Consider the following 121,896-nt stretch of genomic DNA (forward strand, 5'->3'; position numbering starts at 1 on the left):
GGCAGGAAGTAACTGCAACAGGTGGTTCTGAAAACAAGTGACTTCCGCATGACATCAGAAGAACCGTTGTGGATAGCTAACCTAGCCTTAAGGCCCGTTAATGTACTCCCCAATTGGACGAGACGTTTATACTTGACGCGTTCACCGTCACAAAATCAATAATTTTCAAATGAATTAAAAGAATTTGAATAATTAATCATTTGTTTTGATCATAAGAGATCTGAACTGACATTCATACCAAAAACTGAGCCTGTCATTCACCCAAACCAAAGAAAGCAGCTGTGCTGCTCTTGTCAGTCATAGTATAAAATTCCTGAAGATATGCTATATTCTTAAGCATTCCTATTACTCTCAAAGACGATGACCTGATGTATGCAGCACTAAAAGTATCCAACCTTACTTTTTCCAGTTACTCTGGACCCAAATGATAAGTCCTTAAGTCCATTTCAAGCTATTAAAAGTAATGATAACTAAAACAGGCAAATGGTACAACATCTACTAAAAAAAATGCTTGCCATGTATATGTTGCTTGCAAGCAAATGCATTTCATCCAAACGCAGAGCTATTTTTGAATGCTCATCAATGGAGAAACAGGCTTTTTGCCAGCATAACGCTGGAGTTACAGCATCTACCAAGAGGGATTAATCGCTGATGCAACACAGCCAAACACCGACCCCTGGCTCTGGACTTTCCATTTTTAAATAAACCATTTTAAAAATGGATCTTCGGCCCACACTACCATCTGGTATTTTACAGTTACGATCAAAGTAGGGCTCGATAAATCTATTCAGTCCTCTTTTCTTGGTAAAATCAATTAAAAATGTCATATTGAATTTAGACAGAGATACCATATACAACATATACTGTATCTGACAAAGGACTAAAACACACTAAATTAGTCATTTATGGTCAAAATTATTTTTCGGTCTGAACGGAAAGCGAGTCAGGGAAACGTGTGAAATCACAGCCTACGGTGACAATGGATTTTCCCTGATGGAATCCTGCTTGGTATTGACGGCAAGTCAAAACTTCTGTCCTCGGGTGGTTACAGTTAGTGCTCCATATTGATCTCAGTTCATCTTTAAGATTCAGAGGAGCAGCTGGGCCAACAACAGTGTGGTGACAGGTGTCTATTGAAAGGTCAGTAAGGAGTTTCCTACCTGAGGGAAAGCAGGAAAGGTTGCGCTGCCACGCTCCATCAAAAATTAATCTCAGCACTTCGTTCCCACTGGACTGAAGACCAGCAAACAAATAGAGAGGCTTGCGGGTTTGATCGCACATCCAGTCACGGCGCTAAAATAAAGAGGACTTGAGGCTCAAAGGCTTTCGTGGGGGATTTTATTTGATGGTCAGCTGGGGGCTCGAAAAGCCACGTGCGACGTGTTTTAAAGGTTCAAAGTTATAATCGCAACAAATCCTGAAAGTCAGTTTCAGTTGAAACGTTCGTCTGTTTGTTGCCAGTTGGGTCAGCTACATTTGTTTGATACGGAACTCATCTCGTATTCCGAGCCACTGAACTCTTCAAGCCCCCCAAAGAAAGAATCCGAGCCATTCACAGAATGATTTTTCATTTTGCCGGGGCAGCACACGTGCTGCTCATTTCACTGGTGCAGTTTCATCTTTGTAGCTGTCTGTTAAAGGTCAGAGTCATAAAGGCCTGGGCTCGGTGCCCTTACTGTTCTGCAAGAGCAGAGGCACCTATCGTCTCAATGACTCACGCTGGACTCTTGGAAAGGTTACAGCCAAATGCTAAGGAAGAAGAAGGAGGCAGAATCTGGGCTCTCGCTGAGAGAATCACAGAATTGCTTGTCGTAATGTCAGGTGCTGTAATGAAATTCCTCTGCTCCATTGGCTACATATTTCACTGCAATATTGAACAAAGCATATTTGTTTGTTTACATGATAGCGAATAAGGAGAAAAATCCCAAAATGTTTCGTCACAAGCCATGCAAGAACCAATGAGATTCCACATTATCAATCTTCTGCCATATTTATCTGTGCTGATGTGCGTACAAGTAAGCCTTGCATGGAATTCGCAATGTTGTTTCTACAGTAGCCCTAAATGGACAAACTGCTCTACAGAGCACGTATCAAAAATATGTTATCTCCCTTGGCAAAGAAGTGAAAATATGATGACATCTTAATACTGTGTCAGCCACCGTCGTGCATCTGAAGGGAGGGGTGGTGCCATTCCTTGCAACCTCACCACTAGATGCCGCAAAATGTCATACACTAGACATTTCATTTTATTTCCCTCATAAAGAACTAGTAGAAGTAAAGGCTAAAGGCTGGGCTTTTTGGGACGCTTCATGTTATGCAAATGCCACAGTGTTAACTATTTTTAGCTAAATCAACCAAGGGAAAACAAAATGCACATTTCACCTTTAAACTGCAATGTCTGGCAATGTGACAACTTTGCATGTGCAAAATACCACATAATATATGCCAATATTGTCAATGTAATCGGTCAATTAACAAGTTCTGTACAAAAACTACATGCATAATAAATATACAAAGATTAGAAAAGTCTTGTTTAAAGCTGTTTTAGATGAAGTGTAGCATGTCACACTGTTGTCACAGCTTGAAATGTCACGCCAGACTTCCATATATTTGACAACATTTATATAGACAAACCCTTCGGAGTGGCACATATGAATGCAGAGAGCAACATCCGTTCACGGTTAAATAACATTTCGCTTCTATAAGACGCCTCAACTACAGCTGTCACACTTGAGCATGAAGCTGACAGTGAACTTTTCAAAACCTTTAATCATTTACTGTATTTTTTGGAATCATAACTAGTGAGGAGGAAACGTGCCACATGGGCTGGAATATTGCGTACTGACGTACCGCTGTGAAGATGTTGCTCAATCAGTCATTAAAGAGTCCCTGCCATACCACTTTCAAAATAGAAAATGGAATAAATAAAAAACTTGTTGTTGCCCGCTGAAGTTTAATATGGCAATTTCGCAAAACTCTCTCAGCCAAAGTAAGCCACAGGGAACCCAAGTGTGTGTGTTTTTAAAGTATCGTTTTACAATATGGTGCTCTGAACTGCACATGATACAGACTTATTTTCATTTTCACATCAATTTTTCTCCTCTCACGGTGTGTGGAAAGAGCCAAGTGCAACATGCATAACAAATGTTGTTATAAAATATCTTTTTCATCTTGAATAAACAAATGTGAGGATTAGCAGAACTTGAAGAGCTGTGTCAGAGAAAGATTTAACACTTAAAGCCTTCTTAGCACCACGATGGCCGTCTGCCTGCGTTTCGCACGCTGAAAACAACTGAATGATGCATAAGATCCAGTCAAATATAACCTCAGAACGAACGCAATCGCAATTCAGAGCTCTCGTATAAAAACTGCAGTCGAACAGAGGGAACAGTAACCTCGATTCCGCCCTCAGCCTTTATCCAGCACCAAATAATGGATTGTGGGTAGGTAAACGTTGGCAAATCCCACAGTCTTCCTGGAGGCAGACTGTGAGGTCACCCAGGGTTTAAATTGGAGAAAGAAATTCAAGTTGCTCTCTGCCCTTTTCCCTCCGCCATGGATGCGCAATCCAGAGCAAGAGCAGCAAGACGTCAATATCATGGATTTACAAATCATACGCTACTAATAAAAATCCTTTTTTGGTTGTAAACTCTCCATTTAGTTCTGTAGGAAACATTTAATTGATGTTACAAATCTAAATAATGATCACAAAGCCCATTTTGAGGTTCGAAGGTTAAGGAAACATCTCAGGCACCATGTAGTTTCCAGACATCAATGGATCGGCTAGAGATATTCACAGGCCACATAATGCATATAGCAGAAAAAAGTTCATGGCTCAGAAGGCACCGATTTTTATCAATCTGCCAAGCTTACATTGACATTAACAATTAGTCATTTAGCAGACACTTTCATCCAAAGCGAGGTAAACAATAGAAGCAATTGGAAAAACGTAAGGACAACAACTAGCATAAGTGCACTAAAACTGGTCTCATGTAGCCTACCACAGTATACAGTTTTTTGCAAACTGTAACGCAGTTTGCATTGCAACAGTCCAATCTGGACAGGACAATAGCCCGGACTTGCGTAGCATGCTCAGACTGGAAAGGTCTAATTTTGTAGAGGATGAATCTACAGGACCGGTTGGTGCTGGAAACATGATCCATGAAGTTTAGCTGATCATAGCTGCACACATAAATATATAAACACATAATACCGAACAATGGCAGTATCCATAGACTTGCATTGGCTTTGCATCCATAATGGAAGTGCAGGGTACGGCCATTCTTCGGTTGCCAACATTTTTCAAAATACCTTCTTTTATATTCTGCCAAAACAAAGTCATTTGAATTTATGAGATGGTGAGTAAATTATGACAGAATTTCATTTTTGGAGAAACTATCCTTTTAATATGTCTTCATCAGCTCATACACAGCTGACTGGTTTAATTTAAAAGTATTCAATAGTGATGTGTGGTGGAAATTAAACAAGGGAGATAACGGCTCAAGGACGGTCACAAAGCTTCAAAAGAAGGCCCTGTCACAAAAACACATATATGCTCAGCCATCGGCAGTCTCACAGAATAAAGCCGCTCTCAAAGAAGGCGGCTTTGTGGGAGCAAAGGGAAGGATTCTAAGACGGACTGCTGAGATAATAAGTGGGATGCAGCCGGTCATTTGGAGCATGTTGGAGCTCAGTTGGCAGAGCGTCTGCGAGCTCCCTTAGGAGACACCCGCGGTATATTAATGTACCATTTAAGCTGGGAAAAGAGCTTGCTCTGTTTACTACAGAATCAATGCCCTTACAGTTTAACCTGGTGAAAGATGTGGGGTCATACAGAGAGGAGGAAATCCAGGGCTAGTTATACCACATTTTTGTCTTTAAATGCCAAGGTGAGCACAAATTACATGAATTGCTTCCTAAAGAGACACATACAGTACATAGATTCTGAGAAAGCATTTATTTCATGATACACTGCTATGACTTGATTTTACCATGCATTTACACAAAATGTATGTTCACAGTTTAAAGGGGATGCAAAAAGAGCATTAAAGGGATAGATCAGCCAAAAATGACCAAACCTGTATACATTTCTTTGTTTGCTTGAACACAGAAGGGCTTTTCACACTGCGCTTAACCCCAGGTTATCTTCATTCTTAACCCCGCTTTTGACCCCAGGTAAACAAACTTTCCACTTTTAGTTTTGATGCGGTGTTATCCCCGGATTTTACCCGGGGTTATGAAACCTTGCTATTAACTCTGCATCGTGGTGCCAAACGGTGCAGTTTTTTATTTATGTGAGTAAGTAATGTCTTGACTGTTGACACCACAAATATGCAAATAAGAATGTTAACCCAGGGTTTAGGGATGTACAGTATGAAACACCAGATGGTGAATACCCAGGGTTATCTGTAACCCCAGAATAACCCGGGGTTCACGATTTCTGATGTGAAAGGTTGCCCTAGAGAATTTTTTTGGTTGTAACCAAACAGTTTCTTGGACCCATTGACTACCATAGTATCAAAAAAATGACAATGGTAGTCAAAAGCGCCCCAGAACTGTAGCTGTCCTACATTCTTTATATTTTTTTCTTTTGTGTTCAACGGAAGAAAAAATATAAATTCATTTTTCCTACCATGGTTGTCAATGGTGTCAAAGAACTGTTTGGTTATACACAACCTTCCAAATATATTTCTCCATGTTCATCAGAACAAAGAAATGTATACAGATTTGGAACCACTCGAAGATGAGTAAATGATGACAGAATTTTTAGTTTGGATGAACTATCCTTTTAAAGACGTTTGTTAATTTTGAAGATTTAAAGTGTCATTCACTATGGAGACAAATGTCATGGAAAAGAGCAGAGTCGGATCAATGTGAGGGTGTGTAAATAATGGCAGAACGTTCATCGAGATACTTTAATATCTTTCACTGTCTGAAATGAAACTGATCCGTCGGTTTGTAAAAATATTAGATATTTTATAGCTACTGGTTAAGAATGAGGTTTGCCATAAGCGTTTTTCTGCATTATTCAGTGGCTTGGAAATTGGATTTGAGTGGCAGAGATAAACATTTATTTCTCCTTCATATTGTTTAAATCCTATTTGTGTCAAAAGGTTTTGTACATAAGCAACATTCTCTCTGATTAAACTGCCATCAAGGGAACTGTTTTTATGTGTATGTGTGAGAATGTTTTAGTCTTTATGCCGGGTCGGCCCCAAAGCATTAAATAATGTCAAAACAGTCTTGTGTAATGAGCACCGTATCTGTGGATGAAATATTTAATACGTTTCCCCCTTGGGCAGCTCATCTTTAATAAAAGAAAGCCGTTTCTGTGTCTGTATTTACATAAAGACAAAGAGAGAATATCTAATCTGTATCAAAATTACAATAAAGCAGAACTTAATTATTCCTCTCACATGTATAAGATTGCTTTTCGAACACTTGCTGGCTATGATTACAATTCAATTGGAACTTATTACTGGCGAGCAATAATCCTGAAATCTTGAGCAAAAACTTGATCGAGGAAAACGAGAAAAATATATTAAGCATATAATTATGCATGACATTTGCAATTCGTATATCTGGAATGGTATAGGAATTACGATAATTCGGACTGACTCGTTTTATGATTCAGAAATGTCTCATTCATTTAGTGGTGAAAGTGATGAACAGTAATATTTATTAACAGCCATAATAACAATCATAAAACATGGTATATAGCCTTAAAAAATTAAGAGACATTAAAAATGTTTTATGCATTCAGCGTTTCTAAATATGCGGTGTCCATTCCAGTGCAGTGTCTGTAGAATTTTATCAAAATCTAACTTCATAAAAATAACTTTTTAACTTTCCTAAATACATGTACAAATGTATGGAAGCAAACCCAGGCAAATTTAAATAAATAAATTAAATGATGAAGATGAAAACCATATGAACAACTAAAACGTCATATCCGTTTACACAGTGGGGAAAAACAAACCATTCGTATTACGTTGACTGATGGTTAGTTGCTGTGTGAAGTTCTGCATGTCTGGTAAGAATACAGACGTACTAAAGCAATAGAGTGCCCTGCACCTTAACAAGGTCTACGTTCATTCAAATGATTTGTTTTCCTCCACAGCATAAAATTATATGACGTTTTTATGGGCATTCCCAGTAATGCAGACGCTCATCCACACCTACTGATTAACATGTAATTTGCATGACTTTGAAAATGAAAATCGGACTTTACATTTTAATTTTGTCAGTATCGCGTGAGCATTAACAAAAACCTTTTTGCAATTTCTTTTTCACATTTGCTTTTTCAATTTCATATTGGCAGTCCCTTTACATTTTAGTGAAAATGAAATGTCAAATCACCAACTGCATTTTCTTTTTCAATTTGACAGGGACAACTCATTGTCAGTGTAAAAATTTAATAATAAAATTAATAATTTAATTTTTCATTTTGCCACATAATGAAATTGTTAATCTGGTTTTCATTTTCATTTTTTTAAATAAATTTGTCAGGATTTACCTTCCATACAAATATATCTGTTGTATTGTACTTAAAAGTGAATATGTACTTGTGTTCTGTGCAGTATTTAGTTCTGAAAAATACAGAGCATCTTTTCTGTTATTTTTATCCATTTCTACAGTTTTCATTTTCTGCAAATAAATGCAAATAGAAACAATATTTTTATTTGAAATTTGGGGGAAATTGTGAATGTAGTTCACAGAATCAAGTAAAATGTTTACCTAAACACAAAGCAAATTCAGAAAAACTCAAAAGAATTGTAAAATGCTCTTTTAATTTTTATCGTTGGCTGTATATACACAAGTACACACACACTTAAATAAAAACTCTGACAATACAGTATATACTATACAGTATTTTGGCACCTATCCCTTTTTACATGCACTTAAATGGAAATGAATTGAGGCCGAGTCTAGTGTAAGCACACCTTAGGGCAACATGTCCATGATAAATGTAATGAAAAAGCCAGTAGTGCCTGTACTCGAACACCTGTGTACTTCAGACGTTTTTGGATACGCCAACGGTCCAAATGCCGTTTCAGGCCACCGTACGACGTAAACTCCAAAGTGCATGCTCCATCACAGACATGCTGATTATTCTGAAAAGGTATAAATCTCCCTTATAAACGTCCGCTTTGCTACACAGCCCAGCAGTGTCATAAACTGATTGGTTTCCCTGCATATCCAGCTGAAGAGAATTAGATTTGATCCCTTTTTCCCACTCTGAATGACTGAGTGTGTCTGGCCCACAAAAACGTGCCACAAAAAAGCCCAGCAGCAACGTAGAAAACGCTTTCCTCTCCTTTCTAAACCTCGCAAGCGTTAAACACCTTGACGGCGTCCTACAGTGAAAAGAAATGGGCTGGAAAACGCGAGTGTGACATCTAGACAGATGGTGTCAGCATCCGGGCCCGAGCCGGGGGAGAGGGCATATGGCCACATTGGGCTGGCACAACTACATCGACTGGCAGAAGCAGAGCGGTTTAACACGCAGCAGTCAGAGAGGGTTTATCAAACCGCCCAGAGTTTAAGAAGAGAAAGATTCCCAAAAAAACGACATCTATGTGTGTGTGTCCTGTTTCTCTATCAAGGGAGATTTAGAGCTAGTCTCGATCCAAGTGTGACAGAATCATAAGGATTTGTGAGGCAGTAACAAAGCGAGAAGGATCTTCACAAAGTAAATGAGTGTCACTCTTGTCTTTGAAACGTCTGAGAAACGGCTCCGCTGACTGATCACCGCAAACACACTTAGCAGCGACAGGAACTCTCTGATCACACTGCACTGGAGGCTACAGTCCCGAGAGGGCCATTACAAGGATACTTTCGGCTTTATGGAGTGAGGAGTACGAGCGCTTTTTTAATGAAACGCTATTGTCGGGGAAAGTTGTCGTTTTAAGAGAGATTGTATAGAAGAGGGCTAATATGTATTCACAGTGTGTATTCACAGAAAATGAAAATTTGGTCATCATTTATTTACTCTCATGTCATTCAAAATCTGTATAAACAGTTTCATTGGACGTAGGCGCTGGCCCGGAGTTAACTTACGGTCTTTGTTTGGTTATTATTAATATTTATAATTTATCTAAAAATGTCTTGTTCATGAATTGTATTCAATTGACACTATTCAACAGTTATTGATTCTTTGCGGAGGTCTACCGGAATTAAGGGGACGCATAACGTTTGTTTATGTTGTTGCTGCTGAAACTGTCTATATGACTTTTCTCTTCTGTGGAACACAAAGAAGATATTTTAAGAAATGTCTCAGTGACAGTGTCCACACAAGGGAAGTCAATGTGGGCGCAATGTTCTTCCAAAATAAACCACCATCGTTTGTAGAAAAATATTTTCTTGCTTCAATTGTTATTGTAATGTTCTCACATAGCTTATCAGGTTTTGTACATATCAAACGCTATGAAATACTAAAATTATACTGACTTTATTTTCTATGCACCTCTTCAGTCAAATTGCTTTGCTGATGATGTTATTTCAAATCAATTAAAAAAAGGTACGAAACCATGCAAATGCAAAATATAAACATTTTCGTTACTGGCCTCCGGTTATTGCACACACAAACACATTTATTCAAAGACCAAAAAAAGTTCCCAAGCTCATTTACCTAGTGTTTCAATCTGCTTCCGAGTTTAGTTTCTGAAAACTCAATATCCGCGAGTACATCGGATAGCTTTCACACATGGCTGCTTCTAGGAACAGATTGATTCGGGACAAAACACTTACATAGTATGTCAAATCTTTCCTTAAATCATAAATGACACACATAATTCCGGATTTAAATATTAAACAGCCTACAAGACGTTTACCATGTTGAAACTCCTTTAAAATGTTGAAATGAAGGTACTTTTTCTATTGAAGTCAATTTTCAACGTCTATTCATCCACAGTCACTATTCTGTGATGTGTAGTTGACACCTGCACAAAAGCAATCAGGTGTGTATTGTAATAATTTAGCAGCTGAATTCTGCCAGACAAAGGGCAGTGTGTAGGCCTGCTGCAAGACAGTGAAATAAAAGTCTCTACATCCCATTAATGCTCCACGCCAGGAAGAGAGATCGGCGATCCTCAATGGGTGAGCGGGGTCCAGATTCCTTCAGGACCGTGATAATGTGTTCCTGAATCCAGATTAGATGGATCATTGACTCAGCGAGCTTGGCTGAAGACCAGAGCATTTACCACGCAAACAAAATGCCCTCATGAAGAAAGATCTGGCTTTGATCACTCTCTCCACATTTCCCATCTATCTAAAGTAGCTTTATTCTCTTTCTGTTGCACACTTTGACCCTTAATCTTTACTTTCTTTATTTCGCTCTGCATCTTTCAACCTCATTATGTTTTCCTCCCTCTCTCTCTCACCCTCTTTGAGCAGGGGAATGAAAGGCAGGAGATCTAACGGGTGCCAGATTCACAGAAGGAGTGGAGGCAAATGGATGTAGAGAGAGAAAGACAGAGAGACAATGCTGCGGGAGAAACACAAGCACATTAGTTCACAGCAGACAGCGTTTCACAGGCCCTCTTCCTCTGCACTACATCACACAGGCCTGCGGGGAAAGGAATGGTAGGAACCCAAAGCACAGATGTGAGGTGCAGAAGAGATCATCAGTCTGTCTCTGGTTCCTACCTCCCCGGAGCACCGCTGCCTTCTGGGAAAAAAGAACTCCTGTCCAAACATTGGTGATTTTGATTGGTGGGTGGAGTAACAAAGATCATAACTTATTGTTAGGTGAGTTTTTATTGCTGAGCAAAGTGAGGAAAAATCCAGTGGGACAAAAATGTGGCACTGTGATTGGTACAAATTATGTCTATCAAACGATTAATCGCGATTAATCACAGAGACTAAAAGTTTGTGTTTACATAATATATGTCTGTGTACTGTGCATATTAGTTTGGAATTTGTAAACATAGACACAAACATGTATATTTATTCAGGAAATATTTACATGTAATTTATTAGTGCTGTCAATTGATTGATGGGATTAATCACACATAACATTAATGTTTTTTAATGTTCTGATAATTTTACATTTAATCTCCAAATCAATGTAGAAACAATGTTCTTTCACAACATCATTTTATAAATTTAAGCATACTTTTATTTTATACTTTTAAGCATTACGGGAATCTCTGTAAACTTTTGTATTTTAATCCATAGGAACCAGTGGGATAGTCCTATCCCAGTGGGATAGCCCAGCAATGGCATTCCAAGCCCATTGCTCCCAACGCCTCTTTGGATTAGTTTTGTTATGTTATGTTATGCTTGGATTTCGATAATACTTTTGTAGCAGCAGGTAGCGTATTTTATTTTTAGTTCACATTTGTTATTTAGTAAGAGCTGAAGCGAAGGAAGCAGTTGCCCGGAAGACTCACCTGTTTTATATTATTTTGTCGGAAGCCAGGTAAGAACTTTACTCCGAGGCAGATGTAGTCAGGGTTTCTGTTTTCTTAGTGTCCTATCCGTTGCCTACTATTTTCTTTTCTTGTTAATGATTTATTGGATTTTGTTATACAATTATTTGTGGAATTATATTATTATTATGTTACCTGTGGTATTGAATTTTGTCATTTAATTAAATGGAGGCATTTTTGAAAGCATTTTGTGATTTTTTAATATGATCGGGCCGATTTCCTTTTGTTTGACTTAGTTTAACGAGCCTTAAACTGGTTATGGGCCGTAACAATACATTCTGATATTAGTGCTTTAACTGATGTCTCCATTAAATTTATAATTTTTTCTTTATTTTAAAATGAATTACAGCCATTCAACACTGAAGTACAGTATAATTGAAAGCTATCATGTCTAACAGGTAGAAAATATACAGAAATTGAATTAAGTAACACTTTTCAGTCTTTATTGCCAAATTCTAAATTAATAACAGAATTAAAGCTACAAAACACATTGATTTTCTCTTTTCTTTTGTTCTTTGATTAACATTAATGACATGAGTCACAGCAGCAGGTTTAAGAATGCGGCTCCTCCATAGTTAATTGTGTTAAATATTTTAACACGTTAATTAGAAAAAGATAATAGCCCTAGTATTTATTTATATTTACCAATAATTTAAATGTGTATAAATTAGGGCTGTCAGATGATTAATCGCATCCCGAATAAAAGTTTGTGTTTATTAACACATAAACATACACGTATACATATTTAGAAAATATTAACATGTATTTATTTATCCATCCATCCATTTTCTACCGCTTTATCCGAACTACCTCGGGTCACGGGGAGCCAGCGCCTATCTCAGGAGTCATCGGGCATCAAGGCAGGATACACCCTGGATGGAGTGTATTTATTTATATTTACGAATAATTTATATTATATATAAATATTTATTAAAAAAAATATATTCTTTTTTACAAACTTTTATTCTGGATGCAATTAATCGTGATTAATCTTTTGACAGCCCTTAATATAAATGTTTATTCATTTGTATATTTTGCATGTATATTTTAAATATATGCATGTATTTAGGTTTTATAAATACTAAATAAATATGCACACTAGATATTATGTAAACACAAACTTTTATTCTGGATGCGATTAATCGCAATTAATCGTTTGACAGCCTTTTGCAAATAGGCTTTAATATTACAAAGATTCGGGAAAACATCCAGAGCGACCAAAAAATAAATTTTTATGTGCTAAACCCCTGCAAAACTATAGTGCTTTTAATTGACAATTTCACTGATGGCCATCCTGCCGTTCAAAGCAAACTTCAATATGGAAAAATAAAGCAGTCTGAAAAAGTATAGCAGAGAGTTTTTGATGTGCACTTTAAAAGTACTGAAACTGAAATTCTCTCCCTCTTTCTCTCAGTTTCAGTTTACATTTGTATTGCAGAAGCAGTTGAAGCTTAGCAGGGGACAATTCTCCTCTCTCTCTCTCTCTTGCTCGCGTTCTCTCTCTGTCTGCGCCTGAGGGGGAAAAGATGACAGCGCAGCCCATTTTCAGTTATAGTATAAAAGTCTACCTAAGCAAACACTCTTGGGAGCCCTTCATTTTCCAAGTAAGCAATCTTACACTCTTGAACACCGACACACACTTACACACAGACACAAGTAAGCCCTTCATCTCAGTAGTTCTATGTCAAACTTAGCTGTGTACTGCATAGCTAAATTTATAAAGAGGGTGCTCTATCCAATAGGGATTTACAGGGAGTAAACAGATGAATGACACGTTCACGGTTTCATTTCATTTGACGAAGTGGCTAACACGTTAAATGCTCACAACATGTATGATAGGCTAATTAATTGAGAAACTATCCACTAGTGGGAACGATCGTCCCGTAACAAGGAATAAATGTAATGTATGTAAATATGTGTATATTTGTTTTTTATACGTTATTAAATGTTAGCGCTTGTCAAAAACAATTTTGTATTAGGCTCTTGTTTTTATGCTCTTTCCCCACATTTATACACACAGGCATTATGCACCTGCTTTTTGAATCTCAGTAACCTCCTGTGTTGTGGCAAGATCTCTATGTGACAGTATGCGTCGTTGAGATGAATTATGACAAACCAATCGCCTGCTCGAATTTGAGATACGATCGTCCTTATTGTCAACATTTTGAACTTGTATGTTCTTAGATAGTGGTTCAATCTGCGAAGATCTTGGTCATTGAGCAGGTCAGCTTTATACGCCCGCACGAGCGCCATGGTGTGCAGAGCGGCACCAGCCTGACCAGAAAACCTTTACCACCAATAAAGATGTCACTCTACAATGTTTGGTACGGGCTTTCTCAGGGATGATGATGCCCCAAGGAAGAGATAGCCCCAGGGTAGAGATAGCGTCTCCTCCATGCTGGGCATCTTCATATAGCCCCTCGTCTTTGAGTCCACGGTAATCGAATAAATTGACGTTGAAGGCACAAAGACACGGGACAAGAAGGGCTTATTCCATGAACGAGTTAACTCCGTTAAAAAACGCGAAACTGAGAACGAAGGACTTCTCTAATATCCCAAGCCTCACAAGCATTGCACTCTCCCTTGAGTCAGAGGACGGCGTGCTCCGTCCCCAAACACTCACAGCAAAACTCATGCTTGTCCAGATCGGAAAGGAGCCTTTCACACAGAGGCACGCATCACCCCTCTTTGAATTAGACATGATTATAAGATATACTCTTTATATCTTATAGCTTTATACTTTTTCTTCTTTTTATATATATATATATAGGGCCAAGTAACAATAGTGCTTAGTCACTTATATAAATCTATATCGACTTTCTTCTAGATCTGCTAGAGACTTTCTCTATTTTCATTCTCACAACACAAGACACGCATGCACCCACAAAGCGGTCCTTGAAGACAAAGAAACCTGAAGAAGCCTCCGTGTCATGTGTATTTATAATCTGCAGGTGCGGGGGTAATTAGCCACGTCACCGGCTGAGGTAATTTAAAGCCAAATCTTTGTGTGTTTGACACTTGTGCATCACAACCGGTCGAACAAAATGTTCTCCCGTAGTGTTTGAAACGCAGCATCGAGAGTAGCTTTTGATAGGGAACATCGAAATTTAACTGAAATCTACATATTATGTTAAAGGTCCAGTGTTTGAAACTGAGCGGCATCTAGGGGTGAGGTTGCAAATTGCAACCAGCCGCTCCCTCCACCCCTTCCTTCGAAGCACTACAGTGGCTGACACAGGAGAAAGATGTCATCATGTTTCGTATCCTTGCAGAAGGAGATAATGTATTTAGGAAACGCACTCTGTAGAAAATTTTGTCCATTTAGGGCTACTGTATAAACAACATGACAAATTATATGTTAGGTGACCAGGGCTGTATGTAGATAGAAATAGCACATTCTAAGGTAATAAAATCGCAACGCTTCATTGTGTAAGGCAGTGGTTCTCAAACTTTTTTGGCTTAAGTACGCATTTTTTGTGATTTTTTCAAGCCAAGTACCCCTTGTCAAGACAACAACATTTTACTTTTTAAATAGAGTGAAATGAGAGTCAAACAGTTATTATATCTAAATTTATGCATAACCCCATTTTATAGGTACCCCCAATTGAGAACCACTGGTGTAAGGTATTCATACACCTCTGAAGGCATAGTTAGTTATGTATATTATATTGCATTTCGGTAAATAGATCTTCCTTTATATCATTGCATCTTTAAAAAAAAAAAAAAATGGCAACATCCCAGCCATCTTTACCATCGAATCCTCAATTATTCTACCTATTTAAAGGAAAACACCCAAACATAGACCCACAAATAAGTGGCACTGCTGCTATGATTTGAATCTACAGGGTGGCCTTTGCTTTAGCTGGTAATTTGCATGTGTGGATAATCTAATATCCCCCCGCGTTCACACTCCCTGGTGTACCTCTGCAAGGACTGGATGACCTTCCTCCACCCACCATTACTCAGCACTTACGCACACATTCACTACACACGGACACACTAACTGTTGTTGTTGACAGGAACCTGAATAAAAGGTACAAAATGATTGCCCCTCAGAGCGATAGATTTAAAGAGGTGTCTTAAAGGAAATACAGAGCCCTCCCATTCCTCCATTTTCCATCCCTGGTCAAGGGCATTACAGATACATGTTATATTTTATGTTACTGCATTAGAGAGCAAATAATCTATATTCAACAGCTATACGCAGGCAACAAAGAGCTGCAGAGAAACAGGACTATACTGCTTTGTCTGATTGAAAAACAGGCTCTTATGATTGATTAAACCCTGCGCCAGCTCTGCCACAGGTGATTATGGGCAATTGTGTTTTCACATGGCTGTTTGTTTTAGATTTAATGCCACTAAAAATGCCATTAAAATTTTGTGTGATTGTGTGTTGGGGAGTTGAGCAGGTCAGAAAGTGGGTTAGGTTTTGTCTGCAATACATTGTTCGCAAGAATAGCAAGCCTGAAATGACCAATATTGTGCGGACCATGGGCAAAATGCTTGATAAACTTAACTATAAATTGTTTTGAAAATTGTAAAGACACACTGATTTTTTTTTACTAGAATTTACTAAATAAAATCCTAGAAAAAATTTGAATGAATTTTGCTGTAATTCAAGTACAATTTACTAACCAGCATAAAGTAATGTCTTCTTACTAAATACATTTAGTTTTGTTAAAATATCAAGTAAATGTTACTTTAAGTAAACAAAAAATATAATGAACACTTGTGTTAATCAAACTTCACAGATCACTTACTTTCATGTGGAATTATACTTGTTATTTACAACATAGATGGTAAATTAAGAAGAGATTTGATGTCTCTGCACTGCCAAAAGCACAGATACTGCTCAATAAGTGAAATATCACACTTCATGACAAAATTTGTGTTTGCCTTACCCTAGGCACAAGCACCGCTCTTCTGAACAATGGTAACAACTTAAAAAAAAAACCTGTAAAATAATACCCAATTTCTCCTGAATCTCACAGATAAATCAACAAAAACACAAACAAGTCTGTCTTTTCACTGAAAGACACTTAAAATGACAGAAAATGTATCTCTTAATGCAGTCAGATACAAAGCATGCTGGGAACTACAGATCAACTGTCAAGGTAGTTATATCTACAAAAATGATTTATGTAGTCTCAATTTGACCAATTTAAATGGGTTTAACATAATAAAATGGAGTTGGATTAATTAATTAATTTACAAAAACAAAATAATTAAAATCTTAACAACCAAATTTGTAGATTTTATTCCCAATCATTTTTGTGTTAAAAGCAGGAACATAATTATATTAAATATATCTTAATAACTTCTTTTCATAAAATCTACTTAGGCACATAATGATTTTGTTTAGTGTATAAATAAAGATGCAAGAATCTTTTACTAATATAATAATAATATTAACATTTATACCAAGCTGTTGTGTGTGGAATTGTTTTTTCATGCAAAAAGGTCACCAGAATAGGGCCATCATGGGATATTTCGGGTTTTGCATTTTTTCACCGCAAGGTGCCTAAGCCTAGAGAGGACAACCAAAGCGGATACAAATGTATAATCAGGCCTAATGTTTAATACAGAATGTCTACAAAAAAAATGAAAATTTGGTTTTATGCCCCAAGAGCATTAAACAAAAAACGAGGAAAAAATCTTACTGAGGTTGTCATAATTATAACAAAATGTCATTACAAAAGTGTAGCGTAAAGTCACAGCATGAAAACCATTGGATATACAGGTAGCACACATACCAGAGGTCTACGTCCAAATTGTATCACCGTTAAACTCTACCATCCTGAAGCCTTTTTGATCTGTAGCAGCTTCCCAAGCCTCAAGACTTGAGACTGGCTTTATTTATTCTGTCTGAAATATATAAAATAACTATATCACGTAGCCAACGCCGCACAAACAGATTATGCTGAGGAAGCCATCTTTGCGCAATTATGTTTTTGGCAGATGTTAGTCCTGCCAGGCAAATCTTCCTTTGTTTTTCCGTTTTCAATCCTATATCCGAATCACAATTAAGAAGTAAAACAGCTAGCTGCGCTGGTATTTCTTTTTCCATCATATCAGATTTTGCAAATGAGATGGTTTCCAAAACTCATAAACCTTCTCACATTCCGTATGCGTAAAATCATATAAAGTTTCTGATGCCATTGCCATTGTAGAAATGGCCCGTTTTGAATGATGCAAAATGTATTCACAACTATTCAACACTAACAATATAAAGACAAAAAGGGTCATGTGATCTTACCGTTGCTTGAAGCGACCCGTTCCACTGACTGGAGTGATGGTAAACACTTTCAAAATGACTATGCTTTCCTATACACATTTAACTTTTTAAATGAGAGAAAAATGACAGGGTGCGCCTTAATAACCCACCCTGCCCATCCAGTTCTCAAACAGCTGTGGCCAAAATGAACCCCACTAATGCAATTACTGAGCAGCTGTTGTGCATATCACAAAGGTGCATAAGTGAGTGCGAGTGTGTGTGAGTTCTGGAGGAAGAATCTGTATACATAACCATGCAAGCCGTGGCCCCAGCAGGGCTGAAATTGGATTAGTGTCAGCCTTGATAAGACAGAGGACAGTAAAGGGATGAGTGAGGAATTGAAGAAAAGTGATTCGGCTGTAGTAATTTTATTTCCAGATCAGGTGGCTGAAGGTATAAAAGGGTGCTATAGTGCTCAGCACAGTAAATGGAATATTCATCCTCTGATTGCCTCTCTCTCTTTCTTTTCTCTCTCTCTCGCTCTGTCTGTATTTCCTTACACTCTTTATCCTTCTACATTGTATTTTCTGTCATTCAGATAATCTTGTGTCCCTGCCTTTGACTCAGAGCTGTGAGATCTAAAGGGAGTCTAAAGGGAGTTGTTTTAGACAGCATTGTAGTAATGGCTTTCTCATAGGTGGTAAAAAGGCCTAATTTAGTAAGCATCACATGTGTTCTCAAGTGAAATATGCCGGGTAGCGTGTTGTGCAAACTTGGTTAAGACAGGTCTTTAGATGGCTTATGGAGCAAGGAAGAGCTGTGGTGGTTACACTTCGGTCATACTATCCTCTCTCGGCACTTTCCGTTTACAGAGGTAAGTGACTTTGGTATCAGGTATTTGATAAAAGCATAACTGTAATGTGAAGTGTAGCCAAGGACACAATGAATCTCTACACACCTACCCACACTTATCCTCTATTAGCTCTAGAGTGTAAATTGTTGTGGCTGAATCTGTGTTCTGAGCTCTATTTAATCAGAATCAAAAGCGTTACTGCCAAGTGTACTTGGACACATAAGGAATTTGTCTTAGTGACAGAAGTTTCAAGTTCACATACAGGTTAAAAAAGTGACCAGGCACAGATAACAAAGGTACTATTAAAGGTATTATTGAGGGTGTGAGATGGTGGTGCCCAATAAACCTGAATGACTCTATACAGCGGCCACATGTGGTGTGTTTCTTCTAAAGTCCACTATCATCTCCACTGTTTTTGAGGTTCTTAGCTCCAGGTTGTTATGACTGCATCAGACAGCTAGCTGCTCAACCTCACTTCTGAAAAGACTCATCACCGTCCTGGATGAGGCCAATAACTGTACATTCATCTGCGACATTCAGCAGCTTGACAGAGGGGTCAGTAGAGGTTTAAATGTACGGATTTATATTTTAGGGCATTATGATGGTTAGGAATCTTAAAATTGGTTAACATTGATGGTTACAGCAGAAGAGCCACAGCCATTCTGTGAGAAAAACTCAGATATCCAAATTCACATTTTTCAGGAAATGGAAAAACACTGTTCTTTTTGAATGATTAAATACTTTGTCAACATTGACAAGCACTTTTTAATACGTTTTGTTGGTTAAACATTTGCAAGACCTCGTGACAAATATAAAGGGTGACGCTAATTATATGGCAAAAAATAAAAATCACAAAATTTTGAGATATAAGGTTTCAGAAAGCCAGCAGCGAAATGTTCTTAAACTCTACAAATTGCTGACGAATAGAACTTTTATTAGATTTGGTTTACCAAGAGCTATGACTCCTTAACTACATGAAAGAGTTTTCTTAAAGTCTGGAATGCTTCATTTGAGAAACACCATAATTCATAAAAAAACACTAAATAATTCATTGCATGCTTGATGTAAGGATATCTGTAGACTGGTTACGTTTTTTAACAGCATGAATGCATTTTATAGTTTTAAAACTGTAAAAAATTATTTTAGTTTTAGTATAACTGTGAAAGGCTTCCACCAAATTTTCTAGCAAAATTGTCTTTATAATCCAACCACTGAACTCCTAAATATCAACCAAAATGCTTAAACAAGTTTATGTACATAGGTGTAAAAACACTATTATTTCGTTATAACAGGCAGTTATTCTTACCTTACTTCTTGACTGACTCTCAAATGATTTGTTCCGTGATTCATCTGTCTAATCTCCTTCTTTCACCCAAGTCTGATGTGATTGGTCAGATGGTCTAGTCTATTGTGATTGGTCTGTGAATGAGGCTCACGAGCTACAGTGTTTGGGGGAGAAGAGTGATGTTTTCCTGGGGAATCCTAGCAAAAAATAGACGGGGACTATATGTAGTGACTTATATCCCCGCCAGTTTGCGAATCGGACTAGGGACGACTCGTTTGCTTGATTCAATGTCGACTCCCTTTTTTCCAAGCCAACAACTTTGTTATTCATTCACATTCGGATTTACAACTTGGCAGACTGCTTATTTTCAAACACGGTGACATAACAAACAGCATGAAATGTAATTTTCATGATCTCATGTTATGTACTCTTTAAGTTAAGTTAAATGTATACAAATTAACTAAACCGGAATAGCTAGTTATAAGCACTTCACACTTTTCAATTTGAAAAGTACAAATGTCATCTTAAAATTGTAAGTGTTCCACTAATGTGCAGGTTCTCCCTTTTCTCTTCAGCTGTCAGCAAAATATGATATCATAAAAACAATAAAAGAACTTTAAATAAAGGACTAAAATCAATATTTATGCCTCACATAGTATGCATTGTGCATACAAATAAAGCTTTTTATGGTACATTAATTAAAATAATGCTTAATTCAGTCACGCTTTGATAAAGAATTTGATTTGGCCTAAAATTAAATTCTTTATCAAAGCATGACTGAATTCAACACTTCGTTATTAATCACTTCTTTAAAAACCCAGAATGAAGCCTATGAGGTTCAAAGATGGCTTTACAGTTATTTTCTTAAAATGAAGATAGGTAAAAACATGGTTTTGAACTCCTATAAGTCAACATTACCTGGGTCAAAGCCGTCGTAAGAGCTGCGCCAGGTATGCCACAGGACAGGGCCTCGCGCCTGACCTGAAAAAAATAGTTTATTTCTCACCCAGCAAAATACATTTTCATAACACATGAACAAATGTAAAACACATGGTTTTATTCATTTCGATATGGCCTTATGTATGTGCTGTGTGCTTGCTCCATGGAGTGCTCGTGAGAAAAAATAAAAAATAGGTCGGCTGCAGCACGAGAGGGTGATCGATTACGTCGACACGAGTCAGAGGGCCAAAAAAGGAAAAGAAAGAAGAGTTGACGGCCATGACTGGGGTAGTATCAAACAAGCATCAGATCAAGAAGAGATATCAAGATGCCCTTAGAACTATAACTGGTCATAGATACAGTAACAGTTTGTGTGGTTAAACCTAATTAAACAATCCTATTGATAAACTAAAACATTAAAGGCACTGTGTGAATTGTGGAGTGAGAGAAAAAGAGAGGACAAATGGGAAACAGACGCAGACTGTTATTCAGGATTCAACTACGGGGCATAATAGCTTCTGGCTTGTCTGCCAAGAGATTTCCATTTCCAAAACGTGTGAATTATCCCCGTTGCCTTTGTATGGTCACGTTCCTATTAAACAAGCTGCAGACTCATTCCTTATCTTCTCCAACAGGGACCACACAAATGATTTGCCAAATAATGACAGAGTTCATATTTGAAAATGGGGCGATATTTCCACGAACTCATTCCGGTGGTAAATATGCACACTCATTGAATTACCATTTATGAAACATATTAGATATTATGGAGATATTTGTATTCTTTCCTTCTACTGCTGGTGCTCGATGAGTCTGGACTTATTATGCATGAAATCCATCAGGGCCAAAACACAGGACGTGTTGCCATGTAATATTAATATTTTTGTAATATTCTTACTGTAATGGCAACACGAGTCATCCATCATTCAGTTTTGGATTAGACACAGGCAAAACATTAACTACACAAGCTCTATGCAAGTATACACAGCACCAGCTGGAGGTCATGAAGCCATATTTTATATATACTTGAAGATCCACGCACTTAAAATACGCCTCGATTCATGAGCTTCAATTTTATTACCTGAAACAACAAATCAATAAAACGTCTCACGTAATTATTTTTACCGTCACAAACATTCTGGAGAGGTTTTCAGAGCATTGACTTTTGGAACCGTAAGCACATTGTCTTCCCACACATGCATGCACACGCGTTCACATATGCTGTATTGAAATACCACACACGCACACACATCAGTCTCCACTGAGAGGTCCTGATTTGCCTCACAGATAGACTGACGAATCATTTTAGAGAGACGAATCACAAAGCTAAAATGCTAATGCAAACAAATGATGGCTGCATTTGTTATTCAGATCGTACCTCACTCGATAGAAATGAGATAAATGTTCAGGAGCATCTGTACAGTACATAATATCACTAAAACATTTCAATATAATCCAGTACATATGTTTAAAAACATGTTTACTGCTGTTTGTTTTGAGGCCCACTAATTTATAGGGTAATAAATTATAAAGGATTAAAATTCAATCTGTTTTAATGTCACAAAATCTGTCAATGTTTAATTTAACGTCATGTCAAGTATGCTGCTGTGAGCACAATATGAGATATTTTAATACATTTCTGCAAATGTCTTCCATGCCAGGACAGTTCAATTCACAGCAAACATATCTGTTGTTTTAAAAAATAGCAAAGTGCATGTGCCTTGTGAGTGAACTAAATGTGTCTTCTAAAGGATGGAATAGACTGAAATTAAAGTCATTATTCATTGATAATCTTTGCCTCCAGAAAGCTTCAAACTCAATAACTGCGAGGACTGCATCATTGAGTCAGTGAGTTGAACTTTCAGCCTGCTTCATGAAAGAATTCTTCTTTAGTTCGATTAATGAACCGGTTCAGCTAGTAAGATGGTTTCAAAGATCTGGCCCTCGAGTTCAACTCACTGAATAAATGATTCACAGCAATGAATGAAACACAATCTCCAAATATATAGACACGCTGATGTAAAAGTTATTTAAAAATGTGTTCAAAATAAACAAATAAATGAAAGGACAGCAAAAAAAAAAAAAAATAGAGAATACAGGCACACCTGTTATTTTGGGGATCAACTGCTGCTCTAACTAATGGAGACCAGATATGAAATTGTTCCTATCTTTAAACTGAAAATGGAGAGAGGTAGTGAGTGTAAGAGTGAGAGGATGATGTGCTGACAGAGTTGTATTGGTTGACTTTAGAAACATAGAAATGTCCATTTGTGGTATGATTTTTTGAGAGTTTGTCTCACACACATCCCTATTACGCTGTCGTGTCATGTTTCCTGACAGGATGCTCATGTGTCAACATGCGCGCCCACTTGTGCACATATACACACATTATGGGCAGGAGAAATATGATGTAAGAAGGCTAACTGTGTTCCAATATAACAACATTAATGAGTTATTTTTTAAACAAAAGTACAAAACTAGAGTCGTTTTGTAGTTTTCAGCGTTGACTCTAGTGTTAGCGACGATGTGTCAACAGTGGCCCCTAGCGTGTTCTTACGGTACTGCACAGACGCACAATAAGGCTTCAAATATTAGGGAGAACATATTTTGTTTGGAATCTTTTAGCAAAACCTTTTCTTTACCTCAAAATATTATCATAAAAATTTAAATAAAATTAAAAACAACTTTATTGGTACAATAAACACATATTTACCAAAAATTGGACAAATATTTTTATATTTTATTTATAGGGACAAGTCGTTTTTAAAAGACACTAGTTGGATTGTGTAAGTTTAAACAACAGAAGCTATGTCCATCTGCTTGTCCACATATCCTGCTATTTAAAGAGGCAATATGTTGCCAAGTATTCAGGGACTTAAGTTAACACATATTGAGTACCCCATGTTAATGAAAGGTATATATAGAGTACAGTATTTGTGAATTTTTTGCCTTCTTTAATTATCGTGCATTTCATGAGAGTATGAATTTACTTCTAGAAATATCTCCATAGGAGGTCTTTGAAAATGTGTGTATGCTTAAGATTCAGGTGGCAGAGACTGTTGTGTTAAGCCCCTGCCACAAGCACACCTCTGCTCTCTTGTATTAGCCCATGTGGTCCTAGCCCTGACACAAAAGAGCATGAATTGCTTCAGGTGCCAAAAACAGGTGGTCAGGAGGCCAACGAGAAAGAGTGAAAGGGAGTGAGAGAGAGAGAGAGAGAGTCCTGCTTTAGCCAAACTGCTCTACAGACTTCTACACATCATCTACACATTTCACAGCATTGTGGATCTGCAGGTAAGCCACATACGATTTCTTCTTTCGTTTTTTTCATTTATCTTTTTGATTAATAATTATAATTGGTAGAATAGTTATCAATAGTGATTGATACATCATGCATATTTAAAACTGTAAATTACACGGCATGTGATGTGATGAACGTAATGTGAACATGGTTATTGTAAGCACAGCCAGGCACAACAATGAACTAATTCCATCCATAGCATTTTATGTAAACAGAATTGAAGTGTTGTACATGTAACACATTTTGGGTTTGTTGTCTCAGATTGTTGTACATTACTCATTAGTGTAAGCGAAAAAAATTGCATAATTTAATCTAAATACATTTAATTTGTAATTATAAAATTTTGTCATAATACTGATTAAACTTAGTCTTATTGCATAATGAAGTTGTCTGATAATTTGGGTTTGCTTCTTCATCTCTTGCCAATTACATTGTTTTTGTTACCAACCAACATAACTGATCCAGCTACCCACTCTATGCTGACCTCTGCTGTCTGAACAGTTTTTCGGGGCAGTGTCCTGAAGGTTCCAAATCCTCTGAAGATGTATGGCCTGTATTTGGAAGCAGTGAATGACTAAATAAATGAATCATACGGAGAGGACGTATGAAGACTTACTGAGGCCAGAGCAGAGATCCCTCACCTCACTTCGACACCAGATGTACAAGTAAGTTCATACTGCACCTAAATCAGAGTCAGATATCTAATAAATGATGTGTCATATTGCATTTGGCTGTACAAACACTCGAGTTGCGGTTTTACTATATTGTTGTTTGTTATTTTTGTGATAATCTTATCCTATGATTGGCAAAGGCAGCTGGGGAAGTTTTGGGAAAAACTCACAATGAGCTCTAGAGGTCTAGATGGTTAAGGAAACTATGGCTATGAGAGGTGATTTACAATTTTGTAGACAAGGCTGGATATGGTAAAACATGCAGGTTTTAAGTCTAATTTACAGTATATGTCTTAGGTAATGGGGCACAATGTGCACGACTTCATCAATGAGCTGGCACAAGTATTTCCATTTGTCATTCCAAAAAGTCCAGCCACCCAGTTTCTGTGTAGAGGAGGAATGTGAAACCGGCCTCATCCTGCACTATCGCTCAACCAGAAAAGGCTTCACAAGGTTTTGTCAAAGGTACCACTAAAAATAAAAACTATATTATTATTACTCACCCTCAAGTTAGTCGATACCTTTGACTTTCTTCTGTAAAAACACATTTTTTCTGACTTGTACATGACAGAATTTATCATTTATGAACAATGGTCTGCACTGAGTGTTGCAATATCAGATTTTTTCAACACAATTTTTGTGTAAAGAAAATTTACAATGTTTGCAACAAAGATAATCCACTCTAAAAAAAAATAAATGGCCATAGTTTGTTCCCCCCATGATGTTTAAAGCCTGAGCAGTATATGAGTTCTCAAAAAGATATTTTGAGAAACATCACTGGTTTTGTGTCTATAAATTGGAAGTCAATAGGTAACAATGTTGTTTGGTTACCATCGGTGTTAAAAATATCTTCTTTTTTTGTTGTTCAGAAGAAAGAAAGTCATATAGGTGTGAAATGAAATGACGGGGAATAAATGTTAAATGTTTATACTTGAAGTGATAGTTCACCCTTACAGGAAGATTCTGTCATCATTTACTCACCCTCTTGTCCTTTCAAACCTTTATGACTTTCTTTATTCCGCAGAACACAAAAGAAGATATTTTAAAGAAAGTTGGTAACCAATCAGGACTGGCCCCAATTCGCTTCTATTTTATGGACGCAAAACCAATCCAAGTGAGTGGGGGCCAGTTAGAAGCATTCTTCAAAATATCTTCTTTTGTGTTCTGATGAAGAAAGATAGTCATACAGGTTTTAAATTACAATTCTAGGGTGAGTAAATGATGACAGATTTATAGATTTGGGTGAACTATTACTTCAAGAACCAACCATGTTATTGACAGGACAAAATGTGCATCCTAATCATTGTTTAGATATTAAATCCATCCTCCAGCATCAGAAGACAGAGATGTTTGATCATACCTCAGAATAATAAAGCTGGTCAGTCCAGAGCGTTCCCAGGCTGTTTAAAATTCAAACAGCGCCTCTTGTCACTACTCTGCGGGGCAGCTCTCTCAGGTGGGCCGACAGTTTTACAACACAGACATCGAGGTGGAAATTCTGTCCAAAGAGGAAAGAGAAAAAATGACATATGTGGTAGGAGTCCAAACAGATAAGACATTCACCTTCCTCTGTATACACAAACTCTGCTAAATTGTTCTTTATTCTCACTGTTGTACCTTCTCACCTCCTCCGAAGGTGTACAAGATGAATTTTGACAATGCTGCGTTTAAGCACCGTATGCTTCAACAGAAAACAGCTCCAGGCTATGAGAAACTGCCCATGAAGAGAGGAATCTTTTTCGACATGTTCCCCTTCAGCGTGATTTTCCGCAGGGACATGACCATGTATCGGATCGGAGACGGTTTGAAGCAGGCGTTTTCTGATCTGCAGGGTAAAAAAGTCGATGAAGAATTTAAACTGGTGCGACCCATGCTGGAATTCAGCTGGGACAATGTGAGTGAATGGGGAGAAATGGGACGGTAGTAGATTAGAGGTCTGCAGAAGTGACCAACATATGTTGTGTTTTGTGTTTACTTGCTCATATGTTGTGTTCTTTTAGATCTACACCCACCTCAACAATGTGATCGAGTTGCTGTCTAAAGCTGTGGTCGAGAGCAAACAGAAAGTCAACGTTCCTAAACTCGACAGAGGAGAAAGAGGAAAGCGAAAAACCCCAAAAAGGAAGAAAGAGGTATGTTTCTTACATCAGTGATCGCCAACAACACCTTTTCTAATAATAGCTGAGATATAATAGACATGTAGGCTCCTTTGTTTAGAGTAACGCAATGACTTTAAAACATCTCATCTTGATTCCTGTGCTGTTTTCTGAGACATTAAGGTGATGGAGGACATACAAGGCACGGACCAGGAATACAGCAGCTCTTTGACTCGATACAACAGCTCGGCAAACTCGGGAGGAGAGGACATCGAGCTGCTGGCTTTTCAGACAGTCAACGGTTAGGGATCTTCTTAAGTGCAGCCCTTAATGGCCTCCATCAGCATCTCTGAAGTCACAGTTGTTTGCTTGTGTGATATAAAACGCTTTTAGAAAACACTTCTCTGGCATAGGGAATGATGTAAAACAAAAGCTTGGAGTTCTATCATGTAAATGAGATTACATTCATTATTTAAAGTGTTTTGGGACCGGTGCCAGATAAATTGGAAGTTAACGTGGCTCTCCGACGGCCTCCACATCACTCATATCAATACGCTAATTTAGATCCTCTGTAAAAGCAGTTAAAAATTACATTTGCTCTCTCTTGATCAGGTAAGTGCAACGAAACCATATTTGAAGATATGCGAGAGCCCCCTAAAAAGCCTCTCCATCTGAAGGGTCAGATGAAGTACGTCCCGCAGTGGGACTCCCTCATCTTCCTTGGAACCCCAATGTAAGCTTTTGCAATCTCACCCGTCTTTAAAACACAGCAGTCTGAGCTAGCGGAAGACTGCGGTTCAGTTTCTATAAAAACAGATTTTTTTTAGGAACAATATCATACTCACTTATATTTTGTTTTATCTAAAGTCCACTTATTTAAGGACAGTCCTTGGGTCAAAAACTATTCCTGCTGAAAAAGACAATAGAAACCATAGCAAAAAATCTAATGGTTTCCATTAAAATACTATTTTGAAATCATCCCTGGTGAAAAGAACATGGAGAGCCCTGCCCAAAACACAATAGAAAATCTAATAGATGTATTGGTTATACTTCGAATTGTATTCGTTTTACTGGAAACTATAGTGGTGTCTACTAGTATCTGATGGATTATTTTGGCGGCATGTTATCTGGCAGAAGGGAACCCATAGAACACCAGGAAATTGTATTGGAATATTGTCCAAATGGGCGTCTATGTCAACGATTTAAACCTGTATGACCCGAGCAGAGAGCTCATTCTGGCTCAAACACACCAGTCGGCCGAGCTGCAGCTTGCACTTGACCAGGTATGAGTCCAGTTCATCAAACATAACCTAAAAACTTTCAATGCATTTGAATGCAAAGCACAGCTACTGTGAAGTTGTTGCATCCAAATTTTTCCTCTAAATTCACAAGTCTACTTGTGAAGAATTGACAAGCGAGTGACGGCCTTATCTCCCACTGTGCCACCCACAGGAGCAGCAGAAGTATGCGCAGCTGCAGGAGATCATTAAAAAGCTGGATGAGGAAAAGAAGAGAGGGGACTCCCTACTGTACGCCATGACACCCGGAGCCGTGGCAGACAGACGGCGCAAGGGAATAACAGCCCTGGAGACATGTCAGGTACGGATACATGCCAAAACGTGTGGCGAATACACTTTACTACACAAAAACCTACAGCACTCGTTAATACACACATACACAACACATTTCCAACCATGCATTTACAAAACAGACATGTTTGAGGCTTATTCACACTATGAACACTGACAGTCTAATGTTGGAAAACACAACAGTCGTTTTCACTTAAGAGTTTGTTGGCGTTTGTCAGATCAGTGTGAATAAACCTTAACATCATGTTTAGCTGACAAAAAACATAAGCTTGTTTGTGTAAATCATTTAAAAGACTGGTGAAACAAGTGTCCGACATCAATAAATGTAATAAGAGTTGGGTGCCCCTGGCATTGACTGGCACTTTGACTCTATGAATATTCAAATATCCTTTGTCAAAAAATCTAAAAAGGGAAACTTAAATATGAGAAAATCACTCAGACTTTGTTCTTGATTTTCACTTTGCGGTTACGTTTCTGCAGGTGTTTCCAGACTTAACCATTCTGTTCAGCAACGTAGTGACTTTTAAAAAGATCTGTATCCACATCACCCTCATGCAGGTGGTGGACATATATATACAAATATAATTAAGTTATTCCATTACATTGATTTATTCTTATTATTTACCACACAAACGTTAAAACAAAGTGGTTCTAGACCAGTTGTTTAGGTCTTGCAAAATAGTCTATAAAGTTTATAATATTTTACTTTATTACACATGCAGAAGAGAGTTCCGAAGAAAAGGTGCTCATTTGATCTCACGTGAGCATCATAAGGTTATAGTAGGTCTACAGCATGAAAAATTAAACATCTTTTCAGGCAGATACAGAAAAAATATTGAAAGCTCCTTAATCTTACTTATTATAAAAGCAAAGGTGTGAAAAAGATCTCTAATTTTTCCCGATAAAGGTTTTAAGAAGACATACTGACTCAAGGGAACTCCTTTAAGACACCAGCAGAGCTCAGATACAGCAATGAGCAGAAGGACTCCGAAGATAGAAGCTCAAACAGGTACGTGAGGACTAAATTCACTTAAAGGAAAAGTTCAACCAAAAATTAAAATTCTGTCTTCATTTATTCACTCTCACGTTGTTGCAAATGTGTAATATTTTCGTTCGGATGAACACAGAAAGATATTTGGAAGAATGCCTGTAACCAAACCGTTCTTGGCCCCATTGCCTGATAGTAGCTTTATAAATGTCTTTGTTCTGCTGAACACAAAAGAAGATATTTTGAAGAATGTTAAAAAGTAGACAGTTCTGGGGCACTTTTGACTAGCGTTTTAATTTTGTTGGCCTGTTTGCATTCATCCAAATATATTTCTCTGTGTCCTCAGAACAAAGAAATGTATACAGATTTGGTACAACTCAGGCCGAGTAAATGATAACAGAACTTTTATTTTTAGGTGAACTCTACAACATCATACAAATTTACAGCATTTTTTACCATTTAGCATATTGAAAATTTGGAAGGGCTTCAATGCACAGTGTTTTTCTTTTGTTCAAAAAACGACTACTTTCTTTAAATTTTAATTTCCCCCCATGGTTCCACTTGTACCAACAGCAAAATTCCCCATGTGACATGAATACCCCCAATGAGCAACAGGCTGAGGGAAAGCGCACTCCTTCTGACCTTCCCCAGGACACCCTACAACCACTAGAGGGCGCCTCAGACCCAACCACATTCATCCCAGGAAAAAGAAAAGGTGAAAAAGACAAAGAATGACAAAGGAGGAAAAGCAGACAATTCATCGGGCAATGCACAGGAGAGCACTTCCCCTGCTGGGGGTCCAGAGAACACAGCACCAGAGCTAAACAAATAAAAGTACAGTTTCAGAAGCCAATACGCACGATTGCCAGCCAATGTCCCCATGATAAACACAGCCTGCAATCTGCTGTGACAATCCTGGAGAGATTTGTATGATAATTTGAGGCAAAACGATTGGCCCGGCAGACTTCTTTTCAATTTATGAGTCCCCACTGGAAAATCCATCTTGAGATTGAAGCTGTGCATGATGGCTGGTTTCTAGCTGGTGTGAGTTGGTTGACCAGCTGGTACCTGGACTGTTGGTGGTCCAAGATGGTCTACAGACTGGCTAAAACACAGCTGGCATGTTCCAAAAAAATGACTTGCAGCTAAGATCAGACAGATCCATGTTTGATTATCAGATCAGATAGAGAATGATCAGACAACTGAATTCATGTCAGCAAATTCTACAATTTTAGTTAAAGACCGTGGCACACAAACAAAAAGTTTCAATGCAGATTTCTCTCATATCTGCCAAAAATAATTGGCTTTGTGGCTAAATTGGGAAGTTACACGAGTCTGGAACACGATGTGATATTTCGGTATGAAAGTAAATAAATCTGAAAAATATTTTTGGTTGCTGGAAAACAAGGAAATGATTTCATCTGGATCAAAAATAGACAGATTGAAAAAAAATCCATGGAAAAATCTGTATCTGTATTGACCTGTAAAGAAATCTTAACACTCTCTTTAAGGCTTAGTATTAGTTTGCCAGCAGAGCAAGTACAGACTGTTTGCCACTTCCCCTTTCAATAGTTTGAATAACTGTCTAAAATTAACTAATATTTTAATAATAAATATGTGATATGTTAAAATCTGTATTGAGTATATTAACATATTTGTATATGTTTAAGATTTGAAATGTTCAGTATTACGCATGTCATGATGTGTTGAATCATCGTTTTAACTGACTTACCTCATATTTATTAAAGGTGTTTGTTCGCATTACACTTTTTGAATTCACTGTTTGATGAGCACTGTAACATTGCTGTAAAACAGTTACATTGCTTGCGAAAGATAAAACACATCAGATAAACGCAAGTGACCTAAATGAAACGTGAACACGTGCACATCTAAATGACATGCAAAACATTTAGAAAGGTCTGCACACATACAGTACGCACAGATGTACAAACACACGCCCACAAATACAACACTTGCACATGTAAACACACAGAGATACAAGATAAACCAGGAAGCACACACCAGTATGACGACTTGAGCTACTTCTGTGCAGTCCCATCCCGTCGACTGTAAATGGTTTCATTAATATTACTTAACTTTACGTAGATGCACAAATCATAAACAGTTAAAAAATGTTACATGGTAACAACAACATGCTTTTGATGATATAATATGAAAACGTTATCTTGAAATGTGTATTTTATGCTAATTAAGCCAGTTATGTACATATTCACAATTTCCTGGCTGGCCAAGCGTAGATTGAATTCATTGAACAAAGCTTTCTAAACTTGCTATGTCTCTGAAAAGCATAACACACTTGTACACACACAACATGACAGATATCATTCAGTGATAAAGAGGAAGCCATCAGGAAACCACTTAAACTACACTTCCTGTCTGTTGCCGTGGAGACAAGCTTAATTTTTACTTCGCCTAAACGCTTTTTTCAGAAAAACGTAAAATTGCTGCCATAGATGAGGATCTAACCAATATTACACCATGTAAACTTTGTTTATTTTTAGGGCCAAGCCGGAGGCATAGATTTCTTTTGAAGTCCATATGCATGAGTACTACACCCAGATGGTTTCCATTCAGATAACAGACAGATAAGTGATTGGCTCTCATTACTAATGCACAGACATTAACCCAAATGGCGAGTTTCTATCACAAAGCACCTTTTCATTGCACAGCGATTTCTTATTTTAGCCACTAAACCATAACATACTGTATGTTTGCAATAGAAAATACAATTGTACCTATTGTACAATCCATCTTTTCATATGTGACAGCACGTTAAACAAACAAACAAACCTTTTAACTATACACGGCAGTAGTATATTGTGTTTTATATCATAGTTTTTACGTCAATGAAGTCAAAGGCATTTAAATAAGAAAAAACGTTTAAACTATTTTATTATGTAGTATATCTAAAAAGTATGATTATATAAAGCTAATCAGTGATTTTGAGTTTGTGTGCCTCTGCATTGCCCGATACCTAAAATAGGTTTTTTTTGTGAGCATGTTGTGGTTTCACAAGTTAAATCTATAATTACTCAATACAGTCCTTTGGGATACTTCATTGTGATTGGTCAGTCTAATCATTCTGGGGCCACAGGTCAGATATTTTTGTACAACAACCTCTTATTGCTCACTGTACCTAACAACCAGCACGGCGCTGTGCTAGGTTTATGTCTCTCTTATCATTCTCACATCTCGCTGTAAATCAATTTCAACTCAAATCAGCATTATATGTCAACTTATATATTCATCAGCTATGCAGTAAGGGGTATAATATAAAGTCAAGCAGTGTAAATCCCTAGTGATACATAACCCTAGTTTCACATTCGGAATCGGACCCCGTCAGGGAATAATTTGCAAGAATAATCAACTAAGTACTGTAAATCACCAAAATATCATATATGTGTCCATTTGCATTGTTTGGCCATAACTGGTCTGTGTCATGCAAATCAGTAGTAGTAACAGTAAAATGCGGTGGTTTTGTGGATATGGAAGATGGAGACACCGACGACAGAGGAAACAGAATAACAAACACAACACAGCCATGTAATGATGCATCATATACGTCTGCAAGTGTGTACAGTGGCAATGGGCCTCTTCATTTTTTCCTAATACAATTATGATGGGGTGGGGGGGTTGGTTAGGCAAAAAAGAGAGCAGTGCAGTGTTGACACAAGTTTAGTGGCTGAATACCCGATTTACTGATCACAAAGAAGCTAAAACCTCTTCTTTCACTGGGCTGCATCCAGGATTACTGCTAAATTCTTTACAAGGGCTGCACTTGTTAGGGCAAGCAAAGATACCATGTCAGCAGCTAACATACTGACAGGGCGGAGAGACAGAGACCGAGAGAGAGAGAGAGAGCGAGAGAGAGACGGAGAGAGACTCAGGGGTGTGTCTTATAAATTTAGTTCCTCGAGGAAGTACAAGTCAAATGATCTTGTTCTTGGTACCGTTGTGTTAACACGAGATTTTTGTGTGAAGGATTTGAGTTGATTTAACCTGTCTGAAGAGATTTCATCACAGAGCACTAGATTTTAACCACCTGATCTGTGCGCAGACGGAGGACAGAGTTTGAGGAAGGAGGGTGAAAAAGAGAAAAGTCAGGTGAGTACTCAATGGTCCTGATCTCGGCACTCTCCTCCATCATCACATATGGAGCTGTCATCGCTTACACAGGCAGAGAAAGAACTGATGTTACAACTTGTGATAAAATGTTACTAGAGGATGTTAAAAAGATTTTTTACCTTAACAACAAATAGTTAGCACTTATGCTTAAGTCTACTTAAAATACATGGATGTTGATTACAGCAATTTCAAGTCTAAACCTGTTTTGCTGTTCAACCACTCCCCATAAAAACATGTGCAAGTCACAGGGATGTTCATCGGGCGGATGGTTCATATAGTCCATTAAGTACTGTCTAGTTAAAGTCAAGATGATTTTACTGATATAAAGAGTGTGATGTCATCATAACTCCATTAAATTTCTCAGCATAGCTGTCTCTGATGCCATCAACAAACTCACAGCAACAGTTTATGAGTCTTGTTATAGCAGCGAGTGTCAGGAGAGGTTAGCTGTTATGTTCTTCGCTGAAAAGATTTGATCTGAATGCTGTGCCACAGTTTCACTTCCTATACGATCAGTTGTGCACATGGTTTGGTAATCTCACAAAAACAACTGATGAGTTTCATAGACTCTCCCGCTTAAAGTGTTAGTAAAGTAAACAATGAAAAGAACATGATGGGTTACGTAATAAAGGAAGTTTTCGCAATGACAGTATGTGACATCATCACATGTCATCACAGTCAATTCTTGAAGTTCAGGTGCTGTGGCAGAGGTGTAGTAATAAGAAGAGGGAGAGGGGATAGTTCCCCCAAAATTAAAATATTACGCATGACTTTCTTTCTTTTGCAGAACACTGAAGATATTTAGAAGAATGTTGGTAACCGAACAACAACGTTACCTATTCACTTCTTTTTTATGGACACAAAACCAAAGCAAGTCAATTGGTACTGCCGTTGTTCGGTTACCAGCGTTCTTGAAACATCTTCTATTGTGTTTAACAGAAGAAAGAAAGTCATACGGTGTGTTATTGTCGCACCTCGCCGCATCCAGTTCGGAAGACATGTTAAAATTATAATGGGTTCGAATGCATCTTTAATGCCGTTTGTCGAGTCGCATCACATCGGTGTAGACACGGTGTAAGATAACCGAAGTCTTGAAGAATTAAAGTAGAAGGTTAGAAGAAGATTAAACAAATAGAAAAATTAAAGTAGAAGATTAAACAAGTTTCATTTGATCAATATCTAATCTCAGTGGTTAACATCTCATTTGTAATCTTTCATATAGGCAGGTTGCTTCTCTTCTTTTAATCTACATATGCATGACAAGCCTAGAGTCGAACAATGACAATCTTCTCCCCCACAGACATTTAAACAGGACTTTCCACACTCTCCTATTGTTACGAAACTTGTTGTAAAAGTCAGGTTTGTCCCCTCTGAATAAAAAACCCCACAGAGTGTGCTGCCAGTTACAAACTTAAGTCCAATGTTGCTCACAGCAGGTTTTGACCCGTCCTTATATGCTGCCACTGGGGTTTTGTGCTGTGACATGCTGCTTTATAATGACAGAGTGACAACTGTGGTACAACAGAGTGATTCCTAACTTCCTACAAATCCCCTGGGCTTTATCCACACAAACACAGGTACACACATGTATTCACACACAACCCTAGGCTATGGGGCCGGGCTGAAGTCATCTGTGGAATGCTAAATATTTACCTTGTCTGTGAAAACCTTTCAATCAGTGCAGTGGATACAGGCAGCAGTTACATCTCAATGTAAATGCAAAATGCACAGGATGAAGATTTACTTAAATTGACTTAGATTCAAGGCTTAAAGTCAGTCTTAATCTTGTCAGGTATGACTGTACCTGATATGTAGGCCTAACAAATCCATGAACATTTTTTAAGGAAAGAGAGTGTTTAAAAAGAGTTAAAGCAGGTCAAGAGTTGATTTATGAATCTAAAATGGACTGAATGGTGAAAAGTGGGCATTACATACTAGAATGCAACCAAAACCAAACTACAGTTCTTTTTAAGACAACACCTAATGTCTATGTGGTCTTTTAGTTAACATTATCCTATAACCCGTGGGACCTTAATGATGTCAGCGGAATGATGTCATTTCATAAAACACCATCACAGCACAAGCTCAAATATCAGATATCCATCCGTTGCACTATAATCAGATCTAAAATAACCACTTAAAAGGAAGTAGTGGCTGTTAAACTGCACGATATAGTTGTTTTTCAGTTTAGCAGTTTAGTGTACAAAATGCTGATTGCTCAAATCAGCATTGACGCTGCTGTTTTTTAGTGTTCCACATAACTTACAGTAATGCACAATCTAATGTACTCAAACATCCTAATTGAATGGAGTTCATTAGAAAATGAAACTCTAAGTGAATTAAAATTCAATCAGCTTGGTTCTCCATGAAACAGAATTGGATATAAAAACATCACACAGCTGATGGTGGCGGCGAGATTTGACATTATTTTTGGCGTGTCTCGGTTCACTTAAAAGAACAGTGTTGATCAGTTTCGCATTAATATACTTTGCGTTTGTTACAGAACTGCGGAGCAAACAAGGACTAGTGCAGTACTGAGAACATCTCATAGTTTTTAATTTTGCAACACAGAAAGTTAATTAACAATGACAAGAACATCTATGATTTTTTGCCCTACGCAAAAACTGAAGCAAAGCATGCATCTATAGGCCAAAAAAAGCATACTAAGCATTAAAAAAAAATGGAAGACTTTCTCAAAATATATAAATGCCTGGATCATGATACAATCTTACGGTTTCAAGTAGGAACTTGTGAAACCATGATCTTCTCACCTATGCTTGTCTTTACATGTTTCTTCGATTATACAAACTTTGAAGCACTCTTAAACTATGTTGAGTCTAGTATAAAAGTTAAGCTACATTCTTAAAATCTAAGATTATATTATTGCATTGCATTTCATCTACATTATAAACATGAAATTGTTCTACGTGAAAACATTAACCTCATAATGGAAATCTATTGGATGTCATTGTGTCGGCATTAATGAGTGTTTAATTCTGGAGATAATGACACTTCAAAGGAGTCTAGAGAACAATTAGTGTTGTTTATGTGATGTATGACCACTATAATGACATGGCAGGACCTTCCCCTGGTGGGCAAGGTGTTGAACAATCTAGACAAAAGTCTGTGGGGACTTCCCGTGCTGGGACTCTAAAGGGGACTTCTCCGGGGGCAGTCGCTGCTGCAATACTGGCTTAGTGACTTTCTGGCTTAGATACTTTCTCTTAGTGACAAGAAAAAAAGGTTTGTGTCCCATTAAGTCTGGCATAAAAATAACACTGCATTTCAGAAAAAGAACATCAAGCCAACAGTAAAATATGGTGGTGGTAGTGTGATGGTCTGGGGCTGTTAACAGGACCTGGAAGAATTGCTCCGATCAATGGAACCATGAATTCTGCTACCAAAAATCCTGCAGGAGAATGTCCGGCCATCTGTTCTTGAAGCAACTTGGGTTTGCAGAAGGACAATGATCCAAAACACACCAGCAAATCCAACTCCGAATTTCTGAAGAAAAACAAACTGAAGACTTTGGAGTGGCCTAGTCAAGGACCTGTCCTGAATCCTATTGACATGCTGTGGCATGACCTTAAAAAGGCGGTTCATGCTTGAAAACCCTGGCTGATTTACAACAAATCTGCAAAGATGAGTGGACCAAAAATCCTCCGCAGCTCTGTAACCGACTCATTGAAAGTTATCGCAAATGCTTCATTGCAGTTGTTGCTACTAAGAGGGGCCCAACCAGATATTTGGTTTAGGTGGCAAACACTTTTTCACACAGGTCCATGTAGTTTGATGATCTGAAACATTGAAGTGTGACAAACGTACGAAACAAATACGAAATCAGGAAGGGGCCAACACTTTCACACCACTGTATATGTTAGTCCCACCCTAATCAGGTTTTCATGCACTCATATATATAATATAATATAAAGTGACCAGTTTTGCAGCATTCAAGGTTTCTGCATGTATCGTGGCATGTTCAGTGAGTGATGTTGAATTTCAACAGAAACAAACCACAGGAATGACAAAGTCACCCAAAAGCAATGTGAAAGACTTGCTCCATTATATACACTAATCATAAAAGTTATGTCAAAACATTAGTATTTTATATAATTTATTTCTTTGAATCCTGTTTAAAGTTATTTCAATAAAATTCTTAGTTAAGGCTATACAATAGAAACCAACACTGCAATTCTAATGGCTTTCAATGGAGTTGTACTGGTTTCAGTATAAACCATAATGGTCTCTGCTGGTGATGGGATGTGTTGGGTTGGGTTCTATTGGTGGGGTGTTATCTGCTGAATGGGAACCAATAGAATATCCATTAAATCAAACTAGAAAAAAATACTACATTCAAGAATTTTGTAATACTTTTTATTATAAACCAGTGATGCTTCATAATGGTATTTATATAGAATTTATGTTTTTAGCAAGAAGAGGCAAAATGTTGATCAAGTATCAACTAAAGAGAAATATAAGCGACTTGACTTACTCGATTTCCCTTCTTTCCTCTTTTCCTTCTTTAGATATGGAGACGTTCAGCTCCAAGGACATGGCTCTCAAGGCCCAGAAAAAGATTCTGAGCCAAATGGCGACCAAGTCCGTAGCGCAGATGTTTATCGACGAAACCAGCAGCGAGATTCTCGACGAGCTTTACCGCGTGTCGAAGGAATACACTCGAAACCGCACCGAGGCCCAGAAAATTGTGAAAGACCTTATCAAAGTAGTGGTGAAGATCGCTGTGCTGTTCAGACACAATCGATTCAATGACGATGAGCTACAACTGGCACAGACTTTCAAAAAGAAGCTGCACCAGGGAGCCATGACAGCAATCAGCTTCCACGAGGTAAACAACACCTGCACCCGCAACACCTGTTAGCGTTTCTTGCATTTTATGTAGGCTATCCTACGAGAATTGTCCGTGTGGGTGTGCATTTAAACGTTAAATTTTCTCTTGCATTTAATTTATTTTGAACCCTTATTGATTATTTATGGCTCATTAAAGCAGTGGAGGCTACATTAAGGTCCAGTGAATGAAATGTAGTGGCATCTAGTGGTCGGTTTGGGATTGCAACGGCTCACTCCCCCCTGCACTTCTAGAACCCTATTTTTTGAGGACCGGAAAATGTGCACAAGACCGTATTTTCAACCAATTCTACGTTACTACTTAGAGTTTTTGAAAGGTTTATTACACACAAATACTACTTTATTTCTTACAATTAAACCTTATAGTTAATTGCTTAATGTTGAGTAATTATTGTGACTTACTAGCATAATATAATAACACATCAAGTAAAATAAACAATAAATTATGGTACAGCTTTTTAAGTCACTAGATTAACCACATTTCAAGTACAGAGGCACTGATGACTCGGGGAAGATTTAGATGTAAATTTTATAAAATAAGAAAATAACAGTCAAACACACACAAAATTTTAACATGAACCAAATTCATTCACCACTTCATTAATGACCAACTTCATTGATGGCGTTTCCATTGACTCCTAAGAGAAACATAAGCGTGGAGAGAGAGAAAGAGAAGTGAATGAAATAATGAACATTCAGTTGAACATGTTCAACTCTCTAATTGTACATTTCATATTTAAAAGATCTTAGTGACCACTATAAGGCCGAAGCCTAGACCAATTTATTTAGTAATCTTTTGTCATACTATTGCCTGCACTTAACCCTGTCCCTGAACACTACACAGTACATAAAAAATCTAGCAAGTGGTATTTTAACAGTCAATTATTGTGATGTCAAAGTAACAATCAACATTATAAAAATAATGTCAAAATGAAAAGATGTGCTCATAACATGCATAGTGGGGTAACCAGATTGACTGTGAGCATGTGAGAATTTAAACATTAAGATTCATTTAAATTACTTAAAATGGAAAAACGAAGTGCTATGTATTGTGCCGGCTAGGCCTAGTATTAAAAATCATCCCATAGTCACTTAATCAACATAAGTTTACCAGTCTTACTACGGTTTCGTCTAACGAATATAGAGCTTGTCAATCGACGTCACGCCGTGTTGAATGTTGCGCCATCTTGGGAGGATGGCTGCTAGTGCGTTCAATACAGTGTTGTCGATTTCTCAATATCAAACAAAACAAGTAATGATACATATCAAAACAATAATGTAAGTCACTTTGGATAAAAGCGTCTGCAAAATGCCTAAAAATATAAATAATAGCAGCGTAGTATTATCCTCCCAAGATGGCGGTGCCACTGCAACATGCAACTTAAGGTGTGACGTCAGTTTCACATTCTCTATACTTACAACCTGTTTACAGCATAAGAAGCATATTGTGGCTATATAGTGCATCCAAGACTATTTAGCGACTTACGACCAACTAATGTCGACTACATTAACTTTCCAATAAAACTTTTTGATACTCACACTTAATTATTGTCGTCCCTACTTCTGAAAAACATGCAGATGCACTCTTGGCTTCCGTTGTCGCTAAAAACCTAGGGTCCTAGAAATATGTCGCCAAAAATGCGGTCCTGAAAGTGCGGCCTCCGGGTTCCCTTTCGAGAGCGGTCACTTCGACATTGCGGAGACCGCATATGAAACTCCTCCTCTTTTTCACTTTTCCTGAAATCTTATAGGATAACGCCAGTAAAAAAACTGGCCAATTGTCGCAAGAATGCAACCGTATGCAAATACTGACGAATCCAGACAGTATAAATACAGTGCATGTGACGACAATCCTCAGAATCTTCTTTTTCACGCTGCCATCGTTGAAGACGCAACTGGATATTTTTCACCGCATCCGATGGCTTCATACTGTCGTCTTTGCGCGGGTCCCATTGACCCGCAGGATACGCACGAGCACTGCATTGCCTGCCTGGGCCTGGCTCATGCGGAGGCTGCATTCTGCGAGTCCGATTGCGCGCACTGTGCGGACCTGCCGGCGCGTGTCTTGAGAACTCGCAGGAACATCGCTCGTGGAAATATAGGGTCAAGGCTCACTGCCACCAACGAGTCGCTGGTGAGTCTACCCGCTCCAAGGGGGAGCGGCGACGACACGGCTCCGGGCCGCTGTCCTCTGCCGTCACCCCATTCCCCAGTCCTCTACGCCGACGAGAGTCTTCGTCCCCCGCCTTCCGTCTTGGGCGCCGTTTCCTTCGGCGCTGAGGAGGACGACGACTCCATGTCCATCTCGGCTTCAGACAAGGACTGGGCAGGGTCGGAGCGGGATCGCCCCGACCTAGAGAGCACCCCGGACCTCCACGAGGAGTTCATGAGGGTCCTCGAGAAGGCCGTCAGCGAGCTCGACATCACCTGGAGTTCACCTGAGGAGCCGGCAAAAAGTAAGCTCGACTCGTGGTACCTTCAGGCGGGCCGCCGTCAGGCCACATCAAAGAGGAGTGCGCCATTCTTTCCAGATGTCCACGAGCACGTGGTGAAATCGTGGTCTGCTCCTCAGTCGGCGCGCGTTCACGCCGCTACGCAATCCATGTTCGCCCACGTGGTCGGAGCGGAGGCCCACGGTTACGTGCGCATGCCACCCGTCGAGGAGACCCTCGCCGCTCATTTGTGCCCTTCTACCACCTCGCTGGGCTCGGACCCAGGCCTGCCGTCGAAGCCGTGCAGGTTTACCGCTCATCTCGCCGGTAAGGCTTACGCATCCGCCGGAGAAGCCGCTTCCGCCTTGCACGCAATGGCGGTGCTGCAGGTGTTCCAGGCTAAGATCCTTCAGTCGCTGGGTAGCGGCAGCCTGGAGGCGGACGCCACGAGGGATCTGAGGGCAGCGACCGACTTCGCTCTGATGGCAACGAAGCGGACCGCACAAGCTATCGGCCGATCCATGGGGTTCATGGTCGTCCTACACCGTCATCTCTGGCTTACGTTGGCGGACCTGAAAGACGCTGACCGTAAGTCTCTCCTCAACGCCCCGATCACTCCCTCCGGCCTCTTTGGTGACGTCGTGGAGTCGGTGGTGGAGCGCTTCGGGGAGACGCAAAAGCGCGCCAAGGCCATGAGTCACGTGCTCCCGCGACGCTCTTATCAACCGTCTCCTAGAGCCCGTTCTTCATCCGCGTCGCACTCCGCGCAGAGGCCGACCAAACAGCACGCTGCTTCCGCCCAGGCTTCTCGAGGTCGTGAGCCGGATGCACGGCCTAAACAATGGTCGGGCCCGCCTAAGAAGAGGTACGGGCCGAAGGGAGGACCGCAGAGAGGACCGCCGCGCCACGACGGCGGAGCGTCATCGTCTGCCAAGCCGTCATCCTGACGGACCTATAAAGAGGAGGAGAGAGTTTGTGAGCGTTCCGGTGGCCCCCAAACGCCGCTGTTTGCATCAGTTTTCCCCCGCGGTTGCGGGCGAACATTGCAATGTTGTAAATGTCTGTGTAAATGCAATAAAAACACATACCTGTTCACAAAAAGAGCTCTTTCCCCCTCACACGACCAATGCTGCGTTCCTTGCCCTGCCACGGTGCAGCGCGAAGCCGCAGTTAATCCCGACTATAACCAGCCTTCCCTCGTCCACGGTCTTTCCCGTGGGCGAGAGACGGCTGGAGTCTCACGCACGGGCTATTTCCCCGCCAGTGCAATTAGCCTCGCTGCACCAGCGTGCTTCCCTAAACGGTCCGCTGACGGTAACGCCCGAAGAGATTCGGCCATTATGTCTGTTTCTGGACGCGTGGAAGGCCATTCCGGACATTTCTCATTGGCTACTAAATGTGATAGAACACGGGTACACCCTGCAGTTCAGACGAAGACCTCCCCGCTTCAGCGGTGTGGTTCCGTCGCTTACGTCAGCGCAAAATGCGCCTGTGTTGAGGCAGGAAATCGGCAGCCTGCTCGCGAAAGGAGCGATCGAGCGTGTCCCTCCGAACGAGCGAGAAAGCGGGTTTTACAGCCGGTACTTTGTAGTGCCCAAGAGAGATGGTGGTCTGCGTCCGATTCTGGACTTGAGACCCGTCAACCGAGCCCTTCACAAGCGAGCGTTCAGAATGACAACTCTAAAACAGATCCTGGCACAAGTGCGTCCCGGGGACTGGTTTGCATCCGTGGATCTGAAGGATGCGTACTTTCATGTTCAGATAGCCAAGCGCCACCGAAAGTTTCTGCGATTCGCTTTCGCGGGTTCAGCGTACCAATTTGCCGTACTCCCGTTCGGACTGGCATTAGCACCGCGCACATTCTCGAAGTGCGTGGACGCGGCGCTTTCCCCTCTCAGAGCGAGCGGTATGCGCATTCTGAATTATCTGGACGACTGGTTAATTTTAGCCCACTCACGGGAGGCGCTATCCGGTCATACGCAAATGCTGCTTCGTCACTTGACATCCCTGGGGCTACGCGTGAACATGCAGAAAAGCAAGCTCACTCCGAGTCAGTCAATAACGTATCTGGGGGTATGTTTCGACTCAGTGGAGATGCGCGCTCGCCTCTCTCAAGAGCGGACGGAGTCCATCTCTTCAGCTCTACATCTGCTCAGGCCGGGTCGGTCTGTTCCACTGAGGGAGTTTCAGAGGCTTTTGGGTCTCATGGCGTCAGCCTCGGCGGTCTGCCACCTGGGTCTTCTGCACATGCGACCGCTACAGTTTTGGCTGAAGGCTCGTGTTCCATGGAAAGCATGGTCCTCGGGTCGAGTGCGAGTCCCGGTTACACTCAGTTGCCTCAGTGCCCTGAGCCCATGGCGCGACCCAAGCATGTTCAGTCGGGGAGTTCCCCTGGGGCTGGTTACGAGACGCATAGTCGTTACGACGGATGCGTCGTCCTCGGGATGGGGTGCAGTGTGCGAGGGCATGCCGGCATCCGGCCTTTGGACACAGTCACAGAGAAAATGGCATATAAATTGCTTGGAGCTGATGGCGGTGTCTCTAGCTCTCCATACTTTCCAGTCGAGACTGGAGAAGAAACATGTCCTGATTCGCACCGACAACATGTCCGTGGTTTCGTACATAAATCGCCAGGGAGGAGTCCGCTCAGGAACTCTTTTCAAACAGGCTGCGAGTCTCCTACTGTGGGCAGATCGGCATCTACTCTCTGTCAGGGCAGCGCATATCCCCGGTCGTCTGAACTGCGGAGCGGACATGCTTTCGAGGGAGGGTCTTCCGCACGGAGAATGGAGGCTTCATCCAGACTCAGTGCGGTCAATTTGGGAGCGCTTTGGGACGGCGGAAGTGGATTTATTCGCGACGAGCGAGAACGCGCACTGCCCGCTGTATTTCTCGCTGACCCATTCCCCCATGGGGAGCGACGCTCTGACGGTGCGATGGCCGAACGTTCGGCTTTACGCGTTTCCTCCGGTGAAGATTTTGCCCCTGGTGCTGTGCAAAATCAGAGAGGAGACGGCGACGGTGATCCTCGTCGCTCCGTTTTGGCCGAATCAACCGTGGTTTCCGGACCTAAGCGAATTGTTAACGGCACCGCCGTGGCGGATTCCCCTCAGGAGAGACCTGTTGTCCCAAGCGAACGGCACGATATTTCACCCCAGCCCGCAGCTGTGGAGTCTTCATGCCTGGCCTCTTCGGGGGTTTTAAATGCACTTCCTCAGCGTGTACTTGACACTATTTCGGAGTGTCGAGCGCCTTCCACCAGGCGTTTATACGCTCTCAAATGGGGGGTGTTTGTTAAATGGTGCAGTAGTAACAATATCGACCCGATGTCCTGCCCCGTGTCTGATATTTTATGCTTCCTGCAGCACAGGCTGGACAGCGGCGGACTCCCGTCAACACTGAAGGTTTATGTGGCGGCTATCGCCTCGTTTCGTTCCCCGGTTGATGGGCAATCCATTGGAAGGCACATGCTGGTAGTCAGATTCCTCAGAGGAGCGAGGAGACTTTTTCCACCGCGATCCCCTTCGGTGCCGCCTTGGGACTTAGCGCTGGTGTTGAAGGCTCTCTCCTTTCCCCCATTCGAGCCTCTGGACGCGGCTTCCCTAAGAGAGCTCACTCTAAAAACCGTTCTCCTTCTTGCCCTTGCTTCGGCTAAGCGCATAGGGGATTTACAAGCGCTCTCAGTCGGCGCTGATTTCATTCGTTTTGGAACCGGCGACTGCAATGTCACTCTCCGGCCGAAATCGGGTTATGTGCCAAAGTCTATGTCTACCCCATTTAGAGCACAGGTCATTTCTTTGCCCGCTTTGTTTTCCGAGTCGTCAGACTCGCAGAATGCAAACGCTCCGAGAGCGGTCTGCCCGGTAAGGGTTTTGCGGGCTTACATTGATCGCACGGCCGGTTTTCGGCAGTCTGAACAGCTCTTCGTCTGCTATGGTGGGGGAACTAAAGGTCGGGCTGTTTCAAAGCAGAGGCTCTCTCACTGGGTGGTGGACGCTATTACCTTAGCGTATGAGAGTCAGGGACAGAACTGCCCATTCGGTATCAGAGCTCATTCGACTAGGGCTATCGCCTCTTCGTGGGCTTGGTCTAGGGGCACATCTATTCAGGACATATGCTGTGCGGCTGGCTGGTCTTCGCAGAACACTTTCGCCAGGTTCTACAGATTGGACGTGTCCTCTTTGTCGTCTCAAGTCCTCTCGGTGAGTGCTGATGACTCTTTATCTTCTACTTTATAATCCTTATGCTACACAGTGGTTGCCGCGTTGCTGTTTATGCTGTGCTTGGTGTACTTTTATATCTCTGTTATATCCGCCCGGGATACCGTGCTGGCTCTTACTGTTGTGGTGTCTGCCCTGTTTCAGCGCAGCCCGCTGCATTCGTTGGGTTTGGATATGCAAATTTGGCAGGAGCCCGATATAGCAGTTCATTGGCCGGTTCAGTGATTTAGCAGTTTATTGGCCGATTTAAGCCAATCAGCTGTTGACGCTTAGCGACCTCGTGAATGGTTAAAATAGTATGCTTCCCATGCTTGTGTGTTTTAACCCAGTTTTTCTGGCTGATTTTGCAAGCTCTCACGGCGGGATTGTACTACCGTTCCATATGCGGTCTCCGCAATGTCGAAGTGACCGCTCTCGAAAGGGAACGTCTCCGGTTACTTTCGTAACCTCGGTTCCCTGAGAAGCGGGAACGAGACATTGCGGAGAACGCCGTGTTCGCCGCTTATCACCGTGCAGGCGTTCTCTCGTAGATTCTGAGGATTGTCGTCACATGCACTGTATTTATACTGTCTGGATTCGTCAGTATTTGCATACGGTTGCATTCTTGCGACAATTGGCCAGTTTTTTTACTGGCGTTATCCTATAAGATTTCAGGAAAAGTGAAAAAGAGGAGGAGTTTCATATGCGGTCTCCGCAATGTCTCGTTCCCGCTTCTCAGGGAACCGAGGTTACGAAAGTAACCGGAGACGTTTTGCAGGCAGATGCTACTCTCACCCTTTCTAGTACGGGTCTCTGTAGGTCGGAAAAATGGACATGTTGCAAGGTGTTGGCATGCAGAAAGGTTTCTTATCAGTCAAAGATGCTCTTCCTTGGCAACTGAGTTGACCAATCAGCATTAACCACACACATACGTCATTTCTTTTAAATAGGAAGAAGGTGTGTGTAATCTAAAGTTAGCAAACTTGTGAATTTGTAAACATAAGCACTGAAAAACCAAGCATTTTATCAGATAAGTCTGTGTTTTTGCTAAATTGCTTAATAATACATTTCAGAAGGTAACTAAACATCTTTTACTCTTTTAGAAGCAGCTGCCATTATGAGTATTTCAGTCTTTCTGCATGTTTTTGTTTACATGTAGGCTACTAAATCATAGTTGTACTAAAACTGTAGAAATGCCTTTTATTGTATGACAGCTATGTTATTGCTATTCTATCATGACACAAAGGAAAGCCAATTATTTTGAACTTTAAGAAGCTTGTAAGTGTTTTTTAAGAGACATTTGTACCACCTTTTAAATAATAATTGTAATTTGCTTTTGATTGTGACACTTATCAATTGTACCTTAAATATCAGTTATTTGCAGACAGCCCGGTGATCACATGGAACTCGCACCTCAGAACACGTTGTGGCCAATTTTAAGAGACCCTTTGCAGTATCTTTGTAAAACAAATGCAGTTTCTTCGATTCATATTTAAAATCTTCGTCACAAAAACTCCACAATGAAAAGGTACCTTTGGACGAGGGCCGATAGCATTTAAGCTGATATGAAACAGACAGCATTCGCAACCAACTGAAAAGACCTTTTGGCATGCCCAATTTTTCGACCTGAACATAACCCTGTCTCCACCCTTTCGAGCACTATGGTGCCTAACACAGAACTATGATGTCTATCTATATGATCTATTTTTGCAACTTTACCAAAGTAGATATGAAGCACGGTCTGTAGAGTAGTTTGTTCATTTGGGCTACTGACACAACATGGCGAATTCCATGCAAGGGGACCCACGCTGTATGTAGATAGAATATGCTAATTCTAAGGTAATAAAAAGCTTCATTAGGTAAGGTAATCACCTCTGAAGACATAGTTTTGTATATTCTTTTCCATTTCTGTCAATAGATCCTCCAAAAACTACACATTGGACCTTTAAACAAAGGCAGTCTGAACAAACATACATTTTATGATAACTAAACTTCCTTCTTTCTCCCCCAACAGGTGGACTTCACATTTGACAAGACAATTATATCAGATATACTGAAGGAAAGTAGAGACATACTTCTCAAGCTTGTAAACACTCACCTCACTCCTAAATCTCATGGACGAATCCACCACGTCTTTGACCATTACTCTGACGAAGAGCTCCTCACCCAGCTTTACAATCCATCTGGTTCCCTCAAGCCCCACCTCACCAAAATATGCAATGGACTTAATAAACTACTGGAGGATGGGACGTTATGAGAACAGTGGTGTATTGACAGTCTTTTTTTTAAAAGGATTGGCATGCTGGAACACCTTGACTGATACTATGTACTCAAAGCAAAGAGGCAAAATGAGAACACTGTGGAGTGGATGAGGGCAAGGGACTTCACTTAATAACTTAATAAATATTTAAGTGTTCTGTGAGCCTGATGCTGTTAACACAAGTTAATGTCAAACAGCCACGGAATGGAGTGAGCTCAGATCAAATGTCTAAATATTTTATATGAACATTTTTGTATCGCTGTGTTTCCAGCTGTGCGGACTACTTATTTTGAATAACTGTGTTTAAACCGCTGGGGTTCTGTTGTAAAATATACCAAATTGTATTCAAATATGTTCAAAAGACCACACAAATATTTTAGTAGGACACTGTTCACACTGCCATCTAGAGGTCCAAGTTTGTCACTACAAATAAGTCGCATCAATTTTGATATTGATTTTACACAAGCGATTGAACATTTCTAAGGGTGATACACTGTTCTATAATAAATAATATCTCTAGAGGTCTCTTCCATTAATGATTAAATAATTTAAATACAATATAGTATTGTTTATTTTTGCATCTCGCGTTTTATAATACCTTTGTATGTTTAGCAGCAAACAATACCAACTAAAGCAACATCCAATTCATGTTTTCAAGTGCTCCAAAACTACATCTGACGGTGGAATACCGGTCAAATGCAATTATTCAAGCTAACAATAATGCTTAAGCTACATAATTTAACTTTGATCATCTGTTTTTACAATGCCATTTAAAAACCTCTGAATATATTCCATTTAAAGAATGTGTTTATGTATTGGATATAGGAGTAAGGCATGTTATATTCATTTACAATGGTGGTATGCGTTTAAAGGTTACATATTACTCATGCAACACAAAAGAAACCAAATCAAGTCTTTATTGTGTTTTGTTAATTACTTGCGGCATTGAAAGCTTTAGCACATTGTAAACGGAACAGAACAAAATGTAACAGCACAGAATCTGCTCGATTGAAAGTTTACAGATCGATCTGAAAGATGTCTCATGGCACATGAAAAATCTACTTTTTTATTTAAACCTTAAATGATCCTACATAGGGTACTTGTGAGGTAGAAGTATTAAATATCTAAACTCTTGGCAGTAATGCAGTTATACACTATACTCATAACTCTGGTATTGGTTTGGTTAATGTTTAAGAGATACAGCAACATTGCCTTGAATTACAATTCACTTATGGGCATTACATTGCTAATACCTAATACCTAAAACTCTGGCTGCATTTATGATAAAGCACTTAATGTCTCACACAACCACTGGTATACAGCACACCCCATCAATCCCTTTGCCAAATACAATGTTGCTGTTTAAAGTATAGGAAGCCCTAAAAAATATTTCACAGTTCAAAAAACGTAGAAATTGTTTCCTTATATGCAGCCCCGATCACAGCTGAAAGATCTCATCTTCCCTGTCTCTCAAATTCCGTGTGCGTTTGGTGATTGTAACAGGAACAGCTCCCAGTACCGGCTGCTGGGACGCCAGGTTGTCATAATGGAGTTGTTCTATAAAGGAAAACCTTTAAAAAAGTAAAAGTTTAGTAAGATTAATCATTAATCAGATGTTATTCTAGAAATGCACCTACGCATACACACATCAATGGTTTCTAAGTCTAATAGCCCAGCTTCTCATTGTTTAACAGACATATGACTCATCCTGCTTACATTGTATTGTTGTTGAATTGACAGCACGTTACACAACAAATCTAGCAATGGCAATAATTATATTCTGTAATACCATAACAAAAGAGTAATTTCATTCAGACTGACGGACAGACTTACTGTTTCTCTCCCTCCTGGCAGGTCCTCACAGCAGCTTGTTTAGACTGACTGATCAGACTGTCGATCTTTTTCAGGTATTCCACTGGTGAGAGATCAGCATTCCCGTCAGAACTACTACAGTCTGTTTGGCTCTCTTGAGGAACCTCGGAGTGTGTTTGTGCTTGACTTGTTTCCTCCTCCCTTACATTCACTCCATTTGTAAAAGATAAAGTCCCGGTCAGTACTGGGATAAAAAGTGATTCCTTGAGGAATATTGAATCGTTTGTGTACAGTCTGTTTGTCCTTTTGATTTGCTCCATCTATAACGAAAAAACAAACGTGCACAGTTTGTTCGTCTTAAACGGTCAGGTGCAACAAACAACTCGACGCGATAAAGTCATATACACACATACTCACCGACACGCCATACTTAAGTGACAGTCCTTGTAAAGTGTCACCGGGCTTAACTTTGTGCTCAATACGTCTTTGTCTAATGGCGGGTGATAACGAAGAAGACACAAGACTGCCGTATGACCGGCTCCGGTGACCGCGGAGGAGGCCGTCAGTCCCGGAAAGGGACGATGCGTGATCCGCGGACATGGCCCGAGCTCCAGCGGAATCAAACTTTTAACTTCAGCGGACTGTGTGCGACAGCTGGACCATTCATCATGGCGAGACGTCAAAACAATGACAAATCTCGTGAACAGAAAACTAAAAAAAGACACTGGTGCAGGAAACACTGGTCAACCGCACAAACTACATTGAATCCGGAGATAGCGGATATATAAAAATAATAACAGACTTCCGTACGCGCGGAGTTTTAACTTTAACGATAGTTACGTTACGCAGTTCATTCCAAGGAACGTTAAGCTAAACAAGAGAAGCGCCTTAAAATGAACAATGACAGCCATTAAACTGCACGCAGACCATCAAGAAAAACTTACAAATGTTATCCACCCGTTAGCATGCTAAGTTTAGACAGTCTTTAAAACTTATTTGTCGCAAGAGCTTAGCTGATTAGCTTAGCTTAAGTTGCCATGGTGTAGTAACTACCCCGCCCACAACAATCCCACAATTCCTCGGTTGAAAACAGGAAGGATGCTTGATATAATAATAGCATATGTTTAGTTAGCATTAGCATTATAAAGGCGTAACTGGAGGAAAATAGGTCCCTGTGAGGTTAGCCAGAAATGTCGTTTAAAAGAGAGGGTGACGATCAAAGTCAATTGAATTTACTAAAGGTACGTGTAAGCACATCTTCCAACATATAACGTTGCTAAAAAAGACATCAGTGAGACTGTTGCCTTTTCTTCTTCTCACGGTTGTATCTTTCTGTTATAAGAAACGACGTGTTGCAGATCTTTTGTCTAATTTCATCCCGGATGACGAAGCTGCTCTTCTTAAAAATGGAAGGTGATCGAAGCTTTTATCTAATCGTCAATGCATTTTCGACCGCATTCAGTGACTTATGGTACAGGTGTGCGTTTGATCCTTCACTGTAGATACACGTGCCTTGTGTGTTCCCATCGTCCTGTGTTTGACACTGTTGGTGTGCTCATGGTACACAGGAAAGGAAAGCGGCATCTTGAAGGTGTATTTAAGTTGCTCATTTAGTCGCTGTACTGTATCTTGACAATTGGGCTTAAACGGTAACGTTAGTTTGTCCTGTTTTGACTGTAGGTATGAAATGGTATTACGGCAAGAAGAATGAAATTCAACGAGAAGTAGATAAAAGAAGGCATCAAGAATATGTCAACGTAGAAAGTGAACGGCAGGTGAATTGCATGTCTAATGAGAGTACATACACATACATTGTTTTCCAACGCAAGACCACATAGTCATTTTGTTATTACCTGTTTTCAGGAACCCTCCAGCTCAGCTCCTCTACTGACCCAAACGCGACAAATTACCCATCATGCTTTACTCAGAACTACTCCATACAGTAGTTGTCACAGGAAGGCCAGGTAATAGTTTGAAATCAACATTTCGGCTCGGAAAGTACAGTCTAGCGTGTTTTTGTCTTCATTTAAATCAAAGTTTTTTTATTAAGTGAGCGATCTGAATCCCCAAAACGTGGCCAAGAGTATAGAAATGATCAAGGCAGCAACATCACCTTACCAAGTAATCAGGAACCTACTGCTGTGAGGAAAGCACAAGCTGGAGGCATCTCAGCCACCATCACAACAGGTACAGCAGAAAAGTAAAACTAATATTTACTTTCTGTAGTATAGGTCTTGTTGTCTTTTAATTGATTATATGCATTGTGTCGTTAACTGTCGTCTGTAGTGCATCAAGACCTGATTGAAGAATGCGGAAAGGAAGAGAGAGGAAAGGTAAAGAGAAAGAAAGGATCCAGCACTGTTGAGTGTGAGCCTCTATCAGAGCAGAGACGCAGAGAACTAGAACACTACCTCAAGTTAAAGAGGTATGATTTATTATGACTTGCATTATCTGATACTAGATTCTTAAAACAAAAAGTATTTAATATATTGGCAAAGTTTTAGAAATCTCTTCTGTGTTCTTTCTATTTATGCCATTTCTGTGTGTCTCCACTATTTCAGTTCCGGGTGGCTGAAGGACAAAAGTGGTAAATGGGTAAAAGACGGAAACGTTGAGTTTGACTCGGATGAAGATGAACCAGGTGCATTTCCTTGCAATGACTCTTCTGCTCAAACAGCCGAATGTCAGGATTGAAGATACCATTCAACAACTTCCAAATAAGCTTCAAGCTACATTTATTGTCTTGATGGTCTCATATTATATCTTTTACGTTTAGGCCTCGGTTACCTTTTTTACATACAATGTTCTGCATTTTGCAGTATTTATTAGTACTGTGTACTTGCTATGTCCTTTAAATATTTTCATCAAATATTTGATGCAACTAGAATTGACATTTACATGTAAATAAAACTATGACCTTTCCGAAGGTCAGATGTGGTTTGTTGAATCTCACATGGTGTATTTTTTTTACATATATACTTGTAATTTGGGTCACTTGAATGGCTCCATTCTGTGCTTCCTCTGTCAAATGCTGTCAGCACAAGCTTTGCATAGTGTGACTCTATGCTCTATCACTACCTTAGAAGTGTGAGGTTTTGTCCGCCACAGAAATGACAGGATCCCACACCCAAAACTCAAAGAAGCTTCTACTGGCCTTTTTAGAAAAAATTGAGGTTAATTAGTGACTCTTGAAAATGTTGATGGGTGTGCAGCTATTCCAAAGAGTAGCATAAATCTCAAGCCCTCCCCCCCTTCCAGTAAGTGGGTATATTTGGAGCTTCGTAACTTAAACCCATGAGACTGTATTTCATGACTGAGCGACATGTGTGTATAAATAGGTCAGGGTGCACGACCGTGGGGTTTCAAATCGTTCCACTTGTGTTTTGCATAAAGGTTTGGTCATAACAGGATAAAATCTAATCAAATAATAAAAGTTGTGACATTTAGTGCTGTAATTTTATATCAATCTTTCAATAAAATACATACCGTTACTTCGCATAAATTTAGAGTTGATACAGATATATATGATATATACTGTAACTATAGATTTCTGGGCCACATTAGTGCATTCTCTGTTAATATCAGTGCTTTGTACAATACCAGTTTAAACATTGTTTAATTTAATAAAACTTTAAAGTCTGAATGTACAATATAGAATGTAACATTTTATTCAAAATATTTACAAAAATGTAGTTGGAAGCACCATATAAGAATGCATGAATGAAGGACTGGGTGATTAGTGTCTTTTTTACAAGTTTGCTTGTAAATTCATGAGCAGGTAAATTTTATTAGACCACAGCATTTGTTTTCATGAAATCCACAAAAACCAATGTTTATCAAGCTGACTATAATGATATCCACAATGGGTGATGGTGAATTGTAACAACATATCAGGTTTATCTGTCCTGGGGGCGTCCTCGGGACTCGAGGGGGACACATGGAGAGCTGTGATACCTCTGAGAATTTCTTCTTTCATCCCACTCTCTGCTGACGAACTGAGCATAGCATAAATGCAAAACTTGCTTAATGTGACTATATTTAACATAAAACAAGTGCATAAAATAATGATCATGTTTGGTACAAGCTGCAATGTTTAAAATAATGTTCAACATGTACTTACGAAGGTCATTGTTTCTTGTGATGGCTATGGCAGCTCTTGCACGCGGGCCCTGCTGAGTAAAGTGATAGCCAATCTTTATAATGCTGGGGTTGTTTTCCAACATGGACGCAATTTCCATCTCAACGGAGTCTCCCAGTTTCTGTCTCTGCGAGAATAAAAATGAACAGACATCAGTTGAAGTTATTTTTAGAGTTGAACGTGCACAATACATTTAGCATTATGATCTGTAACACCAATATAGTGTCTTACTTGGTTGTCGATCTTAATCTCAGTTAGGGTGGAGTTTTCACCCAGAGCCTTGATAATGGCCATCATGCCTTGTGCTGTGATAAAGTTGGATTCAATGTTCAGGCTCTGCAGAGTGGTGTTCGACTGTAGCATCTCAGCAATACCCTAATCCAAAAGATAAGAACGTACATCAGATCTACAGTTTTCCACAATTTTTGTTTGAATAATCCAAAGACTGCATGCTGCAAGAATTTTAGGGTTAGAAATATACAACATGACAGGTGGAATTGTTACAACATAACTGGCAACAACTTAACTACATAACTGAGTCATGTGTGGAACAGTAACACGAAATGGAAGCACATAAAAAAACGCAGTAAAGACGACACACAGCAGTACTTACATATGCCACAGGATCATTACTGCGTGTTCCAGCAATGCTGAGACTTAACACGTGTGTGTTGCGCTGCATGCCTTCAAATAACTCTTTCAGGGTTGGGATGGGAATGTCCTACAGAAAAGCAAAACAGTCATTATAAGGTAACATTACATCGGTTACTCTTTTTTTAACTGTTTCATAATTCAGACATTTGCAAGATAATCAATTTTGAAACTATAATTAAATGTCAGACAGTCAGTTTATATCGTAGCATCATATGAATTCAATTTCCCATGATGCATTGCTCTTTAAGTTCATGCTTAACTCTTTATCTTTTTTGTTGTTGTTGATTTATATTATTGTTGTTTTAAATTGAGGCATCGACACAGAATTTTTACCGGGATGTTGTTGAGGTTAACCTCCGTCAGCCCGCTGTCGTTTTTCTGGATGCAGCTAAGGGTTCCCTCCACATCCGTGTCATTAGGAGGTTCTTCGGGATATACCTTATACACATCTGGTTTCACCACACCTAAATGAGAGCAGACAATTATTTTGTTTGTGCAGACCATCCTTTTGTCTGTCAGGAAGCGAATTATATTGACGCATACGTACTGTTGATGCCTTCTGTGTTGGCAATCTTGCCCGTGGTGTTCAGAGCATCATAATATTGCTTGTTGCTCATGAGTGTGTACATCCCCAGAATGGCTGTGAAGATATAAAAGTCTTAGTAGTCAACCATGCTAACATCTAGTTTCGAGTGTAATTGAATATTTAGTGTTTTTTCAAAGTAAACAGGTTATTAATTATGGAAAAATATTGCTTGTGGTGCAAGAATTTAATAAAACTGTGACAAAGTTGCAGAATGGATTGGTTAAAGCCGCACACCAGGTGGCGCCAACTCACATATAACTTAATTTGCAGATTCTAATTATCAATGGGTTGGTTGGTAAAAATATGAATATATTTTTAGTTCAGTAGCAGAAAATACACTGGAGCTCTAGATAGCTCTCAATGCCGCCCTGAGAAACTACATTTTATATCTGGATTAGAACCCCAATTTAACATTGAATTGGAAAACGGAAAGGATATGTTTAATGCAACGTTAGCTTTCAGCCAGCACATCAAAAGCGGATTCATCCATAAAAAACGCCAGCAGCGGAGTGGCATGCTCCTATTGAAAGTTTAATCCTTATCTGGATGAGCTCCAGAGTTAAAACTGTTTTTGAATGAGGGGGCTCGGCTGGATAATCTGCACCCGGTGATACACTCCAAAACTCACACGCATGCTACCCCACACGTAAAGATGCAAATGTCATTATTAAGTGCTAACACGACAGATTGTTGTTTAATCTGAATGCTACAGTTTCTGTTCTCACAGTATGGCTTGATCTGATTGGCTACCTACTACTAGTTGGCTCCCCTTCATCTTATTTTGGTGAGCTGCTGAGCTTGAGAAAACAGACACCGTGTGTTATAAATCTGTGCATGAGTGAAGCATGACCTACACAGTTCATGGTTCCACATAGAAAGTCAGCTGGTTCTTTTATACGTATCAGAAACGGTGTCGTTCGAGACTGATTGTACAACACAAATAGAGCAGATGAGACTAGAAAGGTTTCCATTGATTGACATGTATTGTGAGGGAGATATTGCGATCAGCCGGTTACAATAGTAAATAGAGGATTAGTTCAAAGTCGAGGATCAACATTTGGATTAGAGTGAGAGCTATCGCAGGACATTACAAGTTATGAAGTGAGGAGCAGTATTAGTTGAGTTGAAAGATGAACTTCGGTCTCATGTCTGAACCGTTATGTATTATTTGAACAGAAACAGGAAGAGGACAGAATTGACCCACCTGCAATGTCACACATTTCGGCATCTGTTGCATTTCTTAGTGCTTCCTCAAGCTCGGGTTCTAGAGTGATCTGATCTTCTATAGGGATTTGTCCCGACCCTGATTTAGGCACAAATGCTTTACCTAAAAACAACAAACAGAGAGAGAAATAATGTATATGTATACCTATGTATATGTTTGAATATGTATAGGACTTTACACAATGGATAATGTTTCGATGCAACTTTACAGAAATTCAAATAACTAAAATATTTCATAAAATTATATGTGAGCCTGCCTATGAAAACCCAGTTAAAGTCTTTACATAAAATCATACTTCATAATGTAAAAAACATTTTGCTAAAATATCACATAATATCTTTAATATTGACTGAGTAAGGCCACGTCAAAGATTGGAATCAATACAATTAATGATTAAAATTTAAACTTTGAAGCTTCTGATCTCATTGTTAAATTGTGAGACTTTAGCCTGCGGTTTTCAGAGACTGGGTCACATATATGTAGGTTTATTATATGTAAACAAATCAACCTGACATCGACTTTAACATAAGGTACTGTTGTACCTCTCTTCTCTCCAGTGAAAGGTACCAGGTCATCTCTGTCCTGGTGTTCTATGGCTTGCTTCTCCAAGTGATCCATGAGGGCAAAGCGATCATAAGGTCCTGTAGGATTTTTCTTTGTCTGGTCACGCTGTCTGTACCCGGCTGGGAGCATGGTATTCTGAAGCACAGAGGGCAAGAGAAGAACGTTAATTTGAAGTGTATGAGCTGAACGTGGTATGTCTGCTTAGTCAAATACAAATCTATTGCTCTATGTTTTTGCTATATTTATAGTTCATTAATGGCCTATAATGGCATAATATTAAAAGGAAATTAAGCGGCATCTAGCAGTTAGGTTGTGAATTGCAACCAACGGCTCCCATTTGAAGCAGTATGGTGGCTGACACAGGACTAGATGTCATCACGTTTTCGCTTCTTTGCTGAAGGAGATAATGTAATAACGAAACGCCAAAGATATTATTCCAGCATGATTGAATAATTTTTTAGATAGCTTTCTGTGTGCCCCAGTGTAAGCAGAAATGTCTCGTACAAAAAGCACAAACTACAATTATTTCCCATTTAGCTTTGTTAAAACTTTTTTTTAAAGATTTTGAACACTATATAAGGAAATGTGCAACAACAGTTCACTCCAAAATCATTTTTTTAATTGTGTTATTTATTACTCTAATCAAAACAACCCATTTTTTTTTTCAAATTAACTCTTCACATGGTCTAAGACCCCACAGCGAGGACCCCATCTCACTGTATACATTTTGACGGTATATTAAATGTCAGTACAGTATCTTTTGTACCTCTGGGTCCAGCTCCTGTAGCTCATACTCCAACTGTTCCAGCTCCTCGGCGCTGAGGCCCTTGAGGATGGCATCTTCATCGATGTCACGCGGATCACTCTTGGACATGCTGCCTGCTTGGTGGTACTCTCAATTCAAACAGCTGGCCCAGAGACAGTGAGCCCTGAGACACAAAGATAAAATATATGAGAGACAGGCAAGCCAGATAAAACTTTCTTTAACAAACAAAACCCACAAAACCGCACTTTGAGAAAACAAAAGAAATCTATGCAATGGTTTGAGCTGAATAATTACATTTGGCTCGCAAATAAGACACAATAAGGCAACAATGGCTGCTTGTTTAATTCAGTCCTTAAAAGCTTTCTGTAGAAGTTCAGAATGAATTGCAAAACCTGCTTTTCATTCCAAGTAACTTTCCGCCTAGCCAAACGACTGTGCTGAAGAAACATGATAGGGAACTGCTTACATTGTTAAATGCCACAAAACCAAATTGTATTAAAAGTACAATGGCAGTATTTGTTTACAGGACGGGCATTAAGGGTTTTGAGGAGATGGTGGACCTGAGAAAAGATATGGTCCATTACAAAGAGAGCACTCCCTAATTTTTTATTCCAAGTTAGGTAGAGAATCCTGGCTATATTTAGTTTGTGAACAGTAACTTTCAGGTTTTGGGTTACAGTAAGGAGGAGAAGGTTAGAACTGAAGAGTATGGAGTTATCACTGGCTCACACTCTTCTAGGAGGCTATGTACTGCCACCGCCCGCATGTGAAACCGGGTGATAGAAAGTCACAGGCTAGTCAACAGTTTCAGACCACCACACCCAAACTGGATCTGCAAAACAAACATCAGACAATGTGCCGATATTTTGTGTAACCACATCTGTATCTAAACTCTGTGTAAAACCACTGCAAGGAAATATTGTCCTACATTCCCAATGTGGTTCTATTAGCTCAGAATACTTGTTTAATGGGAAAGTCTTATTCAGATTCTATGACCAATGTTTACGCTGTGGAAAACCATTTTGAAAAGTGAGCTCATGGTCTGTAAATACTTGCTAATGAACATATCCATGAAAGTGCAAAGCACCAGTGCTGAATCTCACAAGCTGGATCACATGGACCTGCTATGTTCCGCACTCTCACCCATCACATACTGCTGCTGGTAGTCCCAAATAGACCGTTTACTGTAATATGATGCTCACGAGATTTAGGAATAATTTTATTTAGATTGTGATTTAACGATTATTAGAGATGTTGAAGGGTGATCTTATTGCTTTTTTCTACTTATCGTACGTTTTTTTACGATTCACAACATACAAATTCACACGAATTAACGACGTAAAATAGTTACGAATTCCTGTGAGATATAGTATATTGAACTTGTTTTTTACCGAAAATACCATTGTGCTTTTTGTACACTAGAGGGTGCAAAAAAAAGTTTTGCATGCGAGTACATGAACTCCATTTAAAAGTTATTGTAGACTACAAATATTTTTTCACACCTCAAATACACCAGTTTAGACACCTTAGAGACATAAATAGCATTAACAAGGTTTTCTTTTAAGTCTTAAAATAAACATACAAAGTATAAGATGACGTTCCGTCAGTCAGGTTATATCTTTTTGTGTTGTGCATGTTTTCCAAGAAAGAGCAGCTGTTCTACACACCTGTTCCCAACTCTGCCCTAAAAATTACTAGAGTTTCACCTGTTCAACCTCTCTGGTTCCGAAGTGGGTCTTTTAAATTAGTCCTTCAACATGGAATCCCTGCTATTCCACTGTCGCGAGGCAGCACACAACATATGACCTTCACAAATGGGAACGCATTTCTTAAACCAAATTTATTTTTAGTTCTTTTTCTTCTCTAAAAATTGCAACATAAAAACACAAAATGATACTCTTTTCTCGATGCTCGTCTTTAAAAGCAAGCTCATCTGATCTGCCTAAAACTAATTTGTATTGATCAGACATCATTTGTGATATGTCATAATAGTGTCTTGCTCATATCATAATGAGAATTGTATCCATAATAAACAATAAATCACCTCTAGTATGGTACAGTAAGTGTATTGTGCTGTCTGAAGGATTAAAGTCATCCAAAAAAGTCTGAAAATACAGAACATTCATGCTTTCCTTGTTGATACTTCTTGCAAATATTTCACAACCTGACCTTTAGCAGGAAACAGTCAACGCATTTTCAAAAGTAACATGACCCAGCTCTGTGCTTTTCTTAAAAGCTGTTATTGTCCCCTATAAAACAAAAAGTTGAATTGGTTCTTAGAAACCCTATTCCCCCTTTGGTACTTCACAAGGGTGCTGAATGAATATCTGGCTCTGACATGTCGGATACCATTTCATTCAACACTGAATGTTATCCTGCCAAGATGACAGTAGAGGTCAATATTACCAAGACATGCAGCAAGCCTAAAAACACCCTTCTAACTCAGATTCATGGTTCAGTTACATGACTGATCTGATCTGAGAACAGTTCAGGTCTGCAGACCCAAGATTAAAACACTCCTTCCATCTCAAAATATTTTGCACTATTTGTCAGTAAACTTCCACAGCTCTCACTGCCCAAGTGTAAAATTCCAAATCAATCCCAGCTTAATTTTAGCTTCGCAATTCAGCAAAACGGCAGTACTTGGTAACACTGCAAGCAGGCGACTTGGAGGGCTTGAAAACAAAAATGTTAAAGAACAAAATATCTCTTAAAAAATCAAGAGGTTGTTCACAAGACAGCAAAAAACGCTTGTTGAAACCTGCCTTTTTTTACATACTGCTTCAACCCCAGCAAATCAACAGGTGCATCCCATGCAACAGTTTGCAATGTTTCACATAAAGCCTTGGTTGAATTCAAAAGGTGTATCTCAACCTAAAGTAAATACTAACTCTCCTTTTAACACATTCTACATGAAAAAAACCACAGGGGCTCAAGCAATAAAAATTCCTAAACATAATAAACAAATAAATAAACATATCTTCTGCATTATACAAATGATTAAATATGTTTGTGTAAAGTCACAACCGACACATGAAAAATACCATGTGAACACAACAGGTTTTAAAGACGTGTCCCTGATGCTACAAAACACACACAGACACAGATTACAGAAAGACAGGTTGTGTACTACCTACCCTCACTAAGTGTCAGAGCTGCTGGGATCTTCTGTGCAACAACTCTATGTTTGAAATCAGAGAATGGCCTCTCTCTCTCTCTCTCTCTCTCTCTCTCAACCAGTAGTCTTTCCCCTCTTTCCCCCTCCTCTCCGTGCTGTCTGTCTCTCTTGCACGGCTGCTTTCTGTGCTGAGACAGGGATACGAGCAACTCTTCATGAGGTCAGCTTTAATTATTTGGGCTTTGAGAGAGTAGTGACTGTGAATCAGAGAGAGAGAGAGAGAGAGAGAGAGAGAGGGAGGGGGGGAGTCCATGTGATCTTTGCCATCACTTAATCAAACTTACGAAAAAGTGATCTCTAGCGTAGAGCAGTGGTACTGCAAGCACATTGTATGGACAGACTAATCTGAAAGAGAGTGATATTTAATATTTTAATAGCAATTTATTATACTGCTTTTCAATCATGTTAACACATTATAGACACATTACTTTCACAATCAATTAAAACAGTGCCATTAAAAATAAATACAGTGTGGGGTATAGGCTATAACAGCAAAATTTGAAAGTAAAAAAATTAATGAAACATCAAAGAATACAATAAATATAAAATTTTTTTTTTTGAATAATACCTCAAATTTAGCTGCTCATTACCACTACAAATACACTGGAAAGAGATTTGATACCTACTGTGACGGTCTTATGAAGTTCTACGACACCAAAGAACAGACTTAGCTATTATTCAAATGACATATGTGACCCCGGATCACAAAACCAGTCTTAAGTAGAACGGGAACATTTTTAGTAAAAGACAAAAAAACATTGTATGGGTCAAAATTCTAGATTTTTCATTTATGCCCAAAATCATTAGGATATTTAGTAATAATCATGTTCCATGAAGGTAAATTTCCTACCTTAAATATGTAAAAACTTTATTTTGGGGAGTGGATGGCCTGCCACAGTGCCCCTGATTAACAACTTCGAAGGCAATTTTCTCAATATTTAGATTTTTCTGCAGCCTCAGATTCGTGAGTTTTAAACGGTTGTATCCCAGCCAAATTTTGTGATTAAAAATCTCAATTTCGAAAAATTGACCCACAAGACTTTGTTGTCCAGGGTCACATATTTGATAAACAAAAACTTTCAGTAACGCACCACTGTTTGACATCTGCCATTTCTTTCTCTTCCCATTGATCGTATGCGAATTGTTACATTCCTTGTTTGATAACGATCTTCTGACGAAGGTTTTTTGCAACAGTGTCAGATGAAGTCGCTGTGGCAGTGCAGGGCAGGCCGTGGGCAGCCACATATTTTTTATAAGCTTCCCGGATGATCCTAAAGGCCTGTACATTAGCGTACGGGATGTCTGTGATGGGGTCTCGGTAAAGTGCAGGCTTGTGGGTTACAGGGCAGACCTCTCGGGTAGGAACGCGAGGAGCTGGTGACCTAGGAAAGCACCGTTGGAAGGTTTTATCATCACTGAATGTAATGTAGGTGCGGGAGCATTTGGCGGTCCCTGGTGGCAGAATATTTACAAAAGCAGCGCCAGTGGATTGGGCATTCTGTGGCGCAGCAACGGTTGATTCTGATTGGTAGAGAGTTTGCGGAGGGTGAGGGCCTGGATTTGGTTGGGCATCTTGGTCTAACCTGGTAATAAGATGAAATACTATTTATGCACTTGATTTATTAAAATTCTCAAACATCTATAAGGTGGACCAAATCTGCAATAAGTTAATATAATATAAATAATAGAAAAATAAATAAAGGGATGAATGACTTGATCAAACAAATACAAATATATTACATGATATTATACCAGAGGTGGACTACAGTAGACTACTACTTTTTAACTACATTATATCCTACGTTTTACTCTACAGCATTTTATAAATTTAGTTTTTATCAAACCAAAAACATGTTTTGGCCATTTAATTATTGAGTACATAAAAAATCTAGTACCTCCTTTTTAGAAAATAAAAAATATTTAAGTACTAGATTTATGAAAAAATTATTAAAGTAAAAACACCGATGACGAACAGATACTTGAAAACGTCTATATTATATTATAAGGTTTAAATACAGAAAATATTTATCTATCTAATATAAAAAGAAACTAAGGAGTGTTTTCATTTGTAAAATTATTAGCAAAATGATTTTCATTTGTTGATCCTTCCTATATCTACACACATGCCTGGTAATAAAGCAGATAGATCGATATACAACAGCCCATCTAACAAAATGAAAGTCCAATGTTAACAGATTTCTATGAAGTCTTAAGACAAGAGAGGTGATCAGGTGCATAAGAACATTTTCTAAGAAAAAGACTATTGAAATACCCCTCTACATCCACGTTTTCCTCTTTGAGAGTGACATCAGACACCAGGGGCATGAGCACAGAGTGATACCGGATAACAGAACCCACACACTGTCGCTTCATATGGACATGTCGTTTCTTATCTGCCTCCAAACGCTCATAATTTTCTGCAGTACAAACACATAAACAGCTTCTTAACGCATACCATTATTATCAATATTCATAGACAAAAACAAACAATTATCAGCTGTCAATAAGCAATCAATGCATGTAAAGAACGAATGTGCAAAAAATGTCATTATATCATGAAATCTAATATGAGTTCAACTGTACAGTGTATTTATGTTCCTCACCCAGTGATCGTAGATTAATCTCTGCAGTGATCTTGGCCTCTGCCAAAAGTTCAGCCTGGGTCAAAGGTCGCTCATGTCTGGTGCCCTTCCTTCGCCGTGGAGCCACCTGTCTCTCCTGCAGCCTCAGGTATGTCAGTCGTGTGTGTTCTGTCGTGGACTGACGCACTGACTTCCTGTCTAAAGCAGATGCGTTCATCCAGTTGGCAGTTTAATTGCAATTCATCACACACTGACTTCATGTCATTAAAGCTGAGTATTGAGGGTTTACTAACATGATGGAGTTGCAGGGCTGTGTGCTGAGATAACCGCATCTGCTGTTCCAGGTAATGATAACAACTTGATTCATAGGCAGCAATATTATTTATAACTTTATAGGCCAATAGACACATTTTATTGCACTACAGTCATCGAATTTTCATAAAGTTCAATGTTTTCAGGATATGACGAAGTGAAGATAACACATGCAATATTATTACATCGCATTTTGTTTGTAAACATGGTCTTTTTCATCATCTCAATTCCTGGGGAGCAATCTTGATGGTGTATTGTATGTTCTCTCTAGGAAACAATTTTGAAGGCAAACACTTCCTGGGAAAGGGACTGTACTGGGTAACTATTGACATTTTATTGTTTTCACAAATGAAAACAAAACGAGAGCACTCACTCCTGCCGATGTCCTCCTGTAGTACAGGCGGGTTGTATTTGTCTATCTTTGCCTTGTCTGTCCTCCTGGGCAGCTCAGTCAGTTTCCTTTGTTTCGGTTTCTGCCTCACAACTTTAACAGGCTCCTGCACAAACAAAGCACTCCAGGATTACAGGAACCATATGACATGACAAACATAAGCAAATAACACTATTTATTTAAGGATTGTTGAGAAACCTTTATTATTTAAGACATGATTTAATACCTACTTTGCTATGTACCACATCTATACCATATATTTACCACAACGACAGTCTAGGGATTGTATATCATAATTTAGGGACTACTGTCTGTGACTGCTACTAAAGACTATTATTCAGCCTCATTATAGACTCCACAGGAATACCTTATAGGCTTTGGTCACCACTCTGCTCTTTTTGCGTGGTCCATCTTCCTCCTGCTCGCTATCAGGTTCGTCACCTTCATCAATGTCAAAGTCACTGTCCACCTCGTCCTCAGTTTCAGACAGGTCACCCTTATATTCTTCATCACCTGACACCTGCACAATTCACAAGTAACTTAGCTAACTGTGATTGAAAACTTAAACATATAGCCTTTATTCCTATTATACATATATATATACTAGCATATGCGAATATTGTGTCTATTACACATATGTTGTATTACACAGGCGTATGTGTTTTTATTCCTATTATACGTGCCATGGTGTCAGTGTATATTTGTTCCTTTAATGCATATGTATAGTTGTACTATCACATATGTGTATTTGCTACTGCTTAGCGTGTTGACAAAATGTTTATATGCTCTCCTGCTTGTAAGTCGCTTTGGATAAAAGCATCTGCCAAATGATTAAATTTAAATCTATGTAAATGTGTATTTGTTTATACATGTAGCCTATATACAATTAAAGAATTACCCATGTTTGGTTCCAATTACATATATAGTACCATATATGTGTATGTGTTCCTATTATACATATTTGATATGTTATAGGCAAATGTATTAATATCAAACATCCTTTAGATATGTTTTAACTAAATAAGACACAATGAATCATTATTCTGCAGTGCACTACAGTAACATGATATTCTCATGGCAAGACAATAAAAGTGACAGGGAAAATTGTTATAGATAACATTCCACGCGCTCATCATGATTATGTTTCATTGCTTAACAGCTTAACAGCTTAAATGCTTTATTTTGTGTCAATAAACGCTTTTATTACAATACTCACCTCTTGAAATCCTCCGTAGGTGGTTTTGTAGAACTCATCTTCCTCTTCTGCATCCAGCAGTCTGGACATGCGGTTTCCCGCAGTCTTTCGGGGAGCCCTGCTGAAAGCTAAACTCATTCTGAAAACAGCTTATTATCAATAAAATAACATGAGAAGCTGTAATAAATCAGCGTCTGAAAGGAACAGAAACAAAATGTCATGCAATTCAGAGGTGCTGCGTAGCGTCATGAACAGAGCAACATAATTATGTATCATTTGTATAAACGAATAAAGGTTTTTTTTAAATATTATTAGATCACACCAGAATTTCAGCTGGTGTGATGATGTCATGTCAGACTTGCTGGACATTATATGAGTAATCGATAAAGAGATATTGTTCAGACCAAACTAATGGAACTGCAGCTCGCTGCATGACCGCCAGGTGGAGATAGAAGTCAAATACAGAGAACCTCTGCACTGAAGTAACCCGTGTGTTTTGAAGTGATTGTAGGCCTATGGGTTATTTTATAACACCAGCTGTCGCTTACTAAAATGAGAGCAGGTGTACTATTCTATTGGCTAATATATTAATGATTTAGCCATCAATCGAACAATATCTGAATGAAAATCAGACTAAAAAACGTAATGGAAAATATTTTGACGTATATAACTAGCTTTTCCCAGAACATTCCAACCGCTTTTCATGTCCAACCGCCGTGTTGTCTTTTGACAGCTTTTGACTGTTAAAAACCTTAAAGAATGATAATGCAAAACATTTTTTGAAGTCACACCCATAGTTGCACTCATAGAGACTCAGTTCTGCAGAAGGGTCACTCATGTGTAAACCCAAAGCACATGACTGCTTAGCAAACACATAACTTATTTACTACATGAGGAATTGCTGACAATATAATTTACAATGAAATGCACGAAGCCGTTTAAAAGGCTTAAAAGTTCATTCAAAGTCAACGTGAATATGGTCCGAGCTGAGGGAAATTCTGTTAAATCAGTCTTAACAAAAGTTTGTAAAAGTACATTGGGAAATACCTTAAGGGAATAATCTTTCAGATCAATGCACTGGAAGACACTTTATGTGGAAAATGTATGACATACTCCGATTGTTAAATGTACTGTATTTGGGAACCAGCTTTAGTGGCAAACATCCCAAGGGATCAAGATCACATGGATTCCAAGGTCTTGTATTTGTTTTCCTTTCACTGTGTGGGAAAGGTTAAAGTACATTTGTGTGTTTGGCCACCCGTAAAGATCTCACACATGCTTGTTGATATATTATTTCAAGGACTTTCCCTCGACAGGGAATCTTTTAATTTTTCCAACGTCATTTTAGTATGTTTTATTTGGTCTTTTGAGTGCCAGTTACTTTTGGAATGTCCACAATGGTTTGCCAACATTGTAAAGACAATCTTCATAATGTAGCCGACCCGAAACACCCACACAAAGATAAGAGTAGATGAGGTTCTTCTACGTACAAAATTCCCTGGCTGTATATGCAGGGAATTTAAAAGAGTTTATATAGGATGTAATATATAGTGCTGGAGCTGGAATAAATTTCCTTCATTTATTTTGAAGAACAGGCGGCTTTGTGCTGGGAAGGTAATAAATGCAGTGTTGACAGAATGCGGATGTCCTTGGAACAAAGCTGCCGTGTGTGTTTGAGCAAATATTAAAAGCCATTCAAAGCGTTTGAAAACCAAAGGTAGAACTTGTGTACACACCCTGGCGCTGTGCCGTACTCTCCCATGCTAAATAATCCAATAGCAAAGGTTTGAAAGAGCAGAGTGGAATATAATTGAACAATGGTAATATCTCAGAAGGAAGTAAACTAAATGGTTTAACCCTTGTACTGGTTGGGCCTTTGGACCTGTTTTTAATGTTTACTAAAACAATGGGATTCATAGCTTTTTTAACCTCAGACATTTATTTTTATTTATGATAAACATGCCTCTTCACCCAAATGATAGATACTTTGTTCTTTTATTGTTTGAATAGAACCCTCTTTCATAACTGTCATTTACATTTTTTGCATTTGGCAGACGCTTTTATCCAAAGCGACTGGCATTGCATTGTACTATACATTTTTGTTTCTGACCATGTGCAATCCCCTAGGATCGAGCCCATGACCTTGGCATGGCTAGCGCCATGTGCTAACCACCGAGCCAATGGAAAGCTTAAAACAAAGTTTATAATACATTTGAAATAAAAATTCTGTCTAGTGTCTGGAATAAAGGTGTCAGTACTTTTACATAAATGTTATTGATTTGAAATGAATACTATTCCAACAGACCCACAAATATTGGCAGAGTAACAAAAACACGAATACTCTGCAAACGTTAAAACTTCCTGGTTTATTCATGACAAAGAATTTGGTTTAAGGAAACAGCTTGAGTTTAACATTTTTAGATTGTCGCCTTGATTACCGAAGAAGGAAGGTATTTTATCCTCCCACGCTTAAGTTGAGTCATGATAGACGTGTGGTCTCATTGTTTCAATACAGAAAAGAGAAGAATTCTGGAACACACCCCCAAGGTTTAAAATTTTCCTTAAACTGTATGAAAATGTAATGCATATGTATTCTCTCTCTCAAATTACAAAATGTTCTGGTTCAGAACAACAATGTGAAGTTTTAGAACACACCGTTCTATCTAATCATGAAACTATTCCGTATATAATGAACAAGTTTCGGCCTTGCTTATTTTGATACTATGCCCTCAAAGAGAGCTTTGTTATCATCCTGGTATTCAGTTTCTTGTTTCTTTGATGTCTGACATTTCTGTTGTCTCTCTGAGGTAGCCTCACTATCGATGTAGAATACAAAAACATCTGTGAAACTGAGCTGGGCCCCTTTTATTCACATCAAGCCCTAAAAATGTTTGTTACATTGCACCAGTGTTGTAAGTATTGCATTGTATTGTAGTATTTGGGGAATAGATTTTGCTTGTTTTTGTTTGTAACAAAGCTCAAAGGCTCAAAAGTACGCATTGTCATTGGTACCATATGAATAGTTGGGCCTCTCTGAAAACAGACATTATCCTGTGGGCTACGGGGGGGAGATGACCTCACAGCTCAGGAATGTGAAAACACTGCTTCTGGTAAATGAGCTTTTGTGTGAATGGTTCATCCCGCACAGCTCCCCCAACACGGCCCAGTCTGGTATGCAGACCACACACACCGCTGAAACGATAAAGACATGAGATGAAGCGAGACCAGATGAGAGGTATGAATCAGAGACGAGTCATGCTGATAACAGACTCTAGCTGGAAAATGTAGAAAACTTGAGTTTGTTCAAAAGTTCGTGTTCAGCACCTTAATCAGAGGGTGTGAGAGGGTGTCAGCCTTAACTATTTTTAAAAAGCCGAACACAATGAGCAGTGTACACGCATTCCAGCTGAACAAGAATATGTGCAGGACGCAATTATCAAACATACTGTAAATTACAGTGGTACATACATTTGGGTTATGTAACTCAGGTTGTTTTGACTTTCCCAACCGTCCTTTCACGTCAAAAGCGTTACATAAGACCAGGGTTCCTGTTCGGGCACGTCGATGGCCTTAATTCTGACCTGAGTACAGAATGTTCTCGTCTGCCTGAAACTCCGGTGACGCAAGATCTCAGACGTCCAGCCCCCCGCTCACATCATGACCTCTTTTTGTTCTGAAGAAGTGGGCAGAATAGCCCAATGCCTGCAGAAAACATTCATTAAGATTCAGGCCAAGCAAGCGATAAAGCAAGCCAAGCAAGCAACAAACTAACTTATGGAAATCATCAGTATTTCTTTACTCGTAAATATACAGTATGTGCATATAAATCCTCAATCAATGTGTGTAAATTTGTCATAAATCAGTAGACATAAAAAGTGTCTCACATCACAGATTGTAAAGCATACAAAAGTAAACACTCCATCAGGGAGGTAGCCAGTTCAAATGAAATTCATGTGGTTCATTAAAGTAAATGATGAAGGTGAATGACAGACATATGCATCTGTATACAGTATGTCAAGTACATATTATATACACACCTGTGTATTTATGTGTCAGATCAACAGTGTGAACATTTACTCTAAAACCAAACGTATAACATTTTAAGTTTATTTTCAGGTTATGGATAAATTACAAAAGTGCTTTTGTGCTTTTGGCTTTTGACAAAGAGTATATGGGATCTTTACTCTTCCACAGTCCAGTACAGCACCGTCTTTATTCATCTTAGATATGAAGCCAGTAAATGGAGGGTGTGGTAAAAACATAGCTGCCATACCAGGCCTGAGGACAACCGGAAGATTCTTTCTGTGAACCAACTAACCAATGCATGTAATCCTGCTGTGATGATGTTACAATGTATGTGTATGATTGCAAATAAGATCAAACTAGAAGAAATTTTAGGAATAGCAGCATTGTCACGCAGCACACATGCCCCTCCAGCAAAAAAAAGCTTTCTGGCTGTGGTAAACATTTGAAAAGAAGGTCCAACACAGGAGCAAAGATTTACATTTTTTAAATATTTAAAGTTGACCTATCATTTCCTGGTTGAAGTTGTTTTGTTCAATCTTTGGGTTATATCAGTTTGTTCTTCAGTGGGAAAAATATCGAGACTGACATCAAACATTTGTTTTTTTCCTACTAAACAAACAGGACAAGCTGTGTCATGTAGGAGTTCGCTGCATGTGACATCAGGCTATAAAGAAATGTCACACATTGCTTACACATTGTAATCTTCTGTGGGCTCTGAGTAGCCTTTGAAACATCATGCTTGTTATCAACAATATAAAAATGTTCAACGTGAGAATGACAACAAACCCCTGCTGAAAGTGAGTTTCTGAGTAATTGAGCCCTGCATGGGAATATGATATGTGATCGAATGAAATAAGAGTCATCCATGAGAACACAACAGTGACAAGTTCCCACGTGTTTATAGTTGCACCATTTCACTGTCAAGGTCAGGGTCACTGTCCTGTTGAAGTTGAAGCTCCATGAGATAAACACCATGTTGCTGCTATTTAAATGTCCAGTTTGCTATTAACTGCGAATAAAGTCAAAGCATGAGATCTAGCTTGTTTTTTCTGAAAGTACGGGAACGTATTTAAACAAGCGCTATAACCCCATTTTCTATGCATAGTTTAAGGGGCCACTGCATGGTTAGAAACCAACTTATTCAAGAAAAAATATAATTATTAGCGCTAACCCTGAGATAAGAAATATGATATTGTACATTAGCTGATAAGGTGGATCAGAAGAAAACTTGAGCTGAAACTGTGTGACTTGTTGAATACAACCTTGAGGAGAGAAGCATGAGTTTAACAGAACATAGTTAATGACTACAGTCCATATATATCTGCTGCAACACACTTCCTAATAAGGACAAAAATTTGTGCAGGCATCTGAACCTGTTATAGCTTGTTTTAGGAATGTTCCCATACAACAAATAACCAAAATGTAACAATGACATTCACAAATAGTGTCTCAGTGTTGTTAACCAACAACATTTTGAAGCCGAATTCTTGCATGTACACAAAGTTGTGCAGAAACGTAAACAGCGACAGTGATCAACATTTGGGACCGAAGTCTGTGTATAAAAACAAATTGATATAGTTTATCTTGATCTTATCTTTGAGCATAAAGAGTTAAACAGGTTTGGTGTGATGTCCAGGGCTAAAGCTCTAGGCTCCAACACCCCATTGCTACAACGCATTAAGCATACAGTATGCAAAGCAATCGTGACAAAGACAAAACAGATTGGCAACGATAGCTATTAATTATCAGACTTCTTTGGAAATGCACAAATAGCTATCTTATGAGCGTGCATAAATTAGTCACAGTTAAATTGCTTCCCTGTTTGCGCTTTTGCAGAATAGGGTAATTAAACCATCCAGGAACTAGCGTGCTGCAGCAGACATCCCTTGTTGGAATGCTTGTTTTCTCAACCATGACACTTTGCATTTGGTCTGCATGAGGGACATGTGGATTTTTCCCTACATGTTGAAGAGGAACTATATAAAACAAGCATATCTGTTTAAATTACTTTGTCCAGGAAGCGTTTCTGTTTACACAGATAATTTTGCTATGAAAATGATTTGGGCCTATATTTAAAGGGGTCATATGGAGCAAATATGTCTTTTGCTGTGTCTTTGGTGTGTTATAAGTTGCCCATGCATGTATAAGACATTTAAAATTGCAAAAATTTAAGTGTCGGAACAAAAAACGCATTCTATCTAAAAGCAAATGCTCTCTCAGACCTACCTGTAACCACACCCCCACAAATCTATCTCACTTCGTAGTATGATTTGACTAAGACTGCCCAAAAGTTTACGCAAGTAAGGTGGGCGTACCTGTCAGTACAATTGCTTTGGAACCTGATGTTCCAAATATGGTAAGAGGCATTTCATTTCCGTCACACGCTTGCAGTATTTGACACTATGCACTGGTTGAATGAACAAACATAACACATCTCGCTTTTCTGAGCGATAAGCTTTGTAAAAAATCTGCGTTTCTGTTGGGGAAAGAGGAGATACAAACATGCACGGTATGTGGAAAATACAGCGTCTTTGAACCTTTAATCGTGTATACACATTGCATTACATCTGAAACAAACGATTATATTTTCTTTAGCCGTGTCATATGACCCCTTTAAAAAATATATTAGCAAAAGAAACAAGTTTAAAAAACACTTTCAGCATTATCAATCTTTTGATAGCAAAGAGGATCATTCCTTTCATTTTTTATTCCTGTCAAAAAAAATGTATTTCCCCAGAGGTCTGCGATTGTTTGTATTTCCCCTTGTACCATGACCTCATCTATTAAAATACTAAAATTCCAATCCATCATGATTGATAACATGAAAACGCAGTTGTTTTGTTTTTACACCAGGGTCTCTGCCATCCTCCTCTTAAACGACTGAGTATCCATTGCTAACATTATGTCAAGGAAACCAAAAATGCATTTGAGAAATTGACTGATAGCAGATCATTTGGTGGTTTCCCATACAGAATGCAGGACATTTTTTTTTAGAGCTGTCTAAACCGAAAACAGCTTTCAATACATCTAAAGGTACATTAGTGCCATTGTTTTATCTCAAAAGGCACATTGTCGTGTGTTTATTTTGTAAGGCCTAGTGATGACTAAATCTAATCCCTGTCTGGTAAACCGCCCCTATATTGTTCAATTTGTCCCATATATATCAGGGTGTACTTTGATTGGAGGGATTGGGATAGTAAGTTTAGTTCAAAGTACGAAGTACGAAGTACAGACCATTCTTAAATTTCATGAACAGCTATAAAAACAGCTATCAATGACTGTTTATGCATTTGAAGGACACTCAGTGATTTCATTTTCAAAGTATATAAAAATATCTTAGATCTGTGTAAAAAACAGAAAGTACATTGGTGTTGGTCATTAGAAAATTATTGCAAATAAATAAATAGACTCCTACAGATCTGTTTTAGGTATCGCAGTAAAATACTTTGCACTTGTGCATTGAGCATTGTGAACAGAATGCATGAACCTTGACAGTTTTTGGACAAGGCAGTGGTTTGTGCCAATGTACTTATCACTTTTCCCAGAATCAAAAGTGAAACAATTTAAAGAAGGTCTAGATGACTCCCTAAGCAATTGTTTGTGTAGCATTAAATTCAAATTAAGAAAATGGAGTAGCATTACTAGCATTGTTTATGTTCCTAGGAAGCGCAGTCATTTATACAGTATAAAAAGTTAATAAACAATTATGGTAAAAATAAATTTCTAACTCCTCTTGGAAGTAAGAATCTTGCAGTTGATAAGCACAATAAAAGCAAAAACAAATGCCAATACACAAAAACATTTAATAATAGCTTGACATGATGAAACGGTCTTGTACACAATAGCACAAAACACCTGTGAAAATCTAATCATGAAATTTGCACCAAACTGACATTGGTAAATAGCAATGACAAAAGTTCAACATCTGAATTAAAATAAATTGTGTATGCTAAGATTGCACTTATACGTATACATGAATCTTAGCGATATACACATTATATATATTAGCAAATATATTAGCCTATAAGCTATCAATGTGAAGTTCCTCAACGTTTTGTTCACTATTGTATACAATGAATAAAACTATAAAAAACCGTCAGCCTCATGTGATGGTTTCAGAATAAGTCACAGGGTTGTTTTGACATGGCATGTGAATTACCCTTTGGTCTTGTTAACCTCAAACCTTTTACAGACTAAACATCATACCTGACTGTGTTCCCACATAGCACAAGTCTGAACCTGTTACCCTTCAACACAAAAAGGACCACAGAGCCAAGTTTAGTGTCAAAATCTCTTAACAAACATTTTGGTTTCTAAATCTACCTCTAGTCATTCATAATAGCTGCATACAGCTGACATTTAAAGTTATGCGGCTATGGAATCTAAACAACACAGGATTCCTTTTCAGCATTTGCACAGGCACTCTTGATGTGCAGCATTCAAAACATCAAAAATTATATTAATTTACAGTAAAACCCTTTCATTTAGATTTGGCAGCTACTTTTTATCTAAAGATGGCCCATATTGCAACACATTACAAAATGTGAGGTTCATGCACTGTTGTCACATACCAAATGTCCCACTTTTTACAAAACCAATAACATTTATGCATTTGAAAGACACTTTTATCACCTTCACCACACTGCATAGAGTTTGACTGCATACTGTGACCTCAAATCACAGTACAGGGGACTCTCAAAACCTTACGTGCTCATAGGCACACAAACACACTTGGGCAACATATGTTGTGCCATCCTTGGTGTCTAAGTTTCAACACAACAGCTTCCCGAACATGATTTACTCACATTTACTCTGAATGAGGAATTCAGAAACCCCCATGAGAGAACAAAGCAAGAGACAACGAAAAAACCAGATATGACACTAAATAAACTTAAAAGGCACATAGCATTCCGGTGCCTTGAGAGCCCTGCCCCGTTTGTGTAAATAGAACATAATCCCCAAAACACTTATTGCAAGTAACACAAGTCAGGTGACTGAGTTGACACATCCCTGCAGTCATCTGACTGATGTAAACCATCAGATGCCGATTACTATTCAATCCAGAAGGCATGTTTAAAATACATACAAAACATGGAAACCATAACCACTCAAACCTGTTGGGCTATAAGACTAAAGTGCAAAACAGAACAAACCTAAACCATGAACGTGAATCAATAGGGACAAGGGTGACAAAACACAGGACACAGGTGTGAACAATCAGAAGACAGGAAAGTCATACAAGCAAACATTATGTTTACATTACTGCAGAGAGGGACATTCTTACAAAAATCTATTTAATGCAATATTTTAAGTGAATTAATGGTTAACTGAAATGACAAATCAGCATCATAAAAATAAACAGCTATATTTCTCAATTATAATTTCTTATAAATTGTATTTCTTGTAACCTAATACCCCTGCAATGCAGCAACTATTTGGCATATAAATATAAAATGTATACGAACAGGTGTGCTTTATGGTCATTTTACAATGGCATTGAATGTAACGTCTGAATGTATTTTATAAAATGTTTTATTAACCTTGTGTTGGTTTTGTATCCATTTATGTTTAGGTGATAGCTTCTACATCCACATCTTCATAAATAAATTTATTGAAAAAAATAAATGATGTAGAAACTGGGTGGTGCCGAAATCACATACTGTAAGAGTTTGTTGTTCCATTGTTTAGGTAGGAAAGCAGGTTTGGATCCGGTCTGCATCTGTGTATATGATTCTGCTGCCATGGTACTGCCTCATAGAAGCCATTAATAGTGAATCCAGTACATCTAACAAAGATGATCGTAATATTAGCCGCAATCAGCATGGGGATTTTTTGTGTAATATTTTTTGTGTTCAATTTTTTTCTTGACTCGTCTACTGTGTGTACATTGTATAATGTATATAGTGACAGGTTATGTATAAAGCAAATTTAGTATTGTATTATTTTGCAAAAGCACTTCCTTTAAACATTTTAACAATAAGAATTAATAAAAAGTGCTATGAACATTTTTACATTGTAAGTAAAAAACACTTTAGCCAAGCCTCCAGAAAAATACTGCACTATAAAAAATGCAGGAAACTAAACCCCAAACCAATTTCAAATCAAAATTGTATTTTTTTAGGTTTCTCTACTTAAGCAAAAGACAACTTAGCACACATGTTGTCAAATGGCTTTACCTGTATTCCACAGAGTTTAAACTGCCTGGCTCAGGTAACCACAGCAGGTGCTGCTGTTCTGAGCCGGAGGATCAGGTGAGGCCCTGTGTGTGTCATTACCATAGTCCTCAATAGACCCCACCGATGGCCTGTAACCAGAGACGAAGTCAATCTGAGCAAATAAGCACACTCAAACTAACATTGTCTACAGGCTTTGGAGAAAACCTTTTATGACAGACATATCATTTTATCTACCTGGTGAGCTATACGGTGATATGAGCTCTGATTTTTAAATGTTAAATTCCTTGCTTTTAAACACACATTTTACCATTCATCTCAGCACCCTTTCAAACAAAAAGACACACTTGTGCCAGGTGTGACAACCTATCAGACAACTGTCAAATGATTGTGGACAAAGCTTTGATCTCTTTCTGTTCTCTGACAGAAGTTCATGGGCAATTGCAGATTTAGCAGCGGCCCTCTTATTGGTCCCTCACCGGAGATCTAATGTTTGTTTTGAACTTCATGGCACACTAACAGGGACCCCATCAATGAAATTACCTTTCCTTATCGAGGGTATGACGCACACATTCAAAACGATATTTCCATGCATTATGAAACCCCATTTAACTATGGAAATTTCCTCTGCGTCTTTTTTAGGTTACTGAGGAATTGGACAGACAAAAACCAAGACTCCCGTTTTGATTGTGAAAAACATTAAGTTGCATATTCATAAGTTCAATGATATGACAGTGGAATTAACTTTTGGTCAGACTGCTGGTTCTCATCCAAAACTTGCCATTCTGCATTTTTAAGGAGACGCACATTAAGAAAGTGCAAACGCAGTCATGCTATTCACATGCTTGGAATTAGGTGAGAGTCACGCTAACGGAAGCTATCACTTCCACATTACAGCTTATCTACTTATGGCAAAAGTATGAAAGAGCGATTAAGCAATCAATTTGGTAACTTCTTCTAAATAAAGAAACCAATGACATCAATTGAAGACATATTTTCCGGAGACTAGATACAGAATCTCAGGTATTTAAGGGATAGTTTTCATAGAATTGTTTCATCATGACTTGCTTTTGTAGAAAACTAAAGATATTCTGACGAATGTTGGTGACTAAACAATTTGAGACTCAACTAATTTCTATTGTATGGATACAAAACCACGAAGACATTTCTCAAAATAACTTTGTGTTGCACACAAAGTCATATACATGGTTTTAATTTATTTTTATTTTCGGGCAACCTAAGCCTTAATTTTTATGTTATCAACAGAACAATAAATTGCTCTAAAAAGCAGGAAACGAAAACATAAGAAAATAAAAACCCTTAGACTGAAGTGAAATCGTATGGTGTATGGAATTCCTATTTTAAGCTAATTTACAGTAGATTTCATTTATTAAGTCAAATACAGATTATAGAAGTGAAACAAAAAAAATGGAGTTTCCGTTGTGACCAAATCTTTGTGATGACTGGGGATGACATGAAGGATAGGAGGAGTTTGTAGGTTTATAATCAAGTGTTAATATCTTCACTATTATAAATATCTTTAATTTAAGTCCCAAGAAAAGAGAGTGGAGACAAAATGTGACTGGGCAACACAATGCACTATTTGAAATTAGATATGTGCATTAAGCCCTCAATGAACTCTCTGATAAACCTCCTACAGTGAAACCAGACCATTGTTCCCCCCCTTCAAAGACTTAGACCTTGCCTTCAAATGAATTTAGAGTTTACTTAAAAAAAGATACACAACTTAAGTTGCAAAACTATAAACTATGAAGTCATGATTTATGACCAAATGTGTTCACACATTGGAACCTGGCAAATTATTCCAGGTTTTGGAATTGCTGTGATGAATGGTGGATAAATGCAAAATAATCAATAAATAAGATTTCAAATGCAACAGACATGTGCAATGATTTAATTTGCTCAACAGTTGAACAAAAAGTTAACAAAATGTCAATCTCCTAAAAAATGTTTAGCAGCCATGGCGCCTGTTATCATAGTCATAGATTTAAAAACAAAGTATGACTTAAACAAATCCACCACCTTCAGATAATAAACCTTGTAAAACAAGATCTGATTATCAGCTCGATACAGCAGATGACAGCACCTCAACTATTAATAATTTATAATGACAGAAAATAATTTATCAACAGAAAATAAATTTGATCAAAGTAATAGAGCCAATTACACATTTACGTTTCAGAAGAATGCTGCCAGTAGTAACATTAGGTATATCACTAAAAAGATGGTTACTAGTTAAATAAGCTAGTGTAAACAGCAAACAGATCCTAAGAAAAAGTGTAAGGTATTGGCTGGTCAAGAAATAAGATCTGCTTATTTACAACTTTATTTTGTCATAAAAAAATAGTCTCTGTGTTGTAATAAAATAACTTTGAATCAGATCTTATGTACAGAAAAAAGTTCTCTAGTGTCCTTAATCCCGTTGGGTTTTTCCACGAAAAACTAAATGGAATCACCGTATCCAATAAGCAAGTGCAGCACCAAAAGTAGCCACACTACCGATGGCCATCAATGTATTCCTCACTGCTGCTTCTGTGTCCGGGACATGAAAAAAATCCACAAAGCCATCCTGAAGAAAACAAAACAGCATTCGAAAAGATCAGAAAACACGTCCAAATGCGGTTTGTGGATTACATTGGCAAGCACAAGTAAACTATTGTCACACTTTTTTTTAAATGACAAACTCACCCATGCGTTGTTTTTGAGCAGCCAGTCCATCTGCTTTGACAGAAGATAGGCGGACATTTGTTCCCCCACCAGACTCACACACTCACTCCGTCCACTAGCATTCAGGTGTTTGCACAGCACAGCCCCAAATGCCAGCAGGCTGGCAATACGACCCCAGTTCGTGATGCCGTCACTGAAGAGCTCCGTCGCCACCGTCGTAACGACGCTCATATCGTCTGTCTGGTCCAGGTCGATCCGTGAAATCATACCTGAGAGACTGACATGTTAGTGCATATCGACCACAAATGAGCGTACTTCAATCATACATGTTGCATTACGTGGCATACAGTGGCGCAACCTACCAGGCCAGGTGCGCCTGTGGGGATAGTCTGAAGTATACCGCAGATTTTATTTTTATTCAAATGCACTCATTGATTCCTACACAACATTCACGAAATGCGCCACTTTATGCCATTTGTTGAAAAAGCGCGAGCACAAATAATCAAATTACCGTTATAAGCTTTTTCATGTTTCACAACAAGATTGTCCACAACCCTCTTCATCGTTGACAAGACTTGTTTTTTCGCACATCTTGAGTGAGAGAGTCCAGAAAATTGCTTTAAGAAACTGTCAATAATTTCTCGCGTGTCCATATCCAGGTCTGCTTTGGACGACGTGTAGTTGTCGATTTCGTCGCAGTCAGAGTCGGGCGTGGACGGTAACGAGCCTTGGCGATCGAAGCCTGACATTTGGTTCTGAATCTGGTTGCTTGCTGGTTTTAAAAGTTGTTTGTCCGTTTTAAAAGCTGATATTCCGATATAGGGCCAATATTCGCCGATGTTTGAAACTTTACTTCCTGGATCCATTTTGATCGTTTATATCCGTGCTTTTAATCTAGTATCCTAATATCTGTGGGTAAACCGTCGTCCTTCGCAAATTAAACTGCACTTAAATGTTCCTCTGTTTCACTTTCTTGTTGCGGAAGTGTCTCTCTGACTGTCTTTCCTCTTTATATTAATGTTATGAGGGGCGGTGCTTTGTCTGCTTACCAATCAGAATACAAGTCACGTCGAGAACGAACGAGAAATTTGCTTTCGAAACATCAACTACAAGAGTCCCTTGTTCTTTACGTAAATTACGCATCTTAACTGCAGATCCCTCAAAGTCGCATCGGAGTAAATAGGATTATATTTAATACACTTTAAATTCGTGCAACAAGTGCACATGTAAATGCATATATATTTTCGTCTTGGTAAGGGACAGCGCGCCCCCTATTGACAAAACAAGCAAAACGTTTAAATTCTGACCAACTACCTATCGCTGTTACGTCACCAGTCAACGCATTATACCAAACTAGACATTGTGTAAGACTAGACATTGTATAAGAAAACCAACACTATTACGAAGAAGAGTTTCTGCTATTAATGTAAAACTTTATTTTTAGGATCAGACATTGCTCCACCATTCATTTTAACATCTTTCTATGTAAATAAAATTTTAGGTGGACAGATGACACTTTTCCACAAGCAAAACATCAAAAATTATCATGAATTTAAAAGAGGGCACACAAATAACACAAACACCTAATGCTTTATATAGGCCTATGTAAATCATGGACACATGATTTACATCACAACGCATAAGTATTTTTGTGTCAGAGAATTAAGATGTTTAGATTTAATATGCAGTTCCAAAGGAAATCATGTTGCATTGTGGGAGGTTTTACATCTTCGTGGAGGTTATCAGTACAGAGCTGTCTAAATTTAACCAGAGCCTTCTTTATCACAATACAAGAATCCATAGCTTCCCTATTTACACAAGATTCTCATTTTAGAACTGATGATATTCTTGTCAATATTTACATAACAAAGTATGGAGAAAAATCTAGATATATATACACAAACTATAATACCAAAGGAGAGATCAAACACAAACTCTGTGAACACTGAAAAGATCATGTTCTAAAGACAACTGAAACAGATAATACAAGACAAAATGCACAAAAATGACACCAGATGCAGTTTATCTATTTACAATTTGGCTGCAGCACAAAATAAGATTATCTCCTAGCATTGTGCAATAACGCTTTCCCTAAAGGAAACATCCACACATATCATCAAGTCAGAAACACCAAGTGCAAGACCATATTTCCCTGATGTATTGCCAACTGCCATCAGCACCACAACCTTTATTAAAAACACATTCAATTTCTTTGCATTTTAGGTCCCTTGTAGTGAGTTTTCATACATCTTTTATGTATTTTACATGGCTAAACGCATTTTTACTTTATTTAAATGAGTGGTTTCGGAGAGGGCTCACTTTTTCCATTGCGCTATGCAAATCCTGACTCACACATACTTTCAGAATCCACATCTTCCAGCCACCGTAGTGTTCAGGAATTCTACCACACCTTTAGGGTTGGGTATAACTTTTTGTCATATAGCTGAAATGTTAAGCATTACAAAGTTACCAAAGATTTACAACAACCATCCTAAATATTTGTTAATCTCTGAAGGTAAAAATGCTTACAATTTAAGCCCTTTAGAAAAGGACACTTTATAATGAAGAGAGTCAACACTATCTCTTTAAAAACCACAGAGGACATAAAAATCAGTTATGTGATGTAATATTCTCTATTACTACTCTAAAATCTTATGTCAGGTTTGAACTCTTTCACCACATGATATTAATCTGCATGTTAACAATTTAAGGATTCTTGGTATTAAAGCAATGCTTGGGTAATATTTTCAAATTTTATCATGTAATTCATGGCATTTCTATGACAAGTTAAACACACTATTCTGATCTGAAATACTGCACCAAAGGTGCTGCTCATTTTCACTAAGCCCTCATCCCACATTCCTAGGACCACACAGACACAGAAGACAAACAGAATGATTGCATCCTGTTATCTCAGACGATCATATGCATCACACTACATAACCAGAGAATATCACAAAATAATCGTACATAAAACCCAATAATAATACATTGCCGTTGCAGGATAATTGATGCCTAAGAGAGTGAATGCGGTAACTACCTTTCATGAACATTCTAATGGTTCAAAGTATCAACAGTCAACGAGCACAAAACATTTACGAAAGTGATTTTTTTGGCTTCAAAAGAAAGACCAATAGTGATGATGAGATCATTCTTGCATTCTCCTTTCATTATCAAGACGCATGCAAAGAGTATTTCTGCTGTTGACTGTTATCTGGAAAGGACAGTAATCTGTTTACACTCAAAAACAGTGATAACTATAATTTAATCATGTTGGTTGAAACAGTTTGTTAGGATCCTACTATGGGTAAAGTCCTAAAATAGTAAATAAATCCAGTATAAGCAGCTGTTATTTAATTCAACTAAGCCATATTTAGAAGACGAGAGGCAGAGGAGTAGATAAAAGTCCCCACCTGCTCTTTACCGATGGCGATTTGACCATTTGTATACTGTTCAAATAAAGAAATTCTTAGAAAACATTCATCAAGTGTCAACGTAAATGATTAGAGGGCCGCTAACATACATCTAGGACCAATGACTCAAGTACTATCCATATAAAATAATGTCTCCTAAAACAATATTAAATCCTTTTCAAAAAGTCATTTGTGGTTGATTATTTGACACGTTTAAAAGCATTTAACACATTTTTGTTCTTAATAATCACTAATGTACAGGGTACACAGAGTAAAGTGCATCATGCTCCACTTGGGCTTTGCAGTACTGAAGGTATAGTTTTTCCCTACCCTATGAGGGGACACCGAAGAGGGTAACAGAGCTGGTTTGGTGAGACCTGCTGAAGTGAAAAGGAAAACAAAACTCTATACCCAAATTAACACAAATTAAACAAATAATATACAACCAGTCCTGATGGATGTGGTCTGGTGAGGCTGGGGAGGTTTTGGGAAACATTTTGGAGGTTTGGTAATAGGGTTTATTCAAGACCTATGGATGCTGTTAGCCGGCCAGTTTACTTGTAACCAATGAGGACTTTCTTTGAGGAAGGTCTTGTGGGGTTGGAATGTGATCCCCGGTGACAATGTTCTTGTCTGGACCAGCAGCAGCAGGCAACTGTTTGTTCTTCATCTTTGCCTTTGCCATGTTGTAATCCCCCGAGTCAAAATACTTTTGCTGGAATCAAAAGTAATCAAAGAACAAAATCAAAATTTGCAAAACTTAAAAAATCGTATTCACATTACTTCATAATGTCTCTCTGTACTTTGGCAGTTCTGAAAATGACATTCACAAACTGAAAGGGATAGTTTACTAAATAATTTGCTGTTAATTTAGGAAATGATGCAAAAATGAAGGAACATAATGAACATTGGAGGGCTTCCTGCCACATATGTGCGGTAGCAAAATTACACATAGATGCATGCTACAGTGCATATGCTATTTTGCTACAGAAAGCTCAAATATTATTCTTATTTTAGTAATTTACCAGAAGCCGGTTTCCAGCTTCCAATAAACAACACAAGATGAAGAAGCTCATGCACAGGAACATTTGCCTCAGACTATGGATAACAGGTAATAACATTTAATAAAATGTTCAGTTTCTTGGACAGATCGATCATTTTCATAAGACCACAATATATCATCAGGAGACGTGGGAATTTATTTTGTGTTGCCTGTATTTGCTTTTTTTACTATTAAAGGGACAGGCAGGTGAAAAAGTTACCTACATCATTGCCTGAGCCTACTATTGTTTTCTGCTCTTACCCCTTTTTGAAGTCTCTTCATCAGAAAGTCAGAGCCACCCGGCTTTTGACCCAAGTTTGGATACTTAGATTTCAATTTGACCTCCTCTGTACGCACTGGGTTTGAGTTTGTGTCCTGGGACTCCTGTCAAAGATTCATTTTTATTTCTTATGTTATAAGCACACAAAAGTAAAAACACAGTAATATTCAGAGATGGTTTGTTTAGCAAATGACGTTTAATTTATATCGCAAATAACTTTCATTTAAGCAACTCAGTTTAAAAAAGACAACATTTTAGACAGGAAAAACAATCATCATGGTAAATAATAAAAGTAACTGACATAAGCATTGCCATAAATCCCACACCCATAATATAAATTACACAATAATAAAACACAATCCCTTTGAAGATGTTGTTTTTCCTGCAATTTCCTAAAGGTGTGGTCATTATAAAATATCAGAGCCAAGTAAAAAAAGTTTGTTTAGTTAGTGCTGCATTACATTTTTTTTCTAACAACTTCGGCAAATTATCTTAAACCTAATGATGGATAAGCAAATTAAATGCAACAAGAAGGGAAATGGCTACAAATAGACAAAGCTAATCTGAAGGCCTACATAAAGGGTCTTTTAATTCTTTATAATTTTACCTCTCTTACATGGTTGTCTTTGAATGAATTTCTGCTTTGCCCTAAACTGAGGAGTTTCGTTGTGTGGTGGTTTGTTTAGACTGAAGGATGAATAAATGCCTTTTGAAAGGACAATGATGTAAACTGCACTGCAGAACATACACTTTAAGATGATTCAGTTTATGACTGCATCACCACACAATAGACCCTTTACTGAATGTTAGGTTGACTAGAGGACAAATACATGACTTTATGCAGAAGGACATTAACTTGAAAAACTGGCTTTTAAGACCTAACTTGTAGAGCTGCACAGTGTAACAGTAATCTATGAGGCTTTAGCTAATTATACCAGCCTTCAATGCTTAACACAATTTATTAATTTTACTTTAAAGGTTAAAGACTTGGGCGTGTAACGACTTCTGAGTAAACGTGTTCAGAAGGGTGGGGTGTTGCATGGGTAATCGTTGTATCCGACACATGTTGCATCAAGTATTGGAACTTGCTGATTCACCAAGATCTATATCAAGAAATGTATGAGTTGCAATATTCAACACTAACGTTACCTAAAGAAAACGAATACGATGCTGATACACAGTTAAAACTACTCCTACAAAGCGCATCGTGATCATATCCTGAACGAAGATGTTATTGGAAACACGCAGTTTTCCACAAAATTAACAATAGTGTTATTTAAAATATATATATATATATATATATATATATATATTAGCATGTGCACATTCCTTACACAAAATATCCAGTGATACTGCCTGACAGCTTTGCGGAAATATGACAATGGGCGCCCCAGTTATTTTATTTTATACCCAACTGACACCATCAGGTTAATGTAGACGAGTCCAAAGTGACAGAAAGAACCAATCAAACACAGCCATTTCGTGACGTCAGAACTCACTAACGAATCAAAAAGAGGCTCATGCGTGCGCTCGGCTATCACCTTGTTTAACTCAGGCAGTGACAGTTTAGTAATAGTCTATAAAATTACGAGCAATCCCAGAGATTTACGTATAAACAGCGGCAGCGTGACAAGGCAAACTTGTAATTTTAATTATTAACTGCAGCCAGTGAGTAACAAAAACTACAGACACCGCAAGAGACTGTTACGAGCGAGGCGCAGCCCCAACCTAATTCCCACCTGAGTCTCGTCCATCTGCTCAGAATGCGTCTCTGTGTCCTGGTTATCTGATGACATGGCTGTCCTTCGTCTGCTGACAAATTATTCAAAGAGTTTAAATGTAATTTTTGTTGTCTATCGGAGACTGATCCGATACACCCACGGTGTTCAGTATCAAGATGGCGTTCGCTGCAGTGACGTTTCATTGTAGGACGGTCACGAGTAGGGAAGCCAATAGGCATCTGGTTTGAGATTTGATTGACGGATTGATCCGCCAGTAGATTTTTAAGAATTTGTGACCAATAACCGTCTACAATGTTTTGCGAGCACACTCCATAATAAACATTTCTAATAAATAAAAACGATTTTAGTTTATATTAAGGGTCCTTGACAATATTGTTATAAAGAAAATAACATATATACTTGAAAAATAATAACAAGGCTTACTTCAATGCAAGGCATTTATGCTATTATTATTATCTATGTAATTATGTTAATAACAACACCCCAACAATCTTATAATTTTGGTAACGTTCAACAATTACTGTAACGTAACCAGTTACCAAGGTTTGACGGGACTCAAAAGACAATTATTTTGTTAATTGTTACAGTAATTATAAATCGTTTAATTAATATGCGTTGTAACTATATAAGCAATAAAACGTATGCAATGAGATATTTTGCATTTTAATAAAAAAGTTAAACAAAGCTATCTTGGTTTTTTCTGGCGTGACGTCACGTGGAAAGGAGTTCAACGCGGGAATCTCGCGCATTCGACCAGTTGATGACAATAAGCGAAAGAGAAGAAAACGTTGATATGAGGCAGATCATTACTGATATAGTCATTTAGAATATATGTATATTTATTTTACAATCTTTATAGATAATTATTGCTGGTCTGTCATCTGGTAAGAGAATTGAAAATCGCGCGCATTTAACTCTGATTTAAAAAAATTAAATGAACTCAGAAACGCTCCTTGTTTCTGCAGATGCTAATTTTTGTTTTTTGTCTACTCAGACGTGGTTGACAGTCTGTCACAATCACCATGGCATGTGAACAAAAAATGTGCTCTCTCAAGGTAAAGACATTTTATGTTAAAGTTACTAGGTTACTTGAAGTCTCTGTTGGCATTTCAGTAAATTTAGCAACACATTTCGCTAGCCTCACCCTGAGGTGGAAAAACTAACTGAACGTGTTTTTCAGAGCTGCCAGATGTTGCCAGATGTGGTGACAACGGAACAACAATCTCTGGTGCTTGTGAAGAAACTTCTAGCCATTGCTGTCTCAAGCATCACTTACCTGAGAGGACTTTTCCCAGAAAAGGCCTATGGAAGTAAATATGTTGGAGGTAAAAGTGACTCAAAAGTGGACCAAGCAACAGAAATCCATACCCACTAATGGCAAAAGTAGTTGTATTCTTTGTGTGTGTTTTTCCTCAGAACTAAAAGTCCTGATTCTACGAGAGCAAAGTTGCCCTGGGGCTCAACAGATCGTGCATTGGTAGGTATTTGGAGGCTTACTATGTGCCATTAAACTAGGAGCAGAACAGTATTTCATCTCCACTTCTTTAGGTTGCAGGGATGTTTTGATGCACTTCAAAGAGGATATGTAAGTCTGTAATTTTATACTCGTTTATAAGTCTACAGTTTTCTATTGTTTAAATAATAATCATCTGTGTTTTTGGATATTTTACCTTATGCATCTGTTTTTGTTTTTGTTTGTGTATTTGTTTTTTAGCTGCGCATGGTTATTCTGTCAGTGAGTATTAACTGCAGGATTAAAAACAGGATTGTTGACTTAAAGTGAATATGGTTGCAATAGGATAAAAGTTTATATAACCTATAAAATGTATTTGATATCTCTTGTAGATTTACTGTGATCCAGACAATCCACAGGTGATTGTTTTTTAGTTTAAAATATTCTCTCCCTCTTGCTTAACACTGCTTAAAATATACAAATAAATTCACTCTGACTAACTGAAGTATCAAAGACCTTTTTTTACTTGATGCTTTACTTTTGAGTTGCAGAAAGTCACTGAATGTTACCAGTTCAAAATCAAGTACACAGAGAAGGGACCTCAGATGGACTTTGAGAGGTGACATATCATTTAGATATGTCAATCCGACTGGTTTTCTAAACGTATTCCATAGATAACAGTATTGTGCTGTTTTAAGATGACATAAGCATCAGAATGCATTTTTTGTAATAGCATGATTTGTTGTTTTCTGCTTTTGAAAACATATGTGTGTTCTTTGTTTCCAGCAAAAATGGTCAGAGTATGACTAAAATGGCCTGTGACAACACACAGAAATCTAGCACACTGCTTGTGCGCAAACTTTACATGCTCATGCAGAACCTTGGCACGTTGCCTGACAACGTCTGCCTCAATATGAAACTCTTTTACTATGATCATGGTAAATCTAAGACAGCTTTATGCTACATACCATGTTTTCACAATTTCTTGTATATTGTGTACTTTCAAACCATGTCTTATGTAAAGATCAGTTCAATGTTGTTCTGTCAGTAAGTGTAACTTGGTGTCAAAAATGAACACATACAACCCCCGCCCTCTCCAGCCTTTCATTTGGAAGACAAACTAATAGTCCCTGTTGTCTAATTTCTGTTGAAGTGACCCCTCAGGAGTATCAGCCACCTGGCTTTAAGGAAGATGACAGTGGGACATTGGTATTTGAGAGGGAACCAGTGAATCTGACCATGGGAGAGGTGGTCACACCTTTTCACAGTCTTAGAATGAACGTCACGACTGAGCGAAAGAGACTTGAGCCGGTGGGATAGGAGAGCAGCCAGACACAATTGATCTGTCTGGACATAAGATATCACATCACTGATGTAAACCAGTGGTGTTATTGACAGCCCCAACATCAAATACACGTGTTTGTATATGTAAACAGGTAGATGCTGACGACGATGTGGCGGTGTGTGCAAGTACCAAATGGTCTTTGAAGTTTGAGGATGAAGTGATGTCTGAAACCTCTCTTCAGCAGGTTAGTTAGCAAGGATTTCTTTATTTTCTACGTTTGTAGGTTTACCTGTACAACATCTGAGTTTAATCTTAGATGGCCTTTTCTGCTTACAGGAGCACATAATGAAAGAGAATGTCATCACTGATGCTGGCGTTGAAAACTCAGGTTGATGATACACTTTGGCATGAAGGAAACTCTTAGCAACCGTAGCAACAACCATAATATGCTTTATGTTGATTCATGTTACTCATGTGACTGTCTGTTTTGCATCACGTATTTGTTGGTTTGGGTGCAATAACCATTTGAGTTCTGTAATTTACAGAGGCTCCAGAGAGCTCACAACAGGCTCACAGAAATAACAAAGTGGTTCTTACAACAAATAAAACGGAAACACAGAAGAACACACCGCATGGACAGGTAGTTCACTAGTCTTCTGTACTAGCATGTGTGCGAGGAGCTAGTGTACAAGTACATGATGTGTGTTTCAGATGGACAATCTGGTAAAAAAAACAGCTGATCTTAGGATGGACAGAAGGAAGACCCGGAGTGGATGCATCTTCGAGCCACAGGTAGAAACATAAAAAAAATCTACACTAATGTGTTCATTTACAGTTAATATAGAATAGACATTTGCCTGTATTCATTACATACATAAACTACGGTTCATGGCATGTGTGTGTTGTCATGTTAGTTGGACCGGATTGATGCCATCTCTTATGTATTCTGTTTTAAAATTTAAGCCTTATTTGTATAGTGTCATTATCATGTGAGGAAAGCGTTGTGTACAGCCAGGAAAGTGTTGTGTAAACAGATGTGGTCATGACTTTTAAATCAGGTTGTTTTCAAAGTGTTCTTGTTTTCATGAACTGTAGTGCACCACACCAAAATAAACTTTTTCTCTATGTAGATCTCAAAGTTTGAGTTCCCATTAAGCCAAGATCCTCAGCCATCTGCACCGAAGAGACGCAAATTCAGTGTACCCAAATAAAACTACTAACACACTGACAGTACATACAGCAACATACTACCGCATGCTTGATGGTTTGTAGTTTTATTTTGTTTGATCTATTCAGTTGACAAAATGCATTGCACAAGGTTAAGTAGACAAAACAAAACAAGATTTATAGTTGAAGAGTGTGTATGATGAGTGCACAAAATCGTATGTTTCACATTTTGTTAATTTTTCTAATTGTTATTGTCTATCAGATAAATTTTTAATAAAGTCATATCTGAGTGCTAGAAGAGTGCATTGCTGGATGTTAGTCAACATTTAAAGTTTCTATTAGCCCACTAGATGGCAGCAAACACATTGCGTGATGGAAAAAAAGGATTAATCCTGTTACAACTGCATTGAAATAAGATTCTAAAAGAACAACAATCATATGTATTAACAGCTGACAATTTGCTAGCTGTGCTTAAAGCTGACAGATAAATTAAAAAAATATTTTTGAATATGTTTCTAGAGGAATACACAAATTAATATTTTTAACCTCAGAGAAGAACTTTATCTGTACATTTTACTATTCCACACTAGATATTTGTCATTTGATTCATGGTCCATGTGTACTAAGAAGTTGGCAAAAGACAAATGTGTTCCCATCCCATATCTCAAACTCACTTCCGGATCTGTAATTTCAGTCTTTTGGACCAGATCTGTCTCTGTGATCTGTGACTTTAGAAGCTCCTATGAGAGGTTAGAGCACTTGCACACTGCAGCTGTTGTTGTGGACCTAAATCTGCTATAGTTAAGATTTTAATTTGTTGTTTTGTGTGAGAGATGTTATGAACGCGATTCGGCCTTTACTCATGGAGATGTACAGCTTGGCAGAGGAGGGTAGGGAGTTGTACTTGGGTTCAGACCAAGCAATTGAATTGTGTAAAAAGCTGTTCTAGCTACTGTCAGGTTGTGTATGTATGGAGGGGGGGCTGATATTAAGCCTGAGGGCTTCTGAGAGGGGGAGCTTTGGACATTTAGCAGGGGACTGTGATCCCCTGACCTTGCCAGAAGGGTAGAAAATGTTTTGCTGCTGATTAGCAATTCTTCAGTTTAGCAACTAATCCTTTCAGCATACTTTTTACAGTTTGAAAAGAAAACCAACAAAAGGGTTCAAACAGGATAAAGTTTTATATATATTTTTTAAATACAAAAGAGTGTTTGGTTGTAATTAAAAGATGAAATACAAAATATGTATTTTTTTGGTGCTTTCCCTTTATTTATTTTTGTTCATTGCTGCATTCATATCATGTGCATATATTTTTTAAATTTCAAACTTTAAAATATAAAATTTTCTTATTATTCAGTTGTTGATCATACCCATTTGACCATATATTAATTACTATATTGATTTTCCATATTCTATCCAAAACTAAAGATAAAATGCATCGCAGAGGTCAGCTGATTCTGGGCTTGGCGTCTCTCAACATGACAGAGTGTTTTACACATGTGTTCCTTCTGAAATAGCAGTAGCGTACACTTGACCTTGGGCTGGATGTATGTGCCTGTGATCTGCAGACCATCACTCCTGTCAATGGAGTGTGTGTCTGACCTTGGGCTGTAGTTACAGACTTGGCACTGACTAATTTCAGTGCTGGACTTCATATCGACACTGCAATCGCTAATATGTTGGATGATAAATAACTATTGACTGTGAAGTGAATGAGCTCCTGGACAGGAGTGGCTCACTAACGTGGACCTTGAGTTGAATACAGAAGCTGCCCACCCACAAATCCAGGAACAATGAGTTTCATTGTACAGTACAATTAGTACTTGATAATGCAAGAAAAAATTTGTGTCAGTAATTATTCACCATATTGAGTATACTGTATATAAAAAAAGAAGCTTAACAAAGTTTGTAAAGTTTAAGATATTCTCTTGTAAATTCCGCAGCACAATCAATGACTCATAGATAACAAACACATACGTGCTTATGTAATCTGGCCTAAGGTGAAACTTACTTATCCATCTACACAGCTAGAAACTCCATCTGTATGTGATCAACATCATCTATGATTAATCCAAGTGCTTTCAGAGCAAACTGAAGCCAATCAAAAACTATTCTTTAAGACGTAGGCGAGTTATATCTCATATTGGAGAGCCAAGTACTTCAGAATAAAGTCTAGGCACCGCAACTGACAAATTCTGTGAATCTGAAATCACAAATCAAGACACGGCTTGAATTAAGATGCAGCGTGCACGTCTGCTCCATAAAGTTTTGAAGTGTGCTGCCAAGTTCACTCCAGGCTCTCACTCTCACAACATATGCAGAGCGCTGGAGGCAGAGAAAAATTTCCCTCAATCATTCCTCTCTCCCACATGCCCAACCCCAACGCGGCTGACTTCTGCCCCAGTAGCTCATGCGCCTCTCGGAGTGGATGTGTTTTCATCTCGCAGGGATGCGAGGGCAGCCACTCCGCTCCTCCTCAAACATCCTCTCCGTGGAGCAAACTGTAGATTTACATTTGTACCGCTGTACAGAGCTCGGCGCTGCATAAACAAAAAAGTTAAAGCTGCTTGAGTCTCCAGAGATCATGGCCTCCCCAATGACACATAATGCTGCAAATAAGCATATGTTTGTTATTTCATGTTTTGGCATAATCAGTTATCATGAGCGTTTATATTCATAAGATTGTAAATACTTGTCTCCACAAAAAAATGGTACAGTCTCAAAAATTTAGACCACTGTTTTGAATAGCAGTTTCATCGGACTCACACGCATGGCCCAAAGTTAACTTCCAGTCTGTGTTTGGCTATAATATAACAATTTATTTTATATATATATATATATATATATATATATATATATATATATTAAAATAATGTATTATAATATTTTTTTGTGATTAGACAATTTGTTGTATACTTCATTTATAATATAATAATGTATGATAATATTTTATTGTATATTAATTGTATTAAATTAAATTAAAACCAGTGCGTAAGTCTATTGGAAGTTGAGTTTGTTCACATAAAGATTGTTTATGTTGTTGCCGCTGAAACCATCTATATGCAAAATTGTAGGCTATGTGTGTTGTATCTTCATTTGCAATTTTAATACTTCATCATTTGACCGTATATACTGTATGTATGCCATACAGGTAAACACTGAGGTGTTGGGCGGAGGAGAGAGCCAAAAAGAAAGATGTAACCGACATCTCAATCATTTGAGTAATTTTTCTGAGCAGTGGCCATAAGCAAGGAAAGGGCCTTTGTCCTTGGCTCCGCTTTCATTTCCAGCACTGCAGGAATTGTGATGACTGTGCCTCGGGGCAACAGAGGCACCTTAAGGAGCCCCACCTTTAAATCCAGTGTGCTGTGACTCCAACCGTGACCCGTAGCTGGAGGGATCCCTCAGGCCAGATTTAAACGAGCTCCCGCAGGTCCTTCACCATGCCTCGCTCTTCTTCACAAGCGTTTGCTGAATCGCTGTAGCCTGCCCTTCTGGTTGTTCTGATTTGTGTCAAAGAAATTGTTAGAGGAAATAGTATCGCATTAGGCAAATGGTGTGTGGCTGTTCGCATATGCAGAGAAGGAGATGTGTGAGAAAATCAGATGGGACATTTCGAATGCTGGGGAAACTGGCATGCGCTGTGGATCCCGTCAGCTGGCTGTAGATTTCCTAGGAATTCTGGACAGTGACAGGCCACATGCCGACTCTATTGTTTTCGAGAGTGGCTTTCGGTTCGTAGAGGAACTGTAGATTTTCCTTTTCACGTGTGACCAAATACATCCAGCTGTGTATTTATCATTGTTTCAGTGTTTTTCCTCTTCTTTTTCCTCCCCTCTCACTATCATTACCACTATTACGGAGGCCATGAGAGACGCGAGGCAAAAGAGGCATACAATATCAGGTATTGATCCACACCCGTCACCACACAGAGAAAAAACCTGGGTTCAGTGGCTGCACAATTCAGACTGGACAGTGAGATCGATAGGATGCTCTATCAGCCGTTTCCATGGCAACTCGCCGAGCAAGGACAGAGCCCCGCCGTTTATTTACACCTGTCTCCTACTCCCTGCCACCTTGAGCTAGTCCCTGCCAGCGTGTGCTGGTTAAAGTGCCATCCGTGAGTATTATTTGTGTGCATCGTGTGAATACTATGTGCATCTGGAATGTTGTCAATTAGAAAATATGATTTTCAATTGCTTTCTGAAAAAACACATACTGTATGATTTTGGAGCTGTACCCTATTTGAGTTTCAGCGGCCACTATTTGCCTGTGTTCTTTGCACAAGTGTACGGGGCTTTACTTTGCGTTGACCCCAATTTGCAGGTCAAGCAAACATGTTCAATGCTGTGGCCGTTAACTTGATGAGGTCATAAAAGAGAGCGAGCTAAAGCTTTTTTCAATGAGTGCATGAGTGAGCAAAACACTGCAACAAAGAGAGGATCAGCAGACAACTTAACACAAGAAGCCATAGAACTTGACTCCAAAAAATCCTCAAATGTGTTATCTGTGTGAATATTGATAACACTCAAGGAGCTAAACATGAAATAACATGCAGAAGTGTATAATTAACCTGGTCACGTTGCCTCTTTAGAAGATCTACATCTTTAAAATGTATTATTCTATATAAAGATGTTGTGTGAGAGAGACACTCATTAGTTTACTGGGATTGTGAGTTTTAAGCTGTGACAGAAAGATATCGACGGACTAAGATCTCTATCCTCTGCAATGTGTATGTTTGTATGTGTTTAAATGTTTAAGTATTGCAGGGTCCATTTTGAACTCCCTTTAGCAGCGCAGAGAATTGAGGCGAGCCCCATAACCTTACACACATACACAGCACGGACGGTCGGTGCATTCCCTACCCCCTTCAATCAATGGTAGTTTCATGTGGCCTCTGAGCCCTGCAGTGACGTGTGCATGTGTGTGCATGAGTGACCTATTGATTTATTGACTGTCTGGCTCAGCCCGACCCATGGTACTGGACAGCCTGGAGCTGTGGACCATTGGACCTGTGCTAGCCCTGCAGTTGCTGGGGTCTGTACACACTGATTTAACTGTAGCCAGTACGCTAACCCGCCGCACTGTAAGCAGTCAGTGTTATGCTATGCGGCACAAAACGGTGACTGCAATATTAAACGGCGTAGGTTCCCAGAAGATAAATCACAGATGTGCTCTCTGCATTATTTCTGTAATTTGGTTTCCTTTAAATCTCTATAATTGTTTCTCTTATAGACACTGATGAGATTAAATGGAGAGCAAATGGAAACTTTTGCTGAAGTCTCCTGCATCTCAGATATTTCTCTGTAGATGCAGTAGAGCCAGAATTCTTAATGAGACCTCAATGTCACATACTTGGCTCAGATTTGCCAAGTCTACAATAAATAAAATGAATAAAAATGCTATTGTAATAATAATAATAATAATATTATAATAATACATATTCATATCTTCATATAAATGTAAACATTTATTATAGAATTACACAAATACAATAAATTTTACCTATACAATCTAAAACATTTGTATGTGTTTTGTTCACAAATAATTTTAGTTATTTTAGCACCCCAGAGAAAATGTTATTGCTCATAGGTTGCTCATTCTTAGCTCAGGAGATCTGATTGACTCATGTTTGATCTCATTTAGAGATCCTCAGTACTATTGTCTTATTATTGCATACTTGGCTAAACTGAGCTCAGTCGTGAGATTGTTGACGTTTTCATCTGCTTTGATCTGTGATTTTTTTTCTGAGCTGTGATTTTTCATGCTTATGGGACACCACAGAACGGCATATTTACACGGTTCAGGCAACTTTGCCACAGTGCTTACATATTGAATATTAACTAAAAAAGCAGGGAAAAGTATCAAATGAGGGAAAAGTAAACACATATTAATCAATGTATAGGCTAAATACACTTTCCAAAAGCAATTTTACAGTGCATATATGAAAAAGTATACAAGGCTAAAAGGTGTCCAATCCAGCTGTCATCCCTCACTTGGTGTGGGGTCTATGTGCACCAGGCATTCAGGACCATTTTCTTCCCTTCTTGTTTCTCTTAATGCTCTTATCCACACCAGGCTATTTACCCCACCTCAAGCTCCACACTTTCTTTTAAACTTACATGTATACATACGACACCCCCCGAGGAGGCAAGAGAGTGGCGAGTGTCCAGCTGTCCTCCACCCCACCCCATCCCCTGCCTTTTCACTGGTCAGTGTAGGCAGATTGAGGGGGCCTTAGGGTGTGTGTGTGTGTGTGTGTGTGTTAGGGGAGTTACCATTAGCACAGAACTAGTAGCAGCTGGCCTGAAAGAAGGGATTTAGTGTCACTGACCTGGCCATAGTATCCAGCTGAGGGTCACTCATCTGCCCTCCTTCGGGCACGTGCTGACCAACCATCTGTGTGTGTGTGTGTGCTGAGTTGTCTTTTCAATAGGATTTTATTAAAGGAGCGACAGTTGCTTGATCTTTGAGCATTTTTGTGTCAGAGCAGCTGGCCTTTAAGATTTTTATCTTTATACTTCATTTAACTTTTTTGTTTAATATCTGTTACAGGAAAAGACTTTGTACATCAGATGTCATCAGATCATAATTGAGCCCTCATGTGTCATTCATGCTGAGATGCTTTATGTTCAGGAATCAGAAATTATGATTCAGCTCCCCCTGGATGATGTCATGTACAGTAAGTGCATATCATCGCATTTTACTGCCAGAAAAAGCGGTGAATCTTTTTGCTCCTTTTCGTCTCTCCAAAGTTCTGCATGACACAGATTAAACACTGCATCTGCAGGCTCCCATCCATTTCTTTCATCCATCCCGCGATCCTATTCCTCCACCCCCTTTTTCATAACCCTTCCACCCTGACGTGCTGCCTCGGACTGTTTAAGGTGATTGGATCGTGCCCATCCTCCCTTCTTGGTCAACTGAGGTCAGAGGTCAGTGACCTTTGCTTGATTGGACGAAATGGAATGGTCATCGTTGCCCTTTGTTGTCATTCAAGGGATAACAAAGGAAGAGATTTCACCGTCAACGGTGCACGTGCACAGAAGAATGTCATTTATTTATCCCCGAGACTTTGACGTTTTCGTGCTGAGGTGCTCATTATACTTTTTTGGTTCTTGTGCATCCACACCTGCTTAAAGTCAAGCACATAAAATTACACCTGACGCGACCTGCAAGACGCGACACTATAAAAGACATTGGAAACTCATTAGAAACAATTAGTATTTAAAATTGTACCCACACATGGATGCGGCGCGTCCGGTGTAGAAAAAGTGTTAGATTCCCTTCTACTCCATCTGAATATAGTTTATAGCATAATTTTTACAAAATTGTGTTGAATCACTGGGAATATATAGATTAGGGGTTGTTAGATTGTGTGTAATATCTGTGATAGCCCCTGGTCTTTGACCTCTGACTAGCAGGCCTCCGTTGCTAGGTGACTGGAGCATTTCGGATGGATGTTCGGGTTGTGGGGTGACGGGAGGGGGTCAGGGGGCAGTGGTCACTCTAAACCTCCCAAGGGACACCCACACACACGCCACAGAGAAAGCTGTGAGCTGAAACACAACCTTGCATCAGCGCCAGAAATATGATAGGCCTTCTGCCATATCAGAGTTTTCTGGAACATGGCACTTAGGTTTTTTCAATTAGTCATTAATAATTCTAAGCATGTAAATAAGCCACATGAGACTGGGTAAGTCAACGCTTTATGTTGTAAAATAAATAAGCATTTCTTTAACCTCAAAAATCACAGCATAACATGCAAACAGTTATAGTGGTGGTATTGGTGGTGGAGGAGAGTCAACCACATGGAAACCTTACAGCACCTTCGCTGTGCAAAGATTACAGAGAAGCATCCGTGAAGGGCAAGTCTGCAGGTCTGTAGACTATCAGCTTTGAAAGGCCACTCAGTGTTTGTGTGTTTAATGTTTTTCCCCAAACACTTTCTGTGAGGGGAATTATTTTTATCCTTTGCCATTTTTCTCTTTCCACCTTGTTGGATGGAAGGCCATTTGTATTAATGACCATACCCTGCAGCAGGGAACACACATACTCGCTAAGATATATTTTTACTTTGGGTGCTGATGTTGGATACAAAAGTATGGCTACGTGCTTTGTAACGAGACAAGCGATCATCCCCTTCGAGTTGACAGAAAACTTGTAATAAACTATAGTTTATTATACATGCTCGAAATTGAATGAACTTTTGTGAAATATTTATTCTTTTCAGACATTTTCCACTGCGAAGCCCTTAAAAATGTTAGTAGGATTTGAATGTTTTGTTCTGGAAAATTACTTAATTATAAATTCACATACATTTTCAAGCAAAAATAATCAATGCGTGTATTGTATGTATCTCACTACAGCTTGCACTTAAATGTGTGAGTGTGTCTCAAATAGAGAGGGGAGGGAGACTGAGATGGTATCAATCGCCAGGCCATCGAACGTATTGATTAGTTACCTTTCTTATTAACATGCTGATTAAAAAGAGCAGAGACAGAAACAGAGTCTAGCCACACACGCGCTGAGACAGGGAAGACACCACATCACTGGACAGAGAAGAAGCAGTGAAAACAAGAAAAATCGCATGGATGTAGTGGGGGAGACGGGACATGGAGGGATTCACGAAATGGAAAAATCTGTGGGACTTCTATGCTTTGTGGAACACGTGACGAAAAGAAGAGAAGATGGAGGTTGCAGATGCATGTACTTTCACACCCGCAGAGAGGAACGAAGAGAGAAAGAGAAATGGGGAAAAATAAAAGAGAGGGGCAGGGAAAAGGATGCTAACCGACAGCACAGCAAAGCCTCCACCCACCCACAAAGCTTTTATTAAACTGGATGTACCATTGGCAAGATCACAGGTTATTGTAAACTCATAAACAATGCTGTGAGACCCTCAAACCAGCACACTCCTATACAGATGAGGATGCAACTGTTTTGCATGGACCAAAGAGCAGATCATTGATTTGCATTGATGTTTGCATCATGTGTTTTTAATTTGCTAATTTCTGCAGGTTTTAATGCACCTGAGTGGGAGTGCACTGGTGTTGTTGTGTGCTTTAGTTAGAATGAGGGAGTCTTGGAAATGTATGGGCAGAATCATAAGCAATGTCAAGTGTATGTTCAGTGTTATTTGGAGTCAGGAGGCAAGATTTTTTGCATTGTAAGACTGGAATTGTTTGATAGTTTGCTGTTGACAGTAATTGCCAAATCTTCTTTTATTTGGAAAAGGCCTAGTCCAAAGAGTTTTTTAAAAACAAAATTTTGCTGAAGTATTTAAAAAGATTATACATTTTTAAAATCTTCTTTTTGATCATAACAAATTGCATTATTCTTGTTACACGTAATGTCGCTAAAATAGAAACTGCAATGCTACTTTGTTGTCAAATTCGTTTGTCAAATTTAATTATCTCAAATCGAATTTAAGTGCTGTGTATAGCATGTAAAATATTGAAATACCACTGCTTTGATTACTACTCTATATTAAACATACAGTGTTATATATATGGACAGTTATTAGAGTACGATTGCTAATAATTCACAGTGGTAATGGTAGATTGCCATCCTGCATGTTGGCAGCACGCCCACGTTTTCAATCAATAAACAGAACCAAAAACACGGGCGCGCGCCAATTTGAATGCGGTTGAACAGTAGCTGTGGCACAGAGGTTAAATCGTAAAATCACAGAAAATATTTTCCTTTAACACTGGAGCTGAGTTTGAGAATGTGTTGAAACGTTACTTAAAGCTGTAATAATCGTGACCTTGACAGTAGGCCTAATTCAGCAAATTCCCTGAGTACAAATGTTTTAATATTTGTGAGAAATGTCTTTCAGAAAATGTTCTTAACAGTTTTATTATACATACCATTTTTTTTAAAGTATATATTTTTACATAATTCTTAACAGTTTGGGATTTAAGTGCAGAATTCAGTTTATTTTTCACCGAACCGCACTGTATTCTTACAGGGTAAATGAATTTACAGCATGTGTATAGAGTCAAACACAACAAATAAATTATTTTTGGATAATACATTTTTTTTTACCGGACATAAATAGATATATCCGAATTTAAGAACAATGACAGTATGATGTTTCACTTGCCTTTGGGTTCGGTGTAATTTAAGACGCATTTACAGACTTTATTTGAAAACATTATTTAAATCATTTTACATCCACAAGTCTATTCTTCAAAACTCAAAATAGGCCTAACAGAACAATTTAAAGGCAGAAACCTGTCTACAGATATGAAATAAAAGATTGCATTATGACTTTACAAAAGCTTTGTAAAATACATAAATGTAATATACAAGAAAAATGTAAAATGCATTCAAAGTATATATATAATTGTTACTATATACGTTTTATTGTAATTTAAAAAGATTTGTATTAAATAATGATGCAGTAGAGCCCTCTTACAGTATTAGAGTTTTACTAGTTTTATTTTCATGTGTTTTTTTCCATGGACCTGCTCTCTGAGAGGTTCAGTCATGTTAATTGAGTTATTGACTTTCTTTATCGATCGACTTCTATTTTATTATTCACCATGCCTTCTATTATTTTGGACGAAATTAATTTGTTTGTAAATATTTGTATTTAAATGTATTTTAGGCGGTGGGGTATTGCCTATTAAGCCTATTGTAATGAAACTATGAATTTAGTGTTGACGATATGTTGGAAAATCCAAGATAATAAAATTGATAGTAAATATTTACCACTAAAATAGTAGGCACAGGAGGAAACAAAAACTCGCATTGTATATAAATTCCTTCCAAGCCTATATAAACAGCGTGGGTAATATTTTGGTGAGCTAAAAACATTTCTAAAATTGATGAAATAGGATCAATTTAGCAGGAGTTACATAATTGTAGGCCAGTAGCCACAAAATATTTATTGTTGTTTAATAATGTTATTTTTATTATTAAAAGCATTATTTGTTATTTTAAAATATTTTTCCACAATTTTAAAAACTGTTGCAGGACGCAGACGTAGTATTAGTGTGGCGTTTGAAGATTTACGTAACAGTTGTTTTTCTTTTATATATTACTAAAATAAATAGGGATTATATATATATATATATATATATATATATATATATATATATATATATATATACAGGCTGAATACTGTATTTACTTTTTGTAAATGCAATTCAATAAGACTAAAACATCTGCGAGGGCAGCACAAATATCGGATAAGCCTGGACACACAGTATTCTACCACGTTCCTACAAAAAAATATTTAATACCATTTTCCATGGTAACAGTTACAATGCTACAAGTAGGCCTAAACACTAATTTGGATTTACACATTGCAATTTTTTTTACTTACCAACATATTTCTAAATGAAACTACAAAGACATATTTTTTTAAGATTACATTATGAATAGGCCTAATAGTGCAACAAAACATTTTTTATTTATTTTGTATGTTCTGTGCAGTTTTTCAGCATTAAAATACATTTTAAATTCCCAGACATTAAGGTTTACATAATAGGTGCTAAGCAAAAAAAAAATTTGTCATACAGAGATCATTTAAATGTTGCCTTTTAAAGTAGAAATATACTTCCATCATTGTTCTTTCTCTGCAACTGTGTCATTTAAATTTATTCAGTTTTGCACATCCAATCATTTCATGATACTGAACGATAGGCTATAAGCGTCTCAGACAGCACATTTCTGTGAAAAGAAGTAAAAATTAGTACAAACTAACATGTAATCTCGGAATATTTCTAGCTGTCTCTGCGCATTTAGCCTCATGTACCTACAGGCCTCTTGATACACGCCACTCGGGAGGATTACGTGGCTGACCAAAGGCTCAAAGAACTCAATAGATAGGTATAAATAATTTACTAACTCACTGGCCGCTGTTTAGATTTCCACGGCTTGTTTTGAACACTTTTTGATCATTGATATGTGTCGTGAAAATGAGAAAATCTGAATTAGAAAACAATACGCAGTGCTTTACAAGTTGGACTTTAGACAAACAGTATATATTCGACACGAACGGAACCTAGAATGTAAATATAATAAAGAAGAATAATTTTAAATACATAATATGTTTCAATCTTCCAGGTGCTTTACAATAAACGACATCAAAATGGAATGTCATCGTGACAAAGTAATGAGCATATTTATGAGGATGATTTTTAATTTGTTAGCTGTTATACTTCTTTCTGTTATTGTTGTTTCTGCTATTAATACCTCCCATGATTCACATCTAAAATTTGTGTGACGCTATATGACGAAATGAAATTTAGATTTTTTTTAAAGCCATTAAAACCACAACCTTATGAAACCCTTTAATGAAAACGCTGTTTTTTATTTGAATTAGAAACGCTGAATGGTGCGCAGTGTTATGACTTCCCTCTTGATTTGCGCCGTTTTATTTGAGTGTTCTATCTTCACTCGAGCTCTCCAGCCGCAGTGAGTGAACTTTCACCTCGACCCTCAAACAGACCTTTTTTGCAGTAAGAGCTGACCATTTTACCTCCAGTCACACACGCCACAAACGCACACACATGCAGACGCACACGCACGGCCCTCCCTCCCTCCCCCAGCCCTGCGCGGCGCGGATCGATAGTGTAGCATCTGCTGCTGGAAGACAGCGGTCCCACATCGCACTGGATATTTTTTCAAGCGCTAGAATTGCACGTCTCTGAAAATTAAACAGACAGACAGATATGATTAATATTCCAAGTTTCCAACACCTCCTACCCGAATCACTTTTTTTTGTCCCCACGTATAGCCCTCTCTCTGACACATGAACGCCTCTGCCTTAAATAGGAAAATGGCAGAAGTGAATTTGTGTTGTTTATTAGGTCGTGTGCTTAAGGAAAGGTCGCGTGAATTCTCAGAAAGAGGGTCATATAGGTGCGCAACGACGAGAACAAGCATATTGATCTCGTTTAGCACTTCTGTGATTGAGGAGGAAACTCTTATGTTAATTGTCCACTACACTGTAAGCTGACAACTGATAAGAACCTCTCCCTGTCACTATGCTTTGTTGCTTCAATTAATTGCCTTTAGCTTGGGAAAATAAAAAGGTAGTTAGTCCCAAATAAATGCTTTGGCTTTGTTAAACTGAGCTAGAGATCGTTTTTTCTGTGAATTTTCACATATTCGGATACATATTTAAAAGCCCTTGAAGGGTCACACAATTACAAGAAATACCATGCACAGAATATAGATAAATATTACATTTATACCCGGAATGTGCTGAAATGTTTGATCATTGAGATGATATATCAACATGTTATAATTAGCAGATCAAAACAACCTCCCGACGGACAGAAGACCTGAAACATCTGAATAAAACTCGTGAATTTGGATTAAAAAAATTGTGAGTGTCATCTCACTGGCCCCACCTAAGACAATGGACTCTTGAGGTCCGCAGGAGGGAAGGAGTTAACGAGGGTTGTAAATTCACCCCACATCTGTCAGATTTTAAGAGTGTGACGTACAGAGAGGGGGAGCTGGGGGAAGAGAGAGAGAGAGGAGAGAAAGAGTTGGGGCCGAGATCGATGAGGATACAGAAGGAGGAGAAGGGCAAAACATCAGAGATAATGACAGCGAGGGATCGCGGTGTTTAGACATAGATCGGCGCTCGTTTCTGACACGGTTAGAGCATAACAAAGTCCGGACGTCTGACCAAACGACTATTGCACGGCCTTTCGCGTCATTTCGGTCGCATCCAGGTCCAGCGAGAGTCGAGCGGATAACGGGAGTGACGGAGGACGCACCGGAGCGATCCATCGCTTTCTTCACCACGGAAATGTGTTGATGACACGCAAAAGTCGCCGTTACCCGAAATCGATTGTTGTGTGATTCCAAAAGTGGGATTTGTGCAGGTGTGAGAACAAACCATCCCATTATCGTCTTTTGATTGTGTTTTTTGGGAGGGTGCCACGGCTGTTTCGCTTCTGGCCATCCAGTCGTACGCAGCGTTGTGAGGTAAGCAATTCCAACTTAATTCTGTAAAACCAGTTTCGTGGAGTAAAGCGGTATTATTAAGGTAAATAAAAAACAATTTAACATGCTGCAATAATATTGTACGATATTTGTTTATTAGTTATCAGAACGGTTTGAGAATGAATCTTTACGTCTGTTCAATAATAAATAAAGGATATTCAAGAATAAACTAATAAGACCTAAATAAATCATCAAAAATCAAATTAGTAATTATGGTCCTTTTCTTTTTTTTCAGCTTGTGTCATTCAAGAAGCGCAGGAATAAATACAGATGCATTAATGGAGCACAGACTCTGTTCAATTGAACCAAAATGGTGCCGTTGTGATGTAATGTCTATGAAATTACAGTGATCTGTCATATTTCAATTGCAAACAGCATCATTTCAAACACAGGATCTGTATGATTTAATGACATATAACAAAAAAAACACATTCTAGTCCATTATAAAAACAACACATACAAATAAATTTGGGGCAGGAGAAGTGGAGTGAGGAAATCCTTCAGTGATAGTGATGGATGGTAATATGGGTGAGATGTCCGTACACAGCCATGTGGAGCTGGCACACAGTCAGGACAGCCGTGCCATGCTGCACTCTCGGGATCTCGCGGCAGCCTTTCCTCGTCCCTCTTTGGGAGGCCCATCCATGGGCCTAGAGTCTGATCATCAGAGCACCGGGTACGACCACGGCATGACCACACTGGGGTACAGCAGGGATGCTGCGACCAGCTGTGGTAGCACCTATACCACTCTGACACCCCTTCAGCCCTTTGATGACAAATTCCACCATCATCACCACCACCCCTGCCTGCCCGTCAGCAACGTTATTGGCAGCTTCACTCTCATGCGAGAAGATCGAGGTCTGGGGGGAAACTACTACACCCCATACGGAAAAGACTTTGGGATAGGGCAGGGTCTGTCTCCACCGCTGGGCAGTGCTGGCCTGGAGACCACCATGCATGGCTATGGCAGCTTGGGGAGTCAGAATGGACACGGTAGCCAGATGCTAACAGGTGGCCATGAGGTCCATATGGGCACTAATGGTGGCAACATGTGTCGAACAGCACCAGACTTTGGGAGGGAGATGTCACCACCCTCTCTGGGGGGCGAGCACGGGGTCAGTCACCAGCTAAACAAAATGGATGCCCATCAGCACACTCCCACCTACCACCACCATATATACAACCAAAGCTATCAGCACCATCTCACCAGCCAACAGGCCTCCAAGCTCGCTGATCTGGCCTCTTCCTCCCCGTCCTCCTCCGGCTCCATCCTGGGAAGAGAGGGCATGCTGCCCGGCTCTCAGAATGCAGGAGAGGAGATCAATACCAAAGATGTGGCTCAGAGAATCATCACAGAATTAAAGAGGTACAGCATCCCACAAGCCATCTTCGCAGAGAGAGTTCTTTGCAGGTCTCAGGGCACTCTGTCAGACCTGCTCAGGAACCCTAAACCGTGGGGAAAACTCAAATCTGGCCGTGAGACCTTCAAGAGGATGTCCCGCTGGCTGCAGGAGCCAGAGTTTCAGAGGATGGCCTCTTTACGCCTGGAAGGTAAAAGCCCTGTTTTAGTTGTTTGTTTTTGAAAAATGGTTACGGTACGTGTGGACTTATATTGATAAAAACAATAACAATAAGTACTACAAACAGGCAAAGTTTTGGTCAATTTATCCATAATTCATCTATAGCATTTATTACCAAAAACAGCTCAAATGATAAAATGATAAAAACTAGCAGTTAAATAGCTTGTTATACATTTCTTGTTGTTAAGGTGCAAAATTAACAACGTTTATATTCTAGAGTAAGAAAAGTCACTACATACCCGGCGCAGATTAACTTTACAATATTTTGACATTAAAGAGGCCGAAACTGTAACTGTTGTCCTAAGCACACAAAGAGATCCAGAGAATAACAGTAACATGAGAATAGACGAAGGTGGGGGGGTGGCGATGCAGGGATGGGGCGGTTTTCAAAATGTCGGCTGGCGTGCTGCAGCAGCCACTGAGGATTGTGGGGTGGGAGACAAACACAGACACGCAGATTCTCCGAAATCTTTACGAATCCCAAGCGATCAATCACCTAAGCATGAAATATGCTTCGAAATGAATTATTCTGCTTGCATTACCACTACAGATATTGATTGGTGACCACTGTGCCCTCAGTCGTAGGGGTGTTCCATGCAACGAAATACACAGAATCAATCAATGCCCCGTTGGTCAGAGTGATGCTGCGTCCTTCTGTTGTTTTGCGGTAATCGCTGTTTGGAAATTTCTTGTAATTGGATTAAATGTTCTTTAGCATATTAAGTTCTTCCACAACAACGTAAACTCTGTTTTTTGTTTTCTTTAACCTGAAGAAAAATCTCACTCAAGGGGTTTTGTTTTATTTTGATGTATAATTCAAGCATCTGAGTATTTTTTATTATATTACATCTTTGCACCACATATTTTAGATTGTTCTGTTGGCCAGCCAGTGTTTTTGAGTTTTCTTGAGGTTTTTCTCACAGCTTCGAGCCAAAACGCACATGCACAAAGTGGATGCCTCTGTATTTCCCTATATAACCCACTTTCCATGAGTGTTGACTTTTCTCACCATGCCCTTTGTTTAATTACTAGCTAGTATTGATTTCCTTGGGAAAGCAACGCAGAAAGCTCCAGCACACACCTCCTGTGAATAAGACGGCATGAGCAAACATTAGAATGCATACAGCTACACGCCTCCTCTTTTGAGCTTAATTTACAGACACATTTAAATACAATTAAGCTTAATGTAGTGATTTTAATTATGCATTTATACAACACATACTGTACTTTTCCATTTGAAATATGTTGGAATTTAAAAAAATATTACATTTTCTCAACACTCTTTATTGCATATAGGAAAGAGGTCTTGCAGTCACTCACAGCATTTGTTATTATAAATCCATATTGTAGTTTTCTATTACGTGGACTAAATTTATTGAATTTGATTCTACATCTAATTTAGAGATTGATTTTTGGGACTATATTGTATGGTATCCTGAGTTGTCTTTCTTTTTCTAAGTCTGTTTTCCCCAACTCTTTTGTGTGGATATATTGTATCTGTTGTGTTTTTCGCAAACCCGCTTATCTTTGATTGGGAGAGAAAGAGAAAGAGAGAGATGGGCAGTCAGAAATGCAGTCGCAGGGCAGGGTAAAGATCATTACTCTAAACCTCAGCACTTGGACAGCGCTGGGATTTCAACACACAAGCACACAAGCACTGAAGCCTAAAGCTCTTGTCTTAAAGAATCAGAGAAATACATTTGGCGTAAAAAATCACAGGCTGTCACATTCAGAGCGGCTGCTGTACGCAATATGAACATCTTCTCAGCTATTTTAAATGTTAAATCGCACGGATGAATTTAGATTTCCCCCTGCTGCTTGCAGAGAATAAAAATAAACGCTGTAAGGTCCCCTTTCATCCGGCACTAAAGGGGTTAAAACTCCTCTATAGGTCGGGCAGTCTGAGCAGCACAGATTTAATCAATAATTTCTATCAGCCCCTGGCCGAAAAAATATCAGCAGGGGGTGGAGTAGGCAGGGAGCGGAATGGGGGAGAGGGGGGTGATAGGCAATCGGGGGGTGGGGTGGTTTATGAAAAAGCCTTTCGATCACGTTTCAGCTACATGAGACAAGTGGTATACATCATGATTAGGGTCTGCTCCCATGATTATAAGAATTCTATGGGGGGTGTTTATGTCTGGAAGTGTGCTACAGAGCGCTGGATTTATAGCGCGGTAATTCCTACCTTCCTGTACCTTTTACATATGATTACAACATCGCAGAGCATTTAGTTAATGGTTGTCGCTATAGTGGTGTATTGACTACAGAGGGGTAAAAGGCTGACAGGAGTACTGTACTGTATAAGGACCATACTGGCGTTGTTATCAGATGGCTATTGAAAAAGCGCTTTTAAAGCGGACTGTTGCATGCTGTGCGATATTACTGTACAGTAGTCATTACAGTAGTTTGTGTGAATCCATTGTATTTGATATACATCATCACTGTTCAGCACGTATACAGTCCTTTATCACTGTTTCCCTCTTATCCTGAATTTCCACTCAGGGATCAATAAAGTACATTTATCTATCTATCAAGGTGGCAGTCGCCCGATAAAGACTCTGGTTTTCAGGAAATTATCTTAGATAACAATAATCTTAGAAATAATCTTAAATAATCATTTAGTGGGTGTTTAATCAAACTGTAAATTCTAATATAAATAATCATCATGAATAGCTGCATACAATAGTTGACAAAATGATATAAAAAATCATCCCTAAACTTGCTGGATCTAACATTTAGAAAAATATATTTAAGATGATTTTAAGCGTGTGGCCTAATAATAGTTTTCGCTTTTTACAATTTGCAATCTTTTTTTGCAAATGTTTTTTTTTTAAGACAGAAAGATTGTCGCCTTGGAATTATAAGGTTCTATGCATTTTTTAGATAGCAAGCTTTTTTTAACACGTTTTTGCATTACATTTCACATTGTGGATAAAACCTTTTGGTTTACTAACATTTTTTCCAAATGTTCACATCGTAAAAAAAAAACATCACATAATGTAAATAAGTTTGTACAAAATAGGAATATGTAAATAATCAATTTTAACCTAAATGTCAGATAGAACCTTATAATTGAAAGGTGACAACATGTTCACCTTTTCATGCTGGTCACTACTGTATATCTTTAAACAAAAAAAAAAAAAACGCATACTGTCCACTCAGGTGGACAACTGAATATCTCAAAAAATATATATGTGAAAAAATGCAAATCTTGTTTTCTATTCCACATGAGCAACATAAATCCTTACTGAGGTGATCATCCATCATGGATTAAATGATTACAATGTTCACTTTAAAATCCTTTTTTGTTTTTTTGGTGAAGGATAAAAAGGATTTGGTAAAAAGTTTTTTTTTTACTGCTGTTAGTGTCTGTAATAACCTAATATACTCTTCAAGCCATTGAGGTACATTTGGTTCTTGTATGATAAACTGCTTGTCAAGTCCCTCCTATTAAGTCACTTTCGATAAAAGATTAACTTTGGAAAACCTTCAGGCCTCATTTATATTCTAACACTCTCTCTTTTTGTCTCTCGTTTCAGCTTGTAAGCGTAAGGAACAGGAGCAGTCTAAGCTAGAGAGGAACCAGGGGCCCAAGCGTACTCGTCTGGTCTTCACAGACCTACAGCGTCGCACTCTTTTGGCCATTTTCAGAGAGAATCACAGACCTACCAAAGACCTGCAGATCACCATCTCCCAGCAGCTGGGCCTTGAGCTCTCCACCGTAAGCAACTTCTTTATGAACGCGCGTCGCAGAAATGTCAACCGCTGGAGCGAAGAGGGCCGTCCGTCCTCCACTGGCTCGTCGGGGTCCAGCTCGGCATCTCCAGCTGTGACTTGCTCCACGGCATGATGGGAAACGAGGCGTTTCTGCTCTGCACGGCACAGGTCCACCTGTAGCTGAAAGAGTTTGAGAATTTTATCAAGGGTGTTTTTATATAGAAATCAACAGCAGATGAAACCAAAGATACGAGGGTAATGTCCAGAGGTGTCTAGAGAAGACTGGGTTTGATTGTAGTTTTAGTGTTGATTATTTTAGCTTTAATCTTTGAGCCCAACACATCAGGGCTCCTGAAATCATTCACAGATCGACTGACTTTCGGTGAATTATGAAAAGGTAATGAACAGATATTCAGTTGGCTTATTTATTATTTCATTATCCGTTTCAAAATCGAAAATCAGTGCAAGATCCAAATGTGTCTGGATTTTCCTGGTTGATGGTGACACATGAAGAAATCAGCGGGAATTTTTAGGTTCTCAAGAGATACTTTTTTTTCAGCAAATGGAAGAATTTGACCAAAGAAACAAAGAAGGATGCAAGTGAATCTTTCAAAGATTCTTTATGGCCAAAAGCTACCGGACAAAGAACCTGCAGCTAAAACCAAAATATGAACATTTTTCGAGAGCGTGTTTTCTTTTTATACCTAAAATCTTGCTCGATCATTACAAATCGTACCACAGCTCATAGTCCACTTGCCGGAAAAGGCAACAACTACAGTCTCAGCACAGGATGGCGTCGCTGCCTCTCAAACAATGAGGTTGAACTTAAGACACATCGGTGGGGGAGGGGCAGCCAAGACATTATTTGCAACGGCCTTTAAACTTGATCGATCGGTGAACCTCACGTGAGTTTCTGCTGATAGAATTGGCTGCGGGAGAAATCCAGAAAGCTCTCCTTGCATCATAAAGCAGCAGACATCTATAATTTCCAACCTCTGAGCTCTTACATGTCACACTGAGGGTGGCGAAATCTTTTTCCCGTTTTTGTTTGTACGAATTTCAAGCACACAAGCTGGCCGATGGCTGTTTGTCCTGGAAATCTCCGGAGCCCAGATGAATACTAAACACAATTGACGCAAGCTTGACTCGAACATGAATAACTTTGTGTATTTATAATAATTATTTATGTATTTATTTCCAATTATCTAGCTATTTATTTTATTTATTTGCTCGTTACCATCAGTATTTATTTCTCTCGGTGTTGTTCGTGTATGAAAATGACCCCCAGATTGGGGTCCTTATACCAAAGATGAAGATGTCCTCCCTGAATGTCCACCATCTCCTGATCGCTGTGTTCGTATCTTGATAGACAGGCTAGTTTAAATCTATGGTTCATAGTTCACATGTTCTGCATGTCTAGACCCTTCTTAGCCTGAAGAGGACGAGAGTTTAAGTGATTCTATATTAATTCATTCAGGCTAAGCGCTGGGTGCGAATGTTTAGCTGTGATCATCCACATTTACTGTACGCTGTTCGCCACGGCCTCTCGGGGTGGGCTGTGTTAGGCCTTGAGGGAGAGATCGTCCCTTTTTTAATGCTTTCTCATTCCCCTGTGTTTAACCTTTCCAGGGCATGTAGTGTGGCCCCTGCACAGCACGCACTTGAAAGAGGGCCCATGAAAGAGGCCATCGACTTTTGCCGACTTCAAAGGGGCCCTTTTTATCCGTGTCCTCTCGGAGACTGGGGCCGACGCGCTGCACTTGGCCGTACCCATGGGCTTAGGGCATTCACAGGAGGGAGGGCAGATCAGAGACTTGCTGCATTACCAAATCACGGCAAGGAAGGGAGGGGTGGGGAGTTTGGGGGCGGGAATTAAAGTTTAATGAGCAACAATTGCAAGCATGCTGTGCTCAAGACAGAAACTGTCAGCGTGTTTGTGCCCCTCCGGGTCGCCTTGTTGCAGTTGGTGGTTTGCCAGTCTTGTTTTTCTTCTTAGACATTGAATGATTTAGATGATTATAATTTTAAACATTACAGTGGTAGATGGTTAGAGATGACATGACAACATGTAGGGTCATGAAGGTTACTTGCATTTGCAATTGAGAGCCAGCACGTCGTAGAAGACGCTACTAACATAATTTGGTCTCCGGCGCCCCCTGGCGGACGCTTTTCACACACTTCTTTTTTCAGATATCTGTCAACAAAATTGTCCAACAACGAAAAACACCATATTCTTGTTGTGTTTGTTAAACTTCAGATAATTTTTGAATGGGATTCCTCTGCCCAGAGGTCGTTGTATCACACCGAGTTACTACAGATAGTGTTCCCTTAAAAAAAGTCCTGCGGGATTCCTTTGGGTTTTTTTGTAAGGGTTGTGCCCAGCCGTATAGATCCATTTCAGTATCCCACCAAAAACTTGCTTTACCAAACAGCTCTAATTTCATCTACCTCAACTGTGTGCAACGTGTTGTGAGAAGTAACTACCAAAGAGCCCATCCATTCAGGGAGCGTCTGCTTGTTTCTAAGTTTTTATAGCCAAATGTGCTGGAATCAATCCGTGAACACAACAAATCACAGCCCTACCTGCAGGCAGAAAGAACAGTGTTAGTGTGTGTGAGCGAGAGTGTCAGAGAGAGTGTGCGAGTGTGTGTAAAGAAATACATTTATCAATATTTATAAAGACCAAATGGGAATGACAATCGAAGCAAGAAAGGAGGTCTTGCTGACCTTATGATTGCTTATCCCTTAAAAAACAAAAATGATAAAACAAATAAAATACCAAAAAAAGTGACTGTAAAAACGGATAAAGACCAAAATAAATGTGAAATGTCTGTCTCTACAAATATGATATTTTCTGTTATCAGAGTCACTCAACATCATAGATATTCCAAGTCAACAAATCTGTAATTGAATCTCATTACACAAAATTTACTACCCCCCCTCGAACAGGCAAATACATGATATTTTTGGTGTCTGGAAATCAGTTTGGATAAGCAGACTGAAAAGTAGCATTTATTTTGTTTTGTCATTTTGTTTAATAAACCCATCACTCATCTACAATCATTCTACTGGTGTAAACAGTTGTCTCATCCGAAGCAATTCTCTCCTTGTGTTACCTTATGAATGTGGCTAATCAACCAAAGGTGTAAAAAAGTCAATCATAACTGGACATTGTGTGCTGATCTTGAAAAAAATCCTTTAATACCTCATGTGAAACTGTTTGTTGTGATGTTGCACTGAATAAAACCAAGTCATTTGTAAACTTACTGAATATATAGTGAAAGCTTTCCTTTTCAAAGCTTTAGGACAAGAAAACGAGAACTTAAAATTACATATTTATTTTGTAAGATCTTCATTATAGCTATAACAGTTTCTTAAAAGACAGATTAAAAAAAAAAAAAACACTTTACATTTACAACATAGTTATACAGTAACAAATTTCTTCCTTTCAAATTTCGTAACCAATGTTTCAGTTACATGACCGGATAGCAGGCGTATGAGGCAATGCCACACATGTTGTTCTGATTCCTGGCTATACGGATGTACCCACCATCTCCAAACTGTGTGCCCCAGCTATAAAGAAAAAAAAAATCATTTTTTAAAAATCATTTTAGTGTGAAACCGGTTATGTTTTGATGATTTAAGTCTTAAATCAAACAGAACTTGTAAAAGTATGATTTCTCCACCAACTGATCAGTCCAATCTCACCTGTTTTTGACCAACCAATAGTCTTTTCCATCCAGTGTTCCATACCCCACAACCAGCACTGCATGGTTCACTTTTTTGGTACAGGTTGCATCATTGTAAACTCCTGAAAACAGACAGATGTGAGCAGATCACAATAGCGATCAATAGATCTTTAGAACTATGAATTTACGGAGTTCACAGAAACACATACCACTGCGATACATGATAAACTGAGGTCTGGTAGCGTCGATGGCCACTGAAATGGGCCCAACTTGGGCTACAGTCTGTTTCAGGGCATCCTCATCTCCCTGACGGACGAAATTGTACCTAGTGCAGTTCGCTACGTGCTGGGATGGATTGTATCTGCACTGCTTTTCCTGTTGGACACATGCATTCATTAGATTATATATTAAACCCATAATAATCGATAACAACATTCTAGTATTAAAAAAAAAAAAAGTCAACTAAGTGATGTAGACACAATCAGCTTTACTCATTCTAAACCCTCATCAGATCTTACCACTCCTTCATAAGGATAAGATGTCTCCGGGTCTATTCCACCATTATCAATGACATACTGGAAGGCTGCGCTCATAAAACCTCCATTGCAACCCTTGTTGCCATATTTGGTAGAACAGTCAACCAAATTCTGAGGACTGAGGTCCATCAGCTTTCCTGTGGTTTTCTTCAACTGACCCTCTAGAGCCCCAACAGAGCTGAACGCCCAACATGACCCACACGCACCCTAAGAACAGAGAGAAGCACATAAGAAAAAGAACCGCGCAGTGTTTAATATTCGATCATGACTAGACATGAAATGAGAAGTCCAAATAAGTCTTTCATTTGAGAACAATATTTGCATAAAATTAAAAAAGGCCTTCAAAAGGTCTCCAGAAATAGCTTCCAATAGAATTTTTTGGTAAAATGTTTTTTAATAGTTTTACGACATTGAAAGAAAAATCAGAAAAAGGGGAAAATAAAATGATTAGAAATTAAAGTAATAAACTTTTGGCTTGTTAGCATGGAGTGTAAACACTGTATAAACTTTTTTGCCGCAAACATATTTAGAAGATATAAGCATTCAAAACATACAGTCTCACTTCCACCAAAATGGATCATTGATTTTGATGCCCTGCACTATAGAATCTAGCACTCATTTCCCCCTTTTGGCCATTATAAAAGGACAGGAATTACTCAATGTCCCACCCCAATTTCCTGTTTCGGTGAAAATGTCGTAAATGCATTGAACAAAGCTTTCAATTTCAAAACACTTCAGTTGGTTTTTAAAAACAGGAAGTAGGAATTGGGGGAAAATAAACATAGCAAAGTTCTCTGGCAAAGGTCTAGTCACGTATGACTCAGCATGTTTAAAGAAAGACTTTCTAAACCGAAAGTTAAAAACCATTTAATAGTCATACCTGCATCTTCACACTGGACACATATCCCTTCTCTCTCCAGTCAACATTATCTGGGACTGGATCCCCGGAGGAGCCCACAAATTTTGCCATTTGCCTTCTGAAGCCGGGAGGAACACGGGTCCCCGCTAACGTTCGCAGGATCTCTTCGGTTGTCTGCACGTTTCAACATGGCACAAAACAAAAACGGAGCAATGAGAGCTAAAGTGCGCCATTTGTTCACACGCTGTACATTAGGGTTGAAAGAGCCTTACCAAGTCACCCATGTGGTTCATGCCCAAATCATATGTTTGCATGCCCATAGAGGCCTCCAGGTTGTGGAGGGTGATAAGCTGAAGGTTTCTCTCCCACAACTCTCTTCTGCCCAGTTCCTCAACCTGCCATCACATGCTTACATTAGAGAGAGATCATGCTTACCCTTTTTAAACACACAATCTCTAAATGTTACGCCTTCACTATACACCATATTCATCAGTGAACATTACAGCAACATTCATTAATATTACACGTATACATTTCTTACTTAAATATTGTCTTTAACAAATTAGCCCATTGAAAGATACTTGCATCCTAACATCCTTCACTTTAAAAAACGTCAATGAAAAAATAACTTCGGCTTTTCATTGAACAAAAGAATCATACACTAGTTCAAACAGAGGAACACATTCAAGAGTCTCACCTCACTGGAGTAATTTTTGCCATGAGTCTTCTTCCACATCTCCCAGTGCTGGTCTAGTTGAGGTTCAAAAAGGGCCAATGCTGTGGCACAAAACATCACAAACAGCAAGCTCCCCAACATGTTTACCTGCAAAGCAAACAATACCGGTGCGAGTTAGAAATAAGGTTAAGAAACGTATTGATCTCTCACAGTGTTGCCACTTAATGATGGGAAAAGAAGTGAATTCAGTGAACACACTAAGACCTTAAGCAGATCTTTTCAAATGATAAAAGTAACTTATTTTTCTTAATCGTAGATCTTAGGAAACGAACTACACCTGCTTTGACACACTTTTTTTCTTATTGTAGCTTACAGAAACTGTTTAAATGAAGTGAAAGTAACAAAATTACACTAAAAGAGAAGTCAAGATGTTGTGTCATTGGAAAATGTTGAACTCATCTAAAATCTAAGCAATAAATCACGTTTAAAGGCAACAATACACTCAGTGGCACTTCATCAAGGATTGTTTGTTTCACGAAGGCATCATTGAGAGACTAAATACGATTTTCACAACAACAGTTTTAATACAACATAGGCAAAAATTAACATTTAAAAAGAAAGACGAAGTAGACAAAATGGCAAGTTAAACAATCCCCTGAATGTGTAAAAACAAAACAATGAGACAACAAACGGGCTGATGAGGAAGTAATTTCACATTGTCGGAATTAAGCCCAACACGGATGTTTGCCCGACTCCTGATCTTTCATTACACAAATATATTATAGCTTTATTATAGAGTTATTCTTTTGCACAACCCAATAGCTAACGTTACTGAAAACATTTCGAAAAGACTGTCGAATGGCGTTATGAGTGATAATCTATTTCAGGATAAGTTCTCATAACAAAACTAGTCGCTGCCCAAAGTAAAACCGAAAGAAAAGAAAAGCAACCAAAATGATGATAAAAAGTATTAAAAAGAAATGCCCCTTCAGATGGCAGATCGAGAGTTTGCCTCACCTGTGCACTCTCGTTAAGCTGCACGTCTGCTCGTTTGGCCGCCGGGAGAAGAACGTCTGTACTTTCCTGGTTTCTTGGCTTTTATTTTGTTTAATCACGTGTTAGTGTCTGCCCATTGTTTTTTTTTTTGGCGAAGTCACTTTTCGTTTCACCCGGTTACATAATGTAATAAGCCGATGCATTTCGTTTTATTCTTTGTAAATCAAATATATTAATGAATAACTAAATCATTATTTCAGACCCGCCCCCGATGTAGCCAACTTTTACATAATTACCCATTCAAGCTTAATCATAATAAAGCGAATCAATCTTTTATCTCAAACACCTTTTAAAGCAGAGAAAATGTTTCACTTTTAAACTGTAAGCCTGGAGGCATTTTGACCGTGGAAGAAATCATTGGTGGCAAGAAAAAGTAGACGCTCTAAGATTTTGAGCTTAACGCCTGATACAGTACTATTTAGACATCACTCCCCTGTACATCTTTTTAATAAATACAATTATTTATTTTACCCCATCATATTACACAACACATGAGAGCACACAGGAAACAGGAAGACAGGCATGGTTGCTTGTGGTTTAACACAATCATCTGAGCAGAAAAACTCAGTATGAACCGACAACAGAATGTATTGCCTTGTTTGCACCGGACGCGGCGCGATGCGGTTTGACATACTTGGGAATTTCGCGCCGCATCGCGTCGCATCGCGCCAGATGTGTTCTAATGCGTTCTATTGTCTCTTGTCGCGTCGCCGTATCCGGTGTAGACACGTTGTTAGGTGCATTTGATTGCATTTGTTATTGAAATATTTCAACACAAATCACAACTTGGTTAAAGAAGCACATTAACTTGTGTCCATAGATATGATTCAATATGTATGTGCATGCAATGTTTATAGATCACTATATTATATATATCAGTCTTCAGATATATAATAATTGTATACATTGCTATTACATTCCTATATTGGTAAATTCCAATAATGTAACAATGTGTTGAGGACCGGTAAAGTTACGTATAAATTGGCGGTAGATGACATTGTGTTCGTGCGTTGGACATACATTGTGCAAGTACACATCCTGCAAGTACACAAACAAGCACATTTTATGCAGTACTGAAAGTGTAGTGGTCAGCATAGACCATTTTATTTTGCTTGAGAACATTTACTGAATGGCATTACATGTTATGCCATGGAATACTTTTTAAGAAGGTTGGTGTCCAGTTATGGAAGCAAATAAGAGACATAAAGCTGAAAAAAAATGCATATTTCTCTTAAGAGAACTGGTTCAATTACTTATTTATTTGGACACATTTTGAAATTGAACAGCTTCGCAGGTTGATGAGCCTAGTGTCAAGTGTTTTGAAGTAGGCTACTATGGAAGCAAATAAGAGACATAATGTTTTGAAATTTAACAGCCTATGAATACTTGATTTTGAATTATTTTACTTTGGAAACCATGTATCTGAATTTATTTGTTTCGAATTTACCTCTATGAAATTTAAATATATAAATTCTTGATTTCCAATTTAAAAACCTGAATTTAATGCTCACAAATTCAGAATTTCAGATAAAATGCATTCAGATTTATCAAATTTGATTGCTCTTATTCAGATCTCAAATTTCAAGTTAATACTTTTCAAGGAAAACATCTGTTTAATTCGACTGCTCAAATTCAGATCGAAGAATTCAAGTTAAATATTCACATGGTAACATCCGGGCTACCCAGGATAGGAAAAACAGTTGAGCCCAGAGCCCGTCTTTAATTGAACCGAACCATTGAACCGAACCAATGAACCGAACCAATGAACCGAACCAATGAACCGAACCGACGTCGGTCGAAAAATAATAATAATAATAGTTCCAAAAAGAATTAGCAACAACATACTTTTGTTCTGTAGAGTCTGATTGTACATAAACAGCAAACTTACCGGAGCGCCTTCGTTTTCCCTAGAAGTCATCTTCTTAACAGGTTTAATATCCGTGCCTTGGCCTCTTCTTGGATCATGACAGACAGTCAGGTTGTCGTGCTCTGATAGGCCGCCCGACGTCAGTTCATTGGTTCGGTTCAATGATTCGGTTCAATTGCAGACGGGCTCTGGGCTCAACTGTTTTTCCTATCCTGGGTAGCCCGGATGTTACCATGTGAATATTTAACTTGAATTTTTCGATCTGAATTTGTGCAGTCGAATTAGACAGATGTTTTCCTTGAAAAGTATTAACTTGAAATTTGAGATCTGAATAAGAGCAATCAAATTTGATAAATCTGAATGCATTTTATCTGAAATTCTGTAAGTAGATTTTTTTTTGTATCTGAATTTGTGAGCAGGTTTTTAAATTGGAAATCAAGAATTTTCATATTTAAATTTCATAGAGGTAAATTCGAATCAAATAAATTCAGATACATGGTTTCCAAAGTAAAATAATTCAAAATCAAGTATTCATAGGCTGTTAAATTTCAAAACATTATGTCTCTTATTTGCTTCCATATCCAGTGGCCTCTTCATATGCCAAATATCAGTTCTTCCTTACATGTAATAAAATTTCATTATTTAAATGGTTAATGCTTTTAAACATTTCTTTAAATCTCTCTACACAGCTTGCATACATTAGAAACATTTACGAATGAGGAAGCGGTTTAGTCTGTCACATGATTCCCACAAAATGATTTACATTTGTGGTCAAAACTACTCAGGCTACTTACTGTAAAAATAAGGTGCAGTATGAAACAAAAATATGTTCATCATACATGGTGTCATTGTGTGGATAGTTGTGGTCACGTGTGCCTGTGTGTTTTACGAAGGAAAATAAATGCTTTAGATGAGGAACTTAAATTATAAATGATAAACTTTTAACTTTTTTTGTGAATTAGGACTTTTCTCCACCTTGAGATGTGATATGAGGTCCTCACACTTAAAACATACTTTTTTTAAGATTCATATCAAGGCTTTCAGACACGTTTAACTTCATTCATGTTTGGCTCTGACAGTCATTGGGTTCCTTTCTTGACTTATTATGGTTTTGGCCCTTCGATAAATTAGACTTCATCTCTGCCATATCAACAATGAAAACTAAAAAAAACATAACAACAAACAACTTGTTGAACAGCTACAAAGTTTAATATTTATATATTTCTGCACACAAAATGGTACTGAATTGTGAAATTTATAATTTTAAATTACAAAACTTATAAGACACTATTTAAACTACCTATTTAAATATTGTCATTTAAGTATAAAAATTGTCCTGACATGGTTGCAAAAAAGTAAAAAAAGGTGTAATTAATGAATAAACAGAAAACAGGGACATTAGAAAAATAATTGTCATTGTTGTGTTGCTCAGTAACTGATAGATACGTCCCTTGTGAGTTCTCTACTTGCTGCTATCCATTTTCACATCAACGGGAACATTGCTCGGTTGGCAATGCCACAGGCATTGTTACGGTCACGAGCCATCAGGATATAGCCCTGAGTGCCAAAGTTCAGACCCCAACTTTATAAATTGGAAAAAAGATGGGTTACAAGATTATTGTTAAGTGATCATTGTGATTATTCAAACATCTATATCAGAGATTTGATTAGATTTACTTTGAGAATAAGCAGAATCTCACCTGTTCTTTACAATCCAGTAACTTTCATTGTTCGGTGTGGCTCCATAACCAACAACTAGCACGGCATGGTTGTTGACATTTGAACAGTTGGGATCATAGTACACACCTAGGAATCAGTTTTAGACACATTACATGAGAGTGAGTGAGAGATAGAGGGGGAAAGAGAGAGTTAAGGTCACTTCAGACATTTCAGTTTAGCATCTTGACTGAGACAACATACACAGTAATGCAGATCATGTTCTGTAACATACACAATACACTAAAAAAGGAACAGATGTTGAAAAGTTATGTACCGCTTTTGTAGAATTGGAATGTGTTCTGATTGGCATCTATGCCCACTGACACAGGCCCAACCGTTGCCACAGCAGCAGCCATAGCACTCTCATTACCCCGAGGAATCACTTGATATCCCTTACAGTCAGCTGCCTTTCTTGACACGTTGTAGGCACACCTCTGTACCTGAAGGGGGCAGTATTGAGAACGACAATTCAACAGGTTTAATTAATGACGGGCTTAACATAGTTATTTAGGAATCAACTGTTGAAAACCGCATACTGGTACCCACATTTTGTTAATACATTAAAGTGGCCCTAACACAAGCGGTTTCTGCCAATCTCATATTAATCTTGAGTAGAGTATTAAGGTTGATCAAATTTATAAAACGTTTTTTACCGAAATGATACGGCACATTTAACATTGTAAAGAAGTCAGAATGCATGATACATCGTTGCAGCACCCCTTTAAACCCAGAGGATCATTGTGAAAACTTGAAGGTGAACAAAACAAGCACATTCTATAAAACATTGTATTGTTCATTATTCACCATTTTTGCTTAGTTTTTTGCTTAGTTAGTTCTTCTAGAACTTCATTATAACTATATGGATAGTTCACCCAAAAATGAAAATGCTGTCAACTGTGGGAGCCATTGAAAGTGGTTTTGTATAAATACAATAGAAGTGAATGGGTACTGTTATTGTTCCATTACCAGAATTCTTTAAAATATCTAACACTGTGATCTGCAGACAAAACTAATACGGGTTTGAAATGACAGGAGGTTGATGACAGAGTTTTTGCATTTTGGAGTGAAGTATTACTTTAATGCTTTTTATTATTTACACTGCCGGTCCTGCAGGGGGCTGTAATAAGAATGCCAATGAAACAGAGAAATATTACATTATCTATTCACTGAAGGTGTGTGTGAGATTCCATTCCTCCTAAAAATAAATTTGTTTTTGTACATTTTGACAAAGGAAAAACAAGAATGTCTTTTATTTTTAGTTTACCTGTCCAACGTAAGGGTAGCTCGCCTCCGAATCAATACCATGATTGTCTCTGACGTAATTGAAGCCAAGTCCCCTATCTCCTCCATTACACGGATGAGCATTTTTGCTACAGTCCACCAGGTTCTGCGGACTAAGGTCCACCAGTTTACCCGTGGTCTTCATCAGCTGACCTTCCAACGCTCCAACACAGCTAAAGGCCCAACAGGAGCCACATGAAACCTGAGGAGGGTTCTAAGAAGCAGCAGTGAAAGAGCTGCTTAAAGGGGTCATATGGTGTGAATACTTATTTTTCTGTGTCTTTGGTGTGTTATAAGTTGCCCATGGATGTATTAGACATGTGAAATTGCAAAAATGAAAGTGTTGAAAAAAGATGCATTCTATATAAAAGCGAATGCTTACCCAGACTTCCCTGAAACGCCTCGTGTAACCACACCCCCACAAATCTACGTTAGCTTGCGGTATGATTTGACTAAGACCGCCTAAATGTATACGCAAGTGAGCTGGGCATACACATCAGTCAAATTGCTTTGGAACCTGATGTTCCAAATATGGAAAGAGGCGTTACATTTCATTCACACGCTTGCAGTATTCGACCAATCACTACGCACTGGTTAACTGGCCAATCATAGCACACCTCGCTTTTTTAGAGCGATGAACTTTGTTCAAAATCCACTCGTTTCAGCGAGGCGGGGCAAAGAGTAGATACAAACATGCACGTTATCTGGAAAATACAGCGTTTTTGAACCTTAAATCGTGTATACACATTGCATTACATCTTAAACAAACGCTAATATTCAGTTTAGCCATGTCATATGGCCCCTTAAAAACAGCCACATGTAAAGAGGCTGTGACCCGTGAACATATCTTCATATTCACCGCTAGATGGCGCCAAAATACAGTGATGCATCTATTTGAGCTGAGATCTAGACACATGTTTTATAAATTATGGAAATAGAAAAATAAATATATAGAGATGAGCGTTACAGTTAGTCAATATATATTCTTAACATATGTCCAGACCATATTTATAATATCTTAAGAGATGTTAAATATATATGACCTGATTCTTGACAGATGTGACATAGCCAAGTGCACGGTAGTCGATGGATGCGGGCAAGTTCCCCATGTTGTCATCAGGCATATATGTGTTTGTGGGGTCCTGAGAAATGGGCATTTGCAGTCCCAAAAATTTCTCTGCCACTTCTTCTAGTGTCTGTAGAGAGATGAATGTTGGAGAAAAATAACTCTAACCGTCAATCCAAAGTATATAAGCAAACTGCTTTTAAAATAACCTTTCATTATTTCTTGTTGAAGCCACATTAATGCTATCACGTATCCTGCAAACAGGTGTATCAAACAAATAGAAAGTAAAAAAATAACACATTGTGCATCTGTGAATTTAGATTTGTGACACCTACACAAAGTGTTGAGTTGTTGAATTTTCCATCTTAGTATTTTAAAGCATTCAGATATTAGCAAATTGAGTTTCAGTACTGACCATATCCCCTAAGTGATTCATGCCCAGATCATAGCTATGAATCCCCAGATCATATTCTTTGTTATGAGCCTCAATAAACAGCATGTTCTTCTCCATATGGCTTGACGGATAGACTCTTCATCCTGTCACACACAAACAAACACAAAGTGAGTAATACCCAATGAGGAATGGAATAACTGTAAAGTACAATAGCACAAAACCACATGACATATTTCAAACCTCTAAAAGAAGGCGATCAGAGGTTGGAAGCCCATTGGAAATACAGGGTTAAACAATAAATGAAATATCAAATAAAAGCTAGTCTTTTCCTCACTTTGATTTGTGCTCTGCAGTTAATGCATTGAAATTCAGTCTAAATGTAATAAATAAATAAATATCAAGCTTTTCATTTTCAAAGGAGGAGGATTGATTTTACCCCAATGAGGATGAAAGCACAAACCTGGTTCTATTTCGTCTTCTCTTATAGCACCCTGAGCCTAACAAACAAAGAACATTACCATGTAAACATACCAGACTATTGTACTGTCTTTTGTAGGTGATTTTCCAGTTCTCCCATGCTTCATCCATTGGAACCTTACTCAGAGTGTGAACTACATCACAAAACATCATCACCACCAGCAGAGGTCTGCCACCAAACTTATGCATAATGTCCTGAAAAAAACAGATGTGCCCTCAGAGGTTTTAGACTGCATGCTATATGACCCCCATTGGTTGTCCAACATTTTACCTAACACCTCAAACGAATAAGTATTTTTCAGAGAACTATTGATAAAATAGTCAATTCTGAAATAATAATGAAGAAAGTTTCTCTTTAACAACATTTTAAGGAAAATCTATCATCTTAATATATTTAATAAGTTTAGAAGTAAATGAAACAGCCACGTCACATTATAACTGCATATTAACAATAATCATTCCTTTTGTCATGCCTTACGTCCATTTTAAAATGATATTGTTCCTAAATGTAAATAACACAAACTATTTAAAATAATTCTTTTTAAATCTTTGTTTTTATACAAGCACATGCGTAAATGTGATTACCTGGGTTTGAAGCTTTCTAAAAGTTCAAAAGAAAGGGTCCAGATCCCAACTGGAGAGATGTTCCTTCTTATATATCTTACCATTATGAGGAAGTTCGACTTCAAAGAGAGAAAAAATGAAGAAAGGGTGTGCATACTGTGGCTATAGGTTGAAAGAGAAAGGCCACTCTTGACAAATATGGCATACATACAGTTTGTAGTAAACAGTATGACTGTATGACTATTCACGAACCAACTCCTCAACCTCCCCCAATTAACATATAAAAATGTTTGGACAGTGCCCAGTTGCACTAAATAATAGATTATTTCACATTTTATTTACACTACGTGGATGGCAGCATTTCTTACACTGTTAAAAATGATTCAGGGTCATAGTATTATGCCTCAACTAAACAGGCCGATGTTTCTTACACATAGATGTTTCTTAGTGTTTTCATTTTAAATAAGTTTAATTGTGGTGGTGCACGTATAGTGTTTT

At 38.6% G+C, this 121,896-nt stretch overlaps 13 protein-coding genes and 1 long non-coding RNA gene across 19 annotated transcripts; 6 read left to right on the forward strand and 8 right to left on the reverse strand.

Annotated features, from left to right (window-relative positions):
• The first annotated feature begins 26,340 nt into the window (after window positions 1-26,340).
• Window positions 26,341-27,528, forward strand: LOC130432676 (soluble guanylate cyclase 88E-like). The gene is made up of 4 exons (XM_056762168.1): window positions 26,341-26,589; window positions 26,696-26,827; window positions 26,975-27,092; window positions 27,404-27,528. Exons 1-4 carry the CDS (start codon window positions 26,341-26,343, stop codon window positions 27,526-27,528), a joined length of 624 nt encoding a protein of 207 aa, XP_056618146.1.
• Window positions 27,209-30,914, forward strand: LOC130433348 (soluble guanylate cyclase 88E-like). The gene is made up of 4 exons (XM_056763171.1): window positions 27,209-28,074; window positions 28,244-28,390; window positions 29,288-29,389; window positions 29,942-30,914. The coding sequence occupies exons 1-3, from the start codon at window positions 27,973-27,975 to the stop codon at window positions 29,324-29,326; spliced, it is 288 nt and encodes a 95-aa protein (XP_056619149.1). The 5' UTR covers window positions 27,209-27,972; the 3' UTR covers window positions 29,327-29,389; window positions 29,942-30,914.
• Window positions 30,915-33,311: 2,397 nt separating this feature from the next.
• On the forward strand, window positions 33,312-47,829 carry tnfaip8l2b (tumor necrosis factor, alpha-induced protein 8-like 2b). Its single transcript, XM_056762639.1, has 3 exons — window positions 33,312-33,493; window positions 38,041-38,360; window positions 47,026-47,829. Exons 2-3 carry the CDS (start codon window positions 38,043-38,045, stop codon window positions 47,266-47,268), a joined length of 561 nt encoding a protein of 186 aa, XP_056618617.1. The 5' UTR covers window positions 33,312-33,493; window positions 38,041-38,042; the 3' UTR covers window positions 47,269-47,829.
• A 342-nt stretch (window positions 47,830-48,171) lies between these two features.
• On the reverse strand, window positions 48,172-49,683 carry lysmd1 (LysM, putative peptidoglycan-binding, domain containing 1). The gene is made up of 3 exons (XM_056762332.1): window positions 49,501-49,683; window positions 49,105-49,403; window positions 48,172-48,842 (listed from the first exon to the last, which is right to left on the reverse strand). Exons 1-3 carry the CDS (start codon window positions 49,681-49,683, stop codon window positions 48,710-48,712), a joined length of 615 nt encoding a protein of 204 aa, XP_056618310.1. The 3' UTR covers window positions 48,172-48,709.
• A 500-nt stretch (window positions 49,684-50,183) lies between these two features.
• On the forward strand, window positions 50,184-52,023 carry scnm1 (sodium channel modifier 1). The gene is made up of 8 exons (XM_056762331.1): window positions 50,184-50,324; window positions 50,426-50,496; window positions 50,586-50,674; window positions 50,764-50,858; window positions 50,947-51,047; window positions 51,134-51,270; window positions 51,370-51,508; window positions 51,645-52,023. Exons 1-8 carry the CDS (start codon window positions 50,274-50,276, stop codon window positions 51,775-51,777), a joined length of 816 nt encoding a protein of 271 aa, XP_056618309.1. The 5' UTR covers window positions 50,184-50,273; the 3' UTR covers window positions 51,778-52,023.
• A 705-nt stretch (window positions 52,024-52,728) lies between these two features.
• tmod4 (tropomodulin 4 (muscle)) lies at window positions 52,729-60,315 on the reverse strand. Of its 2 annotated transcripts, none has more exons than XM_056762328.1 (10): window positions 60,154-60,315; window positions 57,017-57,179; window positions 56,229-56,385; window positions 55,666-55,788; window positions 54,423-54,515; window positions 54,209-54,339; window positions 53,835-53,942; window positions 53,453-53,596; window positions 53,204-53,348; window positions 52,729-53,078 (listed from the first exon to the last, which is right to left on the reverse strand). In XM_056762328.1, exons 2-10 carry the CDS (start codon window positions 57,122-57,124, stop codon window positions 53,056-53,058), a joined length of 1,032 nt encoding a protein of 343 aa, XP_056618306.1. In that variant the 5' UTR covers window positions 57,125-57,179; window positions 60,154-60,315; the 3' UTR covers window positions 52,729-53,055. The 2 variants fall into 2 exon arrangements, with proteins under 2 accessions (XP_056618306.1, XP_056618307.1); XM_056762329.1 differs by lacking the exon at window positions 60,154-60,315 and adding an exon at window positions 57,746-57,765.
• vps72b (vacuolar protein sorting 72 homolog b) lies at window positions 60,265-65,737 on the reverse strand. 5 transcript variants are annotated; one of them, XR_008908486.1, is made up of 8 exons: window positions 64,696-65,737; window positions 63,847-63,999; window positions 63,462-63,585; window positions 63,070-63,111; window positions 62,798-62,974; window positions 62,467-62,611; window positions 61,286-61,777; window positions 60,265-60,391 (listed from the first exon to the last, which is right to left on the reverse strand). XR_008908486.1 is itself a non-coding variant. In XM_056762326.1 (7 exons), exons 1-7 carry the CDS (start codon window positions 64,810-64,812, stop codon window positions 61,339-61,341), a joined length of 1,194 nt encoding a protein of 397 aa, XP_056618304.1. In that variant the 5' UTR covers window positions 64,813-65,737; the 3' UTR covers window positions 60,560-61,338. The 5 variants fall into 5 exon arrangements, 3 of the variants coding, with proteins under 3 accessions (XP_056618304.1, XP_056618303.1, XP_056618305.1); XR_008908487.1 differs by lacking the exon at window positions 60,265-60,391 and adding an exon at window positions 60,411-60,539; XM_056762326.1 differs by lacking the exon at window positions 60,265-60,391 and having other exon boundaries at window positions 60,560-61,777; window positions 63,070-63,108.
• Window positions 65,738-66,917: 1,180 nt separating this feature from the next.
• On the reverse strand, window positions 66,918-75,088 carry LOC130433165 (uncharacterized). Its single transcript, XR_008908544.1, has 3 exons — window positions 74,877-75,088; window positions 74,361-74,485; window positions 66,918-68,376 (listed from the first exon to the last, which is right to left on the reverse strand). It is a non-coding gene; the product is annotated as an uncharacterized LOC130433165 (long non-coding RNA).
• A 1,665-nt stretch (window positions 75,089-76,753) lies between these two features.
• Window positions 76,754-78,550, reverse strand: mcl1b (MCL1 apoptosis regulator, BCL2 family member b). Its single transcript, XM_056762263.1, has 3 exons — window positions 78,073-78,550; window positions 77,583-77,830; window positions 76,754-77,463 (listed from the first exon to the last, which is right to left on the reverse strand). Exons 1-3 carry the CDS (start codon window positions 78,425-78,427, stop codon window positions 77,347-77,349), a joined length of 720 nt encoding a protein of 239 aa, XP_056618241.1. The 5' UTR covers window positions 78,428-78,550; the 3' UTR covers window positions 76,754-77,346.
• A 423-nt stretch (window positions 78,551-78,973) lies between these two features.
• ensab (endosulfine alpha b) lies at window positions 78,974-84,207 on the reverse strand. Its single transcript, XM_056762264.1, has 3 exons — window positions 84,036-84,207; window positions 82,278-82,400; window positions 78,974-81,689 (listed from the first exon to the last, which is right to left on the reverse strand). Exons 1-3 carry the CDS (start codon window positions 84,090-84,092, stop codon window positions 81,516-81,518), a joined length of 354 nt encoding a protein of 117 aa, XP_056618242.1. The 5' UTR covers window positions 84,093-84,207; the 3' UTR covers window positions 78,974-81,515.
• Window positions 84,208-84,772: 565 nt separating this feature from the next.
• On the forward strand, window positions 84,773-89,102 carry hormad1 (HORMA domain containing 1). The gene is made up of 15 exons (XM_056762262.1): window positions 84,773-84,922; window positions 85,033-85,093; window positions 85,219-85,363; window positions 85,455-85,515; window positions 85,587-85,623; window positions 85,753-85,773; window positions 85,884-85,910; window positions 86,043-86,110; window positions 86,278-86,429; window positions 86,645-86,802; window positions 86,928-87,020; window positions 87,113-87,164; window positions 87,322-87,416; window positions 87,488-87,568; window positions 87,907-89,102. The coding sequence occupies exons 2-15, from the start codon at window positions 85,061-85,063 to the stop codon at window positions 87,985-87,987; spliced, it is 1,104 nt and encodes a 367-aa protein (XP_056618240.1). The 5' UTR covers window positions 84,773-84,922; window positions 85,033-85,060; the 3' UTR covers window positions 87,988-89,102.
• A 12,400-nt stretch (window positions 89,103-101,502) lies between these two features.
• On the forward strand, window positions 101,503-110,396 carry onecutl (one cut domain, family member, like). The gene is made up of 3 exons (XM_056762311.1): window positions 101,503-101,899; window positions 102,153-103,468; window positions 107,037-110,396. Exons 2-3 carry the CDS (start codon window positions 102,430-102,432, stop codon window positions 107,345-107,347), a joined length of 1,350 nt encoding a protein of 449 aa, XP_056618289.1. The 5' UTR covers window positions 101,503-101,899; window positions 102,153-102,429; the 3' UTR covers window positions 107,348-110,396.
• A 140-nt stretch (window positions 110,397-110,536) lies between these two features.
• LOC130432807 (cathepsin S-like) lies at window positions 110,537-114,129 on the reverse strand. Its single transcript, XM_056762312.1, has 8 exons — window positions 113,992-114,129; window positions 112,996-113,121; window positions 112,571-112,693; window positions 112,320-112,472; window positions 111,422-111,646; window positions 111,113-111,278; window positions 110,923-111,025; window positions 110,537-110,787 (listed from the first exon to the last, which is right to left on the reverse strand). The coding sequence occupies exons 2-8, from the start codon at window positions 113,113-113,115 to the stop codon at window positions 110,688-110,690; spliced, it is 990 nt and encodes a 329-aa protein (XP_056618290.1). The 5' UTR covers window positions 113,116-113,121; window positions 113,992-114,129; the 3' UTR covers window positions 110,537-110,687.
• Window positions 114,130-117,108: 2,979 nt separating this feature from the next.
• Window positions 117,109-121,602, reverse strand: ctsk (cathepsin K). Its single transcript, XM_056762237.1, is given in 9 exon segments — window positions 117,109-117,479; window positions 117,598-117,703; window positions 117,891-118,056; window positions 118,881-119,111; window positions 119,941-120,093; window positions 120,379-120,470; window positions 120,473-120,500; window positions 120,889-121,029; window positions 121,420-121,602. Coding segments are annotated over 8 exon segments (1,011 nt in total). The 5' UTR covers window positions 121,024-121,029; window positions 121,420-121,602; the 3' UTR covers window positions 117,109-117,379.
• Window positions 121,603-121,896: the final 294 nt, after the last annotated feature.

Source organism: Triplophysa dalaica, chromosome 12, assembly GCF_015846415.1.
Source record: "Triplophysa dalaica isolate WHDGS20190420 chromosome 12, ASM1584641v1, whole genome shotgun sequence".
Lineage (NCBI taxonomy): Eukaryota > Metazoa > Chordata > Actinopteri > Cypriniformes > Nemacheilidae > Triplophysa > Triplophysa dalaica.

What these genes read in the sequence shown, in the direction of transcription:
- LOC130432676 (XM_056762168.1), top strand. Translation starts at nt 26,341, where the DNA reads ATGAATTTTGACAATGCTGCGTTTAAGCACCGTATGCTTCAACAGAAA. An exon ending in CCCCAAAAAGGAAGAAAGAG is followed by an intron (nt 26,828 to 26,974) that starts GTATGTTTCTTA and finishes TGAGACATTAAG; the next exon opens with GTGATGGAGGACATACAAGG. An exon ending in GGCTTTTCAGACAGTCAACG is followed by an intron (nt 27,093 to 27,403) that starts GTTAGGGATCTT and finishes TCTCTTGATCAG; the next exon opens with GTAAGTGCAACGAAACCATA.
- LOC130433348 (XM_056763171.1), top strand. Translation starts at nt 27,973, where the DNA reads ATGGGCGTCTATGTCAACGATTTAAACCTGTATGACCCGAGCAGAGAG. An exon ending in TGCAGCTTGCACTTGACCAG is followed by an intron (nt 28,075 to 28,243) that starts GTATGAGTCCAG and finishes TGCCACCCACAG; the next exon opens with GAGCAGCAGAAGTATGCGCA. An exon ending in CAGCCCTGGAGACATGTCAG is followed by an intron (nt 28,391 to 29,287) that starts GTACGGATACAT and finishes TTCCCGATAAAG; the next exon opens with GTTTTAAGAAGACATACTGA.
- tnfaip8l2b (XM_056762639.1), top strand. Translation starts at nt 38,043, where the DNA reads ATGGAGACGTTCAGCTCCAAGGACATGGCTCTCAAGGCCCAGAAAAAG. An exon ending in CAGCAATCAGCTTCCACGAG is followed by an intron (nt 38,361 to 47,025) that starts GTAAACAACACC and finishes CTCCCCCAACAG; the next exon opens with GTGGACTTCACATTTGACAA.
- lysmd1 (XM_056762332.1), bottom strand. Translation starts at nt 49,683, where the DNA reads ATGTCCGCGGATCACGCATCGTCCCTTTCCGGGACTGACGGCCTCCTC. An exon ending in CACTTAAGTATGGCGTGTCG is followed by an intron (nt 49,404 to 49,500) that starts GTGAGTATGTGT and finishes TTTTCGTTATAG; the next exon opens with ATGGAGCAAATCAAAAGGAC. An exon ending in TGCCAGGAGGGAGAGAAACA is followed by an intron (nt 48,843 to 49,104) that starts GTAAGTCTGTCC and finishes ACTTTTTTAAAG; the next exon opens with GTTTTCCTTTATAGAACAAC.
- scnm1 (XM_056762331.1), top strand. Translation starts at nt 50,274, where the DNA reads ATGTCGTTTAAAAGAGAGGGTGACGATCAAAGTCAATTGAATTTACTA. An exon ending in GTCAATTGAATTTACTAAAG is followed by an intron (nt 50,325 to 50,425) that starts GTACGTGTAAGC and finishes TTCTGTTATAAG; the next exon opens with AAACGACGTGTTGCAGATCT. An exon ending in AGTTGTCACAGGAAGGCCAG is followed by an intron (nt 51,048 to 51,133) that starts GTAATAGTTTGA and finishes TTTTTTATTAAG; the next exon opens with TGAGCGATCTGAATCCCCAA.
- tmod4 (XM_056762328.1), bottom strand. Translation starts at nt 57,124, where the DNA reads ATGTCCAAGAGTGATCCGCGTGACATCGATGAAGATGCCATCCTCAAG. An exon ending in TACAGGAGCTGGACCCAGAG is followed by an intron (nt 56,386 to 57,016) that starts GTACAAAAGATA and finishes TCTGTGCTTCAG; the next exon opens with AATACCATGCTCCCAGCCGG. An exon ending in CACAAGAAACAATGACCTTC is followed by an intron (nt 53,079 to 53,203) that starts GTAAGTACATGT and finishes TGCTATGCTCAG; the next exon opens with TTCGTCAGCAGAGAGTGGGA.
- vps72b (XM_056762325.1), bottom strand. Translation starts at nt 64,812, where the DNA reads ATGAGTTTAGCTTTCAGCAGGGCTCCCCGAAAGACTGCGGGAAACCGC. An exon ending in TGGTGACCAAAGCCTATAAG is followed by an intron (nt 63,586 to 63,846) that starts GTATTCCTGTGG and finishes TTGTTTGTGCAG; the next exon opens with GAGCCTGTTAAAGTTGTGAG. An exon ending in ACAGGAGGACATCGGCAGGA is followed by an intron (nt 63,112 to 63,461) that starts GTGAGTGCTCTC and finishes TACCTGGAACAG; the next exon opens with CAGATGCGGTTATCTCAGCA.
- mcl1b (XM_056762263.1), bottom strand. Translation starts at nt 78,427, where the DNA reads ATGGATCCAGGAAGTAAAGTTTCAAACATCGGCGAATATTGGCCCTAT. An exon ending in ACATGAAAAAGCTTATAACG is followed by an intron (nt 77,831 to 78,072) that starts GTAATTTGATTA and finishes TCAGTCTCTCAG; the next exon opens with GTATGATTTCACGGATCGAC. An exon ending in TGCTCAAAAACAACGCATGG is followed by an intron (nt 77,464 to 77,582) that starts GTGAGTTTGTCA and finishes TGTTTTCTTCAG; the next exon opens with GATGGCTTTGTGGATTTTTT.
- ensab (XM_056762264.1), bottom strand. Translation starts at nt 84,092, where the DNA reads ATGTCATCAGATAACCAGGACACAGAGACGCATTCTGAGCAGATGGAC. An exon ending in AGCAGATGGACGAGACTCAG is followed by an intron (nt 82,401 to 84,035) that starts GTGGGAATTAGG and finishes AATCTTTGACAG; the next exon opens with GAGTCCCAGGACACAAACTC. An exon ending in TGAAGAGACTTCAAAAAGGG is followed by an intron (nt 81,690 to 82,277) that starts GTAAGAGCAGAA and finishes TTTTGATTCCAG; the next exon opens with CAAAAGTATTTTGACTCGGG.
- hormad1 (XM_056762262.1), top strand. Translation starts at nt 85,061, where the DNA reads ATGGCATGTGAACAAAAAATGTGCTCTCTCAAG. An exon ending in TGCGCATGGTTATTCTGTCA is followed by an intron (nt 85,774 to 85,883) that starts GTGAGTATTAAC and finishes TATCTCTTGTAG; the next exon opens with ATTTACTGTGATCCAGACAA. An exon ending in CTGAAACCTCTCTTCAGCAG is followed by an intron (nt 87,021 to 87,112) that starts GTTAGTTAGCAA and finishes TTCTGCTTACAG; the next exon opens with GAGCACATAATGAAAGAGAA.
- onecutl (XM_056762311.1), top strand. Translation starts at nt 102,430, where the DNA reads ATGGATGGTAATATGGGTGAGATGTCCGTACACAGCCATGTGGAGCTG. An exon ending in GGCCTCTTTACGCCTGGAAG is followed by an intron (nt 103,469 to 107,036) that starts GTAAAAGCCCTG and finishes CTCTCGTTTCAG; the next exon opens with CTTGTAAGCGTAAGGAACAG.
- LOC130432807 (XM_056762312.1), bottom strand. Translation starts at nt 113,115, where the DNA reads ATGTTGGGGAGCTTGCTGTTTGTGATGTTTTGTGCCACAGCATTGGCC. An exon ending in GCAAAAATTACTCCAGTGAG is followed by an intron (nt 112,694 to 112,995) that starts GTGAGACTCTTG and finishes ATGTGATGGCAG; the next exon opens with GTTGAGGAACTGGGCAGAAG. An exon ending in CTTATCCTTATGAAGGAGTG is followed by an intron (nt 111,279 to 111,421) that starts GTAAGATCTGAT and finishes TGTGTCCAACAG; the next exon opens with GAAAAGCAGTGCAGATACAA.